The 144,179-nt window shown below is 41.4% G+C and overlaps 1 protein-coding gene across 2 annotated transcripts; it reads right to left on the bottom strand.

Moving 5' to 3' along the window:
• Window positions 1-50,338: 50,338 nt before the first annotated feature.
• Window positions 50,339-126,138, bottom strand: LOC134634691 (matrix metalloproteinase-16-like). 2 transcript variants are annotated; one of them, XM_063484020.1, is made up of 11 exons: window positions 125,636-126,138; window positions 108,358-108,506; window positions 107,108-107,122; window positions 106,705-106,827; window positions 100,271-100,575; window positions 78,545-78,706; window positions 73,950-74,161; window positions 61,193-61,331; window positions 55,803-55,953; window positions 55,126-55,241; window positions 50,339-52,692 (listed from the first exon to the last, which is right to left on the bottom strand). In XM_063484020.1, the coding sequence occupies exons 1-11, from the start codon at window positions 125,759-125,761 to the stop codon at window positions 52,358-52,360; spliced, it is 1,833 nt and encodes a 610-aa protein (XP_063340090.1). In that variant the 5' UTR covers window positions 125,762-126,138; the 3' UTR covers window positions 50,339-52,357. The 2 variants fall into 2 exon arrangements, with proteins under 2 accessions (XP_063340090.1, XP_063340091.1); XM_063484021.1 differs by lacking the exon at window positions 107,108-107,122.
• Window positions 126,139-144,179: the final 18,041 nt, after the last annotated feature.

Genomic DNA, 144,179 nt, shown 5'->3' with positions numbered 1-144,179 from the left:
CGGGGAAAGTGTTTTGCTTTCACACTAAATGATCCACCTGCTGAGGGTTGTTGTGGCTGCAGGGATGAGGTTTGTTTTGCCCTCGGGATGTTCTTCATCCTCAAAGTATAAGCTCACAGCTGGCTCCTCATTCATCCGATGGTAGTCTCAAATTTAGGAAAGTAAACCCGCAGTCAAATCCTGTGTTTTTTAAATCCCTGATATCTTTCAGATGAAAAACGTGAAACTTTCTGCAAGGTGTACGAGCAGTGCAAGTCCTATGGCAGGAACAAATGAAAAAAAGCGTAGAGAATTTTGTGTTATGTTTGTGTTTTACAATACACAATAGTTACAATAGTACTCACAGAGTACTTGGTATTGGTCTGTGAAGTACTCAGAACAGTGCCAGCATTACTTGCTCACACAGTGATGTGAGCACATACATGGCCGTGTTTAATAGGTGTAATGTTTTCCCTGATTAACGTGCTGAGTTTTGCAACAGAACACACACAGAAAGCACAGAAAAGGTATCACTGGGTTCCAGGTACTCGTACTGGTACTTTGCTGTTGTTTTAAATGTTAAAGGTCCCCAGCAGAGTGTAATTTACGATAGTTTACATCTCGGGCCACTAAAAAAAAGACTCTGTAGTAGTATTTCAGTAAAAGTCAAGCCATAACAACAGGTAAAAACTACAGTAATACTTTGTAACATATAGGACCACTTTATTGCTAGACCAATGCAATTTTTGCCCATGACCTTCACCCCTTTTGCTGATAAGTATGACTACTTTGGGTGATGTAGGTCTCTAAAAAACAAAATAAATACTGTGAGTGTTTAAAAGTAGAGCCTTCAGCTTTCAGGCCCCTCCTCTGTGGAATCAGCTTCCAGTTTGGATTCAGGAGACAGACTCCGTCTCTACATACACCTCTCTGTATTTAATTATTAGTTATTATTCATCTCTGGCTCTCTTCCACAGACTGTCTTTTGTCCCATCTCCCTCCTCTCACCCCCAATTGGTCGCAGCAGTTGGCCGCCCCTCCCTGAGCGTGGCTCTGCTAGAGGTTTCTTCCTGTTAAAAGGGAGTTTCTTCTTCCCACTGTTGCCAAGTGCTTGCTCATAGGGAGCTGTCTGATTGTTTTCATGGGGTTTTGTCTATAATATTGTAGAATATAAAATGCCTTGTTGTGATTTTCAAAATTGTATTGAATTGAAAAATAAATCAAGATTAATAATAAACAAAAAACAAACAAACAAAACATAGGCTGAAAAAGCCTTGAAACCACGACTACTGTTATAGAAACTACTATTTTAAAAAGTGCTCACCTATACCAACTGGAAATAAAGCACCCATCAAAGCTACCACTGTGCACATATATGTTTCATAAGATCCTCTGCTGTGCATCATCCTTGTTTTCTCCCTTTTATTGGGGTTTTGACTTCAGATTGAAAGAGGACTGTCAACACCTGGCCATTGAAAACCATTAGAGTCTTCAGAAAAGTCATTTATTAAGTCATATTGGTTTGCCGGCTGGAGCTCCATGGAGCAAGGTCGGCACTTCTCATGTTCTTCTTTCTTATTCTCAGTGCTACATCTTTTGCAAGTGACAAAAGCAAAAGAAATGGATTCATGGAAAGAACACTTCCTCTGGCTATTGAGATGTATCCAAAGTAAAGAGAAGAAAAACAGTCTCTCAGCAGCTCGCCTTTCTCTTCCCCCAGGACATCTGAAATGTGCCCCCCCCCCCTCCCTTCTTTTCTTTGATATGGGCTTAGAGTAGAGGGGGAGGCCCCTCAGGTAACCAGAGCTGGCTCTTTGGACTGAAGGGCCAGCCTTTCAGAGAGACAGATGTGTCATTGAAGTCATCCAACCGTGACCTACAGGCAGGCAAGACAGGCTGGGAGGGTCTGACAAACAACCACCAAATCTCTGCATGAGAACGCACACCGCCACCTGTTTTTATGCTCTTATTATAATCCTGTTGAGAGGAAGTTTCATTCTCAGTCTGGGAACCTGAGAGGACTTCTCTCTTTTCTATTTCAGTCTTCGCTTTCTTGGTGAATTACATTTGATTTTGAAATGAAACAGTTTCCCACGTGTGGATTGAAAATGTTAAAAACCCTGAAAATGTATTTTGTCAAGCTTCTCACAGTGACTGGTGGCTTCCTCCTGCTGTTCCAAACTTACCCTTTGGTTACTGTACACATTTTTGTCAGATCTTTCCACTGGTTTGGAGAAAATGCCACTCAGTACATTATATTTTCTCACCAGCCACAGGTTAGCAGTGTTTGACTTTCTCTGTACAGTATGGAATTAAACAATGATCATCCAAAGTGCCTATAGCAGCAGTCCCCAACCTTTTTTTGCACCACGGACCGGTTTAATGTCAGACAATATTTTCACTGACCGCCCTTTAAGGTGTCGTGGATAAATAACAAAATAAAATGACACGACCAAGACAAAAACTGTGGTGTTTTGTAAATATAATAATAAACGCGGATTCACTGTGTAATTGTGTAACTTTATTAGCAGCGTCCTCCTGAAATGCGCCAACAACATTGAGCGTAACATCCTCCTCTCTGCCCCTTAACGCTCTCTGGTCGCTATGGTAACGTGTAAATATTTCTTTCAAAATAAGACACACAACTACAATACGGAAAAAGACCCAGAGACACCGAGTTAACGATAAAAACCTTGAAAACCATCACCGCTAAGCCTCAACTCTTGCGGCCCGGTACCAAACGATTCACGGACCAGTACCGGTCCGTGGCCCGGGGGTTGGGGACCGCTGGCCTATAGAGTATTTCTGGATGTAAATGTGTAGAGCTTCTCTTTTAGATGGAATGAAGAAAAGCTGTATTGCCAGCAGCAGAAACAATACCTTTTCACACATGTATTTGTAATTCCGGCTTCAAAGATGAAGAAAAGCGCGTATCTCTGGAGCTTGTGTTTGAACAGACTGCTCAAATATAGAGACACTAATACAGATTATAAAGTCACTCCTTCTCTCTGTGATATCTGGAGGCTTTATAAACACTGTAATATTATATGTGTGGAGGTATATTCATATGTGGCTTATCTGTAAAACCTGACAGCTTTGGCGTCTGCCAGAAAATCTTTGCAGTTTTAACATCTCTGTCATACAACGCACACTCTGAGAGTCGATAGGCAAGCTGAGAGCATGCCTGCCTAAACCAGTGGCGGAGACTACTGATCGTAATGAAAACAAATTGGGATAAAGAAAATGATGGTTTCTGGGTAAACTTTACTTCTGTGCAGTATTTAGAGGGGTTGATTACAGCTGCACACAGTTTAAATTAAGCTACTAAAACTACTGAACCGAGACAGAAATCTAAATAGTAATTTGTTGTTGAGGGAAATGTAATAATAATGCTACCATATTTTTTCCTGCTGCCCAAGAGCAATAAGTCGCCATGAAAGTAATGAAGCCTTCTCTGACTGTGCACTCCAGAGGATTAATGTGAGCTGCTTTTTCTGGCCTAGAGACGATGAGCTTCCAAACAGCCTCCGCCATCTTTACACTAAAGCTCGCTGTCAGGCACAAGTTGATTTGTAGAACGGGCCGGGATACTGACTCGCACGTGGAAGGGCTATTCAATAACTGGGGCTTTACACATTATAGTTAAATGGGGTCATTTGGCAGCCCGTGCCTGCTCTCCCGCTGTGTATCTCTGACAGGGATCAATAGGACTCACTCTGTTCCATTGACTTTCAATCACGTTCCTCTGAGTTCCCCTGTTGCCCCACCAGCCACCAACCGCTGACTCATTACAGGGCTGGGTAAGGGTAACTAGGCCTTTGCAGCTGATGCATTATGAGCTGAATGCCCGCGGGCAAAAAACTATCTCATCCCCTCCGTGGCGCTCTGATGACAGGACGCTGGTGTTTCTGTGGTAAATTTGCCTGCCTCGTTCTCCGTGGAAACTTTTTCTCGTCAGAGAGCATCGACTCGCTGAAATCATTTTGTAGCCATCTGAATCTCTAGCGCTGTCACACTGTGTGGCAACGGATGAATTTGCTGAAGGAATGATACACTGATAATTGCAATAATTAGTCAACGTTGAATGTAATTGATTCTGTTTATAGCACCTGGACGCCAAATGATATAATTACAGAGTCTGATGGAAATTTGAATTTGAAAAGCTGCACATTGTTTTTTTTTTTGTAAGTTTAATTTAGAACTCTAAATGAGCCATGACAGGTTTCTGTGTCATGTAGATTCAGTCCACATGATGTGCCTTAAAGACATTCTGTTTTCACTGATCAGTGGATATACTATACTGTTATACTATACATTATTATGACCATTATTGTCCAGAAGGATCATAAAGGAGGGCATGCTTTAGGGTGTGTGTATTACTCCATTACTGCTGTTTGAGTGTGTAACATCGGTCTGGTTGTAACGTCTGGTTTCAAAAAGCAAAGACAGCAGAAAACACTAAGGTGAAGGTTTTAAAAGCAGGACTTTGCAAACCAGTTGCTGACATCACAGTGGCACTTTCCATCTTTTATATACAGTCTATGGTCTGTAACAATGTTTTGGTGGGTGGTACGAGTTGAAAACACAGACAGCTCTTTAAAACAACCGGCTTTGTTTTGCATTTTAAAACTTATTCCCACCACTGAGACTGCAGCACTGGCTGTTTTTCCAACAGAGGAAAAAGTTCCCATTGGAGGTTTAACAGTTTTAGATCATGTTCTCTGCACAGTGAAGTTATTTGAGCCCTTTGTTCAGCTGTCTGCGCACCTATCCCTCCATCAGTGCCGAGGCCAACTAACATCACTTTCCTGTGAAAATGACTAGGAACCAAGTGAAAACCTGCTGCTGGGAGCCAGCGCTAACAACACACATCCCATCTGTTCCATTAGTTCAGCAAAAAAGAAAAAAAAAAAAGGTTTCAGGTCCATCTGAGCAGCCACAAAAAGAAAAACAGATTCATCTCCTTTGGAAAATATTATTAGGCCTCCATGGCTATGTGTACACAAGGTCTGCCTGCTGCCAAGCACACAAACACAGATGAGTTTTTACTGTCTCTTCGGCTTCGAGTGAGAGGTCAGCTGGGAACATTTCCTCCCCCTCCCCTGCTTTATTCTCTCTGTGTCTGTCGCACTGCAAAAAGTATCCACCTTAGTTTTCATGTGCTGTTTTGAGAACAGCTATCACGATTTCAAAACAGCTAAGATGACAAGATGACAAGATGTTTGAATTCATACTGTGCAGCTCATTGAGTGACAAGCTAATGCTACATTCACACCAACCACTCGCAGTCACTTGTCGTCTTCAAAGCAACTTTGGTGCGTCAAGACAACGATAAAACAGTAATAGGAAGAAGTCAGCCTGCTATCAGTCTGCAACTAAATAGAGTCGTGTTGGCAATTATCTGCAATCTGTGATAATACGGCAATTAATTGTGATAATCCAAAACTGCAGATCTGTTGCTGTCGACATATTTTACACAGAAATTTACATAAATTCGTAGTCCAGTCAGAACCTTACAGATTTGAAAGAAAAATCTTGAGATTTCGCCAAAATTAGGGACGTAGTTGCTGCAGGATGGCAATTTAACTGCAAAATGACACAGACGCTCGATAGCATCGCAGAATCAGAATATGACCAGCTGGTGACCAGATGAGTCAAGGCCTTGACTGCAAAGAGATGCATCGTAGATGAGTTGATTTCACTGTGGTGGAAAATGCCTGCGTTGAATTAGAACAACATTTTTTGCAAACCTTGGCCAATCTGTCTGAGAGTGACTGCAGTCAGTCCAAGTCAGACTGTGACTGTATGGAGACAGGGATAAGCATTGCAGTCCAATGTGGTCACCCAGAGGCTGAGGGTGTTACACTCTTTACCTCTGGGCAACAAACTGATCACCACAGACACTTGCAGTAGGTCACCAAATGCAAAAAAATTACAACCACTTGTAACTGTGAGGCAGCTGCATTTTACAAAGCCTAACTTAACCTGTTTTCTCATCAGTAACCTGATGTCCAGGGTGCTTTCCCACATTCACACAGATTGTTTCAGTGGCTTTGTTATGACTATTCACTGGGCAGGAGAAACAGCAACAATGGTTATGAGAACCGCAGGACACACAGGGACAACAGTCTAGAGATGTTGAAGTCAAAAGCTGATGTTTCTTTTTCATTTCATGAAAACGTGAGCTGACAGAAACGGGACAAATTTCACTTTCCGAGACCACGCCTGGAAAAATAAACATCTTCTGAACATTACTCAATGGTAATGTAAGTAATAAAATAAAACACAACTGAACATTGTCACACTTGTAAGTTTCTAGCAAGACTGTCTAATTGAAGAGGAAGCAATTTGTTTTCCTACAAATGAAGTAGATTAGGTATATACTGAATAAAAATGTGATTAATTCTTCAGTTCTTGGCAGCTTTAAAAACGCATGAACCAATTCCAACCTTTGGGCTGAAATGAAGCCAGTGATGTGTCGATAAAAAGTGCAGTTCCTTCAATGTCCACTTAAGGCTGGCTTCAAAATCAGGCCAGTCCCTGTAGACTCATAAAACAGTACTCCAGAGCCGAAAAATGAAGCCAACACAAAAGTAGTCTATGGAGCTTGGAAAGAAAAGCATCTGGACTTCTTTAAGTTTCCTTAAAGACGTTTCACCTCTCATCCGAGAAGCTTCTTCAGTTCTAAGAGCAATGGGTGGAGAGGGCCATTTGACCTCAGTAAATCAAAATAGGGTGGGGCTAGGCTTCACAGTGGGTTCACCCGAAACCTTGGGTGATTGCGACCCACACCCATTTTCACACCTTCGCTCATGTGATTAGGTAGAGGATCAATAGGGGGTCCGTGACCCTATTGAGGACACTCCCATAGGGCTTAAAATCTGGGGCTCTCCACCAATTGCTCTTAGAACTGAAGAAGCTTCTCGGATGAGAGGTGAAAGTCCAGAAGCTTTTATTTCCAAGCTCCTTAAACTACAATGACCTGGATGGCTGAACCTTCACAGACAACACAAAGGTAACAAAAACTGCAGTTCCTCTAGGCACCACTAGAGGCTGCTTTCAAAAGCGAGTTAGTCTTCCAGCGTTAAAAAGCAGCCATGTAGACGATATTTGAGCTCTACGGATAGTTTCCCCCTTCATAATAACTCAGAGTGGGCTGATTTTTTTATAACTCATCCACCTGGATAATTGAGTTAGGGGCTTAGCTGTGCTGATTGACAGATGTCTGACACAGGCAGCTGGACTCCGTTGGCGTCTGTTAGGCCTCATCCACTGCTTTGATTTATTAAACTGGACCTCTTCACCACACAGTGTGTGTGTGTGTCTGTGCGTGCACTGTTGGTGCCTTTCAAAGCAATTTTAATGGATTACCTAAGAAATATTATGGCTTGTTGTGTAATACACACTGTACCAGAAGTATGAAATTCTAGTTTTTCTGATATGTATATCTGCGTGTTGCTCCTCTACACTTTATGAATGACTAAATTAGCCAGATTAACAGATAAATGAGCACTCCACTCTTTCATCTACAGTAACTCCAAAATACCCAACGTAGCGACGGCCAAAACATTAACAATAAACCTTCACAATGTGGAGTCCAACATCAGTAACTGAGCTCATGGTGTCATCATCCATCTTTTATACTGTCTATGCTGTCCAAGTTTGGAAAATAAAGAAATAACCCTTTCTGGCCTCTAACCAGTGAGTGAGATCTGATCTTACTCAGCCATTTAGTTTTACATTATTACGGTTTTGTCTTTTTATATTAAGGTGTTTTCACTTTTATTACATCTTGTCTTTGACTCGCTTTTTTTGCTGCCAAAGTTATGTCACTTTAAGTCACTGTGAGTTACAGATGCAGCCTGCGAACCCAACTCAACCCATTCATTGCTAGTGTTAGCTGATAATTCCTACTCATCCATGTTTGGGTTTGAGCTAAATCAAGAAGGCCAAATTGTCAAAATCAAACGGTGTTGTAACTGCAACCCTGTCCTCTTACAATGTTTTCTTTGTACAATTCAAATTTAAAAGGGTTAAGAGATAAAATTTTAAATCAAAACCCAAATTAACATTTCTTGCAGCGCACTCTCTCCCTCAGGCTACTGTATGACATCTTTCCTTCCACGTTGCTTTTGGAAAGCAGGATGCACAAAGGGAGAGACATTCATTAAGGTGGCCTTGACATCAAATGGCAGAATGGAACAAAAAGTGAAGAAGAAGAAAGAGAAGAGGGAATAGCGGAGGCGAACTGAGGAATAAAGGCCTGCTGAGAGTCAGGTGGAGGAAGAAGGAGGGAGCGTGGGAAGGAGGCAGTAACTGTGTGCGTGCGCTCGGCACACATGCCTCTGCATGCTCTGCCCATGAAGTTGATGGAGATTGAGCCATTAAAGGCATTATCATCGTTCTGCTCAGGGGGCCAATTGATGGCGACGCAAACAGAGACAAAAGCATCCAACCTGTCTCTTTACCATTTATCATTGTTAGAACGACAGCTGGAGCACTCCCAGTATCCCCGCAAAATCCCCCAAGTGTGTCTCTGTTTCTAAGAATCCCTCCATCTTAAACTGTATATTTTACAATGGAGCCAATTTACAATGACGCGAGGAAGATAAAGCCGAGGCAAACAGAGGCAAACGCAACTCTCATGGAAACATTTTATTTTGGCGGAGAATGGGTGGCCGGAGGGTCGATGGTGTTTTTTGCATTCCAGATGCTTGCTGGAAAATGGACTGTCATCTGGGTTTCTATGTGAGCACAAGAGGAGACAGCGGGGGCGTCCCAGCACACGACTACTCTATGCTCTTCAGCATTTAGGAATCCCTGGACGCCTGTCCAAACAAACTTTTCTTTCTGCGCTTGTTTATGCATATGCACGGTTCTCTGTCTGTCTGCAGACTTGATTTCCTGTGGGGGCATGCATGTTTGCATGTATGTCCAGACCCCTCAGGAGCCTGTCCAGGCGCACAGTGTTGAGCACTGAGCGCCGAGTCAGTGCATTAGTGTCACGGCAGATGTATTCTCCAGCCTGTCCCCTGGCTCTCACTGTTAGCCCATAGAGATGCGTTCAGCTGCAGCCAGCAGCACTTTGCGTGATGAGCTTGGGCAGTAGCCTCAATAAGGACTGATGTCACCATTTGGAGAAAAAGAAGGAAGGAGGCAGCGCACGGGAAACGAAGTGCGGGCAAGACAGATGGAGAGGAAAAACTAGAGGAATGGATTACTGAAAGGAGAAGATAGAGATTTAAGGATGGAGCGATGCTCAGCAGAGTAATGGTGGGGAGAGATGGGCACACCAAGAGTAATGTTAGTTTATATTGAGCAGTGTGCACTCATATGGGCAAACTGCTGGCTATTAAGAACAAGCAGTCATGTTCTGTGACTACAGCCCGATCTGACACCTATCATTACCCTGGTGAATTTATTATGAGGTACTGAGAAAAAAAGTCTACTTCACAGGCACATTGAATCGATGACTGCAGGCTCCTTGGCAGCTGAGCCCGTGGCACGTGTGAGCCAATGGCACACTTTTATAAGCTTCAGTAAGTCTGCTGCTGATGGGAGGGGGCCAGGGGGAGAGGGGGGAAGCAGGGGGTGGCATGTCATTAGCACTTCACATCCATATTGCTGAGGACCTATAATTAGCAGTAGAGCACTACGGGGAGACAGACATGCTGCCGCTGAAAAATCAACAAAAAGGTGATTCGTTTAGATGAAGAGTTCGGTCTCCACATGTTGGTGGTTAGCTGTGAAAGCAAACATTATAAAAAAATATCATGTTTAATTTCACAGCTGATCAGCTGTTGAGCACTGATCATTAAATAAAAGACGCAGTCAACAATCAGCTGACAGGTTTCTGCCCATCACGTAACGCCGGACAAATCAACAGGAGACAGGGAGTGCCAGGGTTTTCTTTTCATTCACCCAAAGTTGGTTTGCAGCCTTAAACCTAATCAAAGCGATATCAGTATCTAAAAATGCACTGCAGCTAAAACACTGCCAGACCAAAATCACTGAACGGAAATTTGTGGAACAGCATTCTAAGGCTGCAGACGGGAGGAGAAAGACATCTGAAGAGTGTTTCCAATCCTGCTTTTCCTTTCCATTTTCACTGCACCACCATTAGATGATACGCTGCTTTTAACTAATTTTAGCTAAATCATTAGATTTTTTTTCTCTTCGCTTGCATTTGCCCAAGTGCACTTGAGCTGTTCCCAGATGCATCTACAGTCGATCATTTCCAGCGGTGCAATTTGCTCAACAGTCCGTCTCCTACCCACAAGTAAGGACAACTAATTTCCAAAGTCTGATAATGACTTCGTTTGCTGAGGTCGACTCAGTCAGAGAGCTTCCTAATCAGGAGCTGATCACCCACCGACCTGCGACACCCACTTCCACTGAGCTTGATTATCTCAGCGCTGATTTCCGGCAGTGTGGCAACGCCGCATGACGTCCGAGATCGCTGCTGATGACAGTGAGTGCTAATTAAGAGGGAAAGGATGTAAGGAGAGATTGACTTTCAGAATCAATGTGAGAAGAAGCTGTGGGATCGGACCGAATGGCCAAATAAAATTAAACTACTTCAAACATGTATTTCTGGATAGTATTATAACATATAGCATAGTATTATCTCAAATATGATATTCTGAATTTTGTAATTTCCTTTAGGAAACAGTTACTCAGTCCCGAGAGGAAATCATGAGCTATGTTATCACAGATATGGTCCAAATGGTTTTTCTGATGAAACGTGTACACTGAGCGCGGTTCTTATCTCCCAATAGGCTGCACTGCCCTTATAAAAGGCATTCTTCAGTACACCAGTCCCATCCCACCTCCTAGCAAACAGACCCACAGTCATTATGTTGCCATTAGCTCTCGCTAACTCCGCTGCTCCAAACATTATCACGGCTAGACGCTAATGTTATGACTATGATTATCATTATGTGTTCCTGGTTCTGGAAACACACACACCAGCACGGGAGACTTCATTCCATTTCCCTTCCTGCCGTGAAACAAATCAAAAACTAGTTATGCTGCCGTCCGTGAATGCCATCGCTGCTACCTCGCCACGACATTAATATCAACTATCGATAGAAGCCGGCTGAGAAACTGTCGACTGGGGCCCACTTCTAAGCTGAAGTCAATTAGTGCGGAGGACGACCTCTTCAGATCTACAATTATTACCCCCGACTAAAAACTCTCTGGTTGATGCTAGTCTGCTCTAATAGCATCTTTGGTCCGCTACTCAGTAGAGCTAATTCACATTTATGAAAGAGCATAAATGCGCGTGTATGCACAGTGTTGCGCAAAAGTCTTGAGTCACCCGTCTTTTCTTTATATTTTTCTGGGAAAATGGGTGCAGCAGTTTACTGAAACATATAGAAACATACATGGAAACACAGCTTATGAGACAAATACAGAGGTTGTACAATTCTAACAAGCTTGAAAGTGAATATTTGGTATGACCATCTTTATTCTTCAACACGGCCTGAACTCTCTTAGGCAGCTTTCATGCAATTTCTTTACGTAGTCTTCAGGAATAGTTCTCCAAGCTTCTTGAAGGAAATTCAAAGCTCTGTCTAGATGATCCCACAAAGCTTCAATAATGTCGTGGATCGGGCTCTGATAGCGTTCCATTGTGTGTTTTTCTATGCTGATAGGCAGTGTGTTTGGGATCATTATCGTGGTGAAAAACAAAGTTGTTGCCAATCAGATGCTCTCCGGATGGTATTGAATGGTGGATTAAATTTCTGAGAATATTTTTCTGTGTTCATTATTTCATCATTTTTAACAAGATCTCCATCACCACTGCCTCGAACCATGACAGCGCCTCCACCGTGTTTCACGGGTGGCTGTGGACACTCGCTGTTGTACCTCTCGCCTGATCTCCTCTGTATGTATTGAGGATGATTCAAACCGAAAATGTCCACTTACCTAGTTTCCTCAATTTCTTAAGGACACAAGTCAAGTCAATAATCCTTTATTTGTCACATGCAATGTTACACATACATGTCACCTGCAGTGAAAATTTGATCCCTTCCGACCATACATACATTGCACAAACATCACACTGGGAAGACAGGTTGGAGACAGGTAGAATGGTGGAAAAATGATGGAAATACACACACTACATGTCATGCTGAGATATGGCAAGTGCTCACCTAATAGCACTTTGAGAATAACCTTGTTGGTGTAAAAATACTGTTTTGTGCTGACAAATTGTGTAATCTTTGGTATTTTTCAAAAATTAAAGAAATGGAAACTAATTATATGTTTTTTGCCACAGGCTGGAAAGTTATTGTATTATTCCTTCTCTTTTATATTTTATTGCATCATTGTTGTGCATTTTACTTATTTTAGTTGCATTTTACATTGTTAAGCACTTTGTGCAGCATGAGGTGTTGGAAATATGGAATAAAAATAAACTTGACCTTGACCCTACACAATTTCTTTGCGAAGTTGACTATTAAGTGTGTTACCAGCGTTGTAAAGACATCCTTCACGTTTTTTATTTTTGAATGATTCATAGGTCAGTTTTAAGTGGTTCAGAAAAAAATCCCCCTGAAAATGCTCAGGTACAAGAACTGGATTGAGAATGAGTAAAAATGCGGAGAGTGTACCAAGAAAAACTTCTAGAAAGCTGGAGAACTATTATGGCTCAAGACTTTTGCACAGCTCTGTTGCATGTTGCTGTAAAACTCTTCAGCTGCTCTTTGTGGACATACATCCCAGCGTACACACTGAGATAAAAACTGGTTTTCACAGATTGTGTTCCATTCTCTTGACAGCTTTCAGTGTTATAAGCCAAAGACAATGTTACCACAGTGAAATCGACTCCTGCTGCAGCAGACTGGATAATAACAGAGAAGTAACAAACAGATGTTAGTGATTGATTACTTTCTAAACACAGTTTTCTTACATTCTGTAATCGAAACATACGGAAAAGGGACCAGACTTTCAACAGATTTAGTTTATCTCTGTTTATTTTCTATTAACTTTTAACTTGGACGTGTCAAACTGTGCCCTGTCTTTGAATTACTGTGGTTTAGTAACAGTGCAGATAGATAAATGTTGACCTGTAGCATGTTTGTAAATGGTTAAACTTCCATTGAAAAATCTTGATGCATGCTCAATCAACTGGGTAAGGAAATCCCAAAAAAGTTGATTCAGTTCATCCGGATGTAACGTTTTCAACCTTAAGGTTGGGAAACCTGCAGGCAGCGGAGACAGAAGAAGTCCCTGGAATGAGTGACAAACCGTTTGTCCCACTGAAAACGCTACGTCCAGATTAACAGAATCAGCTTTTTGGGATTTTCTTAAAATAAAAATGAATTAAAAAGACTCCACTAGCTTTATAAAAAAAAAAACATCAAACAATGAGAGTCCACAGAGGCCAAAGATGGAGAAGTCTCCAGCATTGCTAAGGGAGCTGATTTCACTCACTGTAATCAACATCTCTTTGCAGTTTATGCATCAGGAAGTGTTCAGTAAACCTAGTTTTGAGAGATGTCGGCAGACAGTGAAGTCGGGATAACAAACACTGAAAATCCTGGAAAGTCCAGCAGGTCTTTATTACATCATAGCTTGGCTGTTTTTGTGCACAGCTGGGATTATTGGTCTGTGTTTTTAGCTGGCATTTTGTTTGCTACATCACAGATATTGTTGAAAGACATCTAATTATTACCTGCAGACCACTCCCCCAGTTTCCAGTTTTCTCATCAATGTAATCTAAAGCCATGCTCAGTGCCACTGTTAATGTCAGGTGATAATTTCTCAGAATATGCTTTTTGTGATGATTGACGTAAGGAGGTTTTTCCACCGAGCCAAGCCAGAGCAGTGCTGCAAATGTGAGTTATGTGACTTTTCCTGTGGGAGAAATGAACTGGACTTTTACTTCCACCCCGAAACCCTGAATAGGTTTTCCCACTTTGCAACTTACCTGTAAAAGTAGCATCTTAATCATGCATTTTGTTTGAAACACCAGTGGGAGGCGAGTGCTCTGGCTGCAAGAAGACATGAAGGTGTGTTGTCACCATTCATCTCAATTCAGTTTTAGTCATATAGCACAAATTCACAACAACAGTCATCCTCAGGCACTTTATATTGTAAGGTAGACACCCTAAAAGATTTAAAAAAAAAACCAACAATCAAAGCGCTCCCTATTGGCGAGAGTGGGAAGGAAAAGCTCCCTTTTGACAGGAAGAAACCTCCAGCAGAACCAGATTCAGCCATCTGCCGTGATTGGTTGGAGGTGAGGGGAAAGATTATGCTTAGGCTAACAACTTATAAATTCTTTATTAGTCAGTGTGCATACACAGTGTTTGGTTTCACTGTCAGAACCATGATCATCAGGTGTAGTTTCAAAACATTAAGCTGCAGACAGTTAAAACTGCAAGCTTTATGCTCTGTAACGTACTACAGTGGTTAAGATTGTCTTTTATGGTTTCTGATATATGATTGCAAAATGTGACGTCAAATAGCCGTATGGAAAGCATGGCTGAAACAATGGTTGTCATGAAGTACTTTTCTAAGTGATTTTAGCTTCTTCACTTCTACCAGCTATTGTTAATAATCTCAATTATCTCTTATGGCCACAACAGTCACATATGTCTTGTGTCTCTCTTCACCTCCTTGCCTCTATTTTTTCTGCATCGTGTTCCTTTTCCTCTTTGATCTCACTCTGAAGACTCTGCTTGGCTCAAAGTGCTCTCATTTTGTTAATAGGAGAAGCATGATATAAGCAAAATGCAGCTGGACTCTATTTGCAATACAAATGCAAATTTGATTTCCTCAGGAGCAGCGTGCATGTCTCATTCTTGGCATCAAAGATGTCTCCTCTTATTCTTTTCCAAATAGTTAATGAGTTAAAGCGATCCGGCATGACTTATTTATGAAATCAAAGCCAGTTCGGTGGGTCAAAGTTCACCAGTTCAGTTTAACATTCAGAGTATCACCATGTCGCAGCTTGTAGTATCACCAGGTAATCCGAGCTGTGATCAATCTGCAGTCCTCTACCAGAGCACACAAATGTAGTTTCTGTCCCATATATGGAGAAATGTTTGACTTTTCCCTCATTTTTCTTTGAAGCCTTCAGAGTGAAAGTTTGGACTTTGCAGTGAAGCACAAATTGCACGGCGAGGCACGTGACCAACATGGAAAACAGACAATTAATAGAAACACCTCCCAAACCTGCTCCATCCCCATCTGCATCCCTCAATTTTCTCTTCACCTTCAGCTCTCTAATAACAGTCTTAAGTTGACATTCGGTTTTTCCCAGGGCCAAGCACTTAGGGTTGTGCTGTCTGCTTTCTAATTGTAATAATAATTGTGGTTCCGGCTAATCTTGGCCAGAGCTGTGACCCTAACCTGCTGTGAGCGGATTTGAGATAATGAAATAATTGCCCCAAACGCTTTTTACCCAAGCAGTCGCTGAAACCTGAACCCCCTCAGACGAAGTGGCATCGACATTCATTCATTCTCTATCAGCGGCATTTTCCACTTTAATTGAAATTTAGATTGTTGTTGACCCTCTGGGTGAGGTTTCGTGGACCACAATGTGTTGCGGGAGGATAGCATGCAGCTCTAACGCAGCTGCCATCTAGCCATCACTGAATGTCTGTATGCATGTGTTTGTGGAAGCTCGTCTTCGTGTTTTCATAATAAGAGGATATCTGTGCCATTTATCTTCCTCGGCCAGCTCTGCAGCCGTTTTTTGCATATGTGTGTTAGTGATTAGACAAGTACCCCACACACACTGAGTCCTAATCACTCCCTGTTTGTCATACAGTGCACACCATTCACCATCTCCTCTGCTATTTTATTTCATTTCTTTCTCCACAAAATATTGCCAACAAAAATTCCATAATGGAACAAAAAAACCCCTTTCCTCTAACAATGAGGCAGTGCATCGGGCTGCATCCGATTGTCTCTTTTGACAGCTTAAATGCCACGCTGCATTTAAGCTGTCAATAATTGCACAAAATTATGATAAATAAGATTCCAAAAGCTGAATTCAAAATACTCCTCTTTACTGAATAAACTGAGTCACCATTATGTAAGGAGCAGAAAGCCATGGAGTGGTCAATTCAATTCAGTTTGGGGTTTTTTTTCTAAAGAAAGAAGTCCAAACAAAAGTCAACTTGAGGCCCTTTATACTGTAAAGATAAAGATAATACAAATGTAAGATGGAAAATCTTTGCAAGCTGACAATCCCCATAAGTCTGGTTCTGTCAGAGGTTTCTTCCTGTGAAAATGGAGTTTTTCCTTCCCACTGTCACCAAGTGCTTGCTCATTGATTGTTGGCATTTTTTGTGTGATATTGTATTTACCTTACAATCTGACAAGGCAACTGCTGTTGTGATTTAGTGCTATATACTATGATTTGAAAGAATTTAATTGATTAGCACCTTGTGACAGCAGGAAGGAAACCCTGGCTCAGGGAGGGGCAGAAGAGAAGACAAATGAAAGCGAAGAGGAAAATGAGAGATAAAATACAAACTGTTGGAGAGAGAGAGCAGACACAATTTAATGGCATGCAATAGTGGTGTATAAACACATGAGGATTAAAAAGAAAGACATGGAGAAGAAGTGCTGATTGCATCATGGGAAGTCTTCCAGCAGCCTAAGCCTGGAACAGCATACTGCTTCTAAGACATGGATCCTGCCCTAACTATAAGCTTTCTCAAAAGGAAAGTTGTACGTCTAATATTAAAAGTAGAGAGGGTGTAGGTCTCCCAGGTCTAAACTGGAAGGAAGAGAAGGCCATATTGGCTCCTCTTCATTGTTAAATCCAAAATCAAGTTGAAAATCCTTCTCCTCACATACAAAGTTGTGAATAACCAGACCCCTTCTTATATTAAAGACTCCAAAGTACCATCACCCTAATAGGTCTGCCATTTTCTTTCTCTGCATGTTTGCATGCCACTCTGCATTTAATCATTTTTTATTATTATAAATCACTGGCTCTCTCCCACAGTGAGTGTTTTGTCCTGTCTTCCTCCCAACAGAGTAACAAACACATGGACTAGCTTTTCAGCATCACCCTGACACAGGTCACACTTGAAAGATAGATTGTGTCTAACTGCTCACGTGAAATTATCTTATACTTGCGTTCTTTCTGCTGGCCAGCAGGGGGCGATTCCTCTGATTATTTATTTATTTTCCTAAGAGAACACAATGTTTATTTTCATTTCATTTCAAGTTATGTCCCAAATTGAAGTCATATAGTATAGTAGTAGTAGTAGTTGTAGTATATAGTATATATATTACATATAATAGTATATAGTAGTAGTATATAATAGTAATATAATATAGACACCATGTAGTCGAAAGAATGAGTGAATATGGAGAAAAATTCCTGCAGAAATGAATAAAGTCTTAAAAAGCTCAAGCTTAAGGACATCAGAACACATCAGCTTCTGTTGTTCGAGCCCTCTGCATCCTTTCACTGAAGCACTTTAAGGACCTTAGAAGTGAAATCGACACGAGCTATCTATACACCAGCTATTCAGCACATAAGGAAACAGAGCTGAGCGTAGAAGTGAGTCAGCGTGATAGCAAACTACTCCATTCAATTTAGGAAGTACAATTTAAACAGTGTGAATTCAAATTGCTGAAGGCCAAGACATGACGTGCAGTCATGTGCTGCATTAATGAGCTCTAACACTATAAAGGCTCATGCAATGACTTTTTTTTCTTTTTTTGACGGCTATTCAAGGATTCTTCTGTTTTGCACCTCTTTACTATTTTACTGACTTTCCAAGGACTTGAGTCATGTGGGAGCTGCAGAAACCACTTTGTGTGAAAAGGATCACTGGAATTTCAGGATGATTTGCAACCTGATTGGCAGAAAATGTCAAACGTGGTGCAAGTTTGTCCCTCTCTTTCCTTGTTAGGGACGACTTCACACATATCTAAAATCAGAGCCTAACACGTAAAGATGCATATGAATTAGTAATAATGCAGCAATATGGTGCGTTTCACAATGATTTGATAGGACATGAGAGTTGTGCCCTAAATGAACCACAAAGTTTGACTAAAACTAAAGATAAATACTGACAGTGTGGATTTTTTTTGTCCTGGAAAGGAGTATTTAAGGTGATCCAGAGTGCATAAACAGATAAAAACAAAAGTCACCAGGTGTATTTATACTGAGATTTCTGCAGCAGATTACACAGCTCGGATATGCTCTGTGTGTTTTATACATTTATCTTACCAACTTAAAAACAGCAACAATGCAGCAAAAAAACAAAACAAACCCCCCCAAAATATTCTGACTCGTACAAATAAAAACCAAAACTGAGAAGATGGAACTGTGAAGAAAACTCAACAAACCCATGCATGGACCCAAAGTACAGTATCAGTATGGGCTCCCAGAACTTGCATCCATCTGGTTTCTTAGCTGCTTATCCAAAATTAGGGTTGCAGAGGGAGCTGGAAGCTATCCCAGCTGTAATTGGGCAAAAGGCAGAGTACACCCTGGACAGATCGCAAGTCCAACACAGACCTAAAACAAAGAGAGAGACCAACAACCCCACACTCTCAAATTTACACCTAGGGTCGATTTAGAATAACCAATTAACTTAACAAGCATGACTTTGGAGGGTAGGAAGAAAACCACAGAGGCGCAGGGAGAACATGAGAGCGATTCTTTCTACTGTGAGGCAACAATACTAACAACTGCACCACCACGTCGCCCTAGGAAACATACTGAAATATAAAATCTGTTTTTTTGGGGGTGTTTTTGGCATCTTACAGCTTCCGTGTAAAAAATAGAAGCCTTATCACAGCCAATCAGCTTCATGTTAAATATCTATAGAGATTTTTGACTCTGCATCATTGGTGGGAGACACCGTGTTTACGCTGTAGCTTTGTGAGAGTTCAAATATCACTGGGGGAATCACAGAAACATGACGCCAGGAAAGCAAGAGGCGGATTCCACAGAACGACTCGTGTAATATGGAAACCCCTCCTGTGCCCAGTTTGGATCGATATTTCTAGAGAAAAGAGAAAATGAGATGTCTTCCTCTTGCAATATTTCACTGAAACACAAACACACATGGAAATGCACTGAAGCACACACGCACACAAACACATTTAGTGTGGTGGCCCATTGTGCTAGAATTGTAGTTATAAAAGCTATGGCACAACAGCATGAGTAATAGTGGCTGTGAATCCACTTCAGGGCCACAGTGGCCACAAGATCAGGAATCAGTGAGCTTAAATTATTCAGGCTGTGAGGTGATGGGACTGTAAGAGTGAACATCCTGTTTGAGGATTAAAGGTGCACAGATGAGCTGTATATATTCTCTAAACACCACAAAGTGACAGTGTTATTACCGCTGGCAGATTGTGTTGTATGTTATGAATGAGACAATCTTCCCAATTACATTTAATGGCGTTTATAAATGAATTAAAGTTAGTATGTTTATTTTTAAGACAATCCGTGTTCAATCACGGCACGTTGACTTTTCAGCTTTTAAACTGCGGCTGCACCTCGGAAAATTCAAATTAAAATGGAAATAAAGGACAAAGACAAAGATTTTTGCTCTGACTCCACAAAAAAAGAAAGTAACGGCCTTTCTGTGCTGAATGGCATTTAGATCCTGTTTTTTTTTTAACACTATTCATCGCACTAATTAAACTGACTGGGGAACAAAAGCCAACTTAGACCATCCAGTTTCCTTAATTGCTTTTGACACAGTGCACAGATCATCAAAGATAAGATCCATAGTCAGTTTTAGAGTTAGTACAATTTTTAATTAGCCTCTTTTATGGAAGTAATTTTCATGGAGGCACCAAGAAAGAGACACACAGAGAGATTTCCCGACCACTGAGAGTGCTCAGCTTCAGGCAGCACTCAACCGAATGTATGACCTGATTGATATGAACGCATTGTCTCTAACATGATGCTCAAATGTCCTGCAATAGTGTGAAAGGAAGGAGTCATGCTAAAGCAATTACACTGCTGAAAAAGGAACACTTTGAAATGATGCTGAATACCTATACTCAGTGTTGGGTAAGTTACTTTAAATTAGTAACTTAGTTACATTACTAGTTACTTCTATCAAAAGTAACTCAGTTACTTCAAGCTACTCGTTACTTTCAAAGTAACTAGTTACTAGGGAAAGTAACTTTGGTTTTACTCAGAATTCTCTTGTTAATGTGTTGCTTCCGTAACTGGATACCCAGCAAGATTGCCAGTCTTCTCGCTTGCTTACTTTCCACAAGTGCACTGTGCCACCTACCAATAGAAAGGAAAATATAACGTGCATATTTCCACGAGAGAAATCCCACGCCTGGACCGTCGTTGACCGCCGCCATGATTCTAGCCTATGTCACAGCGTCATGTGCGCTTTTTGCATCCAACACGAAAACTGCAGTTGTGGTGCTTTAGAATTTACTCAGAATTCGAAAATTCTGCCTTCCGAATAGGAAACACCAGACTGCAGATGAGCTGCATACAGGGCTGCACTGGGACAAAACATCGGCCCGGGCGTTTTGACTAGAGACCGGCCCGCCATTATAGGAAAAATCATAAAGCCTTTGAATGAAAACAAACGCTGTTGTGACAGTGATGTACACAGTTTTGATGGTATATATGCATCAATCTATCAATCGCTTGTTGTAAGATTCAGATAATTATTTTTTAAAAGCTAGATATTTTAAATGAGAATAAGAAAGAAAAGTACTTTGTGCCCCCCTCTCCCTGTTAATGCCCTACCTGGCCCCCTGGCAAAACTTTGCTAGACCCGCCCCTGCACAGTTACCAGCTGTCAGCTACGTATAAAAGGATGCTGGTGTTATTTGTCTCTCAGAAACAGCTCATAACTTCCCTTCAACTCATTCATGTGACCTAAAAGGTAAACCTGTTTCTCCATCACCTGTTCAGCTCTGATGATTCAGTAAGAACATCTCCTGGTTTCATCTTCATGTTTCCCTCTCACCAGATAACCAAACCCATATCATGATCAGCAGCTTTTACAGCTGTGGCTCCAGCAAACATCAGCTGATACTAGAAAGTAATATTAAATAAATTCTAACAACAGCTGATCGAGCTTAAACGTGCTGCTGTTGTTTAACGCGACATCCGCTGGTTTCTTCTTTCTGGCGCAAAGTGGGCGATAAACAAACAAGAGAGAAAAGCCGATCAGCTGATCATTGATCAGTTTCATGATTGAAGTTGAAACAGGAGAGGGAGGGGGAGAGAATGAGAGAAGAAGAGGCAGCTGTGCAGCTCCAGCTTTGTGTCTTTTTCATTGTAGCTGAAGTCCGGGACAAACTGCATTTCTTTTCACCTCAGTACAAAACGCGTAATATTTTCTCTGAATACGAGACGATTCTGTTTTTTAGGGGATGGTTGGCAACTCTAATAATTAACCTTATGAACAAAAAAGTTCAACATCAGTAACATCATAGCACCCACCCAGCTGTATAGAAACTCCGTCATGCTAGCTAGTACGCAGTACGAAAATGTCAGCACAACGAAAATAAACTCCACCTAAACTTGGTTTCTATCTGACCCAGTTAGACTGCAGGTCATAACTTCTTACCTGAAGTTCAGTTCACCTGACACTCGGACCGGCGGCCGCCTCGGGTCTCTGCTCCTCCTGCCTCCCTTTTCCTTCATCCACCTGCTGGCTTCCACCACTTGCTAATGTTACTGAATCTGTGGAAGCTCCGCGATATCCACCACACGAAGTAACGAATAACGAGCCTGTCTAAATCCCAGTAACGGTTAACGCGTTCCTGATTTTGGCATAATAACTAGTTACCGTGCTCGTTACCACACTAATAACGTAGTTACTGTAACGCGTTACTTAATAACGTGTTAGTTCCTACACTGCCTATACTGATATGCACTTTTGGTCAAGTTACTTGAAAAGAGTAATTAGTTACTAATTACTGAGTACTTCTCCAAGAAAGTAATCCATTACTTCACTGATTACTTATTTTCAAAAGTAATTCGTTACTTTATTAGTAACTAATTTTATTACGTTTTCATGACCTGAATACGTAATAAAATTCTATTTTTTCTGCATAATCCATCATATAAAATTGAATCAATTAAAAAAGTCTCTTTTTAAAACTTGTTTTATTCGTTTTAATCTTTTGACTTCATGCACATTGCATCAAGCAATGATTGATGTGTTTACACTCACTCTTTCAAATAGATGCAAGCAAAACACAGCAAAAAAGAAATAGAATCAAAGATTCAGCAGCACTAAGTTTTCACCTGTTTAGCAGGAGGGGGGCTGGTGGAGATATGCCAGCGTGCTAGGTGCTTGCTCAGATTTGAAGTTTAATTATTCGCTGTAGAAAGAAGTTTCTTCCCACGTAGAGTGTAAAACAGACGCTAGTGTTTTTGTCACTTTTTACAGAATCAAACTCAAAGTAAAGGAAGTACTTCTGAGCTTTAAACGCTGCACGGTCGCACTCTGTCCATGAGAGTATTATCCGTTGTTGATCTACACACGTCTGTTGCTGCCACAGATGTCACACGCGCTTACCTCACTGTCATGAGACACTCTCACAAACAAAATCACGGTAGTAACAGTAACAGTAATCTAATTACTTTTTTGCAATAGTAATCCCTTACTTTACTCGTTACTTGAAAAAAGTAATTGGCTCACAGTGACTGCCCATCTCTGCTGATATGTACTGGGTAATGTGTTAGGAGTGAAAGGATGCCATGTTGTTTAATGGAAATGAAAAGTGATCAACCTACAGATTTAGAAACAATGTCATTGCAGCAATTTGAAATGGTACTCAGTTGTTTGCCTGTCCCACATGTGGTTGTATTACCATGTGAGCATTTGTCAGTTAACTCTCAAAATAGACATTTTTACATAAAAGCAACAAGAAAATGGTCTGTTCACCATATCCAAGGCGTCCTACAGAAATACAAATACACACGTTTGTTTACGATGTTTCAAACAGTATTTGAAAAAAAAGGACAGATTTTTTTTTAAAAGATAGCACCTTGCAATCTTCAAATTCACCTCTACTATGAAAAAGGTTTTAAATCTGCAACTTCTTGTTTGACAGTCTTGACCTCCAACATGGCAACATGGCAGACAGCACCCTTCATTTCAGTAATACTGGTACTGGAAATTACTTTGCAATAAATGGTTTTTAATGTGTGGGCCCACCGTGTTGTTATTTGATAGTATGAAAAGAATTAAAATGTTAATTTCTAGAAAAATTCCATTTAACCTCACAAAGACTAAGCAAACTAGTGGAGGAATGTTCCACAGCAGCTGGTCTCATATTCACACCTAAAACAGCAACTCCACTTTACCAACTAGATGTAATATAACAATAGTAATTGCTATTATAGTGTGCTGTTGGGCATATGCACACTCAAGCCACACTCATGAAGTCTGTTTCTGATTGTTTGGTCAGAGACATTCCCATCAGCGGTGTCCTGCTGGAGGTCATTTTGGAGCTCTGGCAGTGCTCATCCTGCACAAAGCAGCTGATACTAGCCCCACTGATGGGTTAAGCACCTTCTATGGCCCTGTCCAGCTCTCCTAGAGTAACCTCCTGAATTTCTTCCATGCTCTTGAGACTGTGCTGGGAGACACAGCAAACCTTCTGGCAGTGGCATGTATTGATGTGCCATCCTGGAGGAGTTGGACTACCTGTGCAGCCTCTGTTGGGTCCAGGCATCCCTCATGCTACCAGTAGTGGAACTGACCCTAGCCAGAGAAAAGAGGAAGAAAATGTCAGAAGCCTCCACTTGTGAAACCATTGCTGTTTTACAGAATTTCCCATCGTTGCTCCTCTACTCCACCTGTTAATTCCATTCATGCCAAAGCAGCTGAATCTGATTAACAGCCCCCTCTGCTACTTAACTGACCACATCAATATCCCACATGTTATTTATCTTTCTCATTGTTCAGTTTAATTTGGGCTCATAAGATCTTTTCTAAAAGTCCTAACTTTACCACATGGTCAAGAGCCGCAAGCTTGCATTAATAGTAGCTGTTAAAATACTGGCAATTAATATGAACGTTTTAGAAATTACCTTTTGGTGCACTTTCAGGTGGCCTTTACCTTGAATCTATGACTATTTTCTCAACACAAGAATGCAAAAATATATATACTGTAATCAAACTCAGATGCTGAATTCCTTCTCATTATTTATTTATTTTCATTACTTGTACTGTTTATATCAGAATTAAAATAAAAAATCTCATGTTTTCACAATGTAATATCCTCAAAGTAACATAAACATCTTCTCTGGCAGGACACACAGTTGCGCTTAGCCGATGATCCAGGCAAATCAGACGATCCCAGACTAAGCTAATAGAGCTTTATGCATCCTATAGACAAAATACATCTGCAAACCCATTTGCAACCCACCTTCACCGCAGCCCCTTCATTTCATTCTATTCATGCTATTTTTGAATGAATGCCATACCTGTTATCACAAAAGCTCCCTGTGTTCGATAACATGGCCTTAGTTACTCTCCCTGCCTTTAGGTTCTCGGAGGAGAGCTGTACTGTCAAATATAAATGACTACAGATGGAATAATAATCCCACCACTAACACGATCCTGACAGAAACCTATTTAAATGTGCTGAAATCTGCTTTCTTGACACTGAGGAAGCTTTAATTCCCAAGCACACAAGAAAAAAGAAACGGATCGTTGGGTAACCATCTCATAAATTTAGGAAGTACATTAGTCTGTGCTCCCTTGGATTAGTGGGGAGATTAAATCTGATCAGAATCTGAGACGTCCTCAGTTATCAAACACAAGGCCTGAGCTGACAGTCCAGAGTGAATTCATACAGTCGAGTGTGTCCACTGAAAAATGGGCTACATCTTACTTATTGATAGATACAAGCCTCAGAGTTAAAAATTAAACCATACAGAACATTTTAAATTGAGTGCAAATTTATGTTTCATATTTGGAATAAGCTTTGCCCGAGTATTTTAATCCAAACATTTCAGCCTGCGCTCCTGAGAGGTTTGGAAATGAGATTCTGCTGTCGTGTATAATCCACTTCTATAATGACTTCTCTGTAAAAGGGATAGATAGTCTGAGGCCACGGGGGTTTGCTAAGTAACTCTGTCAGAGAGCTACAGCTACTCACCACTAACACAGCCACTTACTATAAATACACACCGTCTGCTGAGTAGCACATTTCACAGCTCTGCTCGACACTGTAAATAGACATTTTTCAGTGTCCTCTCTGTACAGGTGAAAACTTTGAGTCACAGCCAGCTTACAGCAGAGGCTCAGTGAATGACTGTTTTTAGATACCTCGCTGTTTCCCCTACAAAGGGCCATCTGTGGTGCACAGCCACCGTTTTATCATGCCTGCCACTGAATCATTAATAATGAAAATTCCATTATGAAGTCTTAAATCGATTCATAAAGTGGTGCCAAGTAGTGCCAAGGTTTAGAGTTTGATAAGGAAGAAAGATTCATTTTTTTAAAGAATCCAGTGTGCTAGTGCTGATAAAGCCACTTTGTGTCCATTCTGACAAGATGCATTAACGAGCTCTAATGAGTGCAGTTACATGAATGGTTTTTATCTAAGGCAAAATTACATGAAGTGATTCATTACAGTTTCAAGAGAAAAAAATGTGAACAGTTTGATTTTACTCTTCACGGATTACTCATAAAATGTGGCCAAATCTGAAGACACTCATTGCACACAAACAGCTGCATTTTTAATGTCTTTGTTGAACTGCAGGCTGGAAAAAGTAGGTAAACTCTTAGAACCACAGTTAGAGGCTTCCTGCAGCTGCTTATGAGCCTTGTACACAATAATGAGGTCAATTTTTGATTATTCCTGCTATTAAACTGTTTCATTTAGTCAATATCTCTGCTACATCTTGATCTTTTTCAGGTTGTGCTACTCCCATCTCATCTCTCTGACTAGCTTATTCCAAAAAACTTGTTGTTTCTCATGTTAATTTGTTTTCAGTCTTGGGTCACTGCTGCATCGCCAAACCTACCTGCTATTCTGGCATCCTCCTGGAAATGTTCTTTCTTTTTTTTTTTCTTTTTTTCCCCTGTCCCGTTTGGATCTTTAGCCATCAGAATTGTTGTCGTAAGGCCAAGAGAGATGCCAAGCGGATTTACTTTACCAAGTGGATCATCATGGCCTTGCCATATTGGTCCATTTGATTGACCTTTATTATAATTATGTATTTATTTTATTTTCGGTTGTTACAGTCGGGACAGACATGACTGGGGGATAGGACAGGGAGAAAGAAAAATAGAGGGGAGAAGAGATGGTGAGAAAGGGGAGAAGAAAGAAAGAGAAAACAAACAAAACACCTGGATCACCTGTATGGAGAAAAAAAACAGAAGAGAAAACAAACAAACAAAAAACAGCAACATAATAAATACAGCACCATCACAATAAACTAGCTAGCAGTAGATAACAGTAGATACTAAATATTAAATGTTATTGTGCAGCACGCAAGATAGACAGCACACAATGTGCTTTGAGGTAGCAGCCAAGAAAGGTGTAGTTTGTGTCTGTGAACACCCGTGTGTACACCTGTGTGGATAAGCATGCTTGTATTCCGAAGGTTTCTCCATGTAACGATCTGCTAGGGAGTGTGGGGAGCCATAGCCCCGTCCCCCAGGGCATGAAGCAGGTATGGAGGAGATCCAGGCCCCAGACATCTAGAGGCCCCAGAGTACGAGGACCCAAGGAGGACCACCAAAGGGGGGGGAACCGTGCCACCCTCCTGGGAAGAGCTGAGTAGAGCCCCAAACGAGAGGTCACCCAGCAGCCACAGAGCAGAGGCCAGAGGGGGTTGCAGTGGCATGCCCGCGAGCTCTGCCGGCAGCCAGCTGCGCCAGAGAGGACCGAGCTTCAGGCCCAGAGGCCAGAGGCCTGAGGACACCCCACCCCCCGGAAGGGGCCCAGCCGGGCCACAGGCGCCAAGCCCCGCCAATCGGCCACCAGGAGTGAGCCGGTACATACATGAGTGCCCAGCCCCAGTCGACAAGAACCACCAGCACACCAACATCTGAGGGCATCAGCCACCGGCAGGGAGTGTGGTGAGGGGAGATAGGCCTCCGTACTTTGGAGGGCCTGAGATGTTCCCAGAGAGGTGGAGTCTAAGACCCAACCTGACATATAGACACAGACGAACAGGCGCACGCAGACTCAAACGTGTATTCCCACCCCTATATACACAACCAAATACTCGGCACTTACCCAACGTGTAGACAGACACAAATAGACACTGCACAGACAATCACACTCCCCAAACATACTCTATATCCCAGGTCCAGGTACCCCCGCCCCCAGAGGGGCAAGCCGCACCTAGACCCAGGAGGTGTAACCCTTCTCTCTGGGGTGGAGGCAAGCGGACCGCCTCCTTATCTGCAGTAGTAGGGAGGCCCCGCATCACAGACCCCAATCTGACGGCCAGCACCTCCTCCCAGCCCCCCAGCCCTGACGGCTAACAGAACCGGGGTGAGTGAAGACTGGAAATGTTCTTGATACAATCCAGGTCCGGGTTTGCAAAGCATCCATCCCTTGGGTAGTAAAGCAGCAACAAACCATGAGTCTTTCCATAATTTTCCATAGCTGTTATGGTTTTTTGTGTGTGTTTGTGTGTTTTGAGGTGCAGTTAAATTATGTTCGCAAATGTATTTTGCCAAATTGTTTTCACTTTTGTCACATCTGTTGACTGTTGTCCGTTTTGTTTTATACTGTATTATCCTTGTGTGAAGCACTTTGTGATCTAGAAAGGTATAAATAAAGTTTTACTTTCTTATTTATCTGTGCACTGAACACTGTACCTGAAGTATTATGGAACATCTAAATGCCTTTAGCAAACTTGTAATACCCTACACTGTATTTTTTTTAAGGTACAGTTAGTTGCTTTGAGGTATTTTAATAGAAGAAAATATTGTCGTCAGCAATGTGCACTGATTTGTGTGTAATTATGTCTTCCAACAAAATTCTCCAAAACTTTCTATTAAATTAACCCATTAAAAATACATCAGAGCCAGTGCCAGTTTATGAAAACCACCATGTTCACACACACTCTTGAACCCAGTATCTGAGATGGAAATCACTGTTTCGCCCAATCATGTATTATATATGTGGCTACAGACCGGCCAAATACATATTAAGCCAAAGGCAGAGGAGAGCTTTGCTTTGGAGGCAAATTTTAATACAAGTCTGCACTTTCAGACACTAAATATCATGCCTATGTTTTATCATCTGTTGTTCTATCATCAAGAGGTCCCCTTCACCAAGGGGACCTCTTCAAGAGACAAGAGACAACCCCGCTGGCATCTACTTCCCCACCTCAAGCCTCCTTAACTTAAGTCATGACTCTAACATGAAAACATGCCTGGGCTCATGTATTTAATCCTGACATTATCACAATTACCTATTGTTAGCAGATTAGACGTGTAACTGTCCCATCTATGAACAGGTGACAACGAGTGGGTTAAACAACACCTGGTTATAAAATAACGTTATTCAAGCTAAAGTAAGGTTTCCTATACAAATCACTGTTTGTCTCTGCTAGATCTACTTCGAAGAAAGTTTGACTAATGCTGGCTAACAGCAGCTAACAGCAGCTAACAATTCACCTTAGTGTTGCTGTTGTCACCCAGAAGTATCTGCCTCCTTTCTTGAAGATTTACAGCTTCTTCCAGAGTAGATACATCTGGACATTAGCTGAGATAAGCACCAGACTGACAGCCTATACTAACTACAGATGAACGGCAGCCAGAGTTGTTTGTCTTACAGCTGACACCGTTGATAGGATTATGCACTTGAATTGGGAGGGGTAAGAAATCAGAATTCCTCTGACCACAATCTACTGACATCTAGTGGTGAGATTTTACACACTCTACCTTGAAGAGTGATTTCCTTCATGGACAGTTAGTAAAGAGGTTGTAATTATTTCTGCACGTCGGTGAATAAAAACCAACATTGGTTGATTTCTACAGTTTACAAACAACATTCTCTCTCTGAATTGATTAGCCTCCAGGTCTTTATAAAGGTTCTACTACAGTCATGTGAGGGTTGGGATGGTTGGTAGGTTTCATGCTGACCAGTCTGTCTGCCCTTCAGCACCTGCCAGTTGTTAGGAAAAAGTAAGGCACAACTTTAATTTTGACCATGAATGTTTTCTGTTTCCATCTTTTATTCTACACTTCTAAATCTCACACATCTCCAAGAGTGTCCATGCAAGCCAAAGCAACCACAGAAATCTGCTTACAACAAATGCATCACAAGAAGGTTTTTGATGTTGCACCCTACTTTGTTATTTATTTCACCTTGCATCGGTGAGCAACCTCCCACAACCACTAATAACTAGTTGAAGAATACACCTTTCCTTAGTGGTTTAGAGTCTCTATGGAAAAGTGTTTCTACAACCCAAAGACAGTCTTATCTCCTTAACTAGAACACCTTACCTCAAGTAGCTTTTGGATAAGACGTATATTTTATAGCCTGGACTGTGAGTGGCTAAGGATGAAAATACCTGAAAGCATTTCGGTTGGTTTACAGGGTGATAGCGGCCCTGAAGAGACCTACATGACTGCACAAGCCTAGGGTGAGAAGAAGAAAGTTTAAAATTGCAGTTGCTTTATGTTATTAAAAAACCACAAAAATAAAAGACAACGTTAGTTGAATACAGTAATGTGAGAAGTCTTATATCTAAATGTCAGATGATAACATTTTCAGTGGGTCCTAATATCTGGTGCTGCAGCTGTGGTGTTCTGGCAGAAAACGGTTTAAAACCCTTTAAACTTGATATCTTAGAAATATTATTTATTTTCCTTTCTTATATTTATATTTGATCTGAAACTACAACAAAACTGTTGTGCAGTTTCTGTCAAACTATCATCTACAAGAGGGTTTATGAAAACAAACAAAAAGCTAAATTAGATTGCCAATGAGTGTGACAGCACCTTCAATCAAAAGACTGTAGCTAAGCAATTTCTATTAGATAAAGAATTATAGAGCAAGCGGTGACTTGAAATATTTTCTTCTTCTTATGCTTCACAGAATATAAAGTATGAGGAGAAAATGTGGTTGCAACAACCTCATCACCTTGAATGGGGCAAAAGCAATATCGTATTGACTTCCCAATTACCAGAAAAGAATATGAACCCAGTATGTAGAAGCAAACCCTTTCTCATCCTTTAACTGGCACGTGTTCTCTGTGCAGAGCAAAACAAATTCAGGCCAACCAGCCATACTGCTATAATGAGACAAAACAAACAAAAGAAAATGAGCTTAACTGCTGCAGAAACTTTTCAGAGCTTATATGCAAATTTGCATTGATTTGGCAATTCCCTGTAACTGTAGCGGTAGGGACTAAACATCTTTCTTTCAAACAATGTCCCCTCATTCGGTGCTTTGATGATGGTGGCGGTGGCGCCTCCTAACACTGCTGACCCCAATCTCCCTGATTTGAAATGTAGTGATTAGCGAGGCCATAGCATATGATTTACATCATCTGATGAAGGATTGTCAAGCTGGCGGACACCACTCCAGTAAGTTTATGTTTCATCATAGCGTGATAAAAAAACCCAATTCTGAATGGACTTATTGCTGCTCACATTGTGCCGAAAAACAGTTTGTTCTATGCACATACTTGCCTGTGCCTGTGTTATGTTAAAATCACACCATTCGGCATCTGTTTATCATCTTCACAGAGAAATGTGAGCTACTTGCTACTGCTACTATTTCATTCAATTCAGTTTGAGTTATATAGGTAGAAAATAACAACAACAGTCACCTCAAGATGCTTTAAATCGTTCGGTAAAGTCCCTGCAGTAACAGAGAAATTCCTAATAATCAGCTCTCCTATGAGTAAGCACTTAGCGACAGTGGGGCAGAAAAACTCCCTTTTAACAGGAAGAAACTTCAAGTAGTAGACACTGCTGAAAAGAGCCAGAGATTAATAATCACTAATGGTTAAATGCAAAGTGGTGTATAAACATGCAGAGCGAAAAGAGGTGAGTGACAAATGTACATTTCATATGTATATAAAGTTTACTTTAAGTTACTTATGCAACAAATGAAAGAGCTTCTTTGCGCATAGTGCTGGGTGTAACACATTACTGTAACCACATTACAGTTTTCAGTGACGCAGTAATGTAACGCATTGTTGTGGGCGAGGAGGAAAGTTGTGGAGCAGGAGTGGAGATATGGACACTAATTGTTATTGCTCAAGAGCGCTGTGGTAAAGGTAAAACTGCATTCAGGAGAGATATATATATATATGTACGCAAGAATCTGCACAGATAGCATGCTAACACAAAGCTACCCAGGAACCCAGAGTGATGACGAACCTGAGTGTTTGCTGACACTGTAGCCTGATAATTATGTGACAGTGCGCTCCAGGTCATCTTTATGGAGTAATGAGAAAGTAATGTAACAGGAAGTGTAACAAATTACTTTCTCTGGGAAGTAGTTAAGTAACATACTGCATACTTTAAAGAAAAGTAATGAGTAACGTGTTATAAGATTCTTTATTTGAGTAACCACCTCAACACTGCTCATGGATAACAAGATTAGCTTCACAGATCTTCTTTAACAGAACAGGAAAAAGTTTTTTAGCACTGTTAGCTAAAAGTCCTATTTATTTATCAGGCATTCATTACAAAAAAACAGGAAAAAGTGTTTACTTATATTATAATCATATATAAGATTTCATTAAAGTCCTTGAATTTTACATTAAAAGCACTTATATTCAGTTGCATATTCACAATAATTCCTTCTGCTGCTTCAGTCATATTGTATAAATTCTAGGCCTTTAATGGTGAACCAACAGGAATACGTTTGCTCTACACCTCGGGCAAATTATAACAAATTGTGCCCAGCACGGCTCACACAGTGACAATGTTTTTCTCTAAGGGAGATTAGCATCCTTTACATTTTCCTTAGAGACTCAATCCTAGTTAAAACCATCAGTGCCAGCAAAACCGCCCCTACATCCAATTAGGGAAAGGCTCCTCTGTCTCTAATTTGCTCTAATTATTTCTTAGATTTGACTTTTCAGGAATTTGGCGCAGAAATATAATATTATAGCTGAACCTACTTTTCCTATTTTCAGAAAAATAAACCAGAAAAATGTAGAAAGAAAGCACTTTGTGCATGTATCTGAGTATCCATCCACCAGTTTTCTTATGTGCTTATCCAATTCAGGGTCGCAGGTGTCAGAATGTAAATTTGTGCAAACCTTTACAAATATTTACCATTGCACCTTGGGGTTTGAATGTGACTTGCCAATTTGGACTGAATCTAGCATGCATATATGCATCCTAAAGGTGAAGGCTGCATTATATGACCCAGTAACTGGATGCTCCAGAGTGTGAAGCCGCCAACACATCAGTATGCCCATGACTCATGCAGAAATCACACCCATGCTCAGGCATAACACAGATTGGTGTACACAGTGCACATGTGCACACACACACATTTCACACTATTCAGGCCACTGACCATACATGCCTCCTGTAAGTAGAGCACCATGCGGCAGTACTCTTCAGTGCTCCTTGTCAGCTCCTGTGTGATCACACAGTACAGCATACATAACATGCACTTTGTGTTACAAGGGCAAAGCCCCGCATTTCCTTTGTAAAGAGCCATTTACATCAGGTTGACTGCTTCGTGGAGCTCCTCTCTTTCCCACAGTGATTTATCTCATGCACCCTGCTGTCATCTTATTTTAACCCTCACTTCCTTTCCTTTACATATTCCTCCGAGACTCTGTGTAGTCGAAGCCTGCTTACTTACAAGACTAAAATGTTTTTGCTAGATATTAAGATATAGATGTGGTTGATTTAGGCTTGCAAAATTTTGCAGATCTTATCCCAACTGCCTGAGATTTGAGCAAAAAATAAAAAATAAAAATGCTGATCTACCGATCTCTGGAAACAAACCAGGGTCCATAATCCCGCTGGTACCAAAATAAAGTCCAGAGCGGTCATATTGTCGTCACATGGAGGTTTGAGACAAAGCAGGAGAAAGCAAATAATATGAATTGCCAGCGAGTAGCCGTGCAGCCAGCCTCTGTGGGCTGCTTGAAATACGTAAAACTTCCTGAGCCTGAGGTTCCCCTCACAGAAAATAATTGCCAGAGACGGGGGTGGGGTGGATGTCTGGGGTGTGTGTTGATTTAGCAGATTTGTTGCTGAGGCCCTCAAAAATGGTAGCATTGAACATGAAAAGATTGCATCCCATGTCTCCTGCTGATAAAACTTTATCACTGTCAAAGGAAGCTGTGAAATCAGCGCAGGAAAAAATAAACAGACATTTTTGTTCTCGGGATGTTCTCACGCTCGTGTATCCACTCAAGTAAGGGTCAAAATGCGGACTCGTAGCACTCAAAGCCACCGTGGCAACTTTTATGAAAGGGTGCTGCGGTTATTTTAAACACGGAGCTCAGTATGACCAGTGATAATTGCTCCATGAAAACAGTTACATAATGTCAACTACAGCTCTGTAAGGGAGCACTCCATCATCGAAGAAATAAAATAGCCCTGCTGATATCATCAAGGTTTGGGCCCTAAAAGCTAAAAGCTTTGTATCAGACTGGGGTATGGCTGCTGAAAGATATTTATCAAAAAGGGCAGGTTTCTGAAGCTGGAACGTTTCGAGGGGTTCAAATGCAAAGTGCAAATGGCAGAGTTACAAAGAGATTTCTGAACTGCATTACATGTAAGAGTACCCGGATACTTTATTTATAAAGTGCATTTGATGCACAGGATCAGTGAGTTTTGTTTCCAATAAATATTAAAATAACTCTGAGCGTTTGTTTCATGCCAAAGAAAACTGATTTAAGAAAGCTGCTCTTTAAATATCAGCAATTTATTCATTGTCATATGAGTGGAGAAGACTGAGAACAACTGTTGGGTTCTATTAAGATTTTGTTTTAATGTATTAACTGCCATTATTAATCACACTAACATTTCTACCATTGTAGAGCAATAGAAATAACCCCAGACTTTATGGATAAGACATAAAATGATATTATTGCTCTAAAAATGCTCAAGTGGAACAGATATGAAGTACAACAATGCTCCATATCATCCATGTCCATAATAATACAACACAGGCTCTTCACTGAATTTGCTTTGCTTGCGCTTTGTGATGCATTTTAATACCATACAAAGTCATGTGAAAAAGAAAGTTTCAACTTACTGTGGGCACAGAGGGTAAGTAACAGCCAGGTGCTGCTAATGAAGTGCACTTCATAACTTGATCATCAGCAAGTGTGAGCATCTCTATAAACACAGAAGTTGTGGCAGTTTTCTGGTCTGAAGCATTCAGGTGCGTCTTAACACTATGCCGCAATTTTCCTAGGAGTGAACATCCCAAGACATTCACCACACAGTCAGACTGTGCAATGCAGATGCTCGGAGAAATTGCAAAAAACCTAAGAGCTAACTTTAGAACTCAGTTACGATGTTAAATGTTCCTGACAGAACAATTAGGAAAACATATAGAATAGATTTGATTTGTTTGGAAGTCCTGCCAGGGGAAAGATTCTTCTCTCTAAAAAAAATAAACATGGCAGCACGACGGCTTGCAAAGTTACAACCTCTGATTGCTGTAGTGATGTGTGAATCATGAACAAATCGTTCAATACTCGAGAATCACTTTACTGACTCGTGAATCATAATTCATAAGCCCAACTGACTCACTGACTCATCCCTGTTGCTATTAGCAAACTAATTTCATTAGTAGAAATATATCTAGCTTATAATTAAAATTGTGTGGAAAAAAACAACAGCCAGTTTCTTAACAAAAACATTTCTGCTCTGAACTGGAAGAAAAAACCCTGAGTAGAAAGCTCACATCAAGACAATAGCTCAGGGGTGGGCAATCTCAGTCCACGAGGGCCGGTGTCCCTGCAGGTTTTAGATGTGTCCTTGAACCAACACAGCTGATTTAAATGGCTAAATTAGCTTCTCAACATGTCCTGAAGTTCTCCAGAGGCCTGGTAATGAACTAATCATGTGATTCGGGTGTGTTGACCCAAGGTGAGCTCTAAAACCTGCAGGGACACCGGCCCTCGTGGACTGAGATTGCCCACCCCTGCAATAGCTCCTCAGTTCACAGTAGCATCGCTCTGGTAACATGCTAACAGCACATTTGAGTTACTCACCCCCTCCCTTCCTGTGCTGAATCGTAGCATGAACGAATCACTCAGGTCGTGTCCAAATTCATGGGCTGCATCCTCCTGAGGACCCAGTCTTTGCGGTCTACGTGGGCTGGGTCCTCAGAAAGTCGGGTGTGCCGGAAGTAAACGGCTGGGGAAATTGGACGGTCTAGCCTTCTGATTAACGTCACCGCTGTCCCGGTGGAGTTTAATAAACTCGGCCATCTGCTCCTTGCTATCTAAAATATAACAGGACACTGGCGTAAATTCTCGACCATCTCATACTTCTGTTTAATCAGTTTTCTGTTTGACGTTTATTCAGCTGTGTAAAAACCAAGGAGGAACCCACCTGGGGGATTAATAATGTTTTATTTTATCTAATCTAATAACTTTAATCTCAGCCAAACCGATTTACTCACGAACAAATAAAACACTGAAAAAAGCCCAACAATAACATTTTTAGGTTGTCTAAGTGACTTATATGTTACGTTTAACCTGAGTAGCGAAAGTCCGCGGTGATCTGAAAATGATATGCTGGGAGTTGTACCGTTCTCGGCGGCTTCAGTGACCCTCGAGCTCCCGGCTAGCTATCGAGCTGGTGGGTAGCAGATGTCTCCGAAAACTTCGAAGCACTTTTGCAAATATGCGATATCTTGATAAACCAAGCAGATATTTGATGTTTACACAGCTACTTTCTCGCCTGTTAAAAGTTTATTTTGTGACCCAGAAAGATTATTAAGAGTAATTTTAAAACTTAGTAGCGGCCGCCATTGCCGGAAACTGGAGTTTGGCTGGGCTGCGCTATGAATTCTGGTATATGGTGGGCCACGAAGGACATACCCGACCCATCCTTCAAATTCGGGGAAAAGGAGGACACATTTGTCGGCTGCATTCGGAGGAGTCTACGAATTTGGACAGCCTTCGGGCAATCGCTGTGACGTAATCGGTTTACAAATGCGGCCTCAGGAGGATGCAGCCCATGAATTTGGACACGACCTCAGCACTCACTCACCCCCTCCCTTCCTGTGCTGAATCGTGGCATGCACGAATCACTTAGGACTCACTCTCTCCCTCCCTTCCTGTGCTGAATCGTATCATAAACGAATCACTCACTCACTCACTCACCCCCCTCCCTCCTGGCTCACAGCTTCTTCTTCTTCTTCTACTTGGTTGGCAACCAATGTCAAGGAGCATTGCCGCCCCCTGGCACACAGCTCAGTGGACATTTAGATGAGAAAATATATATTTGACACATTTGAGGAAAATACTAATAAAATAAAAATAAAACATAAATAAAATAAATGTTCCCTTTAGAAATCTTTTTTTTTTGCTCTTCTTTGCTCTATAAAAAAGTTTTTTTTTTTTTCAATCACTCATCGTAGCAGTAGGATTTACATGAAAAGAGAAACAAATTAAGTTTGAGTGAAAATGTACATTTTTACACTCTCTGGTCAACTGACTCAGTGACTCAAATGACTCAAAAAACCCGATTCACTTTGGTGAGTGACTCATTCAAACTCGATTCAGTAAAAAGAATCGAATTTACCATCACTAGATTGCTGCCCCTCCCTGAGCCTGGTTCTACCAGCGGTTTCTTCCTGTTAACAGGGAGCTTTTCCTTCCCACTGTCACTAATTGCTTGCTCACAGGGGGTTCCTGATTGCCCCCAGAGTTTTCTCTGTATTGTTATAGGGTCTTTACATTACAATACAAAGCACCTTGAGGTGACTATTGTTGAGACTTAGGCTATGTCCACACGTACACGGGTATTTTTGAAAAAGGAGATTTTACGTTTTCGTTTTTTAAAAATCCTGTCCACATGTGCAGTTTTTTAAAAATCGAAGTCAAACGCTGTCAAGAACATGCCAAATCCTAACCGTGTAGAAATGTTGGCCAATCAGGAGTCTAGAAGCCTGGGAGGGAAAGAGTAAACATCGTTTGGGCCCGGACAAAACCTTAAGTACTTCTGAAGAGTTTTTGTGTTTTTCTGGGAAGGCAGCAAATTTTGTGTTATTTTTCAAGTGGCTTCATCATTTCAAATGTTAATTACTAAAAACAGTATTTTGGCTCATGTAGAATCACAATTTAGGAATAAACAAAATGCATACAGCATACATAAATTTAAAAAAAAAAAAATTATTCAAAACCGATGAAGATGTTGGCGTTGGGATTTGTTTGTGAGAGCATCTGTGTTGAATGTAGAAGCCACATCCTAAGTTCACTCTGACACCTCTGTCTTTCTTAATGGAGGGCCGGTAACTGTGTGTGTATATGTGAGCGTGTAAAAACTGCAGATAGCAAGATCAACAGCAACAGTATTTTGTCTCTATCCGCCATTGTTGAAATTAATCTTGTGTAAGCAATAACGTGGCGCACAGCGTGACGTCAAAAACAGCGCACACCTTTGACATGACTAAATATCACTTTTCCTCGTCCACACGTAAACGCTAAAATGAAGTTTTCAAAAACCTCCACCCTGGCAGGAGTTTTTACAAATCTGACCTGAAACACCGTTTAAGTGTGGACGATAGGCCCAAACGCATCGAAAAATCTGCGTTTTCAAAAACACCCGTGCACATGTGGACGAGCCTTAGTGCTTTATACTGTACATAAAGCTAAAATGAATTGAAACAAACCACAAGACTTCTGGAACAGTTTCCTTTGGACAGATGTTTGGCAAAAATGAAACGCTGATAGGCTGCGTCTGGGTTTTAGAATCAATCAACAACTCCTCTGTATACCAAAGTATTCTAGAGTAAAGTGTGAGACCATCTGCCCAACAGCTAAAGCTTGGTTGAAAGTGAGACATGTAGGGAATTCCAGGGTGACAAGAGTTAAAATGCATTCTTGTATCTCAGCAGTGCAACAGACTCAACATATCAGAGCAAGCAATGCCAGGAATGCATCTGCTAATTTTAAAATTATGAAGACTTGCTGCTGGTAGTAGCAGGAGCTAGCAGCAGTAAGTGAAGGAATAAGAAGAGTTACACTGGTTGTGATTTCCAAGCCTGACCATTTCCAAATGTGGTGCGGATGATCACAACTATTACGCACAATGCATGCATTTAAATGTGTTTTTAAATGCAGATAATGTATTCCGATACAGCTTCTATCTTGTAGATGAAGTATCATTGAAACAATGATGGCTTCATGTTTGTGGGGGCCATGACTGCCAAAACAAAGCCTCTAGGTTTGGGTCACATTGTGAATTAGCAATGAAAACTGTCACGAACACAAGTAGACACAGTGAAACCTCTGTGGAGAAAGCCATCAGAGTGACTGAAGGAAAGACATTCAGGTTTATGTGTGACACACTTCAGTAAGGTGAGCATCAATCAAAGTGAATATTTTTTTTATCTCCCTCTTAAATCTCACAGTGCATGTCTCGGTTAGAAGACAACAGGTAATCTATTGGTAGGAGGAAGGACTAAGGTGGCAATAGAAGAGTAAGATTTAAAAGTTTTCAAGTAAGTTATGAGTCTCTCTTCTCTGAATGAGCAGGGGATGGAAAAAGTTTTCAAGCCCAATTCTTCTTAATCTACATGTAGACAGGTATCGACTGTTCCCTCAGACTAAAGAAACGTAAACAGCAGAAGAAAACAACCTCCAGATAAACATCAGACAATTCAATAAAAACTATTTCTTCACGATCAAAACATATCATTTATAGTTAACCAGAGACCCACGCCAGTCTCTTAGAAGTTCATAAGTGCTCCTTGTGAAGGAGAAAAAGGAAGGGTCATTGCTTACTGCAGCTGACCAAATCAATGGTGTGATTAATGGAGCTAATTTTACCTGGACACTGTGGATCATTACTTCCTGCTCTCCATCTCCTCCTTCCTCCTGTCTATATGGAAGCCAGTGTGGATAATGTGTTTGCTTCTCTAATGAGAGCCCCGCAGAGACGCAGAGGACAGTGGAGGGTAAAAGCCACGGACGACATGTCCTCTGGGACTGCGGCCCGCCGCACAGAGATGATATCTGTAGCAGTCGCTGAAAGCATCACCACAGCTTACAGAGTCGTGACCTTCCACCACTGACAATGTGCTGACTCAAATGTTACCCTGCATACCTGTCTTGTAACAATATTTCATTAGTCTGGAATTTTTGCCTCAGAAAAGATTAACATGAACAGAATTAAAATCCCCACCCCCCTCCCTGTGGTGAATGTTGCTGCCCGTTGAGCTTTCCATTCTCGTACGGTATTAAAGCAATTCATGATTACAGCAGCAAAATGCACAATTGGAAATAATGAACTTGGGTGATCCTATTTGTATTTCCTGACTGAACTGACCACTGTAGCTAACTCACTTGGCAGACACTCAAGTTTGTGGAGTGCCTCTAAAAACACAAAATGCACTGCGGTTAAGATAAGGTCAGCATAAGGTCCGAGTGCTTTATACGTTTAGTTTTCTTGAGCCCCTGCAAACCTGACATTTTGGAATTTTTCATCCAACATCAACAGTCAGTAAGAGTTGACCTTAACCTTGAGCTGAGTTTGAGAGCATGACAGGGTCATATGTGCAATGGTCTTCCCCGTGAGCTTCAGATGCCGAATGCAGAGGGCAGCTGAGACTGCAGTGCAGAATGCAACTGAAAATATGGAAGCTGGTGGGGGTGGTTTCAACAGGATGACTGCAACAATGTACGAACTTATGACCTGTGAAGGAGAAGAGAAAAAAGTGGCCCACAGAGGCTTATACCACAGTATATACTGTATGAGTTAGGTGAGCTCTCTCCATCAGCTACTGAACAGTGCTGTGTCCCTTCATCAACAGTGTGGCACCTCTTTTGTCTTTATTGCCATGCAAATTGTTTGGATTTTATTTCATTGTGCTTCTGAGAACTCCATTTATTATGTTAATGACCATGAAAGACTTTACAGCAAATAAGCGCGCCCTATAAAAACGATTGACGATGTCTCCTCATGTAGAAAGACTAGTTTTGTTAAGGAGTGAAGGTGGCTGAGAGCACCGAGATAAGAGCAAAACCGCAAAAAAATTCCTTCAAGAAAAAATCAAAAACCATTAAACACAAATACCACAAAACAGAAATCCACAACAGTCGCATGAAGCATTAAAACGTCAAACAGACAGTTGTGATGACAATGAAGCACATGTAAAAAGAAGTAGAAGTACTAGAAGACAGGAAGTAAAAGCATGGAAAGCACACAAGTTACTGGACAGGAAGCGCAAAGCAGAAAGACAAGGGTACAAAAAGTCGAATGTGGAGAATACTGTTGTTGTCTCAAGACAAACTGCCGCAGCTGCTGTAGCCTCTACACAATGACTTAGATGAAAAACTGAAACAAATTCATCAGCCGACTTGTGATACAATATTCATCCTCTTTCTTGCACAATATAACCATTGATAACCTTAAATCTGTTCATTACAAGCCATTTCAATCTTCCAAGATTGTGTGTTCTTCCGTCTGACCAGATGCAGCTGTCTACACCTTCTTCACTACGTCCTTACACTTAACACCACACTGTGTTTATGTGCTCAAACAGAAATCATTTCCTTTCTTGTAACTAAAACCAATTCTGAAGTACAATTTCACAAACTGCAGCACGGTGGCACGGTGGTTGCCTCACAGCAAGAAGGTCTTGCGTTCAATTTCATCATCAGGCTGGGGTCTTTCTGTGTGGAGTTTGCATGTTCTCCCCGTGTTTGCATGTGTTCCTCCCAAAGACATGCTGTTTGTGGGGAAAGGTTAACTGGAAACTCTAAAGTGCCCATTCGCTCTAAAGTGTGAATAGTTGTCTGTCTCTGTGTGTTAGCCCTGTGACAGATTGGCAACCTGTCCACGGTGTACCCTGCCTCTTGCCCTAAGACAGCTGGGATAGGCTCCGGCGACCCTGAAAAGGATAAGCGGAAGAGAATGGATGGATTCCACAAACTCAGAGGGTATAGCAAAGTCTTGTTTGTCTTGAAACAACAACATTTATCTCCACATTTTAAGTTTTTCTCAAAATACAATTTTGACTAATTTCTCAAAATGGTAGATTACATATTTTTTTCTTAATGTGGCCCTAATACTGTGTCGTATGATGGCACACATAAATAGACAAGATAGAGAAACACTGGGGACATCAGGAAAAATTAAAAAACATTAACACGGGAAGTAACATTCAATAAACTCAAATCAAGATGCTGGGACTATGACGGGCTTTCCTTTCTCAAAAAAGTTATTGTCTCTTTACATTTGATGTAAGCTATTTCAACAGATTCTACTCCCGTAGAATAACTATCAGTTATAAATTCAAAGTGAGACCTGAAAATTATGCCCATGAACTCCGACTATAGCGCCTCCTATAGGTGGTGAGCCCACAAGAGAACAGGTCCATGACGCTTCTTCGAGGTGTTCCCAGCTGGGCCCCTCGGGCTAAAGCCACACGCACACTCGAAGCGATTCACAGCAGTGTGATGACTACACACCGCACAAAGTCAAGGACATTCAGAAACTTTCAGCAACTATGGCTGAAACAACTGTTGCCGACACTAAGTGGGTGGGATCAATGATTAAAGTTTATTTCAAATCCCAGGGGAGTGACGTTAGCAGCAACCAGTGAGAACAGAGGGTTGACATATAACCTAGTAATAAATACGCAAGAGGTTTACCTAGGTAATCTTGGAATATCCACAAGCGACCAGCCATTTCTTCCCATGTATATTTCCTGATTGAACTGACCATTGTTGCTAACTTACTTGGTGGACACTCAACGCCCGAAAAACATTAAATGCAGCGCGGTTAGAAAAGGTGACGGAGCAGAGAAACACTGTAGGCCCGTTCTTATGCTGAAATGCATCTTAGTTCCTGTCTTTATAATTAGCCATAGCAATATTAGTGGAAGGTTTTTGCTTGCAAAGTTAGACAGTAATGGAGACCTCAAAGTAGCAGAGGTTTCATAGCTGAAAGCAGGATCAGTATTTAATTGATAAGCAGATGGCCTTTAAGTTCTATGCACTGAGTCTATATGACCTTAATCTGCATAGTAAGATAATGTCTGCTGCTCCATTAATACCTAATTGTAGGTTGCGCCATCTTGTGTTTGCAGTACCATTAAACTAAATGCAAACTACAGTAGGAGGGATCGCAAATGGACCCAACAGGAAGCAAGTGAAAGCACAGCATAGAACTTTTTCTTTACTTCATTTAGGCCTGCTCTGTATTAAACCTACTTTCCTTTGTGTCTCGATCCATCAGCCCCATACCATTGAAGCTAATGATGTGAACACGGCACGTATAAGAGCAATGCGGGAGACAGCCGGGGGACCACAAACTCAAAAGCTTTCAGTCATAACATGGTGGGAAGGCTAAACAGAATGTCAGCAATTAGAAAAAAAATAATCTAATACTGTTACAACAGTGCTGAAATACTTTCAACAAAGGCCTAATGTGTCTCATTTGAGTGTCTGGAATGTACACTATGCCGTGGGTATGTTTTCATATGCATGTAGGTGTTATTCTAAGCAGATTTCAGTGAGAAGGTGCACCATGGAGGAAAAAAAAATCCCATTTGGAACCAATGATGGAAATGATAGAAATTGAAAACAGATTACGAGCTCGTCTGGTCTGAGCAGTCCGTGCACAGCTAGCCGACACGAAATGGGCACTTCTGTGCAGATGCAGAGCTGAGCGTGCTGCGGCCGAGCGGTGCCGCTGATTGGTTCATTCAATCTCATTCTACATGGTGCTGTGTTTGAAATTCTCCTGTCCTTTCAGAGGTGGTTTATGGCTGCAGAAATATGAAGATGGTCTATTCTGTGGTGTGAGGAGAAAGGCTCTATGTCCCCTGAATAGACCTGAGGGAGATTGGAAGATGGTTTTCATCTGTCACACTCCACATGCTGACAGTAACTATTCTATTTCTTTACAAAGAGAAAAGTGAAAATGGCTCCGTTCATCACTCTGAAGGAGTGATGGAGGATCTCTGAATGGATGAGGGAGGAATGGCATTAAAGGCAGGCATATGATCAAACTCCATATGCAGCACTGGATGGGGGGAAATTGCCAAAAAGGATGCATTATAGATCTCACAGGTATGTCTGATTCATAGTCAAATACAGATAGATTAAAGTTTTAAAAAAAGAAAAAAGTTCCTTGATCATCTTTAAAATTTTCCCAGTGACAACCTGTAGTGTCACGACTGAGCAAGCGCGACTTTAATACTGCAAGGAATGGTGGCGGGCGAGGACTACGCATGGATGAACACAGGCACCAAAAGACAGGGATGCATGTAAACATCTGAACAAATGTATTTATTGATCGACAGAGCACTGCGTTGAAAGACGGGCAACAACAGAGGAAAGAGGAAGAAAGATGTTCACAGAGACAGGCGTTAGGGGGAAAAAAGTGCATAAAAGAGCCTACAGAGTTTTTTAAATGGGTGCTATCACAGATGATGAAGCGACGGGACAGTTTATGGTTTGCTAAGAAATCACTTTTCTTCCTGTGTTTGCCTGTTAAGCTCGCTGTTCCTGTAGGAACCTTACAGTCCTTGCAGCGGCAGAATCACCACTTTAAATTTGTGATAACATTTGAAACAGCAAGTGCCTGATTTTACACACTGGTAGACCAAAGCAGGCTTCTCATTTCTACTGAGCAACTGATTTATGGCACTTGTGCCTTTAGTTGCTGTCCATGTAGAGTGACTTAGATTAGATAAGGTAATAACAATAACCCAAATAACAAAGTCAGATCATGCCACATTCCAAAGAACCAGTAGAGAAAAAGGTCCAAAAAAGCCAATTCTAAGGCTTTGGGACTCATGAACCACACTGAGAGCCATTATCCACTAATGGAGAAAACTTGGAACAGTGGCCAACCTGCTAAAATTACTCCAAGAGCACAAGAGGAGGTTACAAAACAACCCAGAATCATCTAAAGAAACTCCAGGCCTCACGTGTCTCAGTTAAGGTCAGAATTCAACAATAAGAAAGAGACCGGGCAAAAATGGCATCCATGGGAGAGTTGCAAGAAGAAAACCACTGCTGACCACAACAAACACAAAGCCTCGTCTCACATTTGCCAAAAAACATTTTGATGATCCCGAGACTTTTGGGAAAATACTCTGTGGACTGATGAGACGAAAATTCCCGTTACAGCTGATCTCAAACTAACACAGCATTTCATAGAAAGAACACCACAGCAACAGTCAAACAGGTAGAGCTGGGGCTGCTTTGCTGCTTCGGGACCCGGTTGACTCTCTAAGAAGGCTCGGCCACCAGTTCGTGTCCTGAAGCTCAAGCGCACAAGCACACACAAGCAAGTCCAACACTGGATTACTAAACAAACAACAACAAAATAAAAAAATAAAATAATGAGACGTTGGAATGATCTAGTCAAATTCCACATTGGAATCCAACTGAGATGCTTTGGCATGACCTTGAACAGGTAATTCATCGTCTTATTTAAGGTGATGCCAAAGCAAAACCCTAAAAACTCTCTGACGTGGCTCAATTAAATTCTGCAAAGAAGAGTGGGTCACAATTCTTCCCCAGTGATGTGAAAGACTCGTTGCCGGTTATCGGCAGTTATTGGTTTGGAGTTTGAAGGGCAAGGGAGATTTGGATCACTTTTTTACCCTTAATAAATAAAATTCTCATTTAAAATCTGCATTTTGCATTTACTCTGGTTATTGTCTACTTAAAATTTGTTCAACAGTGTGACAAATATTCACAAAACTCAGGAAGAGGCAAATACTTTCACTGTATTTATGTTTTGATTAAAAAACAGAATTAACACTACATCGTGTCAGGTAGCATCCTTACGGCCAGTCATCCACCTACTGTTAAGCATTTTACGTGTGTTTGTGCATGTGTGGCAGTAGCGGTCAAGTTTTTTTGTTTTTGTATGTAATCTATAACCCTAAACATGAATGTCTGTCTCTGGTAGTAACTCTTGATAACCGAGCTAATTATATACGCATGCTAATGATGACAGCTTCCACTAGGCCTGATAAACACTGTTTATACGTTTGCTGTTTCTGTGTTTCTGGTCTTGAAAAGGTTTTCAATAAAGGCCGTCAAATTATCTGGAGTGGCTCCACACACATAAAACTGCAATGCTTGACAAGCCTGTTTGGTCCATTTATTTTGGGGGAGGTTCAACAAACGGTGGGTTTTGACAATGAGTGAGCTGAGAGTCGAGGAGGAAGTGGTGGTGCTGACAAGTCTTACAGACGCACATAGAGGAAATGTCATCAAACTCCCATAAAGACCCAACAAGCACGTAACAGAAAACAGAGAGAAAAGATGTTGGAAATAAGTCATAGAATGTTTGTTTGTTGCTTTGTTCTGAATATAGACGATGCGCTGGCCTTCCTGCTGCAAGACAGTACAAGTAAACAGCCACTGATCTGCGCGTGCATGTGTGCAGTTATGTGTTTTAACCTTTTTCATCCAGCTAAAAGCAACAGCTTGATCCTGACTGACCTTCAAGAAGCTCAGCTGCTGCCTGTTCTGCACTAATACACTAATACTAGGAAATATGGTCCTTAACATAGAACGAACCATCAAGTGGTGAATTACAAGGACTTGGGTTAAAGCATGAATTCAGTTCCTGTTATAATCATCCGACAGCAGGAGGAGAAGCAGTGCTGCCAAAAATGGAACTGTTGAAAAAACGCTGTGTCCAGCGTAGGTCAGTTTAGCACCCGTGTTTCAGCCTGGCAGGAGCAGTGGAGCCTGGTGAGCCCACAGGGTTTCGCCCAGGCTCCAGTTGTGAGACTAAATGCCCTCAAACACTGGCATTGTACACTAAGCATGAAAACCATGATGGAGAAAGAGATATATAAGCAACCAGAGAGAGATCTAGGCACAGATGCACTCTGATGGCACAGCAAGGCAGGAGCAACATGTTTAAAGCACACGAAGCACTTTTCTCTGTGTGTAGTGTTGCACATACAGACTTCTTTGAAGCTTTCTGACTGACTGAACAGCTTATATTGCTGCTAGAGGAAAGTACATACACTAAATACACCCCGGGACATCTGAGGGAGAACACAAATAGGGACGTGGACACATACTCCAAGTCTGTATTTACAGGGACAATGAGTAAAAGCCTCGGGAAAAGAAAAAAAGCACCGATCTAAACATAGCTGAGCATATAATGCCTTTGTCTAACAGCAGAGGCAATTTCACCATTGCACAGGCCTATGACGAAAACCGATGAAGGGTTTTCCCTAAGAGTGTAATTTCATCAAACACACCCACACTCGGAGTCGTGACCACAGTCAGTAAACTGGCGTGACCTCACTCACTTTGTTGTCAGTAACTATATGTCAAATGTGTCCCAGCGAAGCTAGAATAAACAGTATCGGGGCATACGCGGCTCCTGTTTCACATTCAGTCCGCAATAAATGCCAATGCTGCACCTCTGGGACTGCACATCCAAAGAGCCGATTTTAATCATGCCACATAAAAATACAGCAGCGCACAATACCAGAGGCCTGCTGAGCCCAGATCAGCACGCACACACATTTCTCTGAGTGTGTTATTTTTTATTTTTTTTGTATATCTTTCCTGCCGATGGCTAAGTTTAATCTCTGGAGTGTAGAGTGCACCGTGGGCTGAGCCAATACCTGTATTTACTGTATGTCAGCCCTCTGACTGCACCGTGTGGGAGGGCACAGTGAATGCTCCCAGTCATATTTCATGTCAGTTTGATGAGCTCGATATCGCCCTCGCGTCCGCAATCATGCCGCTCTAACCAGCAGCTGATTAGTTTAGCTTAGGATACACACACTGGGGATGGCAACTATGTGCTCCAACGTTAAGAAAACCAAGCACTTTTAAAGCTCGGCAGATAAGTTGTATTTTGCCTGTTTAATCCATAAAAAACTTAAGTGTAGAGGAAGTGTAAAACCATAACCGATAATTTCACCCTGTGGGTTGTTATACAAGTCCAAGGGTGTAACACTCTGAAGCAGAGACTGAATTGGACTGTTAAAGAATTACAACCCTTTCTATGCGTTGTTTACCATTTTGAGAGGCTTAAAAATAATCAGACAAACTAACATTATTTTAAATATAAGCATTATTCATAATACTTGGATTAAAATCCTCTGCAGGCAATGATGGCCTAAGGTCTAGGACTCATAGTCACCACCAAATCCTGTGTTTCCATCCTTAGATGTTCTGCCACCTTATGTTGCTTCTTGCATGTGGGTCTGCAATTAATTAATAGTTTTCTATGTAACAACTGAAAAGCAGCTCGGCGATATGCACTGAAGGTCGTGAGTTTGAGTCGTTTGGTGTGGAGTTTGCATGTTCCCCTCGGTTACTCCGCCTTTCTTCCACAGTCCAAAGACATTAGGTTAGTAGATTACCCATAGTTGGGACTGTGACTGTTCTCTATGTTAGTCCTGCAACAAAGTGGCAACCTGGCCTGGGCTGACCCTGCCTCTTGCTCTATGGTAGCTGGGATAGGCTCCAGCCTGGGGCAGGTCGAAGGTTTTGTGGTTTGATTCCTGGCTGCTCCAGTGCATACCAAATATCAAAGTGCTTTATGCTGCATAAAGAGCACTAGAGTAGAAAAGCACTGTACAAGAACAAGTCCATTTACCATTTTTGTGACCGTGAATTGTAAGACTGACCCGATTAAGTGGAAGAAAAGCCTGCTCTGTTGGGTTGAGATCAGATAAGTATCTTGGGCATTGAAGAATAGTTTTCTTTTCTTTGCACTGAGAAACTCCCTGGTTGTTTTTGTAGCATGCTTTGGACCATTCACCTGCACTGTGACTTGTCCAATCAGTTTTGCAGCATTTAGCTGAATCTGAGCAGAGTATAACCCTTCACTTCACATATCCAGCCTGCTACTTCTATCAGCAGTCTCATCATTAAACACTAGTAACCTGTTTCCACTGGTAGCCATGCATGCTATAACATGGCCTCTTACCTGAAGTTAATCGGGTATCTGGTAGATTAACCTTGGTTACGTCTGTTCAAAGACTTTTTAAAATTAATCTTGAACACAAATACCATTTTGCTGCTTGTTTTAAACTCTGTGTATTTAAATTAATAAAGCCTGCCTCCTTGAGTGCGTTGCTGAGTTGGTAAGATGTTGTGAAGTTGCTTTTCCTAACCGTGGAAATAATTCTGTCATCATGCACTTTTAGTTGTCTTCTCTGGCCTTTCAAGCCTTTTGGTGCTGCTGTGTTTGCTAGTGCATTGTTCTTTTTAAGAATAAACCCAAGTGTTGAGTTAGCCTCTCCTAGGTCTTTTGCACTCTGATATATATTTTTGTCATACATTGGTGATGGAACAGGACTGCTTGGGAGCCAAGGGTCCCATTACGTTTGAGGTTCGGAAGATAGGAGAAAGGGTATGAATATGACAAACTAAACATTTATCACAAAACTTTTGTTTCTACATCTGACTGATTTACAATCCACTGTGGTGGTGTACAGAGGGAAAGTGAATGACCAATGAATGAAAAACTAACTCATCACATTGCAACAGAAAGCCATTAATATCTGGTTTAAACAGAGGACGTTCTGTTGTGATGAATATCGAATAAATAAATAAAAATGTCCTCATTAACAGTATGTGTCAAGAATCGATGCTCACTATACACTGTAAAAAAAAAAAAAAAGTAATATAAAAGTATTTTACCGTGTATTTTACAGTTTTGTACTGTTCTTCTAGAATATCATTAAATTTACATAAATAGACTGTGATTTTACATTTCAAATGTAAATTAACGTAAAATCACTGTAAATGTAATAAAACATAATTTTCTTGTTTTTTAAATGTATTTGTCTGTACATATGCATATTTAGATTGTTAGAATACATTCACAAATGCATCATAATTTCACAAAAAAATTTTGTCCATTATTTGAAAGATTGAACTGTTAAATTCAAATGTAATGCTATGGATATAAATATATGATTCGTATAAACTTTTTTTACATCAAATAATTATTATTATTATTGTTATTCAGGGCGATCGTGGCTCAAGAGTTGGCCGTTCGCCTTGTAATCAGAAGGCTGCCGGTTCGAGCTCCGGCTCGGACACTCTCGGTCGTTGTGTCCTTGGGCAAGACACTTCATCTACCACCTACTGGTGATGGCCAGAGGGGAATTATAAAGTGGAATTGCGCTTTGAGGGTCTCAAAAAGTGCTATATGAATGCAATCCATTATTATTTAAACCAACTGTTAACTGTATATTTCTGTACATTTAAGTATTATTATTCATATTGCCGCATTCATTGACCTTGTTTATAGGTAATTTCATTGTTTAATCACATTAAATTGTTCCTAATTTAATGTTTAAAAGCACTTGAAAAAGGCAAAATCGCATGTAAAATTAGGGCAACAAACTGTATTGTGATTACTGAAAATAACCGTATTTTCATGGGAAAGTTATTTTCTGTTATTTTATGGTATTATTTTGGTGCCCCAGCTGCCGGAATATTACTGTTTTTTTAGGATTTTTTTTTTTTACGGTGTACTTTTTACTTAATGTTTCAAGCAGGGTAAAAATACATTTTCAAAGCAGTGTTCATTTTGTTGACCAATAGTTCTCATTAACGACCTTTTTTCCCCCAATGAAAAAATAAAAACGAATGCATGAGGACAAAAACTATGATGAAATGTACTGACACTTTCATTAATGATGGGAATTTTTAAAAATCTTTTATCACACATTTATGTTTACAGGATAATATATAGTGTTGAAGGAAAACGCCACACCCATACATCACAAGGCTGTAGTGGAAAAATACTGGGCACAAAGGACAGGGCATAGATTCTGAGGTGTGTGTAAGTACGATGGAGTTTTGTTTCTCTTTACAGGGAGAAGATGCCCGACTGGTGTGAAGATGTAAGATGAACCAGCTACCAGACCAAGTGCCAAATTGGGAAAGCCAAGTTTCCCTACAAACTGCATCTCCTTTCCAACTTTTTAACCAACCATACACATATCTTATTTGTGTGATATAATAAAAACTTCATTCACTAGTGTGGGCGGGTGTTTGACAGGTCCACAGCGCTGTGTAACTTGAACCTTCAACCATTTAATTAAACTTTGAAATTGTATATTTCACGTTTGCTCACCAAGAAAACATAAGAAGCTTTCACACTTTAGATTTAGTCTGCAATAATCTTATGATATTTAACCCTATAAAAAACACTAAAGCTAAAAGGATTTAGATGCCTGAATGAAAATTAACACGGTTTCAAAATGCAGTCTACCTGCCGAGGTTAAAAAAATGAGTAGAGAGTTTGAAGGCGGTTCTTCAATGTATATTGATCAGTTTATTCATTCAATCAGGACATGTTTTTCTCTCGTCCCAAAGTCTTACACAAACAAGTCATTGTGACATGTCCAAGTTGTTTTGACCAGAAAACAGGAAAGAAAGGAAAAAAAAACAGTATGTGATCATGAAAACAAACACACATTCAAAGACTACCCGTCATGACTCCATGACACTACGTGTTTGGTTCAGGCCAATTTGACTTGCCAATCACCCAAATGTACCACTTAAATCTTTTACAGTTTGTTTGTCTCGGATTTAATTGTAGCTGGAGGAAGGCAGGACTGGGGTACACTTAAAAGATACAAAAGTGAACATAAACAGGATTTTTAAGAGAAAACTTCCTCCTCGGCTCGATGGGAGGGAAGGGGGTCCAAAGCCATGTTGAGCAGAACCGATAGGGTTGTACAGTAAATGCTTGCATGCACGTTGACACAGGCACTGATCTTGACTTGCTGTCTCACTTCAGTCTTCAGACAAGAGCATTCTGGGAACTGTGAGCTCTCTCAAACAAGGCAGTCAACAGGATTTTATTATTATTATTTTTTTAAATTAAGTCCATTCACAAAAATGAAATAAAAAAATCCCCAAACAAACAAAAACAGAGGAATATGGGCCAAGGACAAATCCAAAAACAAGACTCCTGTCAGCCTGTCTTATGGAAATATCAAAACTAACAGTAACAAATACCTTAACACACAAAAATAGTGGCTTTACTCCAGAACCTTCCAACATCTTTTTTTTTAGTATACAATACATTACTTTCAGTACAGGCTGGACCTACTGTATTAATCTGTCCAGAATGGCTCAGCAAGCCAGTGCTGAGGATTCTGAGTAACGTAATAAAATTCATAAAATACCAACCACAAGAAGCAATTAAGCAGCTTCTTTAAAAAAAAGAAGAAGAAGAAACAAAAAGAAATAATAGCGGTATACAAATTAAAATAATAAAAAAAAAAGAACAACACCAAGAACAACAAAACCAAGCACAAGTAGTATGATGTATAATTAAGGCGAGTTAAAATATTGCAGAATAATTTGGCCCCTGTGTCTCAAACAGACTGCCACAACAGTCAGAGCTCCCCCCAACTCGTAATCGCTGCAAGGATCCAGAGATGGGAAAGAAGGAATAAGAACTAAAGAAAGAAAGAAAGAACAATGTGATCCTCTTTGGAGAGAGATGGATTTTATTTGGTTTTGTTTGGTCTCTTCTTCAGGGATGTCTTAAAGGGAACAGTGAGGACCTCTTTTCTCACATGAATTCCAATAAAAAAAAGAAGAAAAAAAGAAAAAACAAACAAAAAAAACAGATGAATGATTGGTTACGTAATAAAGTTGTGTTTATCTGAGACTTATTTTTTTATTTTTTATTTTTTTGAGCCCAGTCTGAAGCTGGAGGAGGGGAGGGGCACGCGGATCAGAAAATAGAAAGCTGTTTATCAACAACCTGATATGACACAGTTGACAATGCAGTGCCCTGTGGGAAGAGTGTTTGTTCCCCTGAAAGTCCTCCGTCTGAATAAAAGCAGTCGGGCAAAGAAACAAAAAGAGGACGGGGATAGGAAGTCAAGTTTCTGAGATACAAAGTGATGCTGACCCTCCTGTTGATTTTTTTTTTTCTTTTGTTCTCATTATTTTTGGACCGGGATCGAAGGTCACATCCGACAAATATCCCCCTCCACAAACTGTCCCTCTGGGCCCCGTTTGTTAAAAAGGCTGGGGGCTGGAGAAAGTCAGCTTAAAGTCCTGGGAGTCGCCTTTTTTTAAACGCGGGATCGCCGTCAGACTTCTCGGCTGGTTCTGCAGGTCTGCACGAAAGTATCGATCACCGAAGAGGAGGAGGCGTGGCTTGTTGTTTTTCCCATAAAGCTGTCCAGTGTCCACCGTCCTCCTCTCTGTGAAAAGTGGGGGGCTGTTGTACTGTTTTTCCACAATCCTCTTAACTCCCACCCTAGCTCTGCCCTCTCGTCTCTTAACCCCACCCCCCTCCAAAAAAATTCAAACCCATTCCTGCATGGAGCGTTTGCAGTACAGTATGTGGCGAGGCGTGCCCTTCCTCTTGAACTGCACCACGGTGTAGACCAGCACCAGCAGGCACAGCGCGAGCACGCAGGGGATCACTATGGCGATGGCCTTCACCGTGTTGGCCTCGTTGTCCAGCTCGATCACCACGTCCGAGTTGCCGTCGTCGGCCGGTGGGCGGCCGGGGTCGATGGGCGTTAGCTCGCAGCCCATGAAGTCCTTGAGGATGGAGCGCGGGTAGCCCGGTTCCACTCTGAGGAACTGGTTGCTAAACTTCCAGTACTCCTTCCCCTTGTAGAAGTAGGTGAAACCTGAAGCAAGGACACACGCACACAAAAGTTGTTAAAGAGTGATTTAGCACGTTTTCAGCTAATGCTCAGCTCTGTCAGTACTGTCAAAATGTGCATTAAGCTGTCACCGAAAAGCCATCAAACTGGATATAATGATAACAATTTCATTCAGCTGACGGAAAGGTCACCAGCTAGGGCGAGTGCTAAAACGTGAGGAATACGTAACATTACTAGCTTATAAGCCATTTGCTGTTAGATCCTCATCGATACATGTCAGGCATCATTTTTACTGCTAACATATACTGAAGTAACCAGGCACAACTGTTGCTTTGGAGGAAGCTCTTTCATGTCTTTTCATGTATTTAATAAAGTCACGAACTATTCAAAGAATTTATTACTAATTGAATCTTTAAAAAAGAAATCACCTTTTATCTTAAAAGGAAAATAATTATTCAAGCGAAGTCAAAATAAAGATAACCAGCCAGTAGTGTGTGTGCTGCTCTGATGCTGAGCCACTGTTTCGGTTTCAGTTCAGTTGTTCTGCTGGGATATCTGTGCCTGTCCCTCAGGACTAATTATACCGGTCATGAAAGAGAAAACACACCCGAGCGGGAGTCAGGCCCTGTAGCTACGCTCACACAAAAGCGCAGCAAATGTCACTGGCAAACAAGGTGCTTTCTAAGCCACGAAAGCGACGGTCGATTTTGTGACGGGACGTGAGGGCAACTGTCCCAGCGTCCCCCAAAAATGCACAGATCCGCTAAGGCAGTCGGCCGCCGTGCATTCAGGTGAGAATTTACCCCACCTCTCCACAACGGCTCTAGCGATGGAAAAAAATCATGAAACACAAAGAAACTATTTTTTTGTTGTTCCATGCCCACAATATGTTCATTTTAAACTAAACTTTGCCTCCACCGTCCCTCAAATGCTCACTGGGAAAATGTGCCGTGTAAAACTGGTCCGGACAGCCTGGCTGAATTCTCGAGCTCTCCTCTCCCTCGTTGGCCTCCTTTCACACTTTGTGTTTCTTCATTTATTATTTATGCGCACTCCTCTCTGAGAAGATGAGGAAAGAAATGTTCTAAATTTCCAGGCGAGGAAGGCCAGCGCTTTTTAAACAACGTGTCGGTTGGAGATGGTTCGAGCTAGGAAATGAAACAGCGTAAGGTGGAATTTTAGATGAAAGAGGGGCCGGCCTGGCCGAGTGGGAAACTTGATCAACTTGTCGGGCACAGCTCTGTCTTCACAACCTGACCGCATATAGTGAGACAGGCCAAACCACACAATGCCCTTTGAATTAGTATTTAGAGCTCAGCTGAGTATTGTGATTAGCTGATGAATTACAGCCACTGTTGGGATGCTCCTCTTTCCGAGCTGGCGGCAGGTTCTGTCGCACTTTTCTCCTACATTTAACCCAAATTAAGCGAAAAAGGGTTTTTTGTTAGAAATAGAAAGAGCCACATGAAGACTAACTATACAGCTCCATAACAAGTAGAACTATTCACTGAGGGACACAGAGGGGGAGAGCAGATGAGAGGTCAGGCAGGCTGAGCTTGTGTGGGTTAGAACCAGGTCAACGTCGCCCTGGGCTCCCCGCTCCGAAACGTGCCGTCTCATACACACTGTCGTGGGCTACAGTGGCGTGCTCAATTATGCCTGGCGATCTGGGTCAGTGTTATGAGCGGTCCACTTGGCGCGCTGTCTCGGCAAACAGCCGGCTCGCTCAATAAACGAAGGCTGACACATTTACGTGCAGAAACATATACAAACAGCCATCATCCGCTTGGATATCAGTCCATCCTTCATGCTCTGATTGATGCCCGCTCCACCTGGCCTCACCGGCAGAAACGCCCAGCTACAGGTCTGGCGGGGGATCTTCGGCACAGATGGCGCAAGCTTTCAACACCACCTGCTCTGTTTTTTCTAAACGACTTGCAGCCAAGACCAGACCCCAAACCCACCTGGCACGGTGCATCCAATGGGAAAAGATTATTTTTGTAGCCTTGCCATCTGAGCGGCCTATCGTTGAGCTCTTTGCGAGATTTTAATCCCGCCTACCCAAGCCTGAGGAGAGTCAGTTGGCTTAAAACCGGAATGAGCACCCAGCGGTGGTCTTGTCCTTTCTGCTTTCCACAGTCCGGCTCCGACTGGGTCTTATGGCACTCAGAGCAGGATGGACTGATTACGCAATATTTTCTTGTGAAACAATTCATAAAAAACAGGGAACAAATGTATTTCTGGATGATCTGACCTGCTTTTTGTTTGCAATACGCAAAAAACATTTCCCTCTGTATTGCATGTATGGAAGCGTGCCACACACTGAGACTCAGTTTAATAAGTGGGGCAAATTTCAATCAATGCTACCCTGCCAGTGACCATCTGAAATCAATGCAGCCTGGCAAACGAACTGCGACTTGCTTGCCAAACCAGACTATTGTGCAGGACAAATCGTACCATTGGCTTTGTCCACGAAGGCCCCCTGTGGCGATTCAGGCACACCTCTCCACACTGTGATAGGCTTAGGATAGCCAAGGTCCATGATTCTCATTTCCTCATTGTAGCGCCAGTACCTAAACAGGAACAAACGATGAGCCACGGGAAGACAAAGCAGGTACTATAAGGCTCGAGGAACACAGGGCTGAAAATGGAGACAGATGGTATTTTATGTGTATACCTAATATCTTACTATCACACTGTCAGCTTCCTCTAGTGAGTGAATTCAAATAATACCTATCATAGCAGGTGTGAGAGGCATGGGGAAAATCTAATTCTTCCCACATTTTCCCTGAACCCTTTTCACCCTGATGATGTGGGACAGGAGACAAACAAAGAAAACTCAGGATAATGAACCCTCCTCTAAGAGGAGTCGCTGACCTGATTTTGTAGCAACATATTACAGATGGTTCTTTAGCACAAGTGTTAAATGAAATCAGGTTGAGAGCGACTCTGTGACAGATCAGAAACACTACTTTAAAACATTCTTCCCGTTCTTGTTTAGTTATACTAAATATCCATATCCACCAATTTAAGATCATACGCTTCGCCTTTAAGAGACCTCTGCAGGCTAAATTTGCACACGGCTTTCAAGGAAGAAAGTCCAGATCTGATCTAAGACCTCCACTCGTACCCACCTGTCGCCTTTAAAGAAGTAGGTTTTGGCCACATCCTCCCACCACAGGGCGGTGTCGATGCTCTGTGAGGGCATGCCATGGGCAAACTGGGAGATGTCCTTGGGGTATCCGGACTGCAACACCGTGTCCTTAAACACCCAGAACTGCTTTCCTGCATATCAAGAAAGAGAGTGAGAAAACAAATTAGAAGGAGGACGAGTAACCGTGGGGATTACCCGCCAAAAAACCCCAAAACGCACTGAACACACAGCAGGCAATAACCTGTTGCGTTGTATTACTGTATTTGATGCTGATACTGTTGAAAGAGGGAACAGAAATGGTGACAAGCTCCCCTTGCCCTTGCTTAGAGGTGCTCTGGGAACTTTCTGGCGCTGGCAAACTGAGCTGGTAACTGCTCAGCTGTGATAAAAGGAAAAAAGCTGCAAAGCTTGTGGGAAAACTGGCAACCAAACAGTCAAATTAAAACCTTTATTTTTTAAAAGTTTCCTGGATCCATGAAGCCAAGAAAATACTTGGGTTGTGATATTGTTGCTGAAATATTAAAAACCATATATCTTTTTCTGCTTTGTTCCTCGCCTCCATTTTTTCCTCTCTACAGCCTCCTTCCTGTGGAGTAATTAGGTTAAACAGCACATTTCTGACACCGCGTGACCCCAGGAAGTGCATTTCTTCATCAATGGTGGAGGCGTAGGGTGGGTCAAGAGGAAATGTGTGTTGGGGTGTGTGGGGGGAGGTACGTGGCAGAAAAGAAAAAGGGAAAGATGGAGTTGGAATGACAAAGGCAGAGCAGATGGCGTTTTTATTATTCCCTTTTTATGATTAAATCAAATGAAACGGAGCCTGAGGCTATGAATGTTTGCTGTTTTATGAGCGGGAAAAGAGCAATCATCGGTTTAATATCTCCAAAATACTTACAGTATTTCTTTCAATAATCGCGGCGCTGACAAAAATAAATCAGGGTTTGGAGGAAAACATAAAAAAGGGTTGACAAGGAGGAGTGTGTGACATGTGCAGATGTCAGACACATACACAGTACGCTTCAGTCGCCTCTGAAACTGTAACATTCAAGACACTGAATATAAGTTGAATATAAGTAAATGTAAGTTTTTTAAAGCTTGTTTTTAAGACAAAAACAGAGAATCAAACATTCAAACAGTGTTTGCAGAATCTGATTAACTGGCTGTGTTTAAAGAGCCGGATCCTCGCGCCTCCCTGGTGTCTAACTAAACACCAATCAGCCTGAAACACTACATGGAATTTCTGCAGGGTCAGCTTTACAGATGACCACACAACTTCTTTCTTTCTTTTTTTAACAAATGCAGGAAATGGGTGTCAAATAAGGGAGGCAAAATCCCAGCAATATCTGGCCTCATTCATTTTCTTCACAAATTCCCCATGTCTGACATTTCACCCTAAAGTATTTAAACAATACGGATACGTTAGAGATGGAAAGGTGGAAGGAACAGTAGGACAGGGTGTTGGCTGAATGTTAAATGGGAAGGCGAGACCTGCGACGGCCTCTTTTTTTCTCAAAAGGAAATTCCTGTCATTTCAAGTCATTCTCTCTCAGCGCTCCGCTCACCGTGGGTCACGCTTCCTCCCGGCCTTGATACGCCACGCTAACACGCCACACCCTGAGGTTAATAGTGACCCGTCCCCAGAAAGAATGAGTTCAAATTGATTCATAAAAAAACTCCCAAACTTTCCCTTCTCTCACTCTTTTTTCCCCCCAATCCTACATAGAATGGGATTCTCCATTCTCGCTTTCTTTTTTAAATTGGAGTCGACTTGCATCGGCCTCCACATAAAAGTCGAGCTTCATCTTCAGAGCTGTGAGGGCTGCTTTGATGTAGTGGTGGCTCTGGCATCTGCTGCACTGCAGCGACTAATCCCCCCCGCCTGCCCTCAACAGTGTATGAAAAGTGTTATATAGGATGAAGATTTGTTCCAAAAAGGAGACGCCTCCTCTTTACACAGGCCACACACAAAAACGGGAAAACCAGGAACCACACATGCGCCTGTGAGTACTTAACTTATTATGCATACGCACGCCCAGTGTGACCCCGTGGCAAAGCTGCTTTAATGTCTGCTTGAAATCATCGCGTTCAGATCTGGAAATGCATTCTTCGAGACGGCGTTTAAGCAAAAATCATCGCAGGCTTTTCCACGTACAACAAACAACCAGACAGTCTATGGAGATTCTAAGTTTGTCAGATATTCTCTCATAAAACTAAAAACTGCTAAAACTGCGCCGATTGAGCAGGAACAGTGCTGACTGCTACTACCGAACATAAACCAAACATAACCCCCATTTCTCACAAAAAACAGAAGTGTAAACTGACTGCTATTTTGCATGATACCTCCATCTGTAACCCTGTGGTATAAGGTAGGGAGCAGTAAATGTACTAAAAGGTTACACTGTGTTAGAAGAGTTCCTGCTCAGGACCCGAGCATTCACCCTTTCGGAGCCAAAATGCCAGGGTATTAAAGTTTTGGCTAAAATTAGATGCTCTGTCCTAAATGTTTTATTTCGTCTGGGGCAATGAACATTCATACCTAAATTCATTATACCGTCCCCTCTTCTCTACTTAATGTTTCAGATTAGAATCTGCTGCTGAAAATATCTTTGTTTGAGACATTTTATCCTGCATTTAGCTATCGAGTGCATACAAAAACCTCTTTATGGGGTAACAGTTTTACAAAGAACAGCCAAAAACAGTGAAAATATTAATAAAAACTTTATATAAATCATGGAGTTAGCATTAGCTGCCACACTTGGTAGCTAGCTCCGATGCAGAAGTGACAAGCTAACAGTAAGTGGCTAACAGTAAGTGGCTAACAGTAAATGGCTAATAGAAAACATACATTACTGTAGAGTATTATATAAAAAAACACTTTTTCTACTTTTGTTTTTGCTTCATTAAACTTCTGTTAAGTTTTGAGTGTTTTTGCAGCATGTTTATATTTGCCGGTGTTTTCTTAAATTGCAGTGCATTTGACCTCTCATGGCCAACGTGAATATCTGCACTGACATAATATACCACACAGGAAGAGAGCCAGACATAAGCAGGATACCAAATACCTGTGTCTGTATATAACTGTAACCAGCACCATGACCTCAAACTTGAAATAAATTTCAGTTTTATTTATATGGCTCCAAATCACAACAACAGTCACCTCAAAGACCCTACAAGAATACGGCGAAAACCTCTGAGCAAGCACTTGGAAACAGTGGGAGGAAAAAACTCCCTTTTAAGAGGAAGAAACAACAACAAAGCAGAACCAGGCAAAACTGGTTGGGAGTGAATTCAATGACATTTTTAATTTAAAATTCAATGTACACGCCAATACTGGTCCAGCCCAATGTGAGAGTTTTGATCATCTCTAAGTGATTAAAATTGGACGTGATGAGCGAGTGGTGAGTATCACTGATCTTTTATGACTCTAGTAGGGACCATAGGGTTGCCAAATGAATATCAGGTTATATTTAGAAAGACTTGAAACTATCAATCAAAGTCATAATTTTCCCATAGATTTCTACAGACCTTTATTCTTTCTGCAACGATAAAAGTTGCCCCCTGCTGGTCATTAGAAAAAATGCAGGTTTAACCTACCACATTAGCCAAGCCTGCGTATTGTTCTGCTCTTAATCTGAAATAAAACAATATAAGCCATGTCTGCATAATTTAGATGTAGGGAGTAGCTTTGTCTGTCCTCTGACACAAAAGCCTCAATCAAGCTCTGATTGGATCCTGCCTCCCAGGAGGAAAATACATACCCCTATATGTGTGCTGTGCATATGCAGGGTGCCTCCGAGTAAAGCTGCAAAAGCCCATGCTAATCTGATTAATTTAATTTCAATTCACAACACAGCTTCTTATTAATCAAACATTTCTCCATGTAAAACACTCTTCTTCTAAATCTGCCTGCATGGTGTTGCCAAACTGTGAATGGTAATTCTGTAAGGGCATATAGCCTGATTAGCAATCCACACAGCAGGCCCGGTTCGACTGATGCGTTTAAAATTCATGCTGAACTTCTCGTGTCTCTGAAGAATTCAGCGAGGGAAACAACTAATACACTGACATTGGTGTAGGAACGAAGAGCACACTCTTAATGTATACTGTGTCTGTTTCCAGACCTGCCCAAAAAGCACTAAGCTAATCAGTGTCTCAGCCACGACAGCCAAAGCAGACTCCAACGTCCCCATCTGTGGATGTATTTTAAGAGAATTCATCAGACGAGAGCTGTTCAGAGTATATTCAAAACGCCTGGTTAGACGAGGAGTTAAAGTGCCGCCTTCTGCTTTCTGACCGACTTTCTTCCTAATTTTTCTTCCAAATGGTGACAGTCAGAACAAGGCCTTCTGGGAAATCAGCTGCGTGTGTTCAAATGAAAAAAGGCATTCTGTTAGTATGAATTTTCTAACTCTACCGCTGCCCGGTAAAGAGCAGGGTGGAGGAGAAGGCAGCGAAATCAAACTTGCAGAGCTCGTGGCACACCCGGGACCAGCAGTCTGCATTTCCAGGAATTGTTTGGTGTTGGAAATAGAAACGGGTTTGAGAGAAGATTTGTAGTTTTTTTTTTTATCCCAGCAGAGTTTCGTTGTTACCTACGTCTCCTTTCATCAACACCCTTCCTTCCCCGCCTTTCCCTGCCTCCCGTCCTCTCTGTGTGTATGCAAATATGAGGGCCGTGTTTGTTTGCTGCTTCTTATAAGTGGCTTTGCAGCTTCAGACATAATTAGTCGTAAAGCTCTGTGTTTTGGGGGCGAGCTCAGTCTAGATTTGAATGTGCAGACAAATCTTTCAGTAAAGTAAAAAAAAAAAGAAGAAAAATTTAAATCAGGTCTCATCAAGCGGCGAGGCTCTCCTTGCACATGCTGTTCCGGTGATTTCCAAGACCCGTGCATACAGATTATGTTTAACTACAGTGAAAGATTTTATATGAAAATATATCACTGGAACAGAAAAATGCAACATATGCATTATTAAAAGGCAAACCTGTTTGTGGTAAACTTTCCTACCAAAGCAAAACAACTGCTTTAATCCTCCCCAGACTTGCACTAAACTCATACACAGATAGGATCAGCGCAGTGCTCGGAGGGAGCATGACAACATATGCTGTAACTGCTGGAGACTGAAAAAAATCCCTCTATTCTCAACATACACACATGGAAATCGAATATAGGAGGAATGAGCATCCAGCTTATACAAGACGATGACTTGTGGGGATAACAGAGCAGACATGGAGCTACTGTAAGCTGGGACTGCACGGAGGCAACTGGGCTACAGCACTGCAGGATCAGATTAAAGCTTTATGATGCTTTGCCTGTAATGAAAAAGAGCTTTACTAAACAGTGATGGTGTTGGAGAGTGTAAAGGCCTCACCTTTGAAGAAGACAAACTTGCCCTCGCTGTTCTCATAGACTGCGTCTATCTTGGGCGGCAGGCCTCTCCAGAACATTCGGATGGGCATGGGGTATCCCTGCATTACAGAGTTATCTTTCACCCGCCAAAACCAGTGGTCCTGAAAGGGAACAGAGGACTATGTTAGGAATAAATGAGAACCTTTTAGGTCTGACACATAGATTGTCAGAGGTAGAATGTACCCTTAGAAAACTAAGTTGAAAGCATGATGTCTGCCGTCATCCTGTAAAGGCCTTTTTGCCAAAAAAACAACAACAAAAAAACCAAACAAAAAGCCCGCTTAACGAAGATTTAGCTTTCCTCTTTCAGTGCAGCAGCAATCACGGGAAGAATCCAGTAGTGTGTTCTAGAGAATAAGACGCACGCATGTGTGAAAAACATCATCAGAAGACCAAGCAGGAAAAAATGCACTTGAATGTTTCTAAGATACCAAACAACATGCTACCCTGATCTAAGGACAAAAAAAGAAAACTACAGCTATAAGGAATTTCTGCATATAGTAACACAGCTGGCAGTAAATCTATCTGATACGCTGAATTCAGGCCAGCGCCTTGCTTTGCTGCTCATACAACAAAACCTGCTGGTGACAGCCGTGCTGCTTTTAAGACGCACATGTGCTTTCTCAGGTTGTCTGGAAAGCCTCGGCGACTGTCGCTACACATGCAGAGCCTGAAGAACATACTGGGAAAACCATGAAGTAACAGGGGCAAAAGTGATAGCCAGGGGCTTTATGAGGAGCCAAGGGGAGTCTGACTTCTTTTTTTGGGGGGAGAGGGGGGACAAGTGGAAGGTGTGTCTTTTTGATGTTGGATGAAACTTGATGACAGAGGGAGGCGGGGAGAGACACAGCTGCAAAAGCCATTAGGACTCAGAAAGATGTCCCACCCTTTGGCAATGAATGGCCAATTGCACCTCCTTAACACGCTGGGCGCTCGGGCCAAAAAGCCCAGCCTCGTAGAGAGGGATGCAGGGGAGACAGCACATCATCGCACCCTGCCTCATTCATAGCGAAAGCTAAATAAACAGCCAATTTATCAAAGACTCTCTGCACAGCTCTCTTTCTCTCTCTTTGTCTAATCCAATTGTTTCTCTGGGACTCTGCACTCTCCCTGGACTCGTCCTCCTCTTTCTTTTCATTTCCCCTTGTCTCTCACTCCAATTCCTCTGCTTTTTCCTCCCCTCTCCCCTCTCCCACTCTCGCTCCATACCTACCTCCTCCATAGATTTCAGTTGTTCAGCATTTTCTTCTGTTCGTGGCCCGGCCGAGTAATTGAAAACAGATCAAAACTGTGAAATCCGAGCCATTTGAGTCCTTTTGACTTTATAAAAAGGGAAAATGTTCTTTCTCCCGCCTGCCCCAACTTCCCACTCCCACTCTGAAAACAAAGCTCGGGCGAACAGACTTGTAGAAAATTTCAGCAGGCGCTTCTCAATTACAGGAACCTTCAGAATAATCAGAGCGAGTTCAGTCTTAGCGAAAGATGGAAATATTACACCGCTCTCCGCTTTGAGGAAAAGGGCGGTACGGGGTTTGTCACGTATACCGTCTCATGGCACATGACGATGCATTCAGAGCGATGAGGCTGAATTCAAATCTGGTTTCTACAGGAATATAAATTCTGCACTCCTGGATAAATAAAAAAAATATCTGGTTCTACCGATGAGTTTTTGTGCTGAGGAAAGTTTGCGAAGCGGATCACAAACTGCCTCGCCAACAGCTGAACCGAGTGTTTTGTTGGCAAAATCAATACTGCACAACACACTGGTATACTGCATGAAGTACCTGACCTGCTGAGCTGACAAATCAACAAAACACACACACACACACACACATGATGGAGAGCACTTTGCACTTCATTAATTCTGAAATGAACAGGTATCTGTTTAGCGCATTAATTCATGAGGATTCTGCCGCAAGATGACTGGCAAATAATCATTACACAGAGACACCAATCAGCAATCATGACTAAAACCGTGTGCCTAATTAATGCTCGGATCCTCCTTGTTCCACCTTAACAGCTCTGAACCACCGCAGCATTGACACCTGACCTGTGGGAATATCCTCTGGTGTCTGCCACCAGCCAGTAGGGGTGGGGAAGATTATTGACGACTGATAGATTCAACAAACAAAACAGCCTCAAGTATCACTAGAGATTTAAAGTGGCACAAAATACTAAAATGAGGTGCAAAACAGCCATAAAATTACACTGAATGACTACAAAGAGATTAAAAAAAAATCATAAAATAACACACACAGTCACTACAAAATACATCCAAAATGGCTACCAAGTGACAACAAAAAAATAGAAAGAAATGCAAAAGAACAAAAAAATGTAATAACATATACAGAAATCCAAGACAATTGCATATGTAGGCAAAATGATTAGTAAAGCATGCAAGTGAACATAAAGTTACACAAAAAGATGCAAAACAGCCATAAAATGACAACCAAGTGACACAAAATGACCACAAAGAGAACACAACAACAACAGCAACAGCGAAGTGGTGTCAGACGTGTACAGAGATCCAGAAAATCATAAAAAGACTAGAGATGCAAACCACCATAAAATCACAACATAAAATGGTAACCCAGTGACACGAGACGATTAGAAAGCAAATTAGGGGCAAAAAAACGATTACAAAACATCCAAACAACTCAGCATCACTAATCTTTGTGAGTCGAGCTGAAACACACTGGTGTGAATTACACTACGCGTTCTCACGCCGACCCTTCACAGCGGCATGCTGGGTACATGACTCAATCAGACTCTTAGAAAGTTCGAGGCTGATGATTTACAGACTTTGCCCCGACGTAAAGCGCCAACACAGGAATGAAAAACAAGAACATGGCACATTTAAGAAGTGACTCAAATCCTTGAACACTGCATAAATACTTCTCAATCAATGAAAATGAAAAGAACCGGCATGAAATCTTTCTGGAAAGGACAAAAGAGCAAGTAGACCGCCCTTTTATTAGCAAAGAACAACAAGTGAAGACAATGAAGCTATTCTGAGAGATCAACGCTTTTTTGAATTTGTTGTGTAAAAATGAGGTTAAACCTAAAAAGCTCAACACCCACGTCAGCCCTGAGTAAGCATCTGCTGCTGCCTTTTGTGTTTATGTGCCGAGAGAAGAGGTGAGAATATGACAGACAGTGATATTTTGATGACAGCCGCGTTGACCTCTCACTCGTCTAACATGACGCACGCACTCGGCTTGAGTCGTCAGCAGAGCACGGGTGCAAATATTTCAGACGGATGAGGATTAAGGTCACAGTTATTTATCTGGGCGCTCTTGCCGAAATCTACTCTGCTCGCTGAGGAACTAAACTCTAGAAGATTTTCTTAAATACATGTGCGCTGATGCATTTTGTACGCCTTCTACATGTGCTCAAGGCCAAGAAGCAAAACTGCAGGGACGTAACTGTAACTGCTGTAAATAATGAAGCGCGACCTTCATCAGCGCAACAAAACATGGCAGCTTTCACTTCTCAACCTGCAGCTCTTTCTTTCCATTAGATTTTAATTCTAATACGGCAGCTTTACAGTTCATCTTTGCGGGGACATTTTCCAATCCAATAAATGTCAGCGCAGCGCTCTGTGGACGATGTAAGCCTCCATCCCCAAAGTCAAGAGTGCAGAACGGTGTTTAGCAGCTCCGGCATCAAACTGCCAAAATGACTGGCTGTGTTATCAGTTTCTGCAATTTTATACTCTGAAATAAACTTCAGTCGTATTTTTCAGAGAACAAAAAGCGATTTCATGGGAAACAACAATTTTAACTGTTTATTTTAACTAGGTGTGTTTATGTTTCGGGAAACACTATGTCATCATGGGAAATTTGCCGCTGCTAAAGAGGCTAAAAAGCAGGGGTGTCAAACATAAGGCCCGGGGCTAGAATTGGCCGAGCAATGGCTGTAATGGAAAATACGATGGGTGGCATAAATTTGTACCTGTATTTGCTACATCAAAGATAGAATAGATAAACCATAGAATGACTTTCTGCTTAGTGAGCAGAACTTTTTCTATAATTTTATACATTTATAATGCAGAAAAGCTGAGATGAAGAAGTGTAATTTCTACTGCACATCTTATATTACGATATCTCAGGGATTAAATTAGTAGTTAAATGTCTGTACGTTGACAGAAAGTCAAGTCTCACTCCTCTTGTCCAACCTAAGATCAAAGTGGGCTGTACGTGGCCCCTTGATATAAAATAGGTTTGACATTCCTGCTCTGAAGCACTTAGGTGCCAATCTCACAAGGGGACATTAAACATATGGTAAGAGAAAAGGATCAGAGAGTTAGCTTAGCTTAACATAAAGATTAGAAAATGGGCAAGCGGCCGGCACGTTTCAAACTGGAATGTGGGTACAGATTAAAACAAATGATAACACATAACACATCATTAAGTGAAATTCAGAGGTGCTGGGGGGGGTTTGTTACCTTTGAGCATGCCCAAGCTGGCTGCTTCCCCCCTGCTTCTCATCTTTCTGCTCAGTTAAACTAAGCTAAGCTAATCACCCAGAGGCTTTAGATTAAAATTAGACATGAGAGCGGTGTTCAGCTTTTCATCTCTCTTTCTCTTTGAATTCTCAGGACACCTGAAAAAGAAGTCTTACAATTGTCAGAAAACTGAATTGGTGGCATTAAAACTCCACTCCAGACGCAGGCTATTTTTGGACTCTCTCTCTCGCTTTTCACTCCACTGCTGAAAAAGATATTAAGAAGACACGACAGCTTACTGCCCATTTGGCAACTGCATTCTCATTAATGGATGTCATAGTCAAGGAGCGTGGCTCCGGCATCGGCAATCCTGAACGGCGAGGCGCCCCGCAGCATCCCAGAATCCCCTGCTCTATATCTGTCCACACGAAGGAAGGAAGTGTCCCTCAGTGAGTGGGCGAGAGGGGTGGTAGTTTCCATTATTATATGTCTATGCTGTGAGCCGGGCAACGCACCAATAATGGAAGCTAGAGTAGATGAAAGCATTAGTGTGTCGAGTGTTGGGTGGAAGCTTATATATAGACTTGTAGGGGAAAAAAACGTATACCTGCATGTGGGCACAACAAAAGGCGCTAATCCTGTCCATGTAATGCAGCTACAAATGTCTGAACATAATGAGTCACTGTTAAACGACAGCAGAGACATAGTGGGTGAAATGAATTTGGAGCTTTAAACTATCACCTAACAAGAGCTACAACAATTTCTATAGCACCACTTTCACAGAGAGGTTTTACTGAACAGTGAGCTTTAATAAAAAAAATTAGCTTTAGGGATAAAAACTACTTTGGGAAAAAAAGAGACCTTATAGCACAAAGAAAAGCATGAGCACAGTAATTTCCCTTTTTGTAATCCTTGCATCCTTGTTTTGAATTCTTGCTCCATAAAGGCAACACTGCAGCTATAAGAAAAGCATGTTGTAGGGAATGTTTAGTTAAAATCCTCAAATCCTTGTTTGGATTTTCTGCCTCTAAAAACTGACAAGACAGCAGTGAGCCATAAACCCGAATCCAAACTTTAATTATGATGTCTGAGACTCTCCATCCATATTTTACTACAATCCAAGCCTGATGGGAACTGAATGAACTCCTGGAAACTTTTTTTTGGTCTGCTTGTTGTCAGACAGCATAAGCGTCACACGCGGGCACGTTTGCGGTACAGCGGGAAAAAACTGGTTGCAATTAAAGCCAGAGAAAGCACTCTTCACCGGCGTACGCATGCATATACATGAATGTGTGTGCCGCTTCCAGCTCCGGTGGGAGAGCATATGGCCTGCGGGTTCACAGAAAGTTGAACCTGAAGTGGCTGCGACCATAAAACAACAGTAACTTTGTAGCTTTACGGGGCATTTACCGTTGACACTGGATCGGTGAACCCTGGGTGACCCCGTGTCACCCCACTAGGAAAGAAAAATGAGCCACCGTAAAAAAACCACCTTTAACAAGCATGACTCCCGGCCTGGCTGTGTAGATTAATGTTAACCCGTATAAATCAGACATCTTTCAGCACTGCTTGAAAGACTAGTCTATCCCAGCATTCTGCCTTATAACAACGACATCTGCGTCGTTTTTCCCAGCGAGTCTTTGATAATCTGCTCTCCGTTTTAAATTCACAGGTGGAACGTGATTATTTTCTAAAAACAGTAACATTTTTCTCTGCATGGCAACGTTATCGCTCTTCATTCACTGTTTTCTGCTGCTGTTTTAATGCCACTCATTAAGAATACCTGCTCCGTGAGCATCTGAAGGTCTAGAACAGCAAAAATATTTGATGAGCATCCCACAGCGATTATCGCAAATATCCTGGAAAACTGATAAGAGATGTTCCGTATACAAACCTGTAGCCTCCTATATGTTTTAAAACAGAATACATGCGATATCCAAAGTTTCGACATACATCTTCATCAGAGTTGTGCTCTGAATGATCATTTTAAATACAACAATACTTTTTCCTGCAGCTTATTTTTCCTTTTGTACACCAACGGGTCCATGTGAAAAGAAATCCAAGCTCTGAATTGCCCTAACAATGAGCTGCAAAAGCCTACTATGATGCATATCAACAATGAAATTGCACTGAAAACCTCACTGCTCCCAGTGAATTTCACCAGATCAACTTCACTTTAAAGCTCCCTACTTTACATTGCTGGACCACCTGTGGACCTCAGGGGCGGCGGGACCGCTGAGATCTCTGCTATAATGACTTGGCATCGACTGGCCTTTGGTTTTCCAAAACAATCAAGCTGGGATGGTGAGTACAACCCAGTTATGCGGGGCCAAATGGACCCGCAGAGCAAAGTAACCAAGCAAGGAATCAATCGAACAATCAAGTAAAGAACAAATCAGCCTTGTGAAGTTAAAAAAACCCTGAAAACTCAGCGAGCCATCGCTGCAGCCAGTCTGTAGACTCGTGCGTGTACATTGGCTGGTTCTGAAGGGAATTTATCAGAGTCCGGAGTAATCCAAACATCTCTAATTATGATTCCAGATAAACTGTTTTACAGTTGGGCAGCTTCATCTACCAGGAGGAAAGAGGCGTTAACACGATACGTCAGTCTGCTCGCAGAAAGTTGGCAAAATACTCACTGAGAATCAAGAAATATTAGGACCACCTGCTCCTCCAGAATAGCACACTTGGAGAGGGAATCCAAGTCAAACCCATGATCCCTTATTCATTTCACTTCACTAAACACACTTGATTCACGGGCTGAGACGCAGATTACTCTAAGGGGAGAACAAATCATCATGACTCTGATATTGCTGGTGGTCTTAACGATGTGAACACAGTGGATTTACAGCTACGCTTACATGTGTTCTGCAAATCTTTCCCCTCCGCTCCCCGGGATGTTTAGGAAAATGTGAGCCGGTGCCAGTGAAACGCTGAAAGCCAACAAAATAATGGAAGCACCATGCCAATTTAACATAAGTGGATGCCCACTTAAGCCGAGCAATTACAGGTTCCCCTGCTTATTTAGCACACTATCATTAACTTAGACAAATTGCAAACATGATGTCTTTTGCATACGGGTTGTTTTTCAAGCACTGTGCACATAAACTATCATACATCACAGCTTTACGTTACAGAGTTTGTGAATTATGAAATAATTGATAATACAGTGCTTAATAGAAAAGTGGCGGGACTATGCCAAATGATGCGTAACAAAACAAGGCTGCAGTGTACACAGATGAGCTGCAAGTGCGACACAAAAGAAACAGCTGAAATATGACTTCATCAAAACGCTCCTTATCGTTTTAATATCTGTTTGCTAAAATGGGCTCTCTCCCCACAAACCATCACATCTCTGCAGGTCCATTGCATCCTGGAGAACTATTGGAACATACAATAATCAAAACGATTCTTTTATTTTGAAAGTGTAAATATAAGTAAATAAATCCCAGCAATACACAAAAATGAAATCAATACAAAAAATTACTGAGCAAAGGGTTTAGGCTAAAGCTTTAGCTTATTACACTTACACCCTTTTATAACAGGTATTCATTTATAAATAACTGGACATGAATAACTTGAGCTTATTGTTGTTATTATCTATAACTAGGAAGCTCATTCTCCTTCTCTTGACAATACTTTAAAGATATAACACATTTTGGGATCACCTTAGCAGAAAGGCTGAGGTCAGATATAGCAATATCATTTCCTAAAAGTTGCCAGCACAAACAAAGGCAGTAGAATTTCAGCCTGTTTTAAAGATACAAGCCATTTTTATAAAAGTTTGACCTTATTTTTCCTTGAAGAAGAGGTCACAGGTCCAAGGTAACATGGCATTTAGAATCAGCACAGATCATCACCTGTATGTTGTCAATACAAACAATGGCAGGTTTCAATAGTTCCAAGTAGCATTATTATCACGTTGACCTTCAGATTAATCTATTGGCTTTGAAGGAGAGGTCAGAGGTCAAATGACATGCTATTTTAAATCTGTCTACAGTACTTACTATATGCTGACAATATACACCACACTAAGAATCGTACTTTCTAAGTTATGAGCCTTTTTGTCAGTTTTCCATCCATAAATCATGAGGATGAGCTTGAAGATGTCGGTGGATGTAAGCCAAATTTTAGCATGACCCCCTCTACACCCCTACAAAGTTCTAGCAGAATTTATTCACAACTTTCAGAGCTATCGTGTTTGCAGAGAACCACAAACTCTTAAGTCCTCATCACAACTGCCAAGGACGTTTACCCCTTTTACAGAAATACAGCTTTCCAATATTTACCCTGACCCCTGCCTTTTAAACATACCATTTCCATTAAGTTCATACTTTAACCTCCTAAGACCCGAACTCTTCCACAGCATGCATTTTTAATTTCTCTTTGATATTTGGGCATATTGGGACCTGAATGTAAAAACAAAGAATTGCCTTTTTTTTTTTTTTACCTTATTTTTGTTTTTAAGAAAAATAAGAGCCACATATGAGGATATTCGTTTAAAATTTTGATAGAACAGTAGCAGTATAATGTCCTTGTAAGAGGACATCAGGCCCTTGTAGAGCAAAATTTTGTATTTTGGTCTAAATAACCCAAAATGTGATGTCCACATATGTGGACGCCAGGTCCTAGGAGGTTAAGTCTCTAATTTTAAAGAGCCTCTGACTACAGTTTAGAAGCAGATTATTTTGTGCTTTGCACATCTTCAGGACAGTGCTGAGATCAAACATATCCTACAATTTTAAGTTGTGAAGTTTATTAAATGGTTGGCTCATAACAATAAAAATCATGATATCCCTTATTTTATGTCCTCACAGTAAAGCAGCAGAGCACATATGTGCTAACACGATCCCATCCTCCATCAAAGCTGAAAATTTGCTCAACACGGAGCATCAATAGAGTCTCTTCTTGATGCATTCTCAATTATCCAGGAAAGTAAATCTCCAAAAGTTGATTCTGTTCATCTGGACGTAGCGTTTTGTGGGAGAAACGTTTCGTCACTCATCCAAGTGACTTCTTCAGTCTCAGCTGACTGCAGGTTTCCCCAAATCTTATAAACAGTACATTTGCATAATGACTGAAACCAGCCCACTGAAGGAACAATGGGCTGGGAGGTCAGTTCCTTAATCATAATTATGCAAATTCTCATGACCATCCTTCAGTGGGCTGGTTTCAGTCATTATGCAAATGTACTGTTTATAAGATTGGGGAAACCTGCAGTCAGCTGAGACTGAAGAAGTCACTTGGATGAGTGACGAAACGTTTCTCGCACAAAACGCTACGTCCAGATGAACAGAATCAACTTTTGGAGAATAGAGTCTCCTGATCCAGAAGAATCCAGGTTTGTGTGTGAAACCCTCTTGTGAATATAAGGATGATTTCTTACAGTTTTTTCCCTATTTTAATTGATATGTAATTGTAATAAATACATAAATAAATAAATAAATAAATACATACATACATACATACATACATAAATAAAGTCTGTGGGCCAAGCCCCACCTCTGCCAAACTGCCCATTGTTGTTTTTGAATAATCCTGAATCCTGCAAACAAACTAAACCAATCACATAACCTCTTTGGCAGAGGTAAATATATAGGTAGCCATATATAAAAAAAGGAATGAAATATTCATGTAGACTGAGAATAAACAATGCTTGGATACAAAAACAGATTAGATATAAACAACATCAAAGTCATGCTTGATACAACCAACGTAATCAAATAACACCGGGAAACTTCTGCAGCAGTGCACCACATTTAATTTCAGACGCTGGGATCACTGGGACATAGATATTTAGAGCCTTTCTCCTTCACTTTCTAAAGTCATAAAACATTTGGCTGATTGCTGAACATCTTTTTTATCTCAGCACTACCTCTGAGCTCTGTAGAAATCCCATGATCCTCATCACTCCATCAGGACAGGCTGTTGCCCTGGGAGTAATGAAGGCTGACAGTAGCTCCTGCTGCCGGCACCATGTGAAAGAGCGGGGCTGGACTAGACTACTGTGACAAGCAGGTATTGTTTCCACAGCCAAACCAGGCTCAGTGTGGGCTTCCAGTCTAATTTTGGGTAAATATCCTTACAGGTAGCAGCTTCAGCTCCAGGAGTCCTTTTTTTTAAATTTATTTTTTGAGTCAACAAGAAGAAAGTTGCAGCGAGGGGTGCAGAGAGGACGAAAACTGGTTTTACTCTGGCTCCACAAGTCTCTTATTTAACCAATGAATACTGTCTATTTATATCCACAGAAAATACAGTCACACTCACATAAAGCATCAGAGGCACTCTTTCTCCTTTCTGTGGAGAACACAGGACAGCTTTGTGCAGCCCCAGGGTTTTTCTCTGTTCCTTACTGCATGTTGCCAAGGTCTCGCTCTCACAAGCTAAGACCAAGGATAAAGATGTGTGTTTTTTCTCTTGTACTGGAATGAAAACCAAGCTGAGCTTCTCTAGAGAAGGAGAAACTGTATTCTACTGTGCACGGCATGCCTTTCCTTCTTTGTAAATTCTAGACCCCAAGTTAACTAGGAAGTCCTCCTTCAGACATAATAGCCTCTTTAATAATGGGATAAAATACAGAGGCAATAGCTTCAAGATAACAGAACAGGTTCCACAATATTTCTACAAGCTAGAACCGCACTGTGAAACTGTCAAATAGGGCTGTTCGATATAACGATATATATCGGATGACGATAGAAAAACGTCTATCGTTTCATTTTACGCTATCGTTTGTTTCGTGGTGTCGCAAAATAAACTGTTTATGGCAATATTTTTTCATCATTTTGATGGTCACTGTAGTGGCTATATTAATTTCTTAAAGTTCTCTCTTTCTCTTATATTTAATATAACCACACTACGGACGGACAAGCGCTTGTTTTTTATGCGTTTTCGTTAGCAACAACGACGGTAAAACCACGGCGTGTCCGTTTGTTTATTTTCCACATAAACCTTTCACAATAAAGCTCAAGATCCTGTTGAGGCTTTTCAAAATAAAACGAGTCACGTGAAAGATGCAGAGTATTTACGGATGAGAAGCAAAAAAGAGCCGCCAGGTGCTAAAAAATAAACCTTAGACTCAAACGTTAGAACAGACTTTTCTCCGCAGCATGCTGTGTAATAAATACTTACAAAGAAAACAGTGGCCGTTACAACTTATGTCTAAAAATGTATAGTTCCATGCATCAGCTAAAACACTCGACTCCAGGTACACGACGCCCAGCTGGAAACACTTCACGCAAGTCGAGATGCCCGAGATTCACAGAATTTACAGGAAATGTTACATTTTTGCAATTTATATCGTTATATCGACGATAGATTTCTTAATATCGGGATATGAGATTTTTGTCATATCGCACAGCCCTACTGTCAAATAACTTATATTACCATCAAGTGAAGTTTTTCCACACTATGCACATGCTAAACATGAAGCAGAATAACAAAAAAAGCTCTCATTTAGGTAATAATATTTAGATTATCCTCCAAACTCACAGCAATTTATTCTGCATGTAACCACAACCCAACTTTAAAAAACAAAACAAAACCAAAAAAGTAACTGATGATAAGAAACACAGGATGCAATCAATTTAAAATCGTGTATATACTAGATTCTATTATATGTACTATTGTGTATTATACGATTACACATTTTTATATTACACATATTTATAATACATATTTACAATATTGTTGTTTCAAATGGAGATTATATCCTCAAAGCTAAACTTTGTCAATCTGTTTAATCCGATTAGATAAAGTTATCTACTTCAGTTATTTCGTGCTGCAAAATGAGATTGTTGAGCATGCTAACACTGACCTTGTGACCTGTCATAAATCCTACAATAAGACCGAGCCGGTTTGCTATCAGTCTGAAATTGAGACCTCTTGTTAGTAGGATTCCCAGAGTATTTTCATGTATTTATTATTAATTGTGTTTTCATATATTTAATAAAATATTTATAGCAATTTTTCTCTGTTGGTCTTAATTAAGACTAACAGAGATGGACTGTAGGGCCAGGTTCTTCTTTTGTTGGTGTTATCAGCTAGTCAAGTTATGTATTACACCCAGACGTATTGTGCAGGGATGAAGTCTCTTCTAGCTCAGTGATGATTTGGACTGGGAACAATGATTTCTGTGCTCCCACACAGCTAAGAGATCCAGGCTATTGGTAAAAGAAAAAAAACAGCTCTCGGGTTAAAAACTTGAGATTGCTGGAAACAAACCAAACGTGAAGAGCCCCTAGCTTTGTTTTGATATCACATGCTGTTGTTTTACCTTGAAGACGAACATCTCCCTTCTCAGTATGGCCAGGGTGTTGAAGCCTCCATCGCAGATGTTGGGTTTAGCATTGGGCTGTGACGGTCGCGTAGGCAGCATTGGGAGTTGCGTCTGCCTGTCTTGTTTACGAGGGTCCGAAGGAGGATGGGAGCGAGGAGAGGGCGCCGTTGGCAAAGGCTTGGTGGGCTGGGGGAGTTTATCGGGCGGCCCTGCGGGGAGTCAGAGAAATACATCTTATACGTCTCCGCAACATGTTGTTTTGCTTTTTCATTACTTCACCAGTTAAAGCTAACCAGCACTCTGATCTTGCAGGAGAAATGAATGTTCAAGCCAAGTTTAGTGGTGCCACTTGTAAAAACAACAACAAACAAACAAAGGTAAGAAGTGAAGAAGGCTGCCAACAAGGACTCAACAAAGATATGAGAGAGAAAGGAGTCCACAGATAAACAAGATGAGGTCATGCGGAAATCAGTGGGTAGATGTTAACGCTGCCAAGTTTAGAGATTCAGCTTAGCAAAGCATAATATCATACGCTAAGGAGGATAAAGACACAAAAAAACAAGGCCTAGCAGAATTAGGTTTTAAAAATGTAGATCATGTGAAGACCTGCCAGAGAGATGCCTGGGTGCCATTTCAAATTCATGAATTACTGTACATGATAAGGGGAAAGGAGTTATGCACACTGAGGCAGTGGCTAATAACAAATGGGCTTTGCCTATGAATAACGCATGACGCTGCATGATTAACGCACTCTGTGACTGTAAGGAGATGAGGTGCAGACAGACTGAGGAAGACAAGACTGTGATAAGACTAATGCTTGTTCCATGGTACTGCGCCTGTGTCACGTTTGCGCAGGTATTTGCCTAAACAGAGCTTTCTAGAGTTGTTTTCAACCTGTGCTAACAAGATCCCGTGCAGACTTCCAAAGATAAAAAATTGCAGTCTTAAAAGTACAGACGCTCATTTCACGTCAGCTCTTTGTGCTTATAACTTTGCTGACTGATTCGACCAACAATAACACCACATACTTGGCACGCAAGCCTCCATCTGGCAGCAGACGCTTTCTGCAGGTAGACGTTTCGATCTGTAGATCCCTACAGTCTGCCAACAGAGACCAATATTCAGCCCATAATGTGACAGAAAGACCTCACCTTAATCAGATAAAATGTATGATTTTAATGGCCTTCCATTCTTTCAGCAGACTTTCACAGACTTGCAGAATCAATGCCAAGGCACACTGAAGCTGTCCTGGCAACATGTAGTGGCTACTTAGACATTTTACGTTGGCTCTTCCTTTAATGTGTCATCCATCTGTAGTTGACAAACCAGACAATCGCAGGATTAAGCCATCACCCAGTCCACAAAACTGATCAGCGGGTCTACACAAGAGTGATTCCATTCACTGACTGAAGTTAATCCCCTGAAATACATCCCAGATTAGTGGAGCCAAAGTACTCTGAAGTTATGTAAGCATGGGGGAGATTCACAGTCAGATGGACGTGTAAACAAACAGGCAAATGTGTACTTACAGCTACATTGTGGTAAACCGACGACAAGAAAAATTAAACACAGCTTTTTTTTTGGCAGATTTTGGCTCTTTTGGTCACCCTGTAATTTCAGCATCTGGCTGTCGTTAATTTACTGGAGATGTCCAGGTGGCCCGCGTGTTACACTGGCTGGACCGATCAGCTAATTCCACCGATCTGTGCACTTGAAAACAGGAATCTAATCAGCGAACTGTGTGGGTGGGTGTGGGAGACGAACTTCCCACACTTACAGATATTAGTGGAACACAGATGAAAACCAGCAATGCAGCCTAAGAACAAAGGAGCCTGGAGAGCCTTTCAAAGTATCCTTTACAAGGAACTGTATAACCACAGAATTCATTCATAAACCACTCGTAGTTCACATTCATATAGCTGATCTGTTTGGATTTAAATAAATACTGTGTATTATGTAAAACACTCAACATAAAAAAGTTCAGACATTTTTCATAGTGCATGTTTGAGGTATGTATTTTATTTTTAGTGGGCTACATACTGAATTTAGAGGACAGAAAGAAAAAAAAATCCATCCTATCACACTAGTATCGATCCGATACTGATACCAGCATTAGTATCGATACTACTGATATTTGGCTCGATTTGCATCATGGTTTCACCTTCTCATGTTGCAATTCCCTGACCACTACCTCAGCTGCTGCTGACCTCTCATGCCTACTACTAAAGCCATTAGCAGGATGTGAAGAGATGTAAGTGCAGAAACAGGAGGAGGCCTGTGTGACAGAGAAACTTCAGAAGTATTACGTGACAGTCATGGTGGAGTAGTGTTATTGCTGTAGCTGACTCCAGGGTCACTACTGATATGTTAGCCAATCTATGTGGACATACCAACTACCAATGTGGATATGTTGACGCCTGTTTTTAGCATGCTAGTGTGGTTAAAGATATAAATGTGCAAAGAATGAACTCCATATACAGAAAATGAGAATATTAATATTGGAGTGTTTTATTGTTCATAATTGAATTGTGACACAGGCTAATGGTCATGGTTTAAAGGAAAAACAAAATATCAAACAAAGATTTAACGAGGCCTAAAAGATAAGACATGTGAGACTTTTAAAATTTAATACAGCTCTTGTTGGGCATCCGGCCATTTAGAAGTTTAAGGCAGATTTACCCTTTTGTTATTTATGTAAAATTAGATTTAGCTCATTTTGTTTTCTTTAAAGGTCCTAAAAATATAAACTCCAGCCCAACTTTTAAATCATGTTTACTGTTTGAGGGCTTCAGCTGAATTTCAATACAATTATGGCTTGATGATCTGAATAACATTAATGATTTTTGTTTCTTTCATCCCAGTCATCGACATCATGGTGCCTGAAATCTGCTGCTTCTGTAAAAAGGAAGTGGGCTCTGAGAACGCAGGAAGTCATTAAGTTCAAAGCCCAGTGAGAACATTGGGATTTGTCCAGGAAGAAAAAAAGATTACATGACAGAAATGCCACATCTATAGGTTTGAATGTGATCTGTACTTTATTATTTACAGTTTCAAGCTGCCAAACTTTTTATTCACGTAAGTCAATACATATCGAATGCACTTTACAGTGTTTTTACAGTTCAAAGAGTTGAAGGAATAAACAGAAGCAGCAAAGCCAAAACGTCCAAAAACTCTAGCAGTCAACTGATCCTCAGCAGCTCTTAGCTTCCCACAGTTCCTCGTATGATTGTGCCCGACTCTCCCAGACTGCAAGCCAACAGCTGTAAATGAACGCCAATTCACTCGCATTTCCTTCACATCCCATTATACCGCTTCACCTTCACACAGAACCAAGTCGCACTTTTTTCCTACTCAACCTTAAGTGCATCACCTTGTACTCGATGTAAGCTGTGTACCTCCCACCTCTTCTCCTGTTTAGTACCACATCTAGCACCGGCACTGGCATGTGGAAAAAAAATGGAGGCCAATTACTGTGAGGGGGGTGTGAGGGGGGTGTGGGGGGGGTACGACGCTGAGAGCAGAGCTGTCATCAGTCGTCCTGCCCTTCAACTCTTGGTACGACACAGAGGAGAGGGAGGGAGGGGCAATGCAGAGGGATAAAACACGAGAGGGATGAAGAGAGATTTGATCGCTTGCCCAGGTCTGTCACTCCCAGAGGGACGTGCCCTGACCATGTAAGCAGATGGCAGGTTCTATGTGTGTGTGCGCAAGCAGCCATTCAGCAAAGTGTGACTGGTGTACAGTGTCGACAGCTGTAAGGAACGATGCTGTCATTCGCCAACGAGTCGTTTCCGAACTTAGATGTCAAGCTGAGGTTGAGACGACAGCATCGGCACTCCCGATAACACATTTAAACATTAAGGCTTCTTCCTCCACAAGCCAGCCTCGTCTGAATTATCATTACAAGTATCTAGACTGATAAGAAACAGTTGATTTTGCCACTGCAATCTACTAATTCAACTATGAGTGAAAAAAATAAAGAAGCAAACTCTGTGGGTGCTTCCATAAATCCTTTGCCGTCAAATTGAATTTCACACAGCCGCCCCAGAGCTATATCAGCTTTATGAGAAGACAAAGCACTGTGCAATCAGCGTCTGTCAACTCCAAATGTGTGTCGATGAGGGATGCGTGCTGTAGGCGCTCTGATGATGAAGTATGATCGGAAATGTAGGTCTTAATTGAATTCAATTTAAGTATTTGCGCCTTAATTTGAAGCTTGGTCTTAATCTTATTTCTGTGTATTATCTATAACTTTTCAAGTTTGTTACAATAACGCAGAAAACAAGAGCTCCAGGTGAAGGAAGATGACTTACTTTAGCTATGTCAGCTTCATATGGTTAGGTGTGTTGGGCAGTCTACTTGTAGTTGAGCTCTTACATGCTCTACTGACTTGATATGTCACAGGAAGATGACTATGAATGCTTAGTATGTTATTGGCTTGCTTGTATGATAGCTAAAGCCTGAAGACTAACCCTTTGAGTTGTAAAGCTCCTCAGACCACACTGATAAATTCTAATACTTGGCTGTGTCCTGCGTTTGCTTAACAAATTGCTGTATTTAAAAAAAAGAAGAAAAAAAAAAAGAAGGCTTACCATAAATTTTCTGGATGCCTAGCAGGTCATCCATTGGTAGTTTGAAGTCATCCGTGTCCATGTACTGATAGAAAGGAGCCATGATAGCTGTGGGGTCGTTGGAGTGTTCGAGGCCCAGTGCGTGACCAAGCTCATGGACGGCTACCAGGAACAAATCGTTACCTAGAAACACGAAGAGAGAGTGAAGGAGAGAGCAGCTCTGTCAGTGCTGTTGGACGTAAACGAAAGCAAGCGAATTCGGAAAGAAAAAGAAAAGAGAAAACTTTGTCAGCCCCAGGTTATTGTGGCTTGTCAGGGTCCACCTGTTCTAGTGCCAGAGAGGTTCCCTCAAAATAAGGCCAAGTTTTGAAAGTTTGTACAGCCATGTTTAAATAAGCAGCAGCCCTAAAGTTTTCTGTTAGTTTGAGGTTAGACAGCAAAAAAGACCCTGACTGTCTCTTACAATATGCATCCATACATATATAAGGGTCTATGCACGAGCACAGATAATCCACCATCTGCGCTCGTAACGAGTGCATCTTCAGACAGAAACACAGGCCCGTACACATACACGTGTAATAAATACAAGTACACATCCCTTCAAAGAGCACAGGCAACCCTGCGCACTGTAATTAGTCTCTAGCTGCGGTAAGCTGAAGACTACACTGGGTTCTTGACCTCTCGACTCAGAAACTCTCTGTGGCTAACAGCCAAACCCCAGCCCAACCCTAGCTGTATTAAAGCTGAGATATTTGGGATTGAAAGCCTCCTATTCCTCAACTTACGTCACTGGCAACCAAAACAACAACAAAAACCAGTCCTCCTCATCCTCCTCTCTGATGTTCTGCCAGCGTTTTGAATCTGACCCATAAAGAAGCTCATCATCATACAATTAGGGTTAGACTGCTACGTCTTCTATTATTTGTGGCTATACACGGGCTGTCTGTGGGAAACTATTAACCTGATTCCAATGAGACGTCTTACGCTGCAATATGTTATTGCTGAACTTCAAAGGAAAGCTTTTTTCCCTAGCTGTCAGACACAAAAAGTTATGGTTTACTGTTATGCATTAAAATGTAATAGCAGTTAGACAAAGGTCGGCTGGAGTTTAGAATCAAACTGGTCAAAAACAAAAAAATATGGGGTGAGCACCATCACCTCGCAGCAAAAAGGGTTCGCTCTGGATACTCTGGCTTCTTCCCACAGTCCAAAGACAAAGATGGGGTTAGGCTAACTTGTGACTCTAAATTGAGCTTGTCTGTCTGTGTTAACCCTGTGACAGACTGGCCAGGGTGTGCCCTGCCTCTCGTCCTGCGATGCTAACCTGGATTAGTGGAAGAAAATGGCTGGAAAAAAAAAAAAAAAAGGATTTAATGTGTTTTGAGGACGGTTTCTTTTGCACTCTCCAAGCTGCCATCTCTCTTCAGTTTTACCTTTGCTTTTTTTTCCCTTCCCCCCCCTTATCGCGACAAGACTCAGTGGGGATGTAAAAGAGCATCACTTATTCATTGGTATTCCTACTAAAGTGAGGCACTTATCTGCTGCAAATCTGTCACATAAATAACGCATCAGCAGATACAGAGACTGAGATTTAGATCACTTCATCGCAGGTACAGTGCGATACTTAGGAATTTACGGACAAGGCTACAACAGAGAAACGGGTTAATTGGGACCTCATGAATGATATTTGACTGTATAAATGTCAGCAGGTCTTTATAGGCTTGATGGAAAGCTCTTTACCACACGGGATTGCGTTAATACCCAGGTTTTCGCTGAAACAGCTTCGGGTTTCAGTCCAAGTCGTCCAATGAAAATAGATGGCTTGTAAAAGTTAGAGAAGTGTAGAAATTGAGGCAAAATTTATGCAAGCTTGTAATATTGAACAAGTGTCTGGAGATGTGGTTTATAGCAAATAAAGAGAGGCAGAGAGAAAGAAAGGAGATAAAGAGGAGAGAGATACAGCTCAGTGATTCAGGAATTATTTGAGGAGGAAATTGGGCGAGCCAGCTCTGCAGCTGAAGATCTTCCACCCCCCGCCCGAGTTGTTTCCTGGGATAGCAGCGGAAGCAGAAGGGTAAGAGTGAACAATTAAGTCTAAAAAAAAAAGTAAAAAAATCAAATTAATTCTACGAAAATAGCCGGTAGAGTTACAGCACACAAATGTGATGGTGGTCTGTGAAGAGATTTTGATCTTAGTGTAGCTGTACACGTGCTTGCTCAATTTACCCACACTAACTGGCATCATTTCTGACTTCATAAATCATATTAATAACTCACTGACCGCATCAGCACTCACTGACTCACTGACCTCATTTTTTTTTCTTACCAAAAAAGACTTGAAGCTCAGAGGAGTGTTAAAAAATATGTGTGTAGCACATTTTGACATCATATGTGAGTAAAGTGGAATTATTGACTGTATATGTAATATTAATCCTACTACATTTACACCAAATCTCTGTCTGTCATCTCATTGTACCTGATCATTAGGTCCCTGAAGGTTATTAGTAAACAAGTAAAGGTTTATACATGTGGCACTTTTCACAGACTAGGCAGTCACAAAGTAAAAAATATTGACTGTAGTAAGTTGTCCCAGTATATATATGTATATATCTATATCTATACACATCTATATATATATATATATATATATATATATATATATATATATATATATATATATATATATATATATATATATATATATATATATATATATATATATATATATATATATATATATATATATATATAAATATAAGAGCAGGGTGCAAGATGCTAGGAGGCAGGGCACACATGGAATGTCATAACCAAGTGGCCGGCATAGTATACAAAAACATCTGTGCCGAGTATGGACTGGAAGTCCCGAGGTCAAAATGGGAGACGCCCCCTCGGGTGGTGGGGAATGGCCGAGCTAAGATCCTGTGGGAGTTCCAGATACAGACGGACAAAACGGTGGTGGCTAACCAACCGGACATGGGGGTGGTGGACAAGCAGAAGAAGATGGCCATACTGATAGATGCAGCGATACCGAATGACAGCAACATCAGGAACAAGAAAATAGCTCGAAAAGTGGAGGGTAACAGTTGTCCCAGTGGTAATCGGAGCACTAGATGCAGTGACTCCCGAGCTAGGCAAGTGACTCCAGCAGATCCCTGGAAACAACATCGGAGATCTCTGTCCAGAAGAGCGCAGTCCTAGGAACAGCTAAGATACTGCGTAGGACCCTCAAGCTCCCAGGCCTCTGATAGAGGACCAGAGGTTGAAGGATAAACCGTCCACAGGGGCGAGATAAATAGTTTTAAAAAATCTTGTGTGGGTCAGGCTCTGATACACTGTGTATTTAAAGATATGGAAAATGTTTCCCACATCTGTCTTAAAGCATTTCTAAAAGAGCTCATGACAAAAACAAACTGCATTTTATAAAAATGTAAACACAACTATTGATAGCAGAATAAAACAACACAAGTGTCACTAATTACCACCACTTTCTAGATCTTAGAGCCAGTGCTCCCAAATTGATTGAGTATATACAAATAATTTTCTATGACTCTGAACATGGACTGAGTACAGTTATTATTACACTATTCCAGTTATGCCAATGAATCCTCTGTCTAATTCCGAGGTGCATACTATTAAAGGTTTGTTTTATTGAGAAATACAGTATATGAGAGCTATTGCACAACGAGTTCTGACACTACAGATGCTCAGGTCATCAGGTGCACAACTTAAGTGAAGAACTGTCTCTGTCGTTTTCCGTCTCCACCTCGTTCCATCGCTCAATCTTGAGTCAGCCTTCCTGCCTCCCGGGTCCCTCTGAGGTCAGTGTCGTCGCTTTGACTCGGCTGCTTATGTAAGTCACGTTGTGTTAGATGGGGATGTCCTGTCGACCCCGGGGCCACAAACAAAGCTAAGGCAGTTTGTACCGCCTGGCTAATTATCAGCTGGAGGTTACAGAGAGCCTAGAGAGAAAATGGTGACGCCTAGACAGACATGGGTAGATGAAGAGGATGGAGCCAGACGAAAGAAGCAAAGAGCAAGGGGACAGTGCACAAGGAGGGAAACCAAGCGAGATGAAGGTGAGAGAAAAAGTTATGGAATGGGGGAACAGAGGGGGGGCAGACAAAGATTTGATATAGTGGATACATAGAGAGATATAAAAGGTGAGGTAAACCAAGGAGAAAGGGCGTTTGGAGTGATAGCTACATGAGGGAAACTGGGGGGAGAAGGATGATAAAAAGAAATAGAAAAAACCTGAGGCGAGGAAAACGATAAGGTTCGGGACAGTGTACTATCGTGTAAGAGTGCTCCAGTATTCGTTCAATCACAGAAGACGAAAATGATGAATTACACGACTCCAACCTCTGACCTTGGCATTTATAACATCGCTCTACTGTCAGTGGCCCAATCGCAACCCCAAACACAAAATAATAACGCAGAAAATAGAGGATGCAGTTGAAGAAAACAATGCCAGGAGATGAAATGCATTACAAATCTGTGCAGGTTTTGTGCGATAATCCACAGAGGGTCACAGTTTTTGGATTGGGGGGATTTGAGTCCTGTATTTTCATCGTACGGTGAGTCATCGTTATGTGTGCCGTTTGCGTATTTGAGCAAGACTTCAGCATAAAAATAAGACAAGTATTTATTTAGCACATGAATGAGTTTTAAGTAATAAAAATCTGCTTGTGTTAAATGATTCAGCAGGTTTTTTTGTTTTTTTGTCCTGTTAAGTGGGCAACGATCAAGCGGCAGCTGCAGTGTTGCCCACACTGCTCAGGATAGGGTCAAGGTTGCTGCTAATGAGGGTCGAGGAGAAAGAAAAGAAAAATGAAATTAAAAAATTTGAAGTTGGAATGAAAGTGGAGATTTACAATCTTTCCCCACAGGATGTGCAGTAAGCAGGGGCTGTGATTAAAACGCTGAAACCTCTACCTGCTCTCCCTGAACACACCGCGAGGAGTGCAGAGGACTGCGTTGGGTTGGAGATGAACACACACTATCCCACAAATCAAATGTGGGGCCCTGGTCACCACTGTTCAATTGCAGTAATAGCTCAGGTTGTCAGCAAAAGCCTCCAGGGGCCCATAACCCTTCCTGCCTGCTTACTGCTTAACTAAGTGCCCGTGGTTCACTCAATACATGACATCTGATGTAAGCTACAAGCCTGGGTGACCAGCAGTCAGCCCACTTGTAAGTGTACCTTGTTCTTTATCCCTCCCAGTTCTCACGTTATCACATTCTTGTGCTTCTTTTTTACTGTATACAAATCCTAAACGCCACCAAAGGACCAAGTTTTCAAAAACACAGCATCCCCTGTGACTCCTAACTACACATCAACATCAAGCTAGTGAAAGGTGTCAAACAAAGCAATTACAACTCTCACTTGTTTTATTACAGTGAAGAGGGCACCCAGCAGAGATGAACAAAATTCTAACTCCCCCACCCTTTCTTTAGAAAACACAGCTGTTATTGTGCCGTCCGAGTGTAAGCAAGCATAAGCACTCTCTTTGTCTCAGGGGATCGCAAATGTTTCCTATTGTTCAGCTCCCACAGCGCCCTGAATGGCTGACACTGTGATTTCAAGAGTGGTGTTCGAAGAAGCAGCACTGCACAGTAAAGTAAATGCAAAAGGATGTTAATTGCCACCTCAGGAGCGTCTCTGGTGGATTGACAGAGCACAAGAAACAAGAGCAAGGACACTGGTTCCTTGGTTCCGTACGAAAGTCTCAGCAGAACCTAAAGCAGCCCTCACCAGTTTTTTTTTTTTTTTTTTAAAGCCTTGTCTAAGCCTAAATTGTAGGTCCAGGTCTAAGACACTAACCAAGAAAGTGTGGCATGCAACCTACGTGACTATGAAGTACGAAAAACACCGTTTTAAACAAAAGAAGCTAAGCGTACGTTAGCTCATCCTAGCTGCCATCTCTTGGCTACGTAATCCCTTCTGGTTCCTTTGCTTTTTTCTACTGACTTTAACTGTTTTAACATTTAGCTATGACTTTTAGCTAACTACTTCAGGTCCTTAAGCACTACTGTACTGTTAGTTAATTATTAGCTATTTTAATAGTTCAGCTATTTGTGCATGACCTTTAGCTTATTATTATTTTAACTGTCTGTGCATTATTTTAGCAAAACGTGTCAACTGTTTATTCAGTGCTGTTGCAGTTCATTACTTCTGTTGTTTATGCGTTTATGTGTTTATTCAGCTCATTAGTCATTAATTCTTAGCTAATTATTTGCTAATTTTATCTATATATTAGTATTCAAACAGTTTAAGCATCACCTTTAGGTGTTTTAACGATTTATGCATTTCCATCAACTAGCTGTTATATGACCTTTAGTTGACTATTTCAATTGTTTACCCATCATTTTTAGGTAAGGGTTTTTTATGTTTCTCCATTAAATTTTAACCCATAAGTTTCTGACTTTATACTTTAACTAAGAATTGTTAGAACTATTTATTTATCAATTTCTTACAATAAAATCAGTAGCTATGTGATGTAGTGGTTACTACATGTTTCATGTGTAAGGTGACATTATCAGACAAGACTTTAACCATTTAATCATTTCTTCCATCCATAAAGACTCAAACAGAGCTACATATACTTTCAACAACTGCAATGGAGACCCAGTGAGGTACTGATGCAGGGTGTACTATGTCATCAGCCTTCATGAACATGTAAGGTAGAGAGAGGATACAATCGCATTGTCAAGTAGCTGTACTAGAAAAATTGCATTTGTGTCAAAATACTAGTCATGCAGAACCTTAAAGAAGGTAACCTAATAAGGTTTATTAAAAAACCCTACACTTTTAAAAAGTGCTTGACTAGAACAGGTTCAGAAATTTGCACTGGAGTTTACTGTCTGAAAGAAGGAAAAAAAACAGAAATCAGCTGTTGTCCTCTAGCTGGGGTGAAGTTCACGATACTGACACAGGATGCTGTTTGTCCGACTCAGTACGTCACTGGAAACAAGAGAAGCCCTGACAGGGAACCAAGCTGGAGATATGTGAGTCCACAGAGGCAGCAGAGAAAGTAAAACCGAGTGTGAGTCAATGAGAACACTGGCTGTCCAGGAGTACTATGCTGTGCTGACAAGCTGCCAGAGGATCTCAGCCCAGTGGTTCAGTGCCTGGCTCAGAGGGCCCGGGGCACACAGAACTCTGCTGGCTGTCAAGCCAGAGCTGTGCGCCTGATTTGACAGAGTGACCATTGTGAAGAATGTAGCCAAAATACAATAGCTGCATTCTGCTCACTTCACATTCACACCCTCAATACTTCCAACATACCCTCGCAGGACAATACAGAAACACGCTGTGCGCGACTCTGTGCATTTCACCAAATCAGCTCACAAGTATTGCAAATACAAACACTTGAAAACAAGATTTCAAAGCGTTAGACTGAAATTTTTGCCCCATGCTGGTTTCTTGTGGGTACAATTTACAATTAAAATGTAACACCACTCTTCCAGTACTCAATTATATAACAGAAAGAGACTGTTTAGTAGTCAAAGTAGCCACAACACAATCTGAATACTGTTCCTAATGCTGAGATGAGCTGCTTTCATATTTAAAAAAACACCGCAAAGAGCAGTGGAAACTGATTAACCTTCGTGTTAGTGTTGTTGAGTTAATCAAACACTCCTATAGTCTAGCCTTTCTCTTTGTCTGTCCTCTCTCTCTAGGTTGTAGACACCCTGGCTGAGCAACACTTGTGCTTTTGAATCTATTACCCTTAATTCTCACAAGCGTGTCAGAGAACAAAGCCCAGCTGACGCGAGCAACATATGTACACTAGAGTAATTATTTATTTACAGACTGCTACAGACTGAAATTCGGTGTTGGGAACATTGCCAGGGATCCAAAAAATTGGCCGTTCCAGTGGACTCAAGATAAATAAACCAGCTGAAGGGAGGAAGAAAAAAACAAAAACGCTGCCAAAGAAAAACATCTTTTATTCGTGTCATGTTTATCTCTGTGCAGCACCTGTGAGTGAGACGGGGATGCGTGTGTATTTTCATTGTGATCATTAATCATTAATAATGCATTTGCCATGGTAAGTGAAGCGATGGTGTATGCATGTGTGTGTTTGCACATCCTTTGGCGGTTTGTTCCTATAGACACTGCAGACGGCAAACAGCCATGAAAATGGTGCAGACAAGTTTCAGACCTCGCTTTGCAATTTGAAATAAAGCTAAAAAACACTAGAAAAATACTGCCTGCATCAGCATGCCTACAGTGTTTTAAACATGCCCTTCTTGTAGCCTTGCAGGTAATCACAATTCCTGATTAAAGAAGAAGAAGCCACAATAGTCGCCTTTGCCACCCCTCTGCATATTCACCTGACGCTCTTCTTTGTCTTATTTTACACACTTTTACACAAGCCCGAGTGCACTTTCTAACGTTTTTTTTCCAGGTAGCTGTTGTGGTGGTCCTCAGTGTCATTTAGCTGTTTTGTATCTGTCGTCCAGCAGCTGGACAGACTCCAGCACCACCATCTTGGACTGCAGCTGGAGACTTGTCCTTGCTCTGCTCTGGAGGTCTGCTGTGAGCTGAGGGCCACTCCATCCAGAACCTGAGGCAGATGGAGAGCCGGTGCCACAGCGCTGAGCTCACCGAGGCTGCAGACCAGAACAAGGTCTTAAATCAACAGCTGCACGTCAAGACGGTGGAGCCCGTCCACAGGACCAGGAACTGGCTGGAGAGGAAGTTGTCATGTAGTTTATAATAAATGATTAATTCAATTGTGAAAGCAAAGTTACGCCCAGCTGACTACCACCACAAACAAGGACTAACTCTGTGGCAAACACTGAAATACCAATCATTTATTTAATGCCTTCCACTTCAGCTTGGCACCTCCCTTCCAACTCAGTCAGGCCTAACACTTGAGCACTTTCAGTTCACCTGCTGCAGCATTTTACCTTCTTCAAACGTTTGGTAACAAAGCCTGAGATGCACTGATGCACGAGCCGTCTGACATCCTAAAACATTCCCAAACATTACAAAAAAACCTCCCCTGAGAAACGCTGATGGCGACACGGCTACTCCCATCCTTAAAATACAAAGAAAATGTGCACAGCACATTAGAGCAGACGCAAGTGATACTGTTTCAAGAGCGTCTTCAGAACAAAACGAACCCCGGCCAGGTTTGTTTACACTTTTTGTTTACCGAGGATTATGGGTATGAGGTTATGACAGCATCTGACTGACTTGTGGGAGGGCGAGCCTCCCGAGGTGTGCGATTTGTTTGCCTCTGAGAGTGTTAAGTGTGTGCGTGAGCGTATTCATGTGTGGGGGCAGAAGAGAGCACAGCCACCCACGTAGAAGTTTATCCTGCTGTCAGTAGGCAGCCGTCTATTTCTAGTGGCAGCCATAGTGGGCAGGAACACATGGTGATCTCTCTGCTGTCTTTGTCTTTCTATTTCATTTTCTTTGGGAAAAAGTGGAAAAACTATTCGGTGAATGCTTTTTTTTTCTCTTCAAACAGATACATAATATTCGGTGTGCTAAAGATACTGCACCTGGCAAATTCAAGAACTAGTAAAAAGAAGATCCAGAGACGAGGTGGCTACATAATCTAACGCCTGTATTACAGCCCATGGTTGTAACAGTGCAGTGCAGCTTTCATGGCATTCTTTAATTACTTGCTGCACATTAATCTGTCAGACTAAAACAGATACAGGATCCCAGTCCTTTCAGTCATATTGATGTCTCCGGTGGCCTGACTTTAAATTCAGAAGTGGGCTGGACAAAATGAAGACAAATGCTTTAATTTGCAAATGCTATTTTCTGCACTTAACTCCACTTATATAAGTGACACGCTTTCGTAAAACAAGACAATTAACTTGAGATTTCTCTGCATTATTAGTTCCTGTGTGCCACATTCACCCAGTGCCAACTTCCTTCCAGCTTTATTGTTGCCTGAGAGCCAAAGCCGGGGGCATAAAACCCCATTAACCTCTTACTTTTTTCTTTTAACATACTCATCTGTATGTATTACATCACATTTCACAGATATGCCTCGCACAGTGTTGTGTATATGCATGTATTCGGTTATATATTATTCATCGTGCTCCCAGGCAACCGTTTCAAACCCTACTGTCAAATCATTCCGTCCATGATGCAAGAGACAAACTGCCTCATATGTAGCACCACTGCACTGGGTTTGTATATGTGTGTGGACATTTCTGTTCTTCTGTTTTACAGCATGTGTCCTCCCACAAACCTACAGCAACCCAGCCATCAATACAGTTCCTACCACCTGCCCAAACAGCCCTGTTTGATGTCCTCGAGATTCACGAGTACACGTGTTTCCAGTACAAAGATAAAGATCTATTCCTCCGGTAAGAAAAAAAGAACCCACATCTGAATCTCCCCATTTATTTTCTCCATCTGGGAAATAGAGAGCGGCAGCAGGAGAGCAGGGGAGATAGGACAAAGACAGAGACTGAAGGGCACAGGAAAGATTACAATTCTTTATAGAAACCGGCAGATGATGAAGTGCAGTTTTGTGAGTGGGACAACCTTGAAAGAACTTTTCTGGACTATCCTGTAAATATCAGACATAAGTTGTGTAATTAAAAAGAAACAGCCCCTATTAACAAAACAAAACAAAATAGAAGGAAAAAAATTAAACTGATAAATTTTCATTTAACTAAATATTGCTGAGAAAGGCTAAAACGGTCATTTTACACCATTAGGGCTTCAATGCTAATTCAAATCGCAGTTGAGAGTTAATGGGTTTCACATTGTTTCACATTATTAGCGATCCTGAGGAAACAACACTTTTTTTTCCTGGGACTTTCAGAGCTCCGTCTGGTTCCAGTACAGCGGTATGCTGCCAATTAATTTACTCGTTTACTCGAACAATGCACTGCAGAGCACCAGAGCCCAACGAGAACAGACTCTGATTCATGCTGGAAATGGACTGTGAAAGCCACTGTCCTTTGCTTCGGCGTACAATTTTAGTCAGAAACGAGCCTCTAGTCTATCCGGTGAAGTCAGTGGGACAAAAATCAAAGCATCCAAAGGCTTAATCAATGTTTCGTCTCTGGAGGACGAGGAACCTCTGGAGGAACCTGGTGAGTTTGGCCTGGAACTGGGAACGGGAGGTAAAATAAGATCCAGGTAAATAATTTGACCCTTTAAAAAAAAAAAAGCGCCTGCTCAAGGGAGAGAAAATGAAGAACAGGTTTCAGAGAACCGGTTCCAGATCATACCTCATTTCTTTTCAGATTCAGAAGAAATAAAACAGCTGAGGATATGCTGAAAATCTGTGCAGGCTTACCCCGCCTCCGCAGAAGATCCATCAGGAACCAGAGCAACCTTGGGGGGTGGGGCCTACAGCACTGATTGGTCAAGTGATTTGATATTCAATCAATTAGTTGGTGAGAACTGGTTTACTTACTTTAGGCCTAGCATTTTAAGTGTTGGGTATTTGGTGTAGATCACCCAATCAACTTTAATATATAAAATCAAAGGTTTATTAATAATTAAGGAAAAGATGCTCGGTGTAAACTGAATGTAAACCAATCATGTACATTTCATTTGATCAGATTCCTTAATCTGACGACTGTAATTTTTTTAGATTGTACTTATATGACAAAATTACATGGAAAAATTTTTTAAAAACTTGACCCTATAATACCAAATGTATCATATGGGATACACTAGTCTTTGTGTTTTGTGACTTTCTGAGACTTCTACAACATCATTTTTCACCCTCCTCTAAAACAATCTGAATAATCTGCACAATACTTTATCACACATACCAAATTAAAACTCATACGTGCAAATTACTATTTCATTTCTTTTCTTTTTTGACAAAAGGTTCAATAAACACTCCATTCTCAAATAATCTTTTGGAATTTTTGCTGAAATATTCTGGAAATTATTGCATGTTTTAAGGACATAAAGTCAGCATTTCGGACTTAAATATTTTTTCGAGTGTCAAACTCACACTTCGCTTTTAGGGAAGAAAGCCACTACCTGTCACTTTTAACTAACAAAATTATTTATCAAATGAATGACTTTACGCCCTTTCCTGCTCTGAAGTAAACAGGCAAAGGAATCCCCGAGCCAGCTCCTGACATCACAAACCTGAGCCAGCCACAAAACACAGAGGAGACGCCACTTTAGAAATTAGACCAAATTACGAGGGAAGAAAAATAGAAATACATCACTTGCTGGAGTGGAATGACAAATCCAAACATGCTGCAGGAGACTTAAAAAGAATAAATAAATAAAAACCCGATAAGAAATCTAAAATAAGACCATAGGAGCGTACAGACTGAAAGACCGTAGCCTGACAGCAGACAGGCCAACCTTCCCAAAACGTTGTCCAAACAACATGCAGAGACCTTCCCCATTTGGAAAAATATATATTGTAATTTTAATGTCTGGACAACGAGGCAAAATGACCCTCAATCCCGGCAAGTGCTGCCCATTAAGCATGTTTCTGCCCGCCACAGCCAGAAGGAAATATCAGCGAGTCAATCAAGCAAATAAACTGGGTTCCTCGGGTTCTCGCTTCACCCATATATCTGAATCATGACTGTTTTTTTATTTTTGTTGTTGGATTGATTTGTATTGTAGCCATTACTATTTTAACAGCTTTATAACAGTGCTTTGGAAACACATCAAGTGCTACGCCAGCCAAACCCACTGAACCTAATGGACAGAGCCAGTGCAAGAATGAAAGCGAGGAACAGGAGAACAAGAGAAACGGGGTGGAAAAGACAGAGCGCACCGCTTCCTCCTCATCACCCAGTAGGAGTAGCAGCCTAAAAATAAACCTGCAAGGACACCATATGTTCTTCAGTTCCTCAACTACTCTTCCTTTTCTCTCTCTTGTACTCTACCTGCTCTAACGTCTCTGCTTTTTTATGTGTGTGTGTGTGTGTGTGTGTGTGTATTCTTCTGTTTTCTCATTCGTTGCGGTACCCTGACTCAACAGGGGCTGCTGCACATAACAATGCCAGCTCTGCCTGCCGTGGAGACGCCTAAAAATCGATCGCCTTTCATCGTCAGCTGGTAAAAACAACAACAACAACAAATTAAAAAAAAAAACCCCAAAATGGCATCTGCTTTGAATGCACCATTGGATAACAAGGACTGGACGTCGATGATAAACTGTTTTGGCGAATGTCATCGGGGATCCGAGCTTTCTTCCAAGACCATCAATCAAATGTGTCGATCCCAACATCCACTCCATCAACCAACCTTCACTCGGTGATCAAGTGGCCCACTAACACCCCAAATTTTCTAATCCTCCTACCTGGAAATCTGAATTCTTGGTGTATTTTTCCTTGGCGAGGGTGTGTTTTTCTAACCTCTCTGGTTCATTTTTGGGGGGTAAGGGTGAAGAACATAATAATGCCCTGGAATCTCTCATTTCCTGTGTGTAGGTCTAGCCTTCATGCTGTGTTGTTACATAGTTTCTCCTGATATTAGCGAAGGCTGGAGGTCCTTGAAGACATACCAGGCCTTATAAGTCACCCTCGGGTGAAACTGGGTGTTTGTGTACAGTCATGGTATGCAGTGAAGGTGATGAAACGTTTCTTTAGTGCCAGGCTGTTTTTTTGTTGCTTTTTTCCCCCTCAAATCCACTCAGCCTCTCTGCGACTTAAAGTCTAAATGGAATACATCTTATCTGTTCCTGCATCAATCGCTTTTGGTTTTTCCACAAAGGAAAACACAGCGGCCTCAGCCCACGACGATGACCTCGTGATAAAGCACAGATGAGTGTTGATGCTTATTTGCCTCATCTTATTTTTTCCTGGTGCACAAATGGAAAAACTGTCAAAAAATAAATAAATAAAACAACTTTTGCAAATGTTGTCACGGCATGTTGAGATCTGCTGAAGAGACAATCTAATCATCTCCATCTCCAGTTCTAGTTCTTTACTCCTTATCATGTGTTCACACTAAATCCCTCCAATCTTCTCCTCTTTGCCCTCCAGCACTCTGCTTCTACACCGGCCCCCCTTTTTTATTTATTTTTTTATTTTTCCATGATGTCTCATGCAATCCTCTTATCCTCCCGGCATAATTTTCACATCCACCCTCTGCTCTCCTTTCGATTGTACCCTATGACATCTTTAGCCCATTCTCTTATGCCTCCATCTATCCCTGCATCTATTGATCTCTCACAGCCATTCATCCATCCATCGGGCTCTTAAGCCAGGCATTTGGGGAGTGTACAGCAGCTGCAGGAACTCCAGGAGCACTTCTCTCTGTTTTTGGCAATGGTGTTTTTGCACAATGAATGGGAATATTGGCTGATCACCCACCCCCTCATGCTACATCCCTGTTGTCTCACTGTGCATCATTCTGGCTAAAATAACACCATGGGCCTATCTTTGTGTAATCCTTAGCACAATGATGTGCGAATATGCAAAGCAGAGCAGAGATAGTAACAACACCAATTGAAAGAAAGATGTACAGAGAAATAAAAACCTCCAGTATCCCACTTTAAGGTAAAATTACATAACAGCATTGCTAGCCGCACTCCAGGATGGATACACTAATCAAATCATACACAAATCATCAGGCTGCATATGTCCAATTTACCGTTTGTCCCTGTTAGAGGTGATTGTTAAGGTGTTTTAACCAGAGTTGTTTAAAGAAATCAAGCAATGTTTGTTTGAAAGCAGCACAAGAGGCAGACACGCCCTTTAAACACAGGCTTCTAGGAAAGCGATCCCACCAAAGTGCCATGTCAAACAACCTTCACGCGCTCTTTTAAGGCACGACACCCTGCACGTAAAGGTGCGATACGATCTGTGTCTGAGTCTGCTCTCATCCACAGCACTTGTTAGCACGCACACGCCGCAAGGAAGAGGAGAGGGTTTAGGGTGAAGCAAAAAAGCGATAACACCGGCCGGATGAGAGTAACTTCTCCAGAGTTGAATCAATGACATGAATCCCGCTACAAGCAAACACAGTCTAATTTCCAAATATCTGTATGCTAACGATTCATGTGTTGTGACATATCACCTTCATAAGGATGAAAAATTAAAAAGGGAAACAAACTCATTTAAGTCTTGCAAGAACTCTTTCATCAGTCAACACAGGTCAGCGTGAAGTTACAAACATAACACTATAAAAATGTTGCGGCCATGCTAATACTATAAAGCAGGGATGGGTGATCCAGCATCAAAGTAAATTTGTGGTACTGACATTTATGATGATGTAGAAAAATAAAATACAATATTTAGCAGGGATTGCAGCTTTCAGGCAGAAACATTAATAAATGTAAGTAAATCAGGGATGTTGTATGTTGTCTCGAGCTCTTTATCCAGCTGCTTAAAGCCCTTATTTTGCCACCGTGTAACTGCATCAGTAATTTACATCCACCGTTTGGCTCTTCCTTTCTTAAGCAGCGCAACTCCAGAGATGCACGGTTGAGTCACTTGTTTACTTTTGGGTTGCACGTCGGCGGCGACTAGCATGTCCTCCTTATGTCGCAGCCGTGTTCTACTCGACCACGTGTTTGTTGTCTCGCCTTTGGTGGGAACACTTCTCCTGCATATTTTGCAGTATTGTGATGTGTGAGAGGATGGTGAAGTGTTTCCCTTTTATTCCCTTTTTGTTATCAGAGGCTGAGATGATGCTCTCGCTCTCAGACATTTCAGGGCTTGTCTTGTTGTTGGGAACATGAAAACACATGACACTGCTATAGCAGGACACGGAAATATGGCACTTTTATATCATCATGGACAATATGATATGGCACAGCACTACTGTAAAGAACTCAAAACCCTTACGAGTTTAATATTCAAAACGCCTTTTCACTTTTTCATCATCCTAAACTGTATCTGAACATGCCTTCTTCCAAAAAGCAACCACAAGCTAGCGTTATGACTGTAATTAATATTATGTCCATTTCCACACTAAAAGGAAGCTTGGAGACCTCTGCTTATTTCTGAAAGTACCGTTTTGTTTTTAATCCAGCGTTGCACTGTTGGTTACAGAATGCAGCATTTGGCACCTCTAAAATGTGACAAACTCTTTCAGAGATGCATTAGACTTGAAAATGAGAACTGAAATGCCATCATAATCTGAAAATCTCTCATTTTTGATTTTGGTTACATCCAAGAAAAAACTAACTAAAAAAACTAAAAAACAAATGTTTAGGTGGCCACTTACAGTGCATCTACTTGTTAAACACGACTCTCAAAACCCCACATGATGTTATTAGCGAGCAAACAGCTAATAAGTGGGTGAAAGTGGAGTCTCCACAGATGGTCTGGCATAGCCTTGGTTTGTTTACTTTCACATTCAGGATCCATTAATGTATAAATCACTTTCTTAATGAATTACTTTGCCTTTAAAGTGTCTGAAAAAGTTTCATAAAGAATTACAAATTCAATGTTTTACCTGAAAAACCCCAAAAGGCAATTAATATATGAAAACAACACTTGGAAAAAGCGCAAAAACTGATATTAGGGAAGCTAGAGGCAGCAGATGTTTAGAATTCTTAGCTTGAAAAACAGATTTAAATTTTGGCAGAAACATCTTCAGGTACACACGGTTTTCTTTTTTTCTTTTGTCACGCTGCCGTGGTTGTAGCTTTTCTTGTGTGTTTTAATTTTGAGTCGCCACCTTCTCTCCTTTGTGATAAATGTACCAAAATCAAACACACATGTTAGCTACTGTATATCAAGACTCCCTCAAAAACTACACTGAACTGTTGTTATGGCACTCTACCATATAGACCATATACTAATATATAGACCAAAGCATTTATGGTGTAGTACTTATAACACTGAGCCAAATTTGATCATCAGATTATTGTAAGAACTCTTGGTCATGGTAGCCTAACGCTAGCTAAACTTGAACACATTTCTTGATCACAAAAACAACAACCAATGTCCAAACACAAAATAATTTACAAAGACTTAGTGACAAGTCGGCACATAAAATGTATATTCTGTGACTGATAACTCTAACCCTTGCTATAACCACGGAGCGGTAGGGAAAATTGTGATGCAGTTGTTCGCCTTTAAAGTTGTGTCTTAATGATTTAACCAACATCCCTCAAAGGCACAGCTTTTACATTGAAAGCAAATGGTCTCCGTTTCCAGTTTGCATCACATTTTTTGCAGTTTCTCTACCACTTAGCAAAAAGTTGCCAAGTGTGCTTGAGACCAAAGCAATCACAAGGAGGTTTTCGGTGTGGCACCACATACCTCACTAGCAACAGAAAGTGACCTCCAGCAAACATGCACCTACTGGTGAGGGAATACCAATTTTTCCTAGCAACCAGTGATTGTCAGACAGCACCCAATCAGTGTCTAGTCTTGAATAAATGAGGCTTTGGCAGTTGATTTCACAATGACAGCCAGCAACCTCCAGTAACCACTCACAATCAAGGCATTAGACATTTTTCCCTAGTGACCAGTGATTGCTAGCTGGCTGCTAACTGGTCTCTTGGCCTATGTGCCCAAATCCCTAAATAAACACCACACTCCTAAATTAAAGATGAAAGAAACTAAATAAATACATAAAATGCTGTCCTTTATGACACACAGTTGACTGCTTTAAGGCTACGTCCACACTAGCCCGGATAGATTTGAAAACGGCGTTTTCGTCTGAAAACGCTCCGTGTCCACACTAGCGTTTCAGTCGTTTTTCACAGAGTTGTGCATCCACACTGAAACGGCCGAAAACGCTTACGTTCCAGTCCTGCGCATGCGCAAAAGCGAGTGAGAATTAAAGAATTTGAAGAAAAGCTATCTGGAGCATGTACAAACTGATATTAATCTTTTTTAGGACTGTCAAAATTGAGAGCAATCAAAACAACTGCTGTATAATGCCCTCCGCTATCATGTGTTTAATTGGTCACATGACTGCATCACATGACTAAAATGCGCATGACTCGAAGTCTGCGTTTTCGAGTGTCCACACTGCGACAGGACAGCTCCGTTTTGAAATGTATGTGTTTTCGAGAGCGTTTCCAAAACGCTGCATTTTTCCTTGGGGAAAACGCCGTCTCAGTGTAGACGGGAGGCCAAAACGGAGAGAAGCATTAGTGTGGATGTAGCCTAAAGGGAACGGCAAAGTTTTCTCTATTTTTACGTGTGCTAAAAATCACACTGAATGAAACTTTTGTGTCTCCATTAACACCTGTGCTGGAGTGTGAGTGGAACTGTACATGTGAGTACTTAAAAACACATGTACGTAAGTGTTTGTCTCAGCGCAAACAGGGATTAATCCTCCAGTGTGCATCGGTGACACCATCGTCCAAAACAACAACAATAACATCGACGGTGTGACGCTGGCAACAGTCGCCCTGATGACTGATATTTTTCTTTTCTCTCGACAACAGTGCAGGGACAGGATTAGGTATGACAGCTTACCAGACAGCAGCTCATCTCTGCTGTGTGCCTGTGTGGGATTGTAACTTTGAAACACAACAAAGAAGGAGGGAGAGGAGACTGAAAGAAAAAAATAGGATGAAAAAAGGAACTGAAAAGCTAAAAATCATGTGCTGGTCTGAGCAAACATTACATCATTCCCAGCTGTTCTTACAAAGCGTGGGATGAATCAGAGATGGATTACAAATCCTTGAAATAGCATGCACTGGAAATATATGGAATTATCCATCTCCGCCGCCACAACATCTAGATTAAAATGAACATCTGCATGCGTGATTTTACTGCCGCCGATTCCAGATAAACAAAAGCGTGCTGAGTTTCGCATCTTTGGCTCTTAAATCGTAAGTTAGCCAACATGAATGACATGAAAAAAAAAAAAGCTTCTAGAGATATTTATTTGTAAATTCATTGCATCGTTTCCATTTTACACATTAGTCATAATCTAGGAAGCATCACTTCAGCGTAAGACCACGTGTCTGCCTTTTGTTTGAGCAGGAATATCGACACAGCAGCAGTGCCAGTGCAGAAAGCTCCATTAAAGAGCACTGGCCAATAAAATCCAAGTAAAAGCAAGATTATGACAACTCTCCACAGTTCCAGAGAGAGCCTCGTCTCTCTAGTCTCCATCATTAGAACCTCTGTGCAGTTTTTCTGGTGTCTGAGGAGCTTTCAGACTCATTGAGCTGTTAGCACAAACACATTTTATCATTTCTTTGCCTTTATTTGACAGCGAGGACCTTGCACTTACGTGACACTTTATAATCCATTACCATCCATCTACAGTATAAGGATGCAAAAACACAGGAGTAACTGTAAATGCTTTAAAATACAGTACACGCTCTCTTTTTCTTTTTTTTGGTTTCATCTCTCTGGGAAGTTGAGCAAATAAATGGCCAGAGCAAAAGAGTTCAGACTTTATGTGTTTACGAGATGAAATAAAAACACCACTAACTGAAGCAATACTGCAGAGATTGTGTCATGATACATTAATCTGATCACAGCTACACTGGCTGCAACAGTACACGGTGCAATGAAACAGGACTATGTTTAATTATTAGTACTGAAGTTGTAGCGTTATTGCTTGCGGTACTATTATCTTACAGTTTTAAGTGTTCGTCTGCCAAAAGCTACACTATGGCTCAAAGCCTCGCGACCGTGCCAAGACGAGAAAAACAATCTGGCAGAGCGATACAGAGCCTGATATTTGCAATAGTTTTTGGCATAGGAATTGTTACATTTCAGGATAAGAAAGAAAAAAGCTTTGAGCTGTGTGCGTCTTCAAAACTCATCTAAGTGTAACGCCAGCCGTCACACAGGAATAAGAGCAGCCCCCGCCACGGCGAGCAGTCAGGACTCAGCCAGTAAACACTCCCATTTGAAAAAAAAAAAAGCTGGAGAGAGCATAATGGAAGTGCCTGCATTATGGGATGTTTTCACAGAAGTGTGGGCCACAGCAGGGCTGTATTAATACTGCACTGAGGGGAGGAATAGAACGTATCTGCGTGTTAAGGGAGTGAATCGTGGCCTTCAGTGACAGCTGCTTCTCAGCGTGCGCGTGAGTGCGTGGGTAACGTGTGGGTCTTTACCTTCGCGTGTGCTCATGTGCGTGTTAATACGTATGTATCATGTCAAAGAGTGGAGCAGAATGAACGACCAGCATTGTCGACGGTTACTAGAGGTTATCGTTATCCTAAATAGAGAGTCACACTGATCGATCAAACCTTAAAGAAAAGCCGTTCACTCCGTTCTGTCTGAACCTGCCAATGCCCCTCCGCTCCTGCTTAAAATTCTGTCTTCAACAGCAAGTTACTTACTCCGATTTCCAACGAGTAGTCTTCACCAGCTCCCACTCATCTCCCACTCAAATGTTTTCTTTACTCCTCGCTACGCTGCTCATTCAGTCTTTCCCTCTCCTTCTGTCTCTCTTATGAGCGCTTGAACTTCCAATATTTGTCTAATGACACTGTGCTTCTCTCTGTTATCCTCTCTTTTGCTTGCTGTTATCTCTGCTGCCTTCCCGCTAGGAATCTCATCTGTTTTTATGTATATATATTTTTTTTTTCATCTGTGTCCCTCATTCTTAAGTGTCCCTGTGTCCCTCATCCTTGGCGCTGCACTCGGTTACCACTGCTATTGTTTTTTGGCTCATGACTCGCTGACAGCAGGGCGGGTCAGCTCCTAGAATTTAATGAGGGATTCAACCAGAGGTACGTCCATCTTTTGCAAACTCAGACAAATCTTATTGTGATTGGATCATCTTTGCAGACCTTTCTTTCCACCCTCTCTCGCTCTTCATTGACTCTCGCTGAAGGGTGCACAGAGTTCAGAGGTTCACCTGGGACTGGCTGCCACTGATACACAAAAAACACAAGTGGAGATCTGTTGCATCTCAGCACAACGACTTGGACAGCAACGCGGCTGCTCAGAGTACAGACAACACAATGGCATGCAGACCCCGCTAAAGGCGGGCTGCAAGGCTCCAAGGGCAGGTATTCCGCGAGGGCACGGGCTTGAGATCGGCGTAGAGTGAGAGGGGATATGATTACTGTTGTTCAACGAGGGAGGTATCTGCTTTGAGAAAGAGAGATGACGGAGCAAGCCTCAGCAAATCACAGTTGTAAATCACAGCAGAGCAGAGCAAGGAATGAGTAGTGACCTGACCCGGCAAAACCAACAGCATCACGACCCGTGGCTCAGTGAGAGCAGACGTACTCAACACAAAATACACTTTTACCTTCACAATTACTACAGTAAATATGTAGTAAATATGAAAAAAAAAGTATTAAACCTGTAACTGTATCTGTAAAGCCACATCGACAGGTTGGAAAACAATTTCCTGTTTTACTGTTTTGGAGGCGAGGCCGCGGGAAATCCCGTGTTTCACCTCAGGGATCACGAAATCCTGTGTCGATCATTTCTGTCCACTTTTGGTGAAATAAAACAGGCGAGTGAAAAAAAAAGGGCAGAATACTCCAAAGTAAGGATGTGTGTTTAACATCATTGCAGGTTACCTGAAATCGATAGCGACTTCTGAGCATTAAACATTGTTTAACGTTAACTAAAAATGAACGCACAACCAAGGACTAATTAACAGTGTGACGAGTTTGTGTTTTATGGACATTTTGTGTGTGAATTAAACTCGTTTTAAACCTTATTGGATGCCGTGTCTCTCAGTCACTGCAGAAAACCAATTAGCAGCAGCAGCTTATTATGTGTAAGGTCAGCAGTTTGGCTTCTGGTCGAGCTGCTGGGACTATTTTGTTGTAAATACTCAATAAAAGTCACTGTTTTATGACTGATGTCTGGTTTTGTTGTATTTTTGCAACAAGCTTATGAAACCATGAAGGTCAACAGTGTATTTACCATCCTTACCATCGTGGTTGGGGTTGCCCAGCGTCCAAGGCTCGTCTGAGTCAAAGTGTGTGTCGCCTCCTATTCCCGGCCCTGGAAAGTAGGCATGGGCCAGGAAGCCCCCCTCGCCATCGAAGGGTGAGCTGTCTCCGTGGAAACCTGAAGCGAAGATGATGGTGATGTCCACGTCTTTCTTGCTCCTCTCCAGCTCGCTGTAGGGCACAGCCTCAAAGCGCAGCGGCGTCACGCTTTGCCACACGTCGAAGGCTCGCCGAATGGCGTCGTGGGTCTCCTCAGCACCCACTTTGGGTGTCACGTTCTTTATGCTGCAGAGATGTGAGATAAAAGACAGGAGGTAAAGAAGTTAGACTGGAGAAATGCACGCAGGCCAGATAATTTTCTTTTTATCATCATGCCCCCGTAAGCCTCAAATCTGGATTTCTCTTTCAGCTGTCAAGATGAGCAAATCCATTGTAAATTGGTCTAATAAGACTCTCGGGAGCTCACAGCACTGGGTAAAATAAACACACTCAAGAGTGGCTTATTGTGCCGGATGACCACTCAGAGGAAAAAGAAAAAAGACAAAATTAAAGAACAGAATCAAATCAGGGAAGAAAATAAAGTCCTGTGAATCTGAGACATGGCAAGGCAGAAACTGACAGTGAGTTCAAGCACAAGGGCTGAAAGAGGCGAACATCGCTGCATGTCAATCTATGTGATCTCACTACGCCAAACAAGAAGAGGAAAAAACCCCAACTATCACCGTTTTTCCCTGCACGCTGCCATTTCACGCTCGTCCTGCTCGCCAACAGAGAGCTAAATGGAGCGATTTGTGAGAGAAAACAGCTGAGTCCTCCCCCGCCGGCTTTGAGTCGGTGCAGGTGTGGAGAGGATGGGACAATTTCCTGCCTCTGGAATTTATTTTCTAATTAAGGATTATCAACAGTCCACTGCCTGCTGAGAGCCACAGTCTGGTTCGGGCAATCAGGAAAAACCTCTCTCCGCTTTATTCTAGTCTGACAATATCTCAGTGTCACGCTCTATTAAAATCTGGTTCGTCTCCAGGGATAGACAGATAGGTGTAGCTTACATCAGTCAACTTAAGACACTTGTAAACACAAGCCGCTCTGTGTTACTCTGCTGCAGCATCTGATTTGGGAGGAACGACGATGTTTAAGTGTGTAAATAAAGTGTGAGTCAAAACAGCTCCGTGTCAGTTTCTTTGTTTTCTTGTTCAACTGCTTCAAGTTTATTCGCGACTTCCCTGTTATCGCCTCGCATCCACCCCGTCTCCTTTGGGTACCCTCCGTCACCTCGTCACCTTTGTTCCCGTTTTCATTCTTCACAGTTTCTGTGTTTGGCTGTCAGCACTGTCGTTTTCCATAATAGGAATAAATATTATCAGAACGGCTTTGTCTGCCGCTGTGAGGCACATTTATATACACTGCAAATTTATACCGCACGTAAGCTCCGATTCATTATTGAATCAAATTTCGTGAAGAGGGAAGCACAAAGGCTGGTCGTGAATTATAAATACTCTGCTATTGAATCACCTGCTACGTTCCTTTAAATTGCTCTTAATTGCTTATAGCAAAACACAATCTGCTTTTCTTTCTCTGTCGGCCGTTTCAAGACTGACTCGCAGGCGGCCGACCACCACTCTGCCAGAGACATGTTCGCTTTAATTGCACTCTCAAAAGTCTTGTAAAACTTTCTCTTTCTGATAATGATTTCAGAACTGAGCCCTGCAGACACACACACACACACACACACACACACAAAGAGCAAAAGTAAGAAAGTAATAGAACATACGTCATGATAAAAGACGAAGAAGCAGGGATGCTTTTAATTATTTTTTTAAGAGCTATGTCCTATTTTGATATCCTAGCATCCTTCCTGTTAGCCTACACTTAAACCTCCACTGTCAGGCAAACAGCAGCTGGTGCATGCACTGAGCCGAGACCGAGAAGAATTAGCTGCCAGAGCAGTGTTTTTGTCCACCTAAAAAAAAAAAACCAAACAAACAAAAAAACATTCAACCTCCTTTCAGCTTCCCAGTAGCTCTTCAAAATAAGTCTCTAATATGTCTTTAACTGATAATACCTCCTTCCTGTTTGTTATTTTCACATCAACTGTCGCGTCTCACACTGTCGAGTACAGCCACAAAACTCTACAAGCGTCCAGACGATGCAGTCACACTGGTCAAAAAGTTGACTGTGGAACACGATACACCTTTCTCCCCCTACGGTCAATATCTTGGCTAAAAAGCAAAAAGCGAGGCAGCATCACAACCCGACTGATTTTCAGTGCAGTTCTTGTGTAATCTTCTTTAAAAATGGCTTCTTGACAGCCACGTTCCACTGAGACCATTCCTGATGAGGCTTCACTGATGCATCTCTCAGGCCTCTGCTGGATTTTTCCCCCCATTTCTTAATGATATGAACTTCAAAGATATACAATAATGTCTTTGAAGCTCATATTAAGTTGAGCTTAAAACTATGTACATTTTGAACTGTTCTACACTTTAAAGTGAAAGTAATAAGTTCTGTTATCTTAACCTGGGAGCTGACAAAGCCTTAAATTCCAGAGATAATCTTGAACATCATCTAAAGTGGCATTAGTGGAACGGTTGGCTGTTGAGTTAGCTAACTATTCCTACGTAATTGAGACCACTTAAAGAGGCATCACGAATAGCCACTTTGTCTTTTAAAGGGCTTATGTAAAGCAGACTGAAGTACAAACGTGATAAAGACAGGGAAACAGTCCGTCTTTCGAATCAATATCATCTGACCCAGAGAGAGTCACAAAGGTACAAACGTCTTTCCTGGGATTAAAAGTAACACATAAACACTGTAGCACCACCAGGGTTCTGTTTGAATACATGCCCTTGTCCTGTTCTCTCTGAAAGGCCTTATCAAGAACTGAGGCCACTCGAGGAATAAAAAAAAAAGATGGTTTTCATACGAGCCTGTGACCCAACCCTCTGTATGTGTGTCCTATTTTAAGGACAAGCCAGATAAAGAGGGTAACACATGCAGGGCGAAGCTGCACAATAACAAATGGAAATGATCCCTGCCTGCTCTGAGGCCACACCACATATTAAACTCCATACTGTGAGGTGATAATGACTCCGAATGCAACTCATGTGCTGTAATAGTACCTGCATGCAGGGAAAACAGTAGGGATGCCAAAGCTAATTAGTGCCTCCCCACAGAAAGTACTGTATGTGGCTACACAGAGACCAGCACACACCTGGGGCTTGCATGCATTTGTTATACTTTCCAAATGTCAGTGTTATTTTTTTCAGGACTATTTTAAATGCTGAAGCCTGTAACAGAAAGGCAGAGATTCTTCAGGGAGAAATAATAACAAGATATCCACTTTTTAGTTAGATTTCTACAGTTTAACTTATATAGCAGAAGAGAGAGTTTGTTTTGGGGTAGCACCTGTTCCTTTAGCAAAAGACACCTGGGAGTCCAGTGACTGTGTGCAACAAGAGCACCTGATCTGGGATTGAATGGTTTAGATGCAGTTTTAAGTTTTATATTATATATGATAAATTAAGCCAGCGCTCATCCTCTGCACAGTACCATCCGTGCAGTGCAGCACAGCGGTGGCGGCATCATGTTGTTGGGTGTGTGTTTTTAAAATTCATTATGTCATGTCACCTCAGCACTCATGATCTTAGACTGAGCTGAAAGTTCTCCTTCCATCAAGGCAATGACCCTCAACACACATTCAAGACAGTGCTAAAGGGGCTTAGTGACTAGGGATGTTCTTACTAACTTCCTTGTTAGTCAGTCTAATTTTAAATTTCTTTTTACTCAACAAATCATTGGGTAATTAACAATGACAGCACATGTGCAGCCTTTGACAGCTGTTAGATGACCCAATTTCATATTCAGCTTTTACACTTCCAGGCATTACCACAGTCAGATGGCACTGCACAATATCTTTGGGCCAATGGTTAACATAAACATAAAGTGGCCAAGTCACAGCTCTGGCTTGAACCTATCAAATATTTCAGGAAGGACGTGCAAATAGTTGCTCTGGTAGGCCTGCAGAGAAGAATGGTAAAGATTCGCAAAAAGATTCGAGGTTATAACATATTATGTTATATTATTAACATATTATGTTTTATAAGTGGGGAAATGTTTATTCCAGCATTATATATACAGATAAAACCTCTGTATCAAACACTCAGAAGTGTGCTAGCTAGCTAATGCTGATCACATTTTCATGTATGCTTTTACTTTCTTTAAATCACAGCTAATTTTTGTGTTTACTTCAACTTTGATTTGAATTTTAAAGATCTGCGACTCTTGAGAACTCTGAGAACATGTTTCATCACTGAGGTACAATATTCCTAAAAGTTAGCATCCTAATAATTTATGTGCGTAAGGTGCTTTGGATAACCGTGACCGTCACTGTGACTGATAGCTTTCAGTACCTAACCTTACAAGTTCCCTTGCAGTTAGCACAATTTTATGTTTACCACTGGCCATCGGTGAACCACAGTTATACTTGAAAACATTTTTTCTTCAAACTGAGAAGGAAAGATGTTGCTTCTTATTCTGACACGAATGCACAGCAGCATATCTTAAATTACTGACAAGATTTTGATACTTGAATCAGATTTAAATGAGGTGACCCGTTCTAACACTACATACAGAACATTTAAGCAGATTAAAAGAGTCGTTAGATGATTGCATTCTCCAACTACCTCCATTGCAATCTGACATAAAAGGAGCAGCTGCAGGCACATCTGACAACTGACTAGAGGCCACATCTATGTACACATCACACACACATACATACATATATATATAAATATATATGCACACACAAATACACACACTCAAAATGCTCCCATCCATTTACATAACCCTAATCTGTCAGAGAGCACCCTCTGCCTTCCACCAGGGTTTCCTCCTCCTCCTCTCAACTCATGTCTTTCTCTCTGAATCTGCTTCTCCTGTTCTCTTCTCTTTCCTCTCTCCTCATTTCCACCCTTCTCCTCCTCCACTCTGCATCGATCCGTCTCATTGGTTTGGTTTCTTATCAGTGGTGCTGCAAATGAACCACGTGCTCAATTTCAACTCAATCTCAAAAAAAGAAAAGGTTATTCGAGGCCACTGAGCCATACATTATATTTAGCACGAATTACGCTTATGCAAAACATTTTTAAAAATCTAGAATAATAATTGAAAAAACAAGAACAGCACTTGAGGATTATCCATGAAACACGAAGCTGAGGGCAAGCAACAGTATAACACACATGAAATATTACAGAATCTGGGCTACTCACTACATCTTAGCAGAGAAAAATTATATAACCACAGAAAGCTGTCCTATACATTATTACTCATGTAGCGGGATGTCAGAAAACGCGGTGGTGAATTATGAAATCGGTGAGGTCACCAGTGCGCGTACACTCTTTTTGCATTTGTGCTACATGTTCTGTCAGGAGCGAGGCTGCTCCGGCAGTGAGGTGTGAGGTTTGAAGGACACGGCCTGTGCTGCGGGTTAATGTGATGTTTAAGGCTCTGAGTGATGTGGAACTTTACTTGACCTTTGCTTTTGTAGCTTCGCGTCCATTACGCAAGTTCAAATATTGTGCTCCTTTCAGTGGAAATGAGGTAGTGAAGTCAGGGATGTCAAAGTGATTTTACTTGGTTGGCCACATACAGCCTACTTTGATCTTAAGTGGGCCGGGACAGTGAAACCGCCTCTATCTGTTGGTGTAAAGAACTTTAAATACACATTTCATCTCTGAAATGTCTCAATACAAGAAACAGTTTTTGTACATGATAAAGAAATGCTGCTAGAGTAGGGGAAAGACATCTGTAAGCGTGACTCTTTGGGCTTTAACTGCAAGAAATGAATGTGTAAGAAGGCTCTGGCAGCTCATTGCCCAGACTGTCCTGTAATTATTACACAGAAGTTTTGGTTAATCCAAAGAAAATGTCCCATTTTTATTTATTTATTTATTTACTTTCTGTAGGCTTTTCTAAAAGAAAAACAAAACAAAACCCCAAAAAACAGAAATTTCTTTGGTAGTTAGTGAAAAAACATCTGTCAGTTAATAATCTGTCACTTAATTACATTGATGTACCATGAATGGGCATGTGGGAAGTCTTTAGCAGAGGGAAAATCTCATGGGCTGGATTGGAGTCTTTGCTAGAATGATTCTGGCCCACAAGCCTTATGTTTGACAGCCCTGCTATAAAGCTTACAGGCAGGGACAGGTCAAAAGCTCAAACGACACGGAAATAAAGGAGCTACTGAAGAAAAAAGTATTCTTTCTTCCTATCTCTATGTCTCCCACATGCCTGCTCTGTTGATTGGGGTCTCCTCACAGGTTGGAGTGTGTTTCTGGGGTTTTCTGAACATGCTGTGGTGCTAGGTAGCACTGAAATGCCATTGAAAACAAAAGAAAAGCTGAATCCACCCACCTGTATGTGATATGTTTGTGTTGCCACTTCTGTCCCGTGAGGGCGTACCGTCGTTTCCTGACACTGAATCTGGACACACCCCCAATTTGGTCAGGAACCCCACATCGGGGCTTCTTCATCCACCTGTGGAGAGAGGCGAGGAGGAAAAAGGTTATATCGGCAGCAGCACATTACCTCCCCCACCCTGACACAGTGATGTCACTGACTCACAGGAGCCAACTCTGAGCCAGTGTCACACAGAACAGATGTGCAAAATAATTCAATATGATGCAATTTTTGATAATTTATATGTAAAAGAAATGCAAAGATGACAACGTGTTGATAACAGAACACACGTACTTCATCGTAACACCCACACAGTGTAAAACTACACGTATTTAAATATACAAAAAAGGTGCCTCACCTTATCGTGTTATCCCTACATTAATCGAGAGAAGCAGAAGGGGGGAAAAAAGAAACAGGCACTGTTAGCTCATCACATTTCACTCTGTTTCAGCCCAGCGGTTGGATAGCTGTTAGTCTGCATTCACATAGCTGGCCACCACAACGCCACATCACAGTTCAGTGGCCAATGTGAGCTCATTTGCTGCGTGTAGCATGGATGGTATTTCGCTGTTGGTGCGCACAAATGTCAGCGAGCACTGTTTTAGTGATTTGCAGGTATAATGCGGCGAGGTTAAACCCGGGTAAATCCAGGGCTGCTTTAAAAACACAGATGATCTGTGCCCTGGTGCCACTGCCGCTCTCATACAGATGAATAATTTAAAAACATCTCTTTAAAGACTTATGAGAGCCCCAGGTGGGTTTTCACTCCACTACACTCCTGTGTGCAGACAAAATATAATATAACAATGAGTCTTTCCATTAAAAAAAAATCCAAACCAACATGACCTGCTTGATTGCTTGTAGCTGCTGGGCTGAGGTTGGACTGTTCAAATGAGGACAAAGCCAACCAGAGTCGCAGCTCTTCTGTCTCCTCCACTGTCTATTAATACTAAAACATTGTGAAGTCTTTGATCTGACATCGGAGGTGTACTCTTGCAAAAACCCTCTTTGATCACATTAATAAGCCCCACTTAGTCTACGTTACGCCAACTTTGCGTCTGGCAAAACGACTCTGGTCGCCTTAAAAATGTAAGACGGGGCGAAAAGAAACCTCCATTTTGAAAATGTCTAGTTTACTTGAACTGTGAGTCCTACAAAAAAGAAACCAAGCAACACAGTTCGCAGTGTGCTTTCCCTCCTCAAATTAATAAAACATCTACCTACAGTATGCCTGAGGCCCTCAGTGAATTTAGATTTTTAGTCCGGGACTGTTTATCAAATCATAAAAATCAATCTGAGATCCACATCTCTCTCTTTTGGCTGATGTTGAGGCGTTTTCTTAATTAACCACACAGATGTAACAGTAATATTTTATAAGCCACCAGAGCAATTCAACATATCCATAGTAATTACTTGCATGCAGGCGAATACAAGAAATGACCAAAGCAAACACCACGGCTTCTCTGTAGCTGTAATTTTACACTCAGGCACTTCCTGTTCTACTCCCACCCGTGTTTTCTTATTTTGGGAATAAACCCATCGTGAACCTTGTGCATAATTCATACTGTGGCATCTTTAAGGGTATTTTTAAAGGTGTGTGTGACTCACTCTATAGTGTTTATGTCCAGCGTGCCTGTGACATTTAGGCCGTAGCGGCGCTGCATGGCAGCGATAGCAGACTGCATGACTCGGGCAGAACGCAGCACTGACATTCTGGGGTCTGCAGGAGGGAGGTAGCCATACCTCTGGAGCCATGCCTATAAACAAGGAAACAAGGAGGAAAAAGGTTAGACATCATTGTAAACTCCAAGGAATAATCTGCAAGGACTGATTTTTGGACAGGAGCTAAACATGATCTCAAAATCATAAATAGACATTTGAAGACAGGAGGCAGCTTAGCTTGAGTATAAAGTTTGAAAACGTGGGGAAATATCCAGCTTGGTTCTTCCAACAGCTATAAAGCTCATTAACCGCCTCCGCTGTGGCAAGACACTTCACCCGCACCCTGTCCAGCTGAGCAGCGCAGAGCTGCTAGTGCTGAAGTGTGAGTCCAGAGTTCCTACAAGTAAATTTATGGTGTAGTTTGTTTTTTTTCCTGTGCATGAGAAGCATTTTAAGCAGAAAGCACACTCCATACGACCTAGAACAACATTTAAATGTCATCAAGATAAAACTCCACATTAAGCTACACAGAGCAAAGATCAGCTAGTAACCGGTCTAAGGACACATCTGAAAAGACATTTGTAAAAGGGCATAAGTAGAGAGACAGAGAGAGAGAAATCTCTATACCAGTCTATAGTGCAGAATGTCATCCGTTATCATGTCATTTTACTTGTCTGGAAAGGGCTTTGGTGTAATAAAGCTTTGAGTGTCCCTATAAAATCCTGCCAGAGGGAATCATTGCTCAGATCTTTGGACCAAGCAGGAGAAGCGGGGATCGGCCGGGCGTCCCCACAGAAGAGGCTTTAGGGATTTGGATAGTCTCAGCCTCTCTGTATACACTCAGTCCTCATCGTAAAAATGCCAAATGTGGGATTAGCTAACTGCTGCATATCGGAACACAAAGCCAACAGCAAAACGAGGGTTAAATTGTTTTGCTTGAAGAGCGGAGAAAGTGAAACAACACAACGTTGGCCCGGAATCTCAAATACCCAGTGAACTCAGAACTGCCGCGTGTTTGCCTCAGACCTTCTTATTTCTCTTTCAGCAACTCTGTGCTGTGAAACCTGAGCGTCGTTCTCGTGCACAGTGTTTTCAAGCTGCTTCAGTCATCGCGGAGGCCCGCTGCTCAGGATAGCATACACACTGAGAATGAAATTTACTAAACAGGGAGGGAAGCCCGGAGTGCGAGAGCGAGAGGAGAATGCAATAAAAAGCAAGAAATACGAGTCTATAGCTTCGTTTACGGTGACTGCGCTCCACATCCAAGCAGTAACAATGAGCTCTTTTGAAACTTATTGTATATGCTGTTTGTAGCAGCGGTGCAAACAAGCTGATATGTATGACTGTTCAGAAGGTGAGAAGAACTGAACATGTCACTCAGCTAATGTGCAAATGAGGACACTAAATACAAAAAACATGACACAGGGAGGATGCTCAGGTGCCTGAGCATTGTGGGTAAGTGTGGTGGCAACTGCACAAAGCAGATCCTAGCTGAGAATGTGAGTGATCTCATAAATAGTTCATGCAAACAAACGTCCTGGAGACGAGTGACAACATGGGGGTTCCTACTGGTAATTAACAAAGCATCTTATGAGCAGGAAGAACGAGCAAGATCATTGAAATACATTTTTTTAAAGAACTACATAAAGCTTCTCCATTAGGTGAATGTGCAACTGAAGGGTGATTAGCCTAGCTTGACTTCAGATCCAGATAATGCCCATGTTTGTCCAGACTCTAGGGGTGGGCAATTAATTATCCCAAAGGGCCACATGAGAAATTGGGACTGCTGTGAATGGCTGCACCAATAAGCTTAAAAAAAGATCAAATTAACTTCTATTAGCTTATCAGTGTGGCCCTCCAAACAGTCCCAGCTTTTGGGAAAATTAATGCCCACTCCAGTCCAAAGCAAGGGCGAGGCTAAAGGGTGGTGCATGCCAGTGTAACAGGGCAGCTACATCTCTTTAATATATGAGCAACTCTAACCCACATAATTTCCTTATAGAATAATAAAGTATGCTGATTATGATTCTAATATGTTTGTGGAGACAGGAGGTCTGTGCACTGCACTGAACTTTCAGCCAATTTTTAAGTGATTTTTTTATTGTTTTTTCATTTTTGATGAGCCTAACGAGCTGGTTGGAGCCCTGCTGTATCGCTCCATTTACCAATACACGTCCACCAGCCTGCCTAAAGCTCACTCTTTAACATTTTATATATTTTTTAAGTTAACCTGCTTTGTTTTAAGGCAGCTTGATCCTTTCAGGCAAAGCCAGACTTCTAAACCTGCTAGTCTTTATGCTAAGCTAAGCTAACTGCTGCCAACTTAATTACCAGCCTTACTATATATACCATATTGTTTCTCGCAACACAGGATTAACTTCTTTCAGAAAAAGGTGACCTCGAAAAATAACTTTCTTGTCTTTCCACACAGTCAGTTATTCTGAATCCCAGACTTTTCTGTTAGTAATTTATGAGAATAAAGCTAAGAATTATATTGACAAAATATGGGGAAATTATGTTTTCTATTTAATTATTAAATTAACTTCATACATTGTTAATTACACTTGAGATAAAGATACATTCTTTCAGTAAGATCAGAACTAGCCAGCAAAACATAACCAAATGTAAGCAGCATTTCTAAACTTTCTACTTTCTCTACCCTGAATCCCAAATTGTTTGATGAAAGGAAAATATTAACAGTGTCAATGACAAACCCGGTTACTAATATATGTCTATATTACACTGGAATATAAATAACATTAAAAAAAATTAAAGCGGCTTCTCATTGAAGTCTTAACTCTAGAATAAGCGAGACTTTCACTCTGTAGTTTGTGCTGTGACTGGCACATCTACTGAGACCTTCATGAAGAGACTCAAACTCTGCATCAATGACTTACAGTATCAAACTCGACTCTCATCACTTTGGCAGATGCCAAAATGTTACACCTGTGTCATGATTCACACTTCCAAGTACCTGCCTGTAAACCCCAAACCTCTCTTTGTGTATTTTCTTTCTTCCCTTTCTCTACTGCATGCTTTGGTGCTTTTCGTGCCCATCCTGCAGCCGCACTCTCCTCGTCCCCCTCTCGCTGTGAGTGGGTGGGTGACAACATTACAATGTGTGTCAGACTTACTAGATTCAATTTTAGTTTAAATAAATAAATAAATAAATCTGCAAATCTGACTACACATCAAGCCACATGTTACAGTTACTCCATTCTGTTTCCCAGCAGACTTCACGAGTACCAAACACTGTAAGATCTTCTCTTCTCTTTCTATGCCCACATCTTCTCCACCTCATGGCACTCTCTTTTCCTTCCAATGTCTGCTTTAATTCTTCCTGTCCTGTAATCATCTCTATGCCTCCCTCTCATCTCCTCTGTTTTTTTTTTCCCTTTGGTAACCAAACTTTGGCTCTGTCCTATAACCACTGCCCTAGTGCTTTCAGAGGGAAAAGGGAGAGAGGAAAGGAAAAAAATAGACGATACAGATGAAAAGCACACAAGTTCAGACGTGGCACTGCATATTTGTAGCAGAACGCTTTTTCTTTTTCTTCTGTAGTTCTAAGAGACTACTGTAAAACCTGATTTCATCAGCAGAGAGATATTTTAATTCGACGCCAGCTTCAGTTGGCTGGATGGGTTTTGAAAAAGTTTGGGCACATATTTCCCCCTGAGATAAAAAGAGGCTAGGGAGGCCAGTGTATTCGTTTTCCCAGAGGAAATATTTACTTCTGAAACTGAGATGTTCATGAACTTACAGAAACTGTCAATTTGTGGCCAACACTTGGTGTGCGGATGTCATCGATGTTTACAGAGCTACGTGACGATTATGTAAATTAAAGGCTGCAAAGAAAACTAGCTTTTTTTTGGGATGCAAGAACTAAGTGATGTGTTTGTGCTTTGAGTTATTGCGGCTGTCGCTGTCTACCACTCAGACATTGAGGGGATATTGGATGGTGCCAGTTTGAGCGCGCAGGAGGGGTGAAGGGTTGTTCGACGTCCCATATGAGAATGAAACATGGTGGCAGGATGTGGAGGGTGTAGCTGTCATACCGGTTCTTTATGTACAGCACCGTGGGGAAACAGCACGACAGCACAAAAGGATGAATATAGCAGCAGAGGGCGGCCGGTAATTCCAATGAAAATTTCCGCATTGACAGCAAAAACAGTCAGCTGAATCATTTCGGTCATTGTGTCTCTGCTACTGCAACGTTTGGCAGAATAACCAAAATACGGGCTATTGGTTCATGTCCGCTTCCTCTAATCTCTGGACATCCGCTTCAAAACGCAGGCTCACTTCTTTTTAGAACTTATACTCTTGATACGTCGGTTTGACATCACCAGGATGGTTTTCATAGAGTCTCATTCGTTAAGCTAAAAACACTCCAAACTGTGTTTGTTGTAGTTTTTAAAAAAAGCTCAGATTACTTCAAAGCTTTTCCTCAAACCGCCACTTTTGCTCGCATTTCCTCGTGTCGTCGTTCACGCGGAAAACCAGAAACTTCCACAGTCAAACAAAAAAGTTGCCACAGTTGCAGTTTCAGGACCAAAATCCACACGCTGCAACGCAGGAATCAAAGAGAAGCACGAGCTCACATTTATTAATACTGCACACGTTCAAAGATTCAATCCAAGGCTTTGATCTTTAATTCTGTCATCGTGCCAAACTTTATGTGACTCCGTTGGGAGAGAGGTTAAAGATGGAGGAAGCACAAGTATAAATTATTTCCAGTATTTCCAATATTGCAGAATTTGAAGCTATAATAAACCGTGAGTATTATGTCCATTCGTTCATTCAGAGTTGACTTTTACAACCTTCACGATGGAGATCTTATAATCAGAGAGAGAAAAAAAGCTGAAGATCTAAAGACGTGTTCTGCTGAGTCAGTGCCGAGCACTTTACTTTTTCTACATTTCACTCTCCCATCTGTCCTTATCTCTTTCTGTTTTCTTTCATTATCCTCCCTCTCTGCTGCTGCCCACTTCTCATCCTCATCGATTTACTTTTTCCCTTTGTGATCTATGGTTCCCGGGGTTCTGCCGATGCAAGGGTTCCTGAGAGCAGGAGGCTCCACTTCGACAGCATCCTTTATTCAATAAGACAGAAATTCTTCCCACTCCTGCTCTCTGCAAAATGGATAACGAGGGAGCTTGTGAACGTAGATGGTTTGGTTCAATAAAGTTGCAATTTGGATTTCTTGTCAGTGTAATAACAGGGACACAGAACAGTAACCGTACTTTCTATAGTCACAGGGATTGCAGATAGAAATAGAGCCCAGGACAAATGAGCAGGAGATGGTAAAACCATGAACACATCAGTAATTCAGCTCCCAGATCAAAGCATCAACACATTTTACTTCATACGCTTTTAGTGTTTGCAAAGGGAGCTCAAGAAAGGGCAGCTACAAAAGACATCCAAAGAAATATTTGGAGCATTGAAGGAACAGTTCTGAATTGTAATAAATACACCTTTCAACTTGTTTTTTTTTTTTGTTATTTTTTGCACAAAGCAAGATATCTTTTACGACTAAAAATGTCCAAATAGCTAATAAAACGAAAAGGAGCCCAGTTCCCCTAGAGGTCTGTTGTTGCCGTCTCCAAAAGAGAGTAAATGGTAAATGGATTGATTCTTATATAGTGCTTTTCTACTCTCCAACATGCCACATTCACCCATTCACACAAGCACTTTCTTCTATGCTTTAACCTCCGAGGACCTGCCGTCCACATATGTGGACATCACATTTTGGGTTATTTAGACCAAAATACTCAATTTTGCTCTGCATCGGCCCGATATCCACTTACGAGGACATTATACTGCTACTGTTCTATCAAAATTTTAAACGAATATCCTCATATGTGTCTCTTATTTTTCTTAAAAACAAAAATAAGGTAAAAAAAAAATCTGGTAATTCTTTGTTTTTACATTCATTGGGCCCCAATATGCCCAAATATCAAAGAGAAATTAAAAATGCATGCTGTGGAAGAGTTCGGGTCTTAGAAGGTTAAGTGCTTTCTATCTACCATTCACACACATTCACATCCAATGGATGCATCGGTTAGCAACTTGGGGTTAGTAACTTCCCAGACATGCAGACTTGGGGAGCCAGGAATCAGACCACCAACTTTCCGATCAGCAGCTCACATGCCCTACCTTCTGAGCTCAGGAGTCAATTCTCATATTAGATCCCTATGTTAAAATGTCTTAAACTAAACTGTTTAAAGTGGTGTGTACAGCTAATTACCACCTCTATTACAACTCTGTGCTAATCAGCTAATTTAGGGTACTGAACTGGACCTTGTGACTGATCAGAGTCAAGTTTATCCTGGCAAAAGATGATACTTTTAGCAAACAAGCTACTTAGCTTTAAGGTGCCAATGTACTGGTATGTACAATGTAAAACCGGCACAATCGTACACTCGTGTCCTAGCTGTGACAGCGCCAAGTTACAAAGCTCAAGAGGTGCACTGTGGTGAGAATTTCACAATTTTCACCACAAACTAACTGGAATTAATCATCATACCTGGTCGATCAATTTGAGCACTCACCCCAAACCAGCCAAGCATTGTTCTTTAAGTACTGAGCGCACCCTGAAAGCAGAAGGCAGCAAAAGCGCTATAATGAGGTTAAACTTCTTCACAAATCAAGTCCCTCTTGAAGTGGAAGGATAAGGAGTCAACCAGCAGTGCCCTGACAGAGGCTAAAATCTCTGAAATGCATCAGTGCCTATTTTTGGGTTCTCCACACTTGATTTCACTTTACTTTGAAGTAGATTTCTCTCATGCTTCAGATGCGAGAAGAACCTGGCCTCACCTAACCTCCCTGCACACTTCTTCACGGTGAGTGCATTTCTTTTTCACCCTTGTCACATTATGAGGAAAAGAAATCCACATACACACACACACACACACACACATATCTCACGGTTTCAAATTTCCGTCCTCAAAGCTGCCCTAAAAAGCCTCTTCTGTCCCATTTTACACCTTTACCTGTTTCTCTACGCCTCTCATTCAACTACTTTCAACTACACTTTTCAGTTAGAGAATTGTCTCAAACAGAGACTAAAACTTGTATTATCATTAGTAAAGCCATCTCAGGTGAACTTGGGCAGCATTCAGGAGAGACTCAGACATCCAGATGTTCAACAAGAATGCTGAACTGAGGTGAACTCGAACTAACTTTCGTCTCATCAGACCACCTTCCAACGAGCTGACTTGGCCTGTGACTTGACGAGCAGAAGGCGGGCTAATTAGCCGATGGGTGCCATCAAAAGGCCACCTTGTAAGGCGACGGGATCACTCCATTATGGATGAGACGTGGCTCAGGAAGCCCGGTCGTCATGGCAACACACCGCCATCACACAGCAGCTGCTGATGTTGGCATTTGTGACTGATCAGCTGATAGGGGCTCGGTCCCCTCAGGTTACAGAGACGCAATGTGACCTATGTTGGAGATCACATGTGCATTAGCTGTTCACTGTGAGCTTCAGTCAGAGGATGAGGGCTGTAGAACAGCTACAGTTAGTGTGCAATACAATCGTTTTTGTTGTTGTTGTTTTTGTCTCATGAACAATTTACAGATATGGCCGTGGATTTCATGGTATTCTAACTTTCTGTAGGTTTTTCTGCTTCTCAACCTTAGCCCTGTGATAAAGGGACAGCAACATTTTCTCAGCCTGTCTGCAAATCTCTGAATTACACTCCTACTTGGAGCGGGCTTGTAACAGACCATCAGCAAACGCAGAGAACGCCAGAGAGTTTGTTTACAAGCTTGTGAGAAATTTCACAGGCATGATGGAACAGAAGAGATCAACTGTTCATCATGTTTTAATTGAGCTTTGTCAGGCTGAGTGCACATGCTGTTGCTGGAGATTTATAAGAAATTATATTCTATTATATACAGACAGTGATAGAGCCAGAATATGTTAATCGAAGCAAGAAAGTGCTGAGCATTTCTTACAATGCAGTGGGACATCACTTCTATTAATTTTATCTTTTCTTCTTGTCAGACTGCAAATCTCTGTAGGCTAAAAAATGCATTTCCTTGGTCGCTTACTTTTACTATTTGGTGATACAAGCATGACATCCATCTAGAACATACCATGAAGAAACATTTAGTAATTTTATTTTATGATCAGTAGCTGTGAAAATGTTGTTATTAAGCGCTAACAAAGTGCACAAGGACATTAGAATTTAGCTGAGTGATTGTGCTCATCAAGTGTGTCCACATGGGAGTGAGAGTTGCAGAGAAATGGTTACAAAAAGTTACTCGTGGAAAACAGCTGTTACTGGATATAACTATTGTTCTATGATTATGTGTTTAGCCTTCATTGCACAGGCCTAGAGACCGGTCTGCACCCTCCTGCCAATGGAGAATATCTACCTCCAGAGTAAAGTTGTGTCTCAGAGCTACAACCAACACATTTCAAAAAGTGCAACTTTTACTTTGAAGACAAACGGTCTCTGTTTCCAGTTCGGGGTTATAGTTTTCAGTCTGCAGTCTTCTATGCAAAGAAATGGCAATCGTAGCCACCTGCTAACAGTCAAAGAAATTGTAAGGAGAATTTAGGTATTACACCCAATATCTCTTTGCCACTAATTTCATGCTAGCGGCTGGCAGCAACCTTCAGCAACCACTTGTCAATCGGTCACGGCATGCACATTTTTTTCCTAGCGACCGGTGGTTACCATAGCATTGCTGACCAATCTCTAGGCCTGCATAATCGAGGCTCTAGCGGTCAAATTCACAGCAGCTGCCATGAACCATATGCAACTAGTGAGTGAATATTCATTTTTCTCTTGCAACCAGTGGTCGTCAGCTGGTCTCCAGCCAGTCTGTGTGAACAGAGCTTAAAAGCCTTTATCTCTGTCTGGCCCATGGATAGACACAGAGTATGCCTCAGCTTGAAGACACTTTTTAAACTGTGGTAGTGCTATTTTAAATTAGATCTTATAGTTAAACCATTTTTCTGGTGGCTGTACTAGTCTTTAATTTTTCAGGAGGTCCACATGTCGAAACTGTGATCAAACTGAGATCTAGCTGTCAAGAAATGGCCAACCAGCCTTTTCACAAATAGGTAGCTGCATTTAGCAGAATGGAACTCTGTGTGTCAGTTAAATTGTTGCCAAGACAGAAATACAACCTGTTAAAGGGCAGCACCTGTCAGTTGTGGCCTCAGACACTGAAAGCCCTTCTATTTTCTATTCTGTTCGTCTAATGTGAATGATTTACACCCCGGCATGCTGACAGAATACAATTAGCTCCCTGCTAGGACAGAAAAACAGTATTGGAAGACCTTGCCCCGAGTCTTTTCTACACTACAAATAACATGCTGACCAATTACTCTACACTTTAAAAAGGAGAATGAATGTACTTTTTAAAAAAATGATTTCAGCTGCAACTGTTAAGAAAGCCTGTGCTCAAGCATTACTGTTGAGCACATCCAGCCACTTGATTCATTAATAAACATTTAGCAGAGTAGAGACATTACATCAAAATGTCCTGTGAGTATACCCAGTGATGATGGTATGAAGTGGCTCTATCTGTGCTGCAAGTTGGAGCAGAGCTGCTAGAAGTGATCATCTCTCAGCACAGGTGACTTGTGGGAACAAGATCCCAGCCTTCTGGGGAAGCCTGCCACCTCTGACCACCCTGAATTATTCATCGGTTACACGCCGGACCACTGCGAGTATGCCAGGGTCGTCAAGGCAACCGCAGCCTTTTCCTGCCCACACAAATAACCGCATACCCACATGATTCAAAGTGCTGTACTCAAATTCATACTGTAAAATTTAAACGAGGGAAAAAGAATCAACCTGACTTTTAATGAAACCAAAACCATCGTCTGCACTTCATGACCCCGATGCGATGCGATGACTGCAGAGGCTGAGCAGGGCGCTGCAGCACATTTAGCCCCTAGTGCCTACACACACACACGCACACAAACACACAATGGCTTTATGCATGCCATGTCCACCCTCTCAGTGGCCCCATTAGGACGAAATGTCACAAAAATGTCATGGAAAAATGTCAGAGTCTGATCATACATACTGATCAGAACAGCGGGCTTTAAGTGGATAATCTTTTGGGAGCTTGTCAAAGTATTTTAATGACTTAAGATAATGAAAAATGACAGGAAGAAACGTCAAGATTATGGCATGTGACAGGAGCTGCAGTATGACATCAATCCTAAAAGACAAAAACCTCCATGAGGCTGTTTGATACTCAGGTTTCAAAGTACATTAATTTCTGCGATGAAGCCCAATCGCTAATTCAAACACGGTGAAATGTGATTACATGCACGCGGGAACAGATTGAAACAGTTGTCATGACTCACAAAACTATGCGTACGTTTATATGTACACACACGCACACACCCCAACACACCCCTGAGCGTTTGTCAAAAGCCTAATTGACAGACTTACACGTGATGCCCCATTGGCACCATCTAATGTTGCTGTTGTTGGTGACATTAAAGATTTAACAGCTCAGTAAGCTGTGACCAAAGACGCGTCTTAGAAAGAAGGAGACTGACATGCAGGGAAAAATTCTGAACAAAACATAATAACAACAAGTGGCTGCTCAGAGAAAGTCAGGTGTGCGTGTGTGTGTCTGCTTGTGTATGTGTGCGTGATTATGAATCATTTACGTCTGTGCAGGTGTTGTTGTATTTCTCCAGGATTGGGTGAACAGACTGACATAGACACCCCAGTGGCTCACAAATCTGCTCTCTTACCAAAGCCAAATGACGTCAAGAAATGATGTGTGTGTGTGTGTGTGTGTGTGTGTGTGTGTGTGTGTGTGTGTGTGTGTAATCCATATGATTCCTCAGTGAGAAACGAGGGCGAAGCGCACCAATATAAATACACTCATAAATATGCCTGCGTGCACTCAGACACAGGAGGTGAGCTCATGCACACTAAGTGTACTGTATGTAGGAGGAAAATACGGCTGCAGGGAAACAAAAGCAACAATTTAATATCGACTTTGTTAAAGATAAATTGTTAAGAAATAGCCACCTACGTTTTCATGCAAGCAGAAGCCCAGCCACTGATGGAACACGAAGCCCGTGCCGCAAAAGGACGTGATGCATTTTCAATTGGGGGCTATTTTGGAGAACTGTGTAGTTAAGTTGTTAATATCAGTGCTGATAACCACTGTGGCGCAGGGAAAGTAAAGAAACATTCAGCCTTCATTAACTGTAAATTCAAGGAAAAACACACCAAAGTACTAAGCACACTGTTTGACTGCCAAGCAATTTCTGGGAAATGTGTCTTGGGGAAGAAAAAAAAAAAAAGCACGCCAGTGAACGCTTATCACCAAAAATAGCAAATGAGGTCTGTTAACACTGTTTTGTAGTGTATGGTGTTATATTAAAACATAAATTCTCTCTATGACCTGCAGGACACACACGCACATGGTGTGTCATCCACACACATTCGCATCAATTGTTTTCCATTATTTAGATGCCACTCAGGGGCTGAGCATGCCAACTGGTAACATGAGCTGAGACGTGGGGATGAAGCTCTCCCATTCCTCACACAGTGACAACAGCACTGAGTAGTTTGCACTGGGCAGCACTTGAGCTTGGCTTTAGCCCAGTGCTGAAAGCAGCTACACTGCCTACATAGCTATGTAAAGAATAGTACAGTAATAGTTTATTTAATTATTATAAACTTACTCAAGGGATAGTTTGTAAAACATGCTTTTGTTGTCACAGTTGGATGAGAACTTCTCATCCCATCCTTGTTTTGTGACCATTTAAAAATGAAGCTAAAATACAGAAGACAATAAGCTTTGATTAGCATAATGCCTAGCCCAGACTGCACAACATTTTTGCCCTTTATGATTAGGGGAGGGGAAAATGTGTATCTGAAAATCTTTCCTTTCTGTGACTTTCTGTGCGCGCTGTCTTTGAGGACATGTGCGATGGTCATCAGGAAGGAGACGCTAGCTAGAGATTTGCAGAAAAACAAAGTGACACTGGATGTGTTGCTCAATTTCAGTTCCAACACCAATGCCAATCACCACATCGGTCAGTTCCAGTCACAGACTTGAAGGAACTGCCATCTAAGACTCTGAAAACTTGTAAGAAGCTACTTCCTCTGATCGCAGCTCTGACTTTCAGTTGCTGTGACACACTATGAAATACAAAATGATCAAGTTGCATTTTCATTCCTGATGCAAAGCAACACCCTACTTTGTTTGTTGCAGGTCATAATCAGGCTCAATTCATGTAGTCTGACCTGAATTTGAAGCTGATTCAGCACAGCCATGTAGTTAAATGTTAAACTAGCAAGTTGGTATTAAAAAAATTATATCACTGCATGCAGCATAGGTATAACAATACATTCCAGTTCAAGTTTGTAGGATAATTAATAAACATGTAAATACAGATGTTTATTGATGCTGATTGATGCATTTATAGTTTTGGACAGAACAAAGCAAGCCATCTTCATTTTTCAATTATGCTAAGCTAACAAGCGTTTATATTTATTACAAAGATGTAAAGTGTATGCTTCTGTTTTACACTTATGGCCGGTCTATTACTGTGCAACAAAAGGTCAAAGTTCGGTTCTGCCTCATGATTGATGATGATCGGCTCTTTCACGATTCCTCACTAACAGGTGAACAAACAGAGCGAGCTGACAGAACTCTTGGTTGGAGTTAATAATCACAGCCGACAGTCAGCAGAGTCTAGCCACCTTTTATTAATTCATTCATCCATCTGAGAAAGGATGTGTTAACAGATGGGAGTACAACTTTGCGCTGTCTTTGTTGTACAGCAGATTATCTCTGACTAAGCAACTTGTCTTTGTCTCTAGCGAGCACAGTGGCATGATTCAAACACTTCAAACACTCAGAGCGCAGCTCTGCACCTGATGCCTCCCAGTGAAACACTGAGTGTAACCAAGGCAGCGTGATGCTCACGAGGCTTTAGTGGGTGCACATCGGTGTTGTTGTGCTCCAAGAGCATCTCAAATGTAAATCACAGATCACAGAAATACCTGCAAGCAATACAATTAACATTTTGAGTGATTAGGCCATCTTTGATGGAAAGCAAAGCAATAAAGATGTATATGGTCATGTTTTTATAACATAATAACATATTTATATTAATATAAACATATTCAAAGTATTCAAATTCCAGAGGAAAAATAAACACTGAGGAAATGTTTCAGACACACTTTTCTCTTAAAGTTGTTCCAGTGTTTCAGCAAAATTCTGCTTTTCTTCCTGTAACTGACAGGACACATAATCATATTTGTAAGGCTTCTCCAGTGGAAACTTATATTATGTACATAATAAATGAGTGACTATTTGTGGTGCTCCATATTACAGCTTTATTGTACAATATAATCCAACTGAAAATGTACTGTGAAACTAAACAGATTATTAATCTCACAGTGTGTCACTTAGTGGTTAAATAACAAAAATATGTAGATTAGCAAAGAAAATTAGGAATCAGCACATGCTACACTGGCAAACTTCTGGCTTCAACGTTAGCATTATAAGGAACCCAGACAAAGTCCTTTTAAATACTGCACTTTGTGTCATGGATATATCTTCAGGAATGTCAGCATACCATGTCAAAGTTGGCTCAGGGGCTTGCATGCCATGTTGCTAACATGATTTTTGATTATCTGAATAACCATCAAGTTGTAAGAAAACTAGCTACTTTATGCAACTATTTTTTGTTTAAATGATATACATTTACTTTACCTGGTAGCATGCTAAGCACTGCCACTAAAAGGTAGTGGTAAAGCATATAGAGGCTTTATTTACCGACCACTATTAAACAACAGAACAGAAGAAGAATACAAGATTAACTGCGAAGCGACAGATTGATGAAACAGCTGTGAGACTATACAGACGGCTACTTTCAACTTTAGGAAAGAAAAGGAAGGAAAATTATGTCAAGGCCAAACTGTGTCAGGTACAGCTAGCAGACGACAAGAGTACCACAACTATACATAGTCATTTAAGGGGGATTTAAGGGTAGGAGGTGATCGTGGAAGAATAACTGACTAGGTAACAGTGTAAAATGGAATCATACATTTCCTTGAAATGCCTATCTCCAGTGTAGTTACATTTTGGTATGTGTGTTAGAAGATCAGCATGAAATCAGATACACCAGAGGCTGATCAGCCAGTCATCCATCATGGCCAATCAGCTGAAAACAGCCGATTGGCCCATCGATCTGTGCATCTCTACTTCAGACAAACTTGGAGCGTGGCCGAGCACAGCTCGGCATGTCTCTGCATTTGTGGCACTAAGTGGAGAAAACGCTTATGAAATATTAAGTTACATTTCTCCCTCTAACTGTCTGATATTGTCAAACAGGGATAGGGGGAAAATCTCTCTGTTTTAATTACTCTGAATTATGTAAGAGCTAATGATAAAAATAACCTGAGATAGATCAACTGCTTGCAAGGCCCACCTACAGCATGACGCCTTGCAGAGAAAGCACTTACTTTATTGGCTGTCGCACAAAAAACGTTGGCTCCTCTATGTAAAATCAATATGGACTAAAACAGAAAATAATACTCACAAGGAGATAAACAAAATTAAGTCGAGCCTGAGCCATTGTTAATGGCGCTGTCCAATTTGCAGAGAGAATTACTTCAGGGGAGACAATCGAATGGACAAAAGCTGAAGAGCTTTCAGAAATCTTTCTGCAGTAGCCATGTATAGTGCTGAAGTGAGGTGTTACACGTTCCTATTAATTACTCTTATCACCGAGTGACAGGCTGTCCTTCCTGTGAAAATGTCATCCAAAGCAAGAGGAAACAGGAGAAACAAGTGGGGGAATGACAGCATTACAGCCACTTTGTCCGTGAAGTCAAATCCAGGAAGGTCGGCAGCGAAGGCTCCATCCAAAAGGGTGAGGTTTTCTAAAAGACCGCAGTCTGACCAGTAATCACAGGGCAGGCTCAGGATGACCTCCCACCTCAAACCACACCTGTTAATTAGAGGAAATACTCATCTGTGTCTACTCTCTAGAACACTTGGTGTAGGAGTAAACACAGTCCTAACAGCTGAGCGAGTGGCTCCAGTGAAAGCAGCACAGTCTCCAAACAGAAACTGTTTAGAAAGATTGCAAAACTGCAGCCAAATTCTACCAGCCTGGAGCGGGACTGCACAGCATGTGTTTTACTGTGACTTTGCTCTTCTTTAAATACCCCTTAGGATCAAATTAAACACACTTTCTTTTGGGGTTTTTTTCTTTAAGCCTCATTCATTGCTCTTTTCTCCCGTGCCGGGCATTCCCACTTGAAGCAACTTGTCAGTTTAAAGCCCACCTGATGCTTAAATCAAACTTGTTGTTGTTGTGCAGAGCAGAGTGCAACTTTCAGCAGCCTCGATGCCTCGCTCGTCTCATTTGTGACAAAGACGACAGCTAAATTAGGGACCAGAAAATGTCTCGCATTACGGCAGAAAGCCCACTTTTCACTAGCAAATGAATGAGAACGTGTGGAGGCTTTTTCAGTCCTCCACACGTGCATGAAAACGCAGTAATCATAGATATCAAACTGCTGTAAGCACGCTTGTGAGCTTGCTGGCATCTTTACCTGACAGGCACAGCAGGGGGCTCATCTTGAGGTACTTTGCATTAATATGCACGCTGGTGCTGTTGCATTTATTTGTAGGTTGTCAAAGTTAATCAGCTCCAGACCATTTGGCTTCCTGAGAATGACTTATTAAAGTTGAGGGACTTCGAAAAAAGACAAAAAAGAAAAAGAGAGCCACGACCGCTGAGCACATTCACAATTCAGTGACACAAAGAAACAACAGATGCAAGGGCTGGAGGTGGATAATAAGATTCAAGTGGAGGTGGACGACGTGGGAGAAGGGAACGCTCTACGAGAGAATGATGATGTTAACGCTAATAATGCATTTTTCATCAGGTTAAAAGGTACCGAGCAGCACGGGTTATTATTATTATTTTTTTACCAGAGATCAGGCACAGAGAAAATAAAAAGCCTCCTGTAATCATCATTAAAAACTAACGAACAATACTCCTCACATCTTCCCTCCTTCTGTCATGTGAGCCTGCACACATTAACTGAATAACCTGTAGCATCTGGACTAAAAGTGCTGCCTCTCTGCCTCTGGCATGCCAAGCTTGCAAATCATGTGGAAATGTGGATGTGGGACTCGAGTCACTGTCAGTACACATGCCAGGATGATCCTGTGCAGCGGCTCCTGTTTGCATGTGTGTGCATGTGTGAGAGAGATAGACAGGAAAGGGGCTGCTGAGCGCAGTGTCACAGTCTTCTCTGGATGTAAAAGGGGCAGACTTGCACGGCAAAAGCCACAGATTAAGTTGCACACCATCTTGAAAGAAACACTAGCAGAAGTTGGAGAGATTATTTTTAAAAGTCTGAGTCTCAGAGTTCATTGGCACAACACTTGTAGCCTGAAGACCTTCAACTACCCATTAAGCCGGGAGGTCGTTTCAGAATACAAGCTGCCTTTGTGAAGGAACCTTCCCTGCTTTGTTAAATTCTCATCTGGCTGCCCACATTGTTCTCTGTGACCCCATAAGATCTCCTTCCTGCAGAGTGAAGCCTTAGACCTGAGTTTGTTTGTTTTTTGTTTGTTTTTGCAGACACGGGGTATGTGAATGCAGTAAAACCACTAAAACACAGAAATCTCGCACATACCCACTCTGAATGTCTGCCCATTGACTTCTGACATTCTTGCTGATGCTGGCTCAGTTTTTAAATCATAGGGTTATGCATTGTTTACATACCTAAATAAGAGTGGACATGTTCTTTTGTTTGTGGGTTTGGTTTTTTATATATATATATATATATATTAAGGTAGCCCACATTTTGTTTCAATCCAAAATTCAATGTTTCAGCACTCTGAGAACACAAACAAGCACAAGCTGGGGAGGCAAATAAAGCTTTGAAACCCTCTAACAATACCTGCACTTCCATTCAGAAATGCACATTCCTTGGGAAACTGTCTAAAAGCGGCTACCGAACTGGGTAGAACTACAACCCAGCTGGGCATCTCACAAAGGCTCTGTTGTTGTTGTGGTTGGTGAAACATCAGCACAAGGGACTGGAGTTACAGAGCAACTCTAACACTTTATTATTATTATTATTATTTTAAATGAGGATAAAAAATAACACAGTTTAATTTAAAAAAAAAAGTGAAGCTGTTGTTGTGCGGGAAAATCTCTTGGATGTCAACAAATCAGTCCTGGTCTTACCTCTACACTGAACGACTGCTCCTCTCCGTTCACGGCACATAAAATCCACAGCAACAACTGCAAGCATAACGTCCCCATACAGCAGCTATTAAGACATCTCCTACTGCGGAGCGCCAATAAAACCATAGTGACCCCCGCTGTTGGAGCTTATTGTCTGCGCTCAGTTTTATTTGCAGGCGACACAGAGAAACGGGCAGCGGGAATAAATCCTACACATTTGGCAGCAACATCGCTGATGTCTCGCTGTCTCTCTTGCGGTGCCGAAAGCAGAGGACGGGGGAGAGAAATGGGCGAAGGAGCGGATTCGTCGAGCCCTCGCACCCGCTGCTTTCGCCGCGGTTTCGGGAGGAGGTTATCCCCGGGGAAAGAATCGCTGTTAACGCCTCTCAGGCGCCTCCTGGTCCCACAGTCCCCGGGTCAGTCCTCCGGTACACCGGCCGTTGTTCCAAGCGGACGCGTCCAGCCCGTTTTCTGCACCGCGCGGCATAGCTGCCCGTTTTCAATCGTGTTTCCCACCGAATGCGCATGTGCACACTGGCACGAGCGCCCCCCTCCCATCCCCATCCTCATCAAAATCCCAGATAAAAACATAACAGTCCTCATCCTGCCAGTGCAGTTTGACACAAAAGTAAGAAGCGCTATTTTCCCACTCAGCATATTCTGCTATTGTTCTTTTCTTTGGGTAAATAAACACGCAGGCTTCCGTATCTGGCTCCATGGCATTTTTCACATGGCAACAAGCAGGGACAGCTTATTATTGTGCTAATATAACCAACTTTATTTCATAACTTGAGACGAGTAGAAATAGCGACTGTTCATAAATGCACCATAAGCCTTTTATGATGTAAATATTAAACTGAGTAGCATAAAAGTGCAAGTTAAATATATTTTAAAAATAATAAAAATGTTTACATAGTTTTTATATCATTTTAATACCTTCTCCCTATACTGCTATGTATATTTAGATTTTCATTCTTATTTTTATGATTTCTATCAGCCACAGCCAAACTACATGTAATGTACTCCTGTGCCCATGCGTATGGGATTTCTGTATCCATGTTTTAAACCCTCCTTTGCCAATAGAGGGCGATGACAGGCTCAGTGTTCAACCACCACCCTCAGTGTGGGTGTGTAATCATACTCTGATATCTCCTGTGTGTCAACTTGGCTTCCAGTATAAGGTAATGATGCCATCAGGAGTGTTGTCACTGTAGAGAAAGTGATGTGTTCACGGTTTAAGAGCGCTCCTTTTACAAAGAAACCTTTCATCAAAGTCTCATCTTTGCATTAATAAAAGACTGTGACAAATCTGTGTCATTAATTATTGGCAAACAGAGTTATATTGCCTTTGCAATGGCACCTGGGTCCTCATTAATACACAAAAAGTGCCACATTAAAGAGCCTCTGTTTAATCTCCTCGTATAATAAAGAAGGGGCAGGCATAATGACCCAGGTCAATGATTTTCCACTTAAACTAACACCAGGGGACGAGGAACAAGCAGCGTGTGTGCCACAGCAAAAGGTAGGTGAGCCACACTATTAGGCTATTGATGAGAGTTGACTTTGCACACACACTCCAGCTTCATCCTGGGACAAATTCTCACACTAAATGGATAAAACTCCATTTAAAGTTTTGAAAAACACTGGGAGCGTAAGAACAGGCACAGTTTGGCTTGAACCCTGTGTGATCCACGTGAGTTCTGCAGGGCATCATGTCACGCTGACTCTTAAAAAAAACATCATCTTGCTTATTACACTTCATGGAGGAAGTATTAATTATAGTTTGCAGATGTAAGTTTATTGTATCTGGACAGGAAATGGCAAACACTTTGGGGCACTGTGTCAGCTCATAGCAAAGGGTAAAATTTATTGTGTGTCTAACAAGGTGAAGCTCGGACTCATGAATTCTTGATTCTTCTTTTGCACAGCTCTGTTCTGAAGTGGTTAGGATGCCTCGTCAGTGATGAGAATGTAGACACCCAGTAGAGTATTTTAAAATTAATGTGACAAGCTTTAATTTCCAAACTTTAGAGATGATGATTATGTTCTGCTGTCACTTGGAATAATGAGGCCTAATTTACAGACAGATGTCTTGTTTAATAACTTGTAGAAACATCATGAAAGCATGCATGTATATTATGAAATTTTAAAAAAGCAGCTTCCTGGAAAGCAGTGAAATTACCAGGTAAAGATAAAATTAGATGCACAGTTATGGTAGATGTCTAATATGACTCACAAATTCCAGGAAGAATTAGCTAGTGGCAATAAAAAAAGAGAGTGTAAAAAGAAAAGACGAGCTGACTCAGAGTACTTAAAGTCTCTACAGGTCGCATAGAATCATAAAAAGTATAGCTCCAATTTAGATAAAGATAATATAATGTATTTATGTAATCATAATTATGTAGAGCACGTTTGGCCAGCAAATGTCGCAGTGTGATTACAAAGCATAAAATGGAATAAAAATCAATCCAGAGATGAGAAAATATGCATTGAAAAACACTTAAATGTAACATTTTATTTAAAAGCAGTACACAAAGTACATAAATACATGGAAAAAAACAAATCTGCCACACATGTCTAAACATCCATCCATCCATTTTCTTCCACTTATCCAATTCAGTGTGATGAGGGGACTGGAGTGTAGCCCAGTTGTCACAGGGTGAGAGGCGGGTTACAAAGTGGATAGGTCGCTAATCTGTCACAGGACTAACACAGAGAGACAAACAACCATTCAGGGCCAATTTAGAATGAACAGTTAACCTAACCCCACTTAATTCATATGTTTGGACTGTGGAAGGACACCAGAACGCCACACAAAAGACAGATAGTGGATTCTAACCCAGAACCTTCTCGCTTCAAGGCAGTACTAACAGTATCAACCACTATGCCACCATGCTGTCCCATGTCTAAACAGATATGATTTTATCTTCCATTTAAAAGAAACCAAGTCTTTTAGCAGGTGTGTGGGACAAACAGCAAATTTAGCATATTTGTCTGAGGGTAAAAGACAATACTACAATGCTCTGTGTGCATGAATAAAAATATTAAACTGGATCCTGAGCGTGAGGAAGTATTTAAAATAACCCACAAGACTGCCTAAGAGAGTAAAAGCATACTACAATTGTTGATAAACAACAATATGAAGGCATACATGAGCATCTTTAGCTGCACATTTAAAGCTCTAGTCTCAGTTTTCTGAGGTTTGTTAGGTTCATCTGAACCTCCGTCTTTTCAGCGCTAGGCCATAAAAAAATGGTAAATCATAAAATTAAGGCATTCTAAAAGCCAAGATAGTAGATAAGCTGCAATGACTTTGACGAAAAATAAAGCTAAATGTCTATCTAAATTTTTGATAATGTGTACTTCAAAGGCAACAGAAAAAGGCCACCTAGGCACCTTGCAGTTATTGAGTCAGCCATGAACTCCTCAGACAGCCCGTTCTCACTCCAGAGGCTCCTCTGTTCACCACAGTATTATAAAGTCGAATGTAGAGCCAACATCCTAGCCAAATCAGGCTGTTAAAGCTTTGTCCAAGCTTGAAGGTGCAACTGGAAAATGATCATCAGCAAAGATAAAACAGAATTACTGAAAAAAAAGTATCAAGTTGTTGCAAAGGCCCAGTCAAAATCCAGACCTCATTCTGACAAATGCTGTGGAAGAACCTTGTTAGAACTGTGCAAAAATAATGTCCTGCAAACCAAAGCAAAGCTGTAGAGTGGGCTAAAAATTAATCCACAACAATGTTAGAGACCGTTAAAGTCATACAGAAAATTATTATTTCAAGTTATTGATGCTAAAAGTGGTTCTACAAGCTACTTAGTCATTGGGTGTGCTTAGTTTTTTCACACACTAATTCTACATTATGTTTAGTATTTGTTAAATCAAACTGTATTTACTTAAATTTAAGACCTGGTACGGACAAGATATGTTTTATTACTTCTTGATATGGAAAACCTTAGAACTGACAGAAGATGTGCCTTCTTTTTATCATGACAGTATACAGGACAGCAAAGGCCCAAGAACTGAGCCCTGTGGGACACCACAGGACAGCGGAGAGGAATCTGATGCAAACCCTACAGAACAAAAGAAGAAACCTCAGTCAATGAAATTAATTAAGGTGATGATCTATCTTGCAAACCCTCAGAAGACCACCTCCCAAACTCTGACTTAAATGTGTCGTTATTTTATTCCTTCCCATATTCTTTTTCTTTTTTTCAGTATGTTGTTTGGTAAAAACCTCTCTAGAATAAGATCACAGCACACCCTGGCATCACCAAAAACAATAGTTACTACTATAGTATAGGTATAGTTATAGTCATAGTATAGTATGGTATTGCATTCAGTGGGCTAGAGGTTAACTTCATTTTACTTCATTTAGTAATGAAGGCAGTCATCACTGCCTCTGACAGAGAGGCAAAGGTTATCTTGGGATTTATGTTTGAGGAAGAGATTATGTCTGCAAAGTAACCAGTCCAGGCTTCTTTTACCGAGGCTTTAAACTAATATAAGCGATCTTTAGAGCACAGACAGTGGAACTTAAACTCAGTGGCTTTCCGCAGTCTCTGGGTCCTTTCTTGGGTAGCAGACATGTATTTATCTTTTTCTGTTCATATAGGATCCACGTCTTTTTGAAAATCCAGGGCTGTGACAAAATTGCTAGTCATGAATGGCAAATTATGAGTTCAACTGAACTCAATTTGAACATTTTCCATTCATAAATCCACTGTGCAGTTATTAGCACAAAAACAACTTCTCTTGTTGGCCATTGTGGCTCATTTACTAACAGTATGAATACATGTTTTTCCTAGAATATATTGACTGTATGTTCCACAACTCAAAACCACTCGTGTAATCAGTGAAGACGTGTAATTTTTATTGCATGTGATAGTCGATGCTAAATAAACTGCACAAACACAACCCTACTGAACTGCTCTGTCACTCATTCTTTGTGGGAGTTAAATAACTTCCTCATTTCATGCTCACTTTGTAATAAATCAAATTTACAATGATTTTTACCGTGTTAAAAATCTGAAGTCTTTTCTTTGTCCTCCTTGTGCTCATTTAGAAGTTTGTTGGATGGTTGAAATCATTCGCTCATCCACACTTCCCCTCTCTTTTCCTAACTCTTTCGCACTCACTGTCTCTCTTCCTCTCCACTCCTTAATGACTTCCTCTCTCACTCAATAATCCTGAATACCCTATTTGAAAGGTTCTGGCCCTTTCCAACTGGTCCTCCCACCAGCGCAAAGCCCTGCCAGGCTCCTCAAAGCCTCCCTTTGCAAACACGACTCTGTCTCATAACTGCTGCATCTGCTCCCAGTCAGACCTCCTGGATCTCCTGGCAGCATGAATTTAAAGCTGCCCGTCTGTCTGCCTTTTTCAAGGAACAAAATAACAATAATAATAATTTTTTAAAGAGATATGATGAAGAGAGAGCAGTAGTTGGTAATTAAAGAGTTTCTAATCTCCTTTGGGGATAAGTAATCCCATTACACTTCCACATTGGATAATTGGCCAAGACGTTAAATAGACCACAGTTCATCAGCAAAATGTAATCTGAAACAGGTATTTCCCTCACTTTGTTGGGATTCATGACATGTTTAATTTGTAATGTGCTTCCTGATGTTGGGTGGGATCACACTGGCTCCTATCCCCTCTCCAGATGAAACTCTGGGTCAGCCTAGCACAGCGTGGACTCGACTCTTCAACAAGTTCTCAAATTGATTACTATGTTATCATATGGTATGAAGCCAAGTAAAAGGAAAACTTCTCCAGTGAGAAATAACTCATGTGTTCCAACAAGAGTCTATTTCACAGTTGGACCAATTTACTAGGGTCTGAACCCAGAATCATTCTGGGGTGTTTCTCACAGTTACTTTTCTTTTGAATGAAAACTGATCCAACTCATAAACAAATGTCAGTGTTACTTCATTTAATCTTAGAGTATCTCATGCATCTCACATTACAACCATAAAATACAGCTGCAGTTTTTGTCTAAGCTGCTGTGTTGCCTTATAGTTGTGTGTGGCAGGTGTGTGAATAAATGCATGTTAATTGTACATTGGTTTTGTCACCTTTATGTAAAGCCCAAACTTTTCTGGTCAGCCTAGTACAGTGCAAAGTTGCCAAGCCTGATGTAAACCTCCCTAAAAAAGGGGAAACCGAAAATCAAGGGAAATATTCTAGGATGCTCACACTTGGTGATTAGCTAGAAAGTGTTTGTAGACAAGTCAGCATCTTCCATGTAAACCATAGTCAAATGTTGCAGTTTTCCAGTGGCCAAAGCAATCATAAACAGGTTTTTGGTGCAACACCCACGACCGACTGATTGCATTCAGCGACTGCCAATAAATTCCAGCGACCATGACCCACTTCCATGGGGGAAAATTTATTTTTCCCTAGAGACTGGAAGTTTCCAGGGGGTGCCTGACTGAAATAATTTCCCCTAGGGATCAATAAAGTATTCTGATTCTGATGTCATGACTGAGACCTAAACACAATGAAGCATAACAAGTGTATGGTGATTTTTTTAACAACTCAGTTTTGAGTGAAAGGCTTGTATTTTATTAGGCTGTTACTTAGCATTAATTAGCAGACATCTATCTATCTATCTATCTATCTATCTATATATATGTAAGATATTTCAAAATCCCCAAAGAGCCTTTATTGACTTGAAAGCTTAGTTTTATGAGCAATAATTCCCCCACCCCCGTGAAAAAAAGATACAGTTAGAAATTTCTGCCGAGACAAATGTAGGCAGCATGCCTACATAGGAAGTTGCACAGAACATTGCACGTTATGCTCACCAAACCTCTAATTTTACCGTTGCAAATTATGGCCTAGATCGACATTCAAGAGCAAATGACACAGGAAAGCAGTACATCTGGGTCCTTGGCTCCAGTCGTAGCCCATCAATGATGTGATTGCACCTCCTTCTAGGAAGTTTTGACATAAGGCAGACAGCTGATCTCCATTAACCCAGCCATGATGTTACTATCCGTGCCATGTGGCTCCATCAGAGCTGGGCACTGGCTTGTTTAAACTTTGGACACAGGCAAACAGTAGAAATGGGTCTGCTCGGTATAAAAATAACCCGATTACAGCCCACACATTGCCATCGCTAAAACAGACTGGATATTTGCATAATAAATGTAGTCGTGCAGTCAGCTTCACACCACCAAGAAATGATAGGGCTCCAGTGATCTGTATTAAGACATATGAAATATGTGCATGTGTGCAGCATGCTTCACCAGTTGACTCAAAAACCATAACCTGATGGATATCTATGAATGAGATCAACTATTTAGTCGTAGGGTGGTCAGTAGATTTGGCAGCGAGTCAGTTGGGAGGACAATGATTTTTTTGGCTTTGAATCCTGGCAGTCTCTAAGCTGAATAAAAGCAAAAACCCCAGTGAAAGGGACATGGAGATAGAAGAGAGAGTGAGAGAGAGACAGAAAGAGAAGGTGTGGAGGAGGGCTGTGAAAATCAAAGCATGGGATGGCACACACTGCACGCTGTGTGTGGACTTAATGTTTCAACGCAAGTTGGGGCTGTGACTGCATTGCCATTATCTAAGAACTTTCAAAATACCTTTTAATCTGTGAAGTACAGACAGCACATCTATACATTATATTTATCCAGTCTACCAAAAAAGGGACACAGGACATCCATACCTTTAATCTAGAATGTTTTCAGTGATGTACACTCCCATACCGCCATTGCCTGGTTCCAAGTCCAGGATGAGAAAGGAGGAGGAGGGCGTGGGGCTAGGAACCCCACCCTCTAAAAAAAAAAAAAGCCATGCTACAGAAACTGAAACAACAAGTACATCCCAACAACTGCCTGGACGGGAAGACTCCTCTTCAGTGGGGCCCATGACGCGTTCCGGTGTAAGCCTTCGGGAAGCAAGCTCGCTGACAAGTCTTCCTATGACCAAGGCCAAAAAGTCCGTTGGCGTGGTGTTGTTGTGGCCCTATGGTCCACTGGGAGTCTACAGGCTTGATGATGATTACACTCCCATACCTGTTATAATAACCTTCATTGTCACGTTTTGGGACTCTTGCTGCGATATGATGACGTCTATGCGCCGTGTAAACCTTCAGTTTGTTTCACTTTTCTAGATTTTCTAGATTCAGATTTTCTCTTATTCTTCTTGTCTCTGATGTTTCACATGAGGTACCTCCCTGCCTGTAACATTTGTTTTAATTGTTTTGCTCTGATGAATTCAATAAGAAGAAAATAGTTTAATGCTCTATGGCATTTTTATGTCCGAGCCTATCGTTAAACTACTTGTCATTTATTCACTTTCTTTAACATCAACTGTCTCAATTTGTGTCTATTGAGCATTAAACTCACTCAGAAAACTGACACTGGAGAGTTTATTTACACAGCGATACCTGTGGGTGGTGCAGTTACAGTAAGACAAACTACTAAGATTTAGTAACAGGAAAATAAAACACTAAGTGACTGTTTTTCTTAATAACTTGGGTGCTTCTTTGTGGGTTTGATTAAGACCTCAGTCACAGGCCTAGAGACCTGTTGGCTACTGCTTGGCAACCACCGATCACCATGGAAAAATGTTGGAAAAACATACTAGAAAAAATAATAACATTTATATTTCATGATCAGATGGTGAGTGGTTGCTGGATGATGCTAACAGTCATATACAGGGATGATAGTAGGGTTGTCATAGTGACCAGTAGTTGGCACAGAGGGTAAATACTTGCAAACTACTCGCTAAGTGACAGTGAAACTGGTGCAAATGTTAGTGCTCAGATGTAGCACGTCTTACTTCTAGAAACAGTCATGAGTTTGAATTTAAGTGCATCATGTTCTTTAGTAACATTTGCCAATTTCCACCTCCAGTAATGGCAAATGTAACATGGGTCTAAATATTGTAAAATGTAGTAGGCTCTTACTGCACCTAAACTTGGGGTTCCCACTTTAAATTGTCCTTGAAGACTAACTTTAAACAGTACTTAAAAAATTATTTTTGGATCTGATAAGGCTAGACACTGTAATCTTCAAAGTCCCAGCACTGGAAGCTTACAATGCACACACAGCACAAAAATGGCTTTGGGGAGATTTTCCCTTGTGATTGGTTGTGGTTACAGCAGCTCTGAAATCCTGTACCTGCCCTGCACCAAGTGTTTTCATAATTCTTCTATGGGGCAATAATTCCAACTGCGCAGCCACCCATGGGCCAAAAACCTCAAACCTATTTTCACCATAAAATTGGAAGTGGGTCAGTTGGTGCTGTTGGCAAACATGCTCTGAGTGGCTCAGAGTAGCCAAAATGTCTTTGTCAAACGTGCTCTTTTGGGACTGAGGCAGACTTACGTCATAACAGAGCTGTTAATAAGTTCAGTGTCAAAAACTGGAACAGAAGCATAACACTCAAGAAGGCAAAGGCCACTTCATATTTCCTGGATTAAAGTAATGGCGGTATATGAAAAACATATTTAATTTGTGTTCTGTGGTCAGTAAATTTTAAAAGAATACTTTAAATTTGGTGACAGTAAGATGGACCTTGTAAAGCCTTGAGCTGAGCCTTTTAGCTGTTGCCATCTCGTTGTTTTGAAAGTGGATATAATGAGGTTTGACTGAAGACCAAAGGAAACTGCATGTTCATATGGTAAGACCCTATAACAGTGGTGTCCAAACCCAGGCCTCGAGGGCTGGTGTCCTGCAGGTTTTAGATGTGTCCTTGATCATCACAGCTGATTTAAATGGCTAAATGACCTCCTCATGTCTTGACGTTCTCCAAAGGCTGGTAATGAACTAATCATTTGATTCAAGTGTGTAGACCCAGGGTGAAATCTAAAACCTGCAGGACACCTCGAGGCCTGGAGATGGCCAAGCCTGCCCTATAAATTACAAGGAAGCCCTGCTTTAACATCTTTTTTGACACTAATGGGAACATATGGATCAAGAACAACATCTAACATATTAAGCCTCTGTTATTGTCGGTAGATTTTATTACCTGTGAACAGAACCGGGGTGTTTCCCAATGTTTCCAGCTTGAATGTTAACTGTAACCAGTTATTGGCGTAGTCATGTCATAAATGGCCAGAGTTTTATTGCTTCTCATCTACATTGCTACCAAAAAATGTTAATATATTTGTTCTCATACTGAGCCATTAATATTGCAAACAGCACCAATGAATGTGTTTTGTGTATACATTATTTATTGATAGAGTTTTTTGTTTGCTTTTGATATGTTATAATGAAGAAGCAGAGAAAAATGCCCCAGAAAAATAAACAAGAGTGCTGTGTTTTCACCAGGGTTCGTGGATTTTTTTTAAAAATAAGGGTTTGATGAGAAATCAGAATATTCCCCTTAAGTTATATTTAGGACCTGTTGCAGTTATTAACATAAACTATATGCTGTTAGCTTATGCTACTGTCAGAGTAGCTAACAGTAGCTTAGCAGCTAACTTTAGCTTAGTACTTAACACTAGGTTTACTATCCTGCGCAAATTTGCGTAACTTCCCTAAACCCAACACCCCCTAGAATTACTGGCTTTTTTATTTTCTGGTGCAAGTCCCGAGGTGTTAAGCACCCCTGCTGAGATTTTCACAGGTCGTCAGCTTGTTTCTCCTCCAGCTTTTGTTGTGCAAACCACCCATTATCCTTGAGGCCTGACACATTTGCATTTGCTCACTCAGAGTTGTCAGATCCAAGGCAGGCCAAACCTCTGTGTTACAACTTTCAGAAATGCCTGGTAGAAATGCTTCAACTTACTCATGAGATTTTGACCACATTTCTTGCGGAAGTCACAGCTATACTGAATGCACGACCGTTGTTGCCAGCTGCAAGAAATGCTTGGTAGGGAACAGCTGTTCCCTACCAAGGTTCGTTGTCCATTCACACAGTATATTGCAACCAAGCCAGACAAATTTTGGATCAAGTTCTGGATGGCCACGGATTTGGACACCAAATATGTCTGCAGTGGATCTCCTTTCTTGGGAAAAGACCCCAGTCGTCAGAAGGGAGAGAGGCTGGCAGAGAACGTGGTCATGAAACTGTTGGAGCCATTTTTGGATGATGGGAGAAATGTCACAACGGACAGTTTCTTTACTGCACTGTCACTGTCGCACAGACTGCTGCAGCACAAAACAACGTTACTGGGCACAGTGAATAAAGTCCGGCGTGAACTTCCTCAACTTGCAAAAGATACTGCAAAGCGAGAGGTATTCTCCACTTCAGTGCTTAGAAGTGGCAGTGTCTCCTTGACAATTTATGCACCTAAAAAAACCAAGACTGTGTGTGTTCTAAGTTCCATGCACCAAGACGTGCCGATCGGTGACGGCAAAGAGGAAACCCAACACGATAACAGACTATAACCACATGAAGGTATGTGAATGTGTGTACAATTTTACACCAGTGCTACAATGTTTTCTGATGTGTGCTATACAGGCCTATAGAAAAAAAACATATACTCATGACTCTCTCTCTCTGCTTTTACAGTGTGGTGTAGACGTGTTGGACCAAATGGCACGGATGTATTCCGTAAGATCAGCAACACGCAGGTGGCCAGTAGCGGTTTTCTACAATATGCTGGACCTGGCGGCAGTGAATGCCTACATTTTGTACAAGGCATGTACAGAGTGGACAGGCAAAAGAAGATTGTTTCTGAGTCTTCTAGTTCAGCAAGTTCGTTGCCGATTCATGCAGCTCAAGGAAATATTAGCACAGAGGCAGGCTGCTGCAGCTGCTGTGCCAGGGACTGTAAAGACAACGCAGTGCCAGGTGCAAGAGAGCTGCAACAGGAATCGCAGCAGGTTTACCTGTGCAACATGTCAGAAATTCACCTGTGCCAAATGCAGGGATGATGGACACTGGGTCTGCAAACGCTGTAAAGTTTGAAACACTTTGAAATAAAACAGACTTGTGTACCCATATATTGTGAATGTGTGTCTTTTGTATGTAGGTTGTAACACAGAGGTTTGGCCAGCCTTGGATCTGAGTAAACAAATGCCAATGTTGCAAACACACACACACACACACACACACACACACACACACACACACACACACACACACACACACACACACACACAGCAAATCTGCATTTATTTGTCCCACAAGTGGAAAATCTGCATTGTCATTGCAAAAAAGTGGACAGCGCACGGTATAGAAAGTGCACTATACAAACAATCTGGAAACATATATATGGACACGAGTATTCAAAAATATTGGTGTATGTATACACGCACACACACATATCTATCTATCCATCCATCTATCCATCTATGTGTGTGTGCATGTGTATATATATATATATATATATATATATATATATACATACATATACATATATATGATATAGATGTGTCTGTGTGTATAACTAGACTTTATGCATATTATATAAGGTGTGGCTATATAAATATATAAATATATGTACAACTCTGTGTATATATGTTTATGGACAGGCATGCAATGTAGTGACAAGGATTGACAAGAACTAATATTGCATATGAGAAATATTGCACATAGAAACTACCATGGTAAGGAAGGAAAGTAGCCTTGCAGGGAAGGAAAGACCTGAATCTCTCATGGTTAGGGGTTGGGGGAGGATGTGTTTGCACAACAAAAGCAGGAGAACAATGGAGCTGAAGACCTGTGAAAATCTCAGCGGGGTGCCAAGAGGTGTTAAGGTCGGGGGGAATTTACGCAAATTTGCGCAGGCTAGTAAATCTAGTAGCAGGGACTTGCACCAGGGACAAAAGGCTCAGTAATTCTAGTGTTAAAGTAGTAATATTTCAAGACCAGTAAGGCTGTCTTGAAATAAGCTGACAATTATTATTGTAAATATGAAAAGAGAACTAGATGTGCTTAGTTATACTTTCAGAGACTACCCTCCAGTTTCAACAGTTTAGGTGAGGGAGTTAGAGTCTGTAGTATGTATGAGGTATCCACCCCCCGGTGAATGTTGTAGTTGTTTATTTGTCGCCGTATTGTAAAATGTTATAAAATGTGTTGTAAAAGTAGTACAGATTGTTCTCCTTTTAGCCCGTTTCTTTCTGCAGGTCAAACCAAGAAAAACATGATTTCAGGAGATCTTGAAAACGTGAAACTGTAACCCATGTTTTTTGTTTTATGGAGCAGCAATATCAGAGTTCAAGGAAGACTGTGTTCACCAAATAATATAAAATAATAAATAACTAAAGCTTTAAAATAAATGGTGCAGAGTACAAAGTAAAATATTTGAATCCAGGGACATCTGTCTGACTATACTTGTTTTAAAACAGAATAAAATAAAAATATTATTTCTGAAATATATATGCTGGCTGGGACTTTGGATGATATTCCCAGCCTGTTGTCGAGCTCAGCACAACTGCTGGATTAAAGCAAGTTCAGCAGTTAGAGAACTGTGACTGCATGAAAGTTGAGCAAGGCACTCACCACGCTACTGTGAGCAATTATGATTGATTATAGTTCCCTAAAGCGGTTCTCGTGTCGGTCATCTCCAAGCACTAAATTGGTTTTTTGCCCTGGGCAAAGCAGCATGTCACACAGGGCCACTTTAAGAGTGACTGTAGCCTACAGAACTGGGTAAGCCCAGAGCATACGCAGTTAGCATATGAATTATTGCTACGTTATGTTAGATGAGCTTTATTCTTATTCTAAGTGTGACTGTGAGTGTAGCCTGTGGACTGAACAGGCTGAACAGTGAACACCTAGACCCTTTGGACTGCTGATTAAGCTTGGGGCCAGTCTGGGCCCCATAAGAGTTTTCAAATGTGTTTCAGTTGTTGGCTCAGACTGGCTGGGGTCGTGAAGTGTGAAGTACAAGACTTAACAGACAGCAAGTTTTTTTTGTCCATTCAGCTCAAGGGAGGGAAAAAAATTGACTTTATTTTTAACAGCAATACTCACACTGAAAGTTTGAACCAGCTTTGTCTGCTCCAGTCTGCATTAAACTTAATAAAGGTGACTCAGAAAGTGCGTTCTACACCACAGCTAATGTCCCTAAAACTGAATCGTTTGTTCCTTTGCCCATCCTCCACCTCTTCACCAAGTCTTGACTTGCTGGTTAACAGACAAATGACTATGATCACACTACGATCACTTATTCCCTATTAGCTCTTGCCTTAGTGGAGAAATGACTTTTCAAATAATGTCAGTCATTTCATACACAACTTATATTTTGACATTTTCCCGTAAAACACCTTTTTTTGTTTTGATGCGTCAGTAGAGTCCTGGAGGCTGCACAGAAAAGAGCAGCCTCAGAGCATAACAGACATTTGTCTACAACAAAAGTCTTCTTCATCGGTATCCACTGCGCTTTACTGCAAGTTACAATTTTGCTGAGATTCTCAACAAATTTCGTATTAATTTCTGCATCATTTGGAGTTTTTTGCCTCTGAAAATCCATCAGTGCAAGCTGGTTCTTTAGAACTGCATCAACTGAATCAATAACCATTTTAACCCGAACTGCAGCAGGCACGACAAGCAATTAACAGCAATTACATCAACTTGTAATATACAACAAGTATATTACTTATAGATTTAGCTAGGTACCCATTTCAAACAGCTAGCTGACACAGAGCTACAATGTTATTTCTTTTGAATTGTGTTTCAAGTCTAACATTTACGTTCTTATAGCCTCATTTCATCTCCACCAGCTTCCAAGGAGAAATTCTATGTCTGTGTTGTTCCTACATCAGTCAATTAACTGCTTTACCTATGTCACTAAAACTGTGCGGTATGTCTTTCCTTTGAGGCCTACAGGTAGTCTGGAATTTTCCATCTGTAGAACAGAATAAGAGGCTGAAAGGAGCTAAAATGGTGATGGGACCTACAGCACTGAGTTAAAATTTGTTTATATAATATAAACAAAAATTTTGATCATAGCAGCTTTGATCTAGCTATTTTTTCAAATCCTTCTCTGAGCTTAGTCTTGTCATGTTGTTAAGCTCAATCCTGAGGCAACAAGTTTTATCAATAATATTATAAAAATGACAGTGATTAAGCGTATTCAGTGCCTACAATTAATTTGCTGCTGATACTGTTGGTTTTCTTAAAATTTAACCCTGCTTCAGTGGTCACTGTGCACAGCTGCAGGTACAACAGTACATCTAATGTATGTAAATGCAAAAAGCAAAACAAAAAAACAACAACAACAACCAAAAAACATGATAGGGTAAATTAGCCCTAGGCTAAGAATAATCATGAGCAGAAATATGCCGTGGGATAAACCATTATCCCGCAGATGCTTCTCAGATGAATGACCATATTTAAACAAAAGGGTTATGACATTAGAGGCCTTTAAAAATGTTAATTGCAAGCAAAAAAAAGCCCTGGGCTTCTAAACGCACATCTGCTTCAGCGGTTAACAAACTCATGAGGAAGACAGGCCACAGACGTACAGTATAGCTGATATGAACTGAAGACAGAAGGACTTTCAGATTGCGATCATTAGGGGAAACGAGTCTCGCTATTAGGCTGAGTGAACTGGGAGTTCTGGTGAGCAGACAGAGGGATCATATTTCACTGGGCAACAAATGCAAGGACGTTTCTGTCTTTTGTACGGTGCAGCACGAAACACAACTGGGAGCATTCAGAGGAAAAGAGGTGGGCTTGCTGCGCTTGTTAACACCAAATAATGTAACCTCGTTAAAAAATGCCTCTTTTAAAGAGTGCACCTGCAGCTCAGACATTAAACTGGACATAAGACTGCGAATCTACAGCTGTTTCAAATCACTTCAAGCTGGAAATGAATTTTATCTGTTAGTATCTGAAGTAAAAATAAGAAAGCATGATAACTGACTATTGCATTGCAGACTATTGCAGTGACATATATTGTCATTTATCCAACTGCAAATGATGTCCTCATAGTTCAAACTGTTTATATCAGTTATTATTGTCAAGCACACCAACACTGTCATGAATACCTGTTGTCATAAGACGGAGTCAGTTTGATACCAGTCTGCAATTGAATGGGAAGAGGATGGTAATTGCATGCAACCTGTTTCTGATAATACAGCAATTAACTGCAGTAAATCATCAAAAATCATGTGCCAGTTGGTCTCTGCATAGACAAAAAAACCCCCTCACATTCAATAGACAATCACATCCAACTATTACGTTACTATTGCACATCAACTTTCCTGCTCTACAGGAATACAACCAGAATACAACTCAGCTGGCAGGCAGCTGAGTCGACACCACTCAAGTTGATTCACTCAGACTGACGGCAACAAGTTGGCAATCCATCTGCATTTATAAATTAGCAGCAAATTATTTGCAAAACTTGAACAATCTCCCTGCATGTTGCCTTCTATCAGGCGACCTGTGTAATTGCCCTGAGATCACATGGTTGTGATTGTGCAACACCCTCAAGATCTGGGCAACTGTTTAGTCACAATACGTTGCAATCAGTGTAAGAATCCCCAAAATATTAGTACAGTCACAGTTTGTAGATGTAAGACTGTTGTTTCTTTTTTACTCATGTGACTGAGCCATTATTTTGATCTCAATTTGCTCACAAGGCAAGTGTGCCTGGTGTTTTTGATGGGCTGGTGGCATCTCAGGATGGTGGTGCATGAGACGAGCCCTTTTATATTTAATGAAACGGGTGAATCATGAATTTTCCACAGACACCCCAAAAATGCAATATCTGCAAGACTCACTATTAATTTAAACGCCCTTCAATGGCCTCCACAACATTTAAGTACCTGAGATCTGGGTCCATATGGAGCGGACATGAATAAAGAGAAGGGCAGGGATCGTATTAAGAAACATATGGGAGCTTTACAGATACATGCACAAACAAACTGACAAAGTGTACGTGCTTGTCAGGGAACAACCTGGCAGCCTCACCCCCCGGACAACATGTCATTTCCTGGCAACCCTTCCTACACACACATGTGACGGCATCACAGGAAGCTCACCTGCTGCTTTTGACCCTGACTCATAAACCAGACTGCCAACTGGGGTGAGGATGATGTACAACCTCCGTATGTGTGTGCTGCACCAGTTGGATTCCTGCACCAAGGCTGTTATAGGTCACATCCTTTGATATTTGCAACAAATTGACCTTTAATTATAAGTCATATACAGCTAGTGTGATCTTCAGGTGCTGCATACACATGAGCATGATACATTAAGGCTGATTGCTGTAAACGCTTAAGAGAGCTCATTAACACAATCGTCCGGGAGAAGAGGATGAAATTTTAAGATGAAACACATCTCCGGTGTTTAATTACGCAACTCCACAGACTCCGAAAAGTAGAGTGTCAGCGTCATTCCCTTTCACTAGATACGGATAAATAACAGGATTGTTTTTGAAGGGCAGATAGGAGAGATGCTGGTGTCGGGCTAAACCATGTGTTTACACGCAGACAGACAGTCGATTTCACACTGTAAATCTTTCATTATGTAACTCCATAGAGGTTTACCACAGGTGGGAAAGCAGACTTTTAACTCTCAGTTTGGGTTGTCTCGAATGCGTGGTGTGGGTCAGCAATCTTCTCCTGGAGGATAATGAGCTCCCCTTGATGGGCAGCTCGCAGCGTGGAGGCAGGGGCACATCAAAATGCCACCGCAAATAAATTCAGGCTTCTTGTTTGTGTTCTCCGTGGCAGCAAACAAATCTATCGAAAACATATTCACGATAAGAAGATATATTCATTTTAAAGGTCAGACCTGTCTGAAGCAGGCAGCTGAAGATATCTGCAAATATTACATTATCCATGTATTGAAACGCTTGATGCTGGAAGGTGTCCGCTGGATAAACAAACGTGCGGTCAGCCGATCGAGCGGTGGGCCTCTGCATGCAGACGGAGGCTCGAAGTTTGAGCCGTTTCTTATTTAAGTCCACAGAAAGGAAAAGGGAGATTCGAATGTATGGAAACATATGCAGACAACCAACACTGTGATTTTTAGATTTTTATTCTTTACTTCCTAATGAGAGCAGGAATAGTTCTCATTTAAGCAATATGCATCTCCTATTTGCCTCTTTGTTGAGGCATGTGAGTATATTGCAAATCTGTGTGAGTCTGGACTTTTCTGTGTGCACACTTGATGGACTTATAAGGCCCGCTGAGATCATCATCATCATTAATCCCCATTACAAGAGCAAACAATGCTCAATAGCTCCCATTCTGTTTTCTTTCAATCCAGTCCATGTCATCCGCCACTGGTGGCCTGATGCGGAGCCAAGCAGCTGCTGCCATCAGCTTGCTATCATACTATCTTTGCCCCACATTGCTGTCTGCATTATTATCCACGTCACCCCAGTATGGGCTTGCAGCACATGACAGCTTAAAGCTTTATCTGAAGCTATGATTGCCAACCTGTGTGAGCTGTAATCAATGGCTAATAACCGTTCAGCCAGCCCAGCCAGTCGTTTGGACAGCCAGGTGCAATTGGATTATCTGATTGGGTCGTTTGCAATTTGTCTAGGCGGCTGGTGAGCTCTTTAGCCAGCTGCAGGGTGTATGTTCCAAGTGGCAACAGCATAATCGCTCTAGTGGTGCTTCAGGGGATGCGTGGGTGCCTGTGATACAAAAGGTCATAAGCTCAAAAACATGCA

The sequence above is a fragment of the Pelmatolapia mariae genome, linkage group LG9 (genome assembly GCF_036321145.2).
Source record: "Pelmatolapia mariae isolate MD_Pm_ZW linkage group LG9, Pm_UMD_F_2, whole genome shotgun sequence".
NCBI lineage: Eukaryota > Metazoa > Chordata > Actinopteri > Cichliformes > Cichlidae > Pelmatolapia > Pelmatolapia mariae.
Note: the sequence above shows the minus strand (reverse complement) of the source record. Positions and strands in the feature narration are given on the sequence as shown.

Coding starts and splice junctions, on each gene's coding strand:
- LOC134634691 (XM_063484020.1), bottom strand. CDS start 125,761: ATGGTTTTATTGGCGCTCCGCAGTAGGAGATGTCTTAATAGCTGCTGT. Junction 100,576..106,704: donor CACAAACATATCACATACAG/GTGGGTGGATTC, acceptor ACATCTCTGCAG/CATAAAGAACGTGACACCCA. Junction 61,332..73,949: donor GGGAGATGTTCGTCTTCAAG/GTAAAACAACAG, acceptor GTTCCCTTTCAG/GACCACTGGTTTTGGCGGGT.